General features: G+C 33.2%; 8 protein-coding genes and 2 long non-coding RNA genes across 18 annotated transcripts in view; 6 read left to right on the forward strand and 4 right to left on the reverse strand.

Annotated features, from left to right (window-relative positions):
• LOC105772939 (TPD1 protein homolog 1) overlaps nt 1-371 on the reverse strand; it is a 1,669-nt gene extending 1,298 nt beyond the window's left edge. Inside the window, exon 1 of the mRNA XM_012594455.2 lies at nt 12-371. Coding sequence (XP_012449909.1) covers nt 12-96 — 85 coding nt within the window. The 5' untranslated portion in view covers nt 97-371. The remainder of the gene's footprint in view (nt 1-11) is intronic.
• Nucleotides 372-24,052: 23,681 nt separating this feature from the next.
• Nucleotides 24,053-26,021, forward strand: LOC128041921 (uncharacterized). The gene is made up of 2 exons (XR_008197033.1): nt 24,053-24,488; nt 25,225-26,021. It is a non-coding gene; the product is annotated as an uncharacterized LOC128041921 (long non-coding RNA).
• A 26,340-nt stretch (nt 26,022-52,361) lies between these two features.
• LOC105774483 (uncharacterized) lies at nt 52,362-52,914 on the forward strand. The gene has a single exon (XM_012596987.2). It carries the CDS (start codon nt 52,388-52,390, stop codon nt 52,742-52,744), a length of 357 nt encoding a protein of 118 aa, XP_012452441.1. The 5' UTR covers nt 52,362-52,387; the 3' UTR covers nt 52,745-52,914.
• Nucleotides 52,915-53,403: 489 nt separating this feature from the next.
• LOC105772072 (uncharacterized) lies at nt 53,404-54,297 on the forward strand. Its single transcript, XM_012593413.2, has one exon. It carries the CDS (start codon nt 53,440-53,442, stop codon nt 54,160-54,162), a length of 723 nt encoding a protein of 240 aa, XP_012448867.1. The 5' UTR covers nt 53,404-53,439; the 3' UTR covers nt 54,163-54,297.
• A 31,424-nt stretch (nt 54,298-85,721) lies between these two features.
• On the reverse strand, nt 85,722-87,530 carry LOC105774779 (uncharacterized). Its single transcript, XR_001127537.2, has 3 exons — nt 87,207-87,530; nt 86,903-86,990; nt 85,722-85,900 (listed from the first exon to the last, which is right to left on the reverse strand). It is a non-coding gene; the product is annotated as an uncharacterized LOC105774779 (long non-coding RNA).
• Nucleotides 87,531-99,045: 11,515 nt separating this feature from the next.
• On the reverse strand, nt 99,046-99,939 carry LOC128041759 (secreted RxLR effector protein 161-like). The gene is made up of 2 exons (XM_052632074.1): nt 99,897-99,939; nt 99,046-99,680 (listed from the first exon to the last, which is right to left on the reverse strand). Exons 1-2 carry the CDS (start codon nt 99,937-99,939, stop codon nt 99,046-99,048), a joined length of 678 nt encoding a protein of 225 aa, XP_052488034.1.
• A 6,482-nt stretch (nt 99,940-106,421) lies between these two features.
• LOC105773826 (putative protein FAR1-RELATED SEQUENCE 10) lies at nt 106,422-112,093 on the reverse strand. 9 transcript variants are annotated; one of them, XR_008197081.1, is made up of 8 exons: nt 111,928-112,093; nt 110,620-111,725; nt 110,089-110,532; nt 109,440-109,994; nt 109,078-109,141; nt 107,314-107,578; nt 106,961-107,155; nt 106,422-106,806 (listed from the first exon to the last, which is right to left on the reverse strand). XR_008197081.1 is itself a non-coding variant. In XM_012595979.2 (5 exons), the coding sequence occupies exons 2-5, from the start codon at nt 111,637-111,639 to the stop codon at nt 109,121-109,123; spliced, it is 2,040 nt and encodes a 679-aa protein (XP_012451433.1). In that variant the 5' UTR covers nt 111,640-111,725; nt 111,928-112,093; the 3' UTR covers nt 108,757-109,120. The 9 variants fall into 9 exon arrangements, 2 of the variants coding, with proteins under 2 accessions (XP_012451433.1, XP_012451432.1); XR_008197079.1 differs by having other exon boundaries at nt 107,314-107,630; XR_008197080.1 differs by having other exon boundaries at nt 107,314-107,630; nt 109,032-109,141.
• Nucleotides 112,094-132,480: 20,387 nt separating this feature from the next.
• LOC105772073 (uncharacterized) lies at nt 132,481-134,860 on the forward strand. Its single transcript, XM_052632075.1, has 2 exons — nt 132,481-134,525; nt 134,695-134,860. Exons 1-2 carry the CDS (start codon nt 132,481-132,483, stop codon nt 134,858-134,860), a joined length of 2,211 nt encoding a protein of 736 aa, XP_052488035.1.
• A 1,568-nt stretch (nt 134,861-136,428) lies between these two features.
• Nucleotides 136,429-137,694, forward strand: LOC105774837 (two-pore potassium channel 1). The gene is made up of 2 exons (XM_012597407.2): nt 136,429-137,327; nt 137,449-137,694. Exons 1-2 carry the CDS (start codon nt 136,429-136,431, stop codon nt 137,588-137,590), a joined length of 1,041 nt encoding a protein of 346 aa, XP_012452861.2. The 3' UTR covers nt 137,591-137,694.
• Nucleotides 137,695-142,240: 4,546 nt separating this feature from the next.
• Nucleotides 142,241-144,179, forward strand: part of LOC105774583 (microtubule-associated protein 70-5) — a 3,216-nt gene continuing 1,277 nt past the window's right edge. Inside the window, exons 1-7 of the mRNA XM_012597122.2 lie at nt 142,241-142,651; nt 142,766-142,851; nt 142,932-142,997; nt 143,071-143,241; nt 143,309-143,479; nt 143,565-143,720; nt 143,827-143,973. Coding sequence (XP_012452576.1) covers nt 142,546-142,651; nt 142,766-142,851; nt 142,932-142,997; nt 143,071-143,241; nt 143,309-143,479; nt 143,565-143,720; nt 143,827-143,973 — 903 coding nt within the window. The 5' untranslated portion in view covers nt 142,241-142,545. The remainder of the gene's footprint in view (nt 142,652-142,765; nt 142,852-142,931; nt 142,998-143,070; nt 143,242-143,308; nt 143,480-143,564; nt 143,721-143,826; nt 143,974-144,179) is intronic.

A 144,179-nucleotide genomic window follows, 5' to 3' on the forward strand; every position in this document is an offset into this window, starting at 1 on the left:
ATGCACGTTACCGAAGAAAAGTATCAATAGCAAAGCCATAAAGGTTAGGGCATTGCCAAGTCTTTTCTGTTGCAGGCTTCCCAGAGCAGGTGCCATTGTTATCCAACCTACCTCTTAATTAATTGATAAAACAAATATTCCAACTTTCACTTTTATATAAGTATAGGTAGTTTTGGATTGGATTGATAGGCAAAAAACTTGTTGCAGTAACTAATTAAGAAAAAAAAAAAAGAGTTATAGATGAACAAGGCGGAAGGTGCTGCCAGCCTGAGGTAGAAAATGAAGCAGGCTTAATAATAGTTAGACTCTGTTATAGTGTTTTTCATTCTGCTTGGCGGACCGACCCAGAATGCAGCAAAGGAAAGCAAAGGAGGAGGAGGAGCTGAGGACTGAGGTAGCTCTGGAAAGGAATTTATAAGAGCAGCAAGCCTAGAGCCTAGGGTGTTCCCCGTTACCAGATTGCCCTCCCCTTCTTAGCCTGCTACCACGTGTGCCAACTTCATTTTCACTTTTTACTAGTATACTTCCACTGTTGAGTTAATTATTAATTTTTATTAGAATTTAATCTTTAATTCTTTTATTTTTATAAATTTAGTTGTTCTATTTTTGAAATTTAAAAATTTAGATTTATTTGTTAATATTGTTAAAATTCTTCTGTTGAATTACTAGTATAACATTTTGAAATAAAAATTTATTCACTTGAAATTCATGTAACCAAAAAAAAAAACATTGTAATAGAATTAAATTTAATAAAAATTTTAACGGTATTAACAATTTTTAAAATTCACATCAATATTTTGATCATAAGCAAGTATTTAGATTAACTAAAAATATTATAAAAATTGAGATACTAAATAATGTCAAAATTAAAATATAAAGATTATATATTAAATTTGAGTGCAATATAGAGTTTAAAATTAAATTTTGAACATTTTATATAATCTCAAAAACTAAAGAGATTACAATTGAAATTCAACAATTATCTTCTCATGTAAAAAAAAACAATCGGCATGAGTCAAGTTGTCATGCAAAGAAGGTCTTAGGGCATTATAAAAGTAGAGTGACTAAATTGACGTCAATATTTTTACTGAAATAGTTAACAATATTAATTGCTTAGATTAATTAATGACATTATAAACATAAAGAGACCAAATTATATCAAAAACTAAAAATATATATTAAATCTCAAGTTTCAACATAATACAAGGTCCAAAACTAAAATTTGACTATTATCTTATAATTAAAAAATCCTATTAAGAGTTAAATTATATTGTGGTCCTTTTACTCAAAAAGTAGGCACATTAGTTCTGCATATTAGATCAAAGAGTAAATTAGTCTTTTGCTCAAAATTTCATCTATTTCTATCATTAAAATTGGTCATTATATCGTTAGTATAAAGTATACATGACATGTCGAATGTCATTGTCTTGTTATTCTATTACTCACACCAATTTTAATAGTACAAATAGATGAAATTTTTAACAAAAAAGACCAATTTACTTCTTAATCTAACATACTAATTTATTGATTTTTTAAGTATAGGGGACAAAATACTACCCGACTCCTAGTACAAGAGTCTTTATGTTACTTTTACCCAACTTTTAATGTCTTAACAACTTTTTACTGTTAATATGTAATTGGTGTTGGAGATATTGACTGGAGACGATAGATCTGGAGACTACATGAAATTAAACAATAGACTTTGAGGCGCGGATGACACTTTCCAAAGAGAACTATTTGCCCCCACATAAAGTTGCTAGAGGGTTAAAATAAAGGTCTTCCCAAGATACATCGAAGCTTTTGAATTTCCTTTGATTAGCAAAATCGAGGGATTCCCTAACTCTTACTCTAATTTCTGAAATTGGATTGATTGTAATGTACATTATGAGCATCATAGTCTCACTATTTATATGCACTCAATGGATACTAAGAAGAAACATGTCCCATGAAAATGTATCCATTAGATGATAAATGATCACTTTTTAATTTGAATAGTGCTCATAAATAATTAATTTGTAATCTACAATTTCCAACAATTGGAGACTTACTCTCCTAGAGTACCATATCCAAGTAAGGTGAATGTATTGGAAGGCTATAGGTGGTTGAGCCCAAGTTAGGGAAAAACCTTAAGTTTGGATCTCTATAGTTTGTCAAGAATTTTCGTTTTGCATGGCTACGAGTTGTGGGTTTTGTTTCGATTCATATGATTTCACTTTGTTGTTTTTGTCTGTTTTCTTTGTGTCCTTGTTGCAAAAAAATAAAAATTTGTAATCAGTCTCTATAGTTTGTATAAATTGTAAATTTAGTCTTTTTATTTTAATTTGATCAATTTTAATTTATGTACTTTCGTATTGGTCATGTAATGACTTGAGTTTCAATGACATCAAAAATTTCTATTTGAAGACTGAATTTATTAAATCAAGTTAGCTAAAACTTTGGATTGAATATTTATGTGTCAAATAAGGGATTATAGGGTTGAATATTTAAGTGACATTAAATTAGATCAATTAGTAATTATAGTATAGAGACTAAATTGTATAGTGACCAAACGAGTGGAATTTGACTTTTAAGTTAGCAAGTGCCTTAAATAGCAATTAATCTAAGAGTATGTTAGCAATTAAGCCATTTTAAGTCATAATTATTGCTTAAGCATTATTATGCCAACATTTTCCATTAACTAGAATCATAATATAATAAACTAATAGATTCGTTAATAACTTAAGCTAATTATCATGTTAATTACCCATATATATACATGAAATTAATGGGAGAGAGAAAATGGTAAAAGTCTTACTTTCTTTTTCTTTACCGATTCACCATAGAGAAGAAAGGAAAAATTATTTTCTCATCTTCCTTTGTTGTCGTACATTGTTAAAGGGAGTTGTAAGTTTTCTTCATAAATTTTGGTTGGATTTTTAGATAAAAATGGTAGATGGTGAAGACCCTTATGTTAGATTTATGAATTAATAAAGTTTTAGTTTAATTTTTCATTCTTAGAAAACATAGAGAAATTTGATGTTAAGAGATTAAGTTCATGCATGAATGAGGTTAGTTAAATTAGGTGTGAAAATGATAGAAATGTGGTAGGTGATAGTGAATAGAGTTTGAATCAAGTTTAGATTATTGATAAATTATGATTTATTAAGGACCTATTTGTAAAAGGTAAAATTTTAGGGTTTATTAATAAATAATAAAAGTAGGAAGTTCTTGTACTATATGTGTTTAGTTGAGTTTAGATTCAGTTGGGTAAATCTTTAGTTACAGGTGTTTTCTACATTAGGAATTCGAGGGACCAAATTGTAATAAATGCATTGATGTTTATATTATTGTAATCTATGTTCGAATTTTATAATTAACAATGTCTCCATAATGTATTATCGAATGTAGAGAAATACAACATCAGGACATCGAATAACTATTGCGATTTCTGCTTCTATAATTCTCTTTCAATAACTCGTTCGTAGTCTACTAAGTCATTATGTTTGAATATGAAATAAATGCTGAGGTAATCGTACCTTTCCCCAAAAAATATGAGATAATGAATTTGATGTCATGATTGTTGAAATTAAACTATGAATGATTGAATTGTGATATAAATATACATGTATGCGTGTGTGTGTACGAGCACACTGTGTACATATAAGCTTGATATAATTGTGTATATATAGTATTGAGATCTTGATATCATGTTGAATTGTGTTATAATGGTGATAATGATGATCATACCTCGTTAAATGGTGTTAGACGTAGTCCAGGTATAGTTTGCATACCATAGGGTCACCAATATAAGTGATTTATTAGGTCCAATTCCTAGAGGGCCGTGAGCAACCTCAATTCTTAGAAGGTCATAGACATATAATGGCATTCATATTAAGTAGTCCAAATTCCTAGAGGGCCGTGGACTTACTTATTATATAGATCTACGTATTTGTCCTAATGTCCATTGTCAGTTAATAGGGGACATAATGAATAAGCATTGAAAATGATATTGAATGACATGTTGAATTATTGAGTACACCATGATATGAAAATTAAGAAATATTGAAATAATTATTGAATGAGAAAGTTTGTAACACCCTTTACCTAACCTAATCGCCAGGTCCGATTTACGAGATGCTACAACCATTGCTGGAGCAACTATAATTAGACATTCACCATACAATCATTCACACATAGTAATTAATGTAATTCACATTTATTCTATGCTAAACAAATGATTTTGGGTTCTACATGAGCTTACGAAAGCTCATTTGCCAACCCGAGCATGAATTAAGACCAAATTGTAAAGTTTTCAAAATATCGGGCCGACATCACAACTTTGTTGATTCCTCGTTGAGGCGTGGTCATCTTTGTATGTCACATCTTGATGACATGTGTTTTCTTATCAGGACGTCACTCTCTGATATGATGACGTTGCGACATCAAGATCCCATAGTTGCGACGTCACCCCTATTTTTGGCAAAATGCACATTTGGTACCTATTTCAAGCCTTCAACAAACACCTTAATGCTTACATGACATCTCCTCAATTTAAATCAATCACAATCCATTTCAAATATGCCCAACCAAGTACATGAACATTTGAAATCAACCTTTAACATGGTACATTTCACAAGAACATCAACTAAACTTATCCAAGTTATATGCTCAATTTGTCATACCAAAGCACTTCTTTTAAATTCCAACTCATTTCTAATTAAGACCTTTTTAAAATAGGAACATATATGTCCACAATTTGAGCTAAACCATACATAACCTAACTTATACATCATGCTTAACATTCAATTATACAAACCCAAGTCATTCATCAACTTGACTTATTCAACTACTTCATTTATGTAGGCTTTAGCATCTCAATATCTTGCAAGAGCATAATCACTTATATACTAACATTAAAAAAGTCCAAACCATGCATCAATAGATCACATGCCAAGTTCAATACTTAAGTTCAAACATACTTAAATATACTACATAATTGTCCTCTCAAAAAAGACTATATGCACAATAAGTGCCCTTATATACATGTTGCAACATTAGGCTCAAAATGGACTTAATTCTACAATCTTTTGATAGTGTGAGCTTCGTGCTGGTCTAGGTCCACAAGTTTCGTAAGGCGATGATCTACAAGGGAAGGAAACAACACGAGTAAGCATTTAGAATACTTAGTAAGTTTAAATGGAAAATACTATGCTTACCTTGTTTTTACATTAAGCATTAAATCTACCTTAATTCGACATAACTTTGGTTAGAACATGACACTTAAAAAATATCAACAATGTGAGCAAATCTTTATAACATGATCACCAAGTATTACATGTACCTTAACATACCAAATTCATGTTATTTTCATATAACTTAATAGAATGACATATTCAATCAACAAACATGATATAATTCAATCACCTCTGCCATCAACAATCACAAGAATATACTATTGCAATTCAATCCCTTTAATGACTTTTTAAATTAGATATCAAGTCCATTTCATCATATTTTCAAATTCTCAATTTCATTTATAACGTTTCGCTCGATAAATCCTAGTAAATAGACTCGGATACAAGGGTAAATTACACCACACTAGTTGCTTGTCCGAGCTAAACTTGTGTCACATAATACCTGAATTTGAAACGAAGGTTAGACTTCATTAACATCTGTAATAAATCTCGTACAAGTGCATATTGTAATACCCCTCACCCGACCCGATCGTAAGGTCCGAGTTACAGAATGCTACAGTCAAAATCAGAGCAACTATCGTTGAAAAGTATTGAAAATAATCTTTTAAACATGAAATAATTTCATAATCACATTCATAATACAACAATTAAAACTTCCCAAGACTCAATTGAGTTTACAAGACTTAAATGTTAATTCGTTAATGAAATGGGGCTAAATTGCGAAATTTTCAAAACTTAGAAACATGTATTAGAAACATGTATCAATACCCCTGAAAGGTATCGATGCTTAAATCAACTTCGATGTTTGGAAAATTCAAAATTAAATCACAAGTGCTGATACTTTTGATAAGCATCGATATCAAATTGTGAATCTGTTTCTTTTGTAAAATCAATCACCAATCATATGTATCGATACCTTTGTAAAGTATCGATACCTTGGTGTAGGGTATCGATACCAAATTGGCATTCTATTTGTTAGAAAACTATTTAAAAATGCTAAGTATCGATACTTTGGTAAAGGTATCGATACCTTAGTGTCAAAAACTACCATTTGGTCTCTTTTCATGCCAAAACCAAATTTGGTTTAAATAGTGCCCTAAGCACAACAGAAAACCTTCACAAAACACTCCAATTGCATACAAAACATACTATAATACCAATTTCCAATCCATTATATCACAAGTTGACACCAATTCACTTCAATTTAACCTATATCAATTTAATTCAAACATACCATTAACCATAGGATGTTATCATTTAATCTACTAAATCATACTTTAAACATACAATTTTCATGACCATTCATACCATCGTCTAAGGGTGTTCAAATTTGGGTTAAATCGAATTAACCGGCTGAACCAATCTAGTTTGGTTAATCAATCTAATTTGGTTGGAGGTCGGTTAATAATTTTTTGGAAATTCGATTATCGGTTAATTTGGTTTGAAATCGGGTAATTCGATATGTAAGTTTAATTTGGTTAATTTGATTAATTCAGATAATTCGGTCAAATGAACATTATCAATTTATTTATTTTTGATATTTTTATACCTTTTTTAACAAAAAATATAAATTTTGGTTAATTCGGTTAACCGACCGAATTTAACCAAAATATTTTGGTTTGGTTAATTTTTTTGAAAAAAAATTGGTTCGATTAACGGTTAAAGGATTAAAAAGTTCGGTTAATTCGATTAATACTAGTCTAGTCCGGTTACCCGTTTGAACACCCCTAACATTTTTCCTACAAACAAATCATCCCAATACTATTCATATGATCCCAAAAGTGATCAAAACATGTCGTACTTATATATATACATTATAACAACCCATTTTTAGTGGTGTCAGAAATAATAGTTTTGGGACCACAAATTTGACGAGTAAATTATTATTTTAATGTTTATTTAAGGTCTACAAGATTATATTAAGGTCGAATTAAAATTTCGTTAAGAAATTTTGATGTTTAAATGGTTAATTAGGTAAAAAGGACTAAGGGCTAGTTTGGATGGGCGGTGTGTTTACCTCCGGTGAGGTTAAAAACAGCGGTGGCAGTGAGATCAGTTACTGTAGCGGTGAGATTGGATACTGTAGCGGTGAGATTAGAAACAATGGTGGAGTGTGTGTTTGGATTCAAACGTAGCTGTAGCGGTGAGGTGAGAATAAAAAACGACTGTGAAAGACATCAGATTAGAATTGATATATAATAGAAGTTTTTTAAATTATTTTACTTTTTTAAAATTATTAAAATATGTGAATTTATAAATTCATTTAATAAAATATTAAAATGTATCTTCCAATATTTTAATGAATTATATAATTAATTTAAATTATTTATTAGATAAAATGATAATTATTTTAATAATAAATGAAAATACTTTAACTTTCAAGGATAAACTTGTAAAATAATAAATGAAAATATGGGCATTTTGTGCGCAATAAAACTTGATCGCCCTTGTGTTTAAGTGGAGCTTTTACCTCCAGTTGGAAATGAAATTTGGCAGTGAGGTTCAAACCTTCAATCGCACCTCACCATTGTTTCTCCAAACACCAACACAGTGCAGGGAAAAAGAATATTCCTTCAAAATTCCATCTCACCATGGCTGATTCTGCATCCAAAGTAATCCTAAATCATAAAAGGTGTAAAAGTTGAGTTCTATTATTTAAAAGGGCTAAATGGCTATGGAAATGAAATTTAGTGGACTTGAATGGTAAATATACCATTGAAGGTGTTAGTGGATGTGCATGGGCATGATTTTAATGAAATTTTGATAGTTTTTAAAGGTTAAAATAGTAATTTGGTAAATAAAGCTAAAATAACCAAAGAAATTAAGCTCTTCTTCTTCTTCCCCATTTCATATTTCCATTGAAAATCACCATTGAAATAGGGTTTGAGCATTTGGCTAGGCTGCCATCTTACATGTAAGTGATTTCAAGCCCCGTTTTCAATGATTTTTATGTTTTTGAGTTCGTTTTAGCTTAATCTAGTTATTCCGGGGGTTAATTTGCAAAATTGTTAAAGGTTGAGGGACTTGCCATGGATATTTTTGAATGATTTTTGATGTTAGTAGATAGATTATGAATCTTTACTATAAAATAAACATGTTTTGTTAAGTGATTTTTGGTGAAATTATATTTATGGATTAAATTGTTAAATGTATAAATTCATGGGTTTTATTGTGAAATGTTGGTAATAATGAGTTGTTTCAAGGTCCCTTGTAACTTTGGATTAAATTGAATCCTAGAAGTAATTAATTGAATGAAATTGTTTATTTAGATTAAGATAAACCACAATCGAACTTAAATAGAGAAAAAGCTAAAGCTTCGGATTAGTTCGACTATACTACTATGCCTCTAATTATCGAGGTAACTTCATATGAATTATGATTGTTTTAATGTTAGCTAAATTGACATTTACTATGTTGTTTTAGTATAAATGAATTTATAAATAAATGTATCCATGCTATGATGAATTGATGGATAACTAGTCTCGGTTGAACCTTAAGAATTCTTAGGATACAAATGACATGTCATTAGGGATTTCATGTTTCGGTGCTAGTCTTGAATGCCCTACCGATGGCTGAGGTCCTGCATTTGTTGAGGATTCTCCACAGCTCGTATGAGCAGTATCGTGTAGCTTACATTCTAACCCACAGCTCGTGTGAGCAGACCCATTTCACAGCTCGTGTGAGCAATAATGTAAAGAAAATGTTACGATTATTTGTAAAGGAACACTATGTGTGAGCTTTCTCGAGTATCCAATGTAATTCTAGATGGTTCAACTTGTGAGTTGATGATGCTTGTATAGGCTTATGTCAAGCTTATGGTTTTGGTTGATATTGAACCTATGCTATAAATTGTGTAAATGAAATGGTAAGTTATGTTTAAGTTTATATGAGCTTACTAAGCACTTGTTTCTTATGTAGTTACTTTTCTTTATTTTATAGATTATCGAAAGCTCGATCAGTTGGAAGCTCGTTGGAGACCTATACACTATCTCGCAACCGTTTCGGTAGTTTTTGAGTTTTTTGGCCAATGTTAATAATGAATTGTATAGTATCCTTGTAATGTATGTTTTGGTATGTTTAAGCTTTTGGAAGTTATTTTGGTTTGATGCTTATGAATGCCTTGCCAAGTTATGTCATTTTGGGTCACTTGTAAGGGCTTGAAAATAAGGTTCTTTTGGCATGTTTTGTTGGCCTTCAAATGGTCATGTATGGTAGTTAAGTGAACTAGGTTAGATGTTTGAGATATGGACAAATTGTTTTGGTATGATTCTTAATGTTTGATACAATTGTGATGCCTTTGAATAGCATATTAGTTAGGTGATTTAGGATGTTTGATATGACATAATTATGAATGTTTGAATGATGTTTGAACCTCTTGAATGTGTGCCTGGGACACGGGCTGTCACACGGTCATGTGACAGACATGGCCTGGCGACACGACCGTGTGACACACACAGTCTGGTGATACAATTGTGTGTCATTTGAAATTTCTTAGTGTTTCAAGGTAGTGAGTTACACAGCCTAGCACACGGGTGTGTGTGGCAACTGAGAGGGTTACACGACCTAGCATACGACTTGGCACATGGGCATGTGGGGCAACTCAGTGAGTTGCACGGGTGAAGACACTGGCTGGTACATGACTGTGTGTCCCTTGTTTGAATGTTACACGGCCTGGCCACACGGTCTTTTAGGGTCCTGAATTACTTTTAAGTTATTTTTAGGGTCTCGAAGGCTCAATTTAGGGACAAAATGCATGTGATTGAATAACTTGTAATGTGTTTAATTTATTTAATGTTATTATGATAAATGATTTTTGATTGTTCGTTAATGCTCCATAACCTTAATCCGGCGGCGGATACGAGTTAAGGGTGTTACATTTAGTGGTATCAGAGCTACGATTTAGCCGGTTCTCGGGCTGAACATAACATGTATGGAGTATAGAAATACATGCCAGTATATAACCTATGATAGTGTGATAACTCCTAACTCCTAACTTAAAATGAATTATGTTTTCATATAGATAAAGATGCCATCCAACCAAGCCGATTCTGATGAGGTTGAGAGTAATGCGCAAGCCTCTGTACATGGAGCACCTAGTAGTAAGCTTGTAGTTGAGGGCCGGGGAAGTGAGGCAAAAGAAGCCTTCTTCCAAATGATGTCAGAATGGTTCACTGAGTTCGTTAGAACGAACCCGATGGCTCAACGATATGAAACAAGTACTTAGGAACAAGCCTCTGGTTGATAAAATACGTAAATATGAGGCTGAAGAGTTTCGCAGTATAGCTGAAGATGATCCTGAAAAAGTTGAGTTTTGGTTAGAAAACACTATGAGGGTTTTTGATAAATTATCTTGTACACCTGTTGCATGTTTAAAGTGTACAGTATCTCTGTTGAAAGACTTAGCGTATCAATGGTGGAACACCTTGATTGCGGTGGTACCTAAAAACCGTGTGAATTATGATTTTTTTGAGACAAAATTCAAGAAGAAATATGTTAGTCAACGATTTCTTAACAAGAAATGGAAAAAATTTCTCGAATTGGAATAGGACCGTATGACAGTAGCCAAGTATGAAAAAGAATTTGTACGACTCAGCAAGTATGCCTGAGAATGTATACCATCAGAGGTTGTTATGTGTACCTAGTATGAAAACGGTTTAAAGAAAGATACCAAGTTGTTAGTTGGAATTCTAGAGTTGAAAGAATTTGTGGGTTTGGTGGATTGAGCACATAAAGCCGAAAAACTCAGTAAAGCTAAAAGAAAAGTAGGTTTCGAGGCTTGTGACATTAGTAAACGATCTATGGGAAAGTCATTTTCTTCTTATCGAAGAATTCAAAGGAATTTCACAGTTGTACATTAGCATCAGTGGGGTTTTCAGGAAGAGATAAAAGAAAGTAACATTCGAGTTCGAGACCTCAGGCTACATTTGTAGCGAGTGTGGGTAGTGTCTGAAATAATAAACCTGAATGTCAACAATGCAATAGACGACATTTTGGGGAGTGTAGATTGATAAACGGGTCGTGTTTTAAATGTGGTTCTTGCGATCATTTCCTTAAAGACTTCCTTGAAAGATCGGATAAAGAGAAAGCTCAAAACATTCATTTGAGTAATACGATTGCGAGAGGGAGACTATCTAGAAATGGTGGCAATACAGGTAACAGTGAAAGTGGAATGAAAGATTCTACTGTTAGATCTGAGGCTCGAGCACCAGCTAGGGCTTATGCGATTCGTGCTCAAGAGGAAGCTTCAACACCTGATGTGATTAGTATTACCAATGAAATTATAGAAAATACACAATGTATTCCATGTTTCAATGCTTAGGAGGTTCCACTCAGATCCATTTCATGTTATTGCGATGGATGAAATTGAGATTTAACTTTATCTTATAATGAGGAACCGGCCGAAATTTTAGCTCGTGAAATGAAAGAGCTAAGGAATAAACACGTCTCACTAGTGAAAGTCTTATGGTACAATCACAGTGTGAAAGAAGCGACTTGGGAACCAGAAGAGAAGATAAGGTCCCAATATCCTCATATCTTTTCAGGTAAAGTTCGGGGACGAAATTTCTTAAAGAGGGGAGAATTATAACAACCCAAAAGTTAGTGGTGTCAAAAAACGTGGTTTTGAGACCCCATCTCCATAAACCAGACTTTTGAATATTTTATTAAAGATTTTCGAAAGTTATATTGTAGGTGAATTGAATTTTCGATAACTAATTTTATCAATTTAGTGATTAATTTAAGTTCAAGGACTAAATTGTAAAATTGATAAAAGTTCAATTACGATAGGGTTTATCATATAATCTTAGGCTAAGGACTAAAGTAGAAACTATACCACTATACAAATGGAAATGAACGGTGATGGCTAGTGGGTAATGTTTTAAATTATAAAATTTTATTTATTAAAATATATATATGTTAGTTTTAGTGGAAAGAAAGAAAAAAATACATTCTTTTCATCTTTATGCCCCAAATCTCCATTTTTGGGGAGAATATATTTTACCTTAGGTCTTCAAACTTGGAGCTTCAATTGGTTAGAGCAATTTAGTCATTTTTCTTGTAATTTTTATGTTTTTGGAATCTCAAGAGCTTAATCTAGTTGACCTGTGCTTTATTTGTGAAACTGTTAAAGTTTTAAAAGAATGCCATTGATGAATCTTTTAAGTTTAGGGTACTATATATATAGAATTTAAGCTTAGAAGTGAAAAAAGACTAAATTGTAAAGTTAATTTATAGTTTTGCACAATAGGGACTAATATGCAAGTTTTAAAATTTTGTGTTAGAAATTAGAAATAAGAAGTCCTGTAAGGAATATAGTGAAAATGTTTTGAAAATATGAGTTCTAGATTGAAAGTTATATTAGTCTCGGTTTTAAGGAATAAATTGAACAAAATGTAAAAGTTGTATAAATTTACGATTGAGTGCGAATTCGTTTGTATATTGCTGAATTGTTGTGTTTATGTTAATCTGTAGCTAACATTGACCCAAATTTCTCGAAAAAGAAAGGAAAAGACAAAGCCGTCGACGAATAGCTTGAAGTTTACAGTTTGTATTTCTATAATCTGAAGTACTTTGAGTTTCACTGCATTATGAATTGTTTGCATGGTAAGTTTATAAGGTGAGTTGGTATTAACGAAAATGAATTCAATTGATTTGGTTTGATTTGATTGATATCGATGAGGGCTAAATTAAATATATGTGAAAATATTATATTTTTATATAAATGTGAAATTGAGCCTATATGGTAAGGAATGGTGCTGCTCCATGTATGACTTAATATTTTGGTATTGAATTATAAATTTAATTGAGAAATGGTTACCTTATTAACTGTTCGGGCAGGGTTGGGTATAATTGGCATGTTACAAGATAGGAAGATTTCAGGGTTATAGAAGACTACGTGTTGGGGAGTGCTGGGCACACCCATTTTTTGGTTATAATGACCAATTCTAGGCACATATATTTGTTGATTATATAGACCAGCGTTGGGCAGAACTTAGTATAAAAATGGAATAAATGTATTATGAAAGGATTTGGTATGAAAATGTATTGTTTATTTGATATATAAAGTTCGAAATTGAAAGAGAAATGAGACATTATATTATTGAAATAGTAACTACGAGATAAATGTATCAAATGTTGAATAATGTTTGACAAATTATGTAATAGTATGCGATAATATTAAATGACATATGTATCTTATGATCTTTAATTCTTGCTCTAGTATAATTTATATTATGATTTGTTATTCAGATTGTGGAAATACCACTGAGTTCATACTCAATGTGTGGTTTTGTTTCTGTACGCAGATTAGGTTTTGATCTTGTACACTTGTTGAAATCAACATCCAATTGCGATCACAGACTCAACATGTTGGTGATGTCTTTTTTTTTTTTTTGTTAATGGCATGTACCTTAGGGTGTCCTTTGATTATACAAAGTTATGTTACGAGATGATGGTCTGGTATTTTGATACTTTGATATGGTACATACACTTATCTTAGTTGGTTGATAATGATATGAAACTTGTAAATATTAAATATGAGGTGCTAATGTTTGGTAGTGAATTGATTAAATGGTATATGTGACTTGAATAACTAAGATTGTATGTTAATATTACTATGAATAGGTAAGGGAAATGTTTATTATGTATTAGACATGAAACGATCATATGTGAATAAATTGAATATGCATATTGAAAGAATAAATTCTTGTTGATTAGAATAAACTTGTTTGGTTATTAGTTTAAGTGATGGAATAGTTGATACATTGTGTTAAACCCGAATAAACATGTAATTGTATTCTATGTATTTGAATGATGAATAAATAAATAAAGTTAATTTTATATTTCACTATTATATCTTTTGTGTTTCTATCTGACATGTTTTGCATGTATAGAAAAATTGTGACAAGAAAATGTTAGCATATTGATTGTCTAAGTTCAAACTGATGATAAGTGGCATTGTAAGAATGTTTACACTGTGAGAAAGACAACTTACTTCAGTAGATAACCTAAACAAGTTTGTAATCCCGTAAAAAGAATTAAAGTGGGCATTTGATTCAAATATTTAGAAGGATTATTATGTCGTCTGCAATTCCAATTAGGGAGATGTTTAGTCTTGGCCACCGGAGCAGTTGACTCTACGAGTAGAGATATAAATGTACTCATTGGAAGAATGATACATTGGACTGGACCCAAGAAGAATTAATTTTGAATCTATTTATGAATTAATTCTCTTGTGATGTTTATGGTGTGACTTACCTAAATCCTAAGTTAGTCACTGACCATGCGTATATAACTTATGTGCTTTGATATTAGTATAAGTGGAGGCTTATGCTCTAAAGATGATCGAGTTGATAATCGGTATGTTGGGTACATGACTTGTGTATGACATGACTTTACTAGCAACAATGGACTTCATAGCTTAATTAAAAAAAGTAAAGATATCCTCTCATTGGCATTGATTGGATTGATAAATATGGGACGTGGCCACAAGTTACTGGTTCTCGAACGACTAATTTATCACAATTATTAGTTGATAGTGGTCATATTAATCATTAAGAAGACATAATGGTGACAATGAGATAAAATAAGATTGTACTGAGTGAAGTATTTAATTCAAATGAAAATGATATCATATAAGGGTAACACACATATGACAAGGTCATTGGAAAAAACAGTTGGACGAATTGCTTTCGTATATGATAAGGTCATTGGAAAAAGCAGTTGGACAAATTGCTTTCATAAAGAGTATACAATAAGGAATTTTCAATCATGATACTTATTGTATACTGACTTTATGATTAAGTAAATTGTGAATTATCGGAATGATACTTCTGGATATAATTGTAATTACTCGAGCCTAATTGTATATGTCAAATTGGTCCCTCCACTAGCTCAATAAAAGATCGATCAATCTGCATTTGAATCAGAAGAAAATTCTACGACTTTGGAAATAATTTAATTGAGTTGAATTACTTGATGTGGAATTAAATTAAGTGGTCGTGGGAATTGTTCAACTAGAGAATTTGATTAAAGAATTTCCTTGAAAAATTAATTTAGAAAATCTTAGTGAATTTTGGGAAAATGAATTTTGATAAATTAAAATTAAATATGATATTTTTGAAAATTAATTTTCAAGATCGAAAATTAGTCACATGGATAATTGAACTTGGAAATTGGACTCAATATCGAAAATTGAACTAAGAACCAAAACTTGAGACTGAAACCCAAAAACTGGTTGAACAAGGCTATGTGTATGTAACTGGTCCCACGGTCCAACCGGTGGATAGATCGGACTGTTCGGGATGTCACTAGCCCAGATCGAATCGAAAATAGTCGAATAGGCTAGGCCCATTCGAGCAAAATGGTGATGGTTCAGGGTTTCGGGGAGGTGTTGTAACACCCTTAACCCGTATCCGATGCCAGAACAGGATTACGAAGCATTACCGGACTTCTAGATCAATCAATCAAACATTTCATATACATTTCTCATTCAAATAAAAAACTCATTTATAATCAATCATATTGTCCCTAATACGAGCCCTCGAGGCCCCAAATAGATATTAACAATGGTTCGGGACTAAACCGAGTACTCAAGAAATTTTTAGGAAAACATTGAAATTTTTTCAAAGTGCAGGGGACACACGTCCGTGTATCTCACTGACGCCCGTGTGGGCATTCAGAATGGACCTTACGCCCGTGTCCTAGCCCGTATAGCTCACTGATTTGGGTCACACGGCCAGACCACACGCCCGTGTGCCAGGCCGTGTACGCTTCAAAATGGCCTCACACACCCGTGTGCCAGGCTGTGTGCTAGGCCGTGTGAAAACTGGAGGGTATACTAACTTGTGCCACACGGCCAATCCACACGCCCGTCTGTTAAGCCGTGTGAAGCTATTGACTTGATTTCTATAGAAGTATCAAAGGACACACGTCCGTGCCACCAGGCCGTGTGTCATACACGGTTGAGACATACGCCCATGTCTCTGCCTGTGTGGACAAAAATAGGCCATTTTCCAAGCCATATTTCTCACCCAAAGTGGTGTCAATCTAAGCTCAACAATGTACAAACAACCATGGCATAAATAGGCATTCAAAACCAACTAATATGAAGTTTGTAACATGTTAAAATATCACACACTATCATGATATCCATAAGCACTTCAATTGACCACATGTATTCATGCAATCTATGTATCTCAAACATACCTAAATGGTCAAAATGCCTACATGCATCATTGTGCCTGAAATATAACATATATGTCACTTATCCATTTCAACTATTTGGTACCCAAAATACCAATTCACAAACAAGGCATTCACATGGCAACTATACGCCATATACAAAGGCTATTTACATATTTGCATAACCAAAATATGTTCACAAAACAAGGCAACTCAAATAACAAAAACACAACAAGACATATAGGCTACCATTAGCCAAAATGACCTATACATGCCATTTAACCCAAAATATAAAGTCAAAAGTACCAGAATAAAGTTTGATATTGTGATGCGGTCTCTGACAACTTCCAACCCGAATGAGCTTCCGAATCACTATAAAAAACGGGAAAATAAACAAAGTAAGCAATTAAGCTTAGTAAGTTCGTATAATACATAATTAAACTTACCATTTAACCACAAATTTAGGTAAGCAACTCAAAGCATAACATAATTAAATTTGGCCAAAGCCTATCACATAACCGTTAACCAAGTTAGCCATGTATTCATATAAAATCGAGAATCATGTATGAATTCAACAATTATTAAATTCCATGTACATGTACCATCTATACCGTGTATCTGTATATCATATATAAACCATTTCCATGTAAATACCTGTACTAGTTCGTATTGAACTTGTGTAATCTCGTAATAATATTATGCCCGTTGAACCACTTAAAATATCGTTAGATACGCGGGTAGTACATGCGAGATGCACTAAACTATAAACCCGTCAATTCTTGTACATGTATGCTCATACAAGCAAAAAATGGTAAGCTCCTCCGAGTTGGATATCGGTAAGCTCATACGAGTTGTGAATCGGTAAGTTCTGACGAGCTGAAATCGAAAAGCTTATACGAGCTGTGGTGTGTTTGCAACACATGCAGAACGACAACCAAATCGGTAACCTTAATGACATGTCATTTGTATCCTACGAATTCCTAAGGTTCAAACGGGGCTCGGTATTCTTCGTATGTCATCGGTTATGCGCTAGATAATTATACATAATAATTAAACCATTCACATACATATATTTCAATTAAATCATATAAATATGCAATTTAATTACACGAACTTACCTCAAACTCATACGAAGATAAAACCATCGGTTAGTCCACTACTTTATCTTTTCCCCTATTTAATTCCGAATGTTGCTTTTCTTGATCTATGGATCAAATTTAACCGATTTAAACCTCACTCTATTTAATTCAATCCAAAATTCATGTTTTGGAAATATTACTATTTTTCCCTTATACTTTTGACCTTTTTACAATTTACTCCCTAGGCTCGTAAAATGAAATTCATGCAATTTCATCCATACCCAAGCCTAGCCAATTTCTATACATGCATATAGCAGCCCAAATATTTCACAATTTCACACATTCCCCGCACAATTTACACATTTCTCAATTTAACCCCTAATTGACAATTTCATTAAAAATCACTTAACAAAAGTTGTTTCATTAACGACAGGGATTCATTTTCTTCCATTAAACTTCAAAACCTTATCACATTCATCAATGGAAAATTTCAAAGTATTCAATATTTTTGCAAATTAGCCTTCTAGTTGGCTGGGTTAAGCTACAACAATCTCGAAAATATAAAAATCAACAAAAACGGTACTAAATAACACTTACATGCAAGGGACTTTCTTTGCAAAATTTTCAAGATTTTCTAAACATCTTCTTTGCTGGAAAAATCAGCTCATGCATGAATGAAAAAGATGACCCTTTTTTGTTTTATTTAATTTTAACCTTTAATTACCTATTTACCAAATTACCCTTACCTAACATTAAAATTTTCATAATTGTCAAGCCGTGCACATCCACTATCACATTTAATGGTCCAATTACCATATAAGGGTCTCTACTTTAATGTTCTATAGCTATTTAACACCTTTAGCTAATAGAACACCACTTTTGCACTTTACACGATTTAGTCTTTTTTCATAAATTGAGCATACGAACGGTAAAATTTCTTAACAAAATTTTTATAATATCATATTATCATGCTTAGATATTAAAATAATATTAAAATAAATTTTTTGACTTCGAATTTGTGGTCCCAAAACAACTGGTTCGATTTCACTAAAAACGGGTTGTTACAGATGTGGCGTCGACAATGGCACCATCAGTCATGACGGTGGTGATTTGACGATTGACAGATAGTCAGTAGTGACAATTCTTTGGTGGTAGAGTAGTGGAAAAATTAGACTCCCGGTGGGACTGTAACAACTCGTTTTTCAATGGCATATGAAATGGTGGTTTTGGAATTCTATTTTTGATGGTTAAGTCTGTAAATATTATTATTTAATATTTACTAGTTTAGTATAAAGTTTAATTAGAGTTTGGTTCTTTAATTTTGTTAAATGGATAGTTAACTAAGGTACAAGTGTAGTGACCCTAAAGTTTGTGGTGTAAAAAAATGAGGTATCAGGACCTCATTTCCGTAAATCGAGCCCATAGATATTATAAAATATTTACGAAATCATTTTATGGGTGATTTAAATTTTGGATAGGTAATTTTGTCAAATTTGTGACTAATTATGGTACTATGACTAAATTTTAAAAGTGGTGAAAGTTAATCGCTTAATATTTTTAATTGCTAAATGACTTATGTAGTAATTAAATTAAAGTAAGAAAATGGAAAATAAACCATTTTTTAACTTAGTGGACGGTTTGGGTGGCTTAATTGTTAAAATAATGTTAAAGTTTCAATTATATTAATATGTGTTTATAATTTATAAATTATTAAAAATGAAAACATGGAAAGAAAGATAAAACAATTCTCATTACTTCTCCATGCACCAAAACTACATTCTTGAAGGAGAGAGTATCGTCCATTGAGCTCCAAACTTTAACCCCCTCAATTGGTGAGTTGAATTTATTATGTTTCTTGTAATTTTTCTGCTTTTGAGATCCCGGAAACTTGATTTAGTTAACTCGTGGATCAAATTGTGAAACTTTTAAAGTTTCTAAATGTTTCCATTGATGAATTCTTGATGAAATTAGTGTTATTTGGTTATATTTGATGCTTAGATATGAAAAAGAACTAGTTTGTAAAGTAAAAGTTATTAGTTTTGAACTTAGGGACTAAAGTGTAAATATTTCAAAATTGACATAAAATTTCTATTATAAATAATTGAGGGTTATGGAAGGTTGAAATTGAAATCATATTAAAAATGAAGCTTAAATGTGAAAGCTTTAATTGTTTCGATTTTAAGGACTAAATTGAATAAAATGAAAACTTGAGGAATATATGATAGATGAAATTGAACTGTTACATAACTATAGTAGGTGGTTAATTGATGTTTGGAATTGATAATTTAATTGAATTATGATATACATCGAGATTTAAACTAGTCAGAAGATAATCACGAAAAAAAAAAGAAAATTGTGGATTAGTGCTTGACACCTTATCTGTTGTTGTTTTTCCAAGTAAGTTCATAAGTTGTGTTGAGTTTAAATTATATTGTCTTTAATGCTGTGAATATATTTATGTTTAAATGGAATTTGAATTATTTACGTTTTGGAACAAAAGGTGAGATTTGGACTAAAATGTGAAGAAATGAATATTGGCTTATATGATGGATTACTCTGATGGGCTTAGTTAAGGTCTCGTACCCATGGATAATGATTATTACCGGTGATTACCGAGATCCAGCATTTGTTGTTGACTCGAAAATACATGTGACACAAGTTTAGCCCAAATGAGTAACCTGATGCCATGTTAAAGGTTTATCCTGGACAGGTAACCTTATTTGTATGTTTACAACTTTATCCAAGATATTTGATATGTCGACAAAGGTTTAGCCCAAACGGGTAACCCGAAACTAATATATGTTTAGCTTGGATGAGCAACCTAAGGTCGTTTAAAGGTTTAGCTTGGGTAGGTAACTTGACTTGTACATGTAACCTGACATGATTATAGGTTTAGCTTAGAAGAGAAATTGATATATCGAAGATACTTAGGACACAGATTTAGCTCGGACGAGTAATCTGATGTTGTTTAAAAGGTTTAGCTCGGACGGGTAACTTGATGTATGTTTGTATATTCATTCAGCTCAGATAACTGGGGTAATAGGATAATTATGCATGATATGAATTTTATATTTTAAAGCTGTTATATGTTGAATTGATTAGCCATATGGTATCGAAAAGTTGATATTGAATTGAATTGAATTGAACAGTTTAAAGTACATTGTTTGGAATGTGTTTGAAAACGTTTTATGTATGTTTGGAAGTGTACAAATACACTAAAGGTGCAAACGGTTGGAAAGAGTGATTATGAACTTAGTTGATATGTTTATAAAATGTATGTGAGGGAAATACATGAAAATAATTAGTATGGTGGTACATGTTTGTAATTTGAATACTTTGATTTTATTATGCCAATGTACTAACTTGTGGTTGTTTTGTGAATTGGTACAAGATTGCTTAAGGATGTCAAAGAAATGTCATGTTATGTATATTTGTATTTCTATTGATTAAATTAATATAAAATTTAGGTACGTTAAGTGAAATTTCGTATGAACTTACTAAGCATTTTGTAATGCTTACCCCGTTACTTTTCTTTTCTTGTAGATTTTGACTTGTACAACGTGTTGACCGAACCCTCGAGGAGCTCACACTATCCATCTCATGATTCAGTAGTTCTTTGATCGTTTGAGCTCGGTTATATGTGGCTTGTACTTAGGGTTTGTCATATTACCTTAGAATGCTAAGTTTGATTTAGAACTATTTTTTATATATAACTTATATTGTAAATGCCAAATGGTATATATGCATAAGCTGAGTAATGTGCTATAATGACTGTTTGATATCTAAAGTTGCATGATTGATCATGAATTGAATTGAAGAAATGAATGGTTAAGTCCATGAAATGGTATAAATAAGTATGATGTGTATTGGTTCAAAATGTGGCATACTGGTTAGATGTTTAGAAGGATGGTTATATGTTATGTTTTGGTTTGTTTTGAATCTTAGAAGTTTGGTTGTATTTAGATGAGATATTAGTTTAGTTGAGGTTGGAATTGTATAAAGGAATGATTGTGTATGTTTTTGGAATGGTTTATGTGCAGGTTTTGAATGTGCTTAAGGCACTATTTAAGTAAAGGTTTGGTTTAGGCATGGAAAGGGACCAAAGTGTGAGGGTTTTTGGCATTTTGGCAATAAGGTATCAATACACTAGGTAGAGGTATCGGTACTTTGCATTTTTCAATTGATTTTTCAAACATCGAATGTCAATTTGGTATCAATACCGAACTAAATTATTGATACTTAATACTAGAGTATCGATACTTTACAAGGGTATCGATACTATTCAACTTATGTTTTAAAGTTTTGCAAAACAGAATGCCAAAACGGTATGGATACTAATTTAAGGTATCAGTATCTAATGATAAGTATCGATACTTCAAGACTATTATCAATACCTTTTAATTTAACTTGATTTTATTGAAACACCGAACCTAGAAATGGTATTGGTACCTAGACTTGGTATCGATACCTATACTTGGATTAACTCAGGAGCTTTCGTAAGCTCGATTGAGGCTCGATTTTGATTGTATATCATATTATGCATGGAATTATGTCATGAATCGGTGATGGAGTGAATTAATTGCTATACATTGTATATGGTTTTCTTTGATATTGGTGGTAGCATTTCCTAGTTCGGGGCCATTGATTGGACCGAGCGAGAGGTCTTAGAGGGACTCTGCCGGGTAACTTGATTTCAAATTAACTTTTCCAAACATAATATTATTTTAATGAATTTAATATTAAATTTTATTTAATATTTATCTAGATATTAATATGAGATATTAAATTTAATTTAATATTTGTCTAAATAGTATTTTATTAATTTAATATTAATATGAGATATTAAATTTAATTTAATATTTATCTAGATAATATTTTATTATTTTAATATTAATGTGATTAATTTTAATCCTAGTTAAACTCTCTCTATATAAAGAGAGCATGTATCATTATTCTCACATACTTGATTTCAAGAAAAGTTTTAGAGAGAAAATTCTCTGAAGAAATTAATTCAGAAAATTTCTAGAGATATTTTTGTTATTTACAATTTCACCCAAAAGTTTAGAGAAATATGAAATTGCCCTGTTGGTAATTTTGTTAAAATTTTTCTAATCCGAAGTGAGCCCACACTCGATAGATGTGAGTTTGAGGATAGAAGAATAGATTACTTGATTGAAGTGTTCATCCTAGATGAATCACAAAGGTATAATTTTGATTAAGTGTTTATTACTTTAGATAGCACAACCAAGTTCTTGTCCTTGAAAATTTTTTAAAACTTTAGTTTTCCCTTAAACTTATTTTTCGCTACGTTTTCCAAACCCGATTTTCCAATAATGAACACATACGTCGGGGCACAGTCAAGTTATTGGCGTCATTACCAAGGACTTTGTGTGTGATTTATATGATTGTTGCATGTTATCTTTGGAATATAATTGGCCAAAGCTATGTATATAGATACAATGTTTTATTTTTATTTTTATTTTCATTGGTTTCTTAATTTCTTCTTGTTGAGAATTGATTGATAGTCATGTTTAATAATGAATTTAGGTGGCCAGAATGTCCATTCATGTTTTATGCGAATGGTATTTTAATGCCTAGCTGCGGGTGTGATGGAAACAATGGGAGGCAAGGATATGAATCTCCTTATGATTCTTATGGTTACGCGTATGGAGTAGATAGTTGCAATCAAGGGTTGGTAGGTAGTAACTCGGTGTATGATCCGTATTCCTCATATTCTTATCAAGATAGGGGTATGTAGTGTGAAGAACCTGATGAAGATCACTACTTAACCACTCAGGTTGGTACACTTGAGGATGCCATGTCCGCATGCCACAAAACTATGAAGACCAGAAAGAATTAATTGGACTTATTGTTAGAAGTCGTCCAACGTCAAGCTAAGGAGCACATTCCGGAGGAAGAGTGTGTAGAGCCAAATAATTCAAAACTTGAAAAGGAGGTCCCCTATATAAGTGTTGAACATGACTTGAAGGCCGATTTTCAACAAGAGATAGAGATTGGAGAATTGGGTGAAGTGTTAGGTATTATTGAGGAGATCTCCAATCCTATTAACATATGTTTGGAGGAGCCACCACATCTTTCGGACATTATGGATGAAATCCCTCAACGTGAAATGACCAAAGAGGTGCTCCAACAGAGGTATATTCAAATAGAAATGGAGAACTCGGAAGAAATTGAGTTTGTGGTTTCAAAATTGATGATCCCTCGAAAGGTGCAATGGAGTGGATTGGGTTTTGGTGAGAAACGACTCATAATGTACATGTCGAAATGGTCCAAGATGAGGGGGATTGATATGCTCATTCGCTGAAGTAGGTCCTTATCAATTTGATCATGAACAAACTTCAGGTCAAAGGCTCTCAAACCTTGTGGAAATTTTGTTTTAGGGGTGTAACGAATTGTTCGAGAACCACTCTTTAAACTTGCATTTGGGAAATTGATCATTATTGTAAATAATTAAATTATTTGAGCTGAGACTTATAATGATTTTATTTAGTTTAGGTTTTAAATTCATTGCATGTTTAGATTTAGGACTTTGTAGGTTTAATTTTTGTGTATTTAGGAGTTTAGGCTAAAAAACTAGGAATTTTGGGTATCATACAGTGGTATCACGAAAACCAAGGGTCAGTGTCATAATACCCAAAACAATTTCAAGGGAAGGCAAAAACACCTTTCAGTATTGCGGAACCAACCCTTTGATATTGTGATCCCTAAAATAATTTCAAATGAGGTTGTAAAACATACAGGGACATCACGATACCCTAACTCTAATATCGCGATACCTCTTTTGGATTCTGTAGAAAACCCATTTTGGGTATCCTAACCCCTTTGTTTTACCCCTATTGTCTCTTAGTTTTCAGCCTTAATCTCCCTCATACTCTTCCCCATTTCACTTTCCTCTCAATTTCTTCTCTTTATTTGCAATTGTTTTTATCACTTTTGGTGTTTTCTTCCAATTTATCAGGTATCCTTGGTTGATTTGGGAACTACGGCACCACACGAACAAATCGAGAGCCTTCAACACCAATAGCCATTTGAGGTTAAAAGCTCCAACTCGTTCTTTAAAGGAATTTAGTTGCTATTGATTTTAAAATTACTGTTGTTGAGACTAGTTGGGTAGACTTATTTTTGTTATATTGTTTGATTGGATAAGAGGAAATTATATACAATGCCATCAAGGAAAACCAAAAGGACTTAATCTCAACCTAAACCATCTTCGTCGTTAGGGTTTGTTCTGAGTAAATTTAAATCACAAGAGGTTTAAATTTTTTCCCTTATGCTTCAAGGATGAATATTCATCCTTGAACATGGTTTTGACCCAACCTCGTCTTTATGCGATGAGCGGGTGGCATAACTTCTGCCTTGTGCCAAAAGCACCTGTTGTTATACCTGTTGTTTTGGATTAATACTCCAATTTAAAATTCACTGTAGATAACTGGGTTTATGTTCGACTCCAAAAGGATGATATCTCCCCTAAAATGATTTGTGACTATTATGGTGTTCTGTTTTTCGAAAAGGACAACATTTCTGCTATGGATTTACAATTTTATATAAATGTCAACATGGACGCCATTTTAAGTTATTTAACTGATAATAGGGGAGAGCGTAAGTGAGAACCATACAGAGATTTCCCTCTTTCATTTAATTAAGTCATGCAAAGATGTGGATGCATTTTATTTGTACCCGTGTTAGCCCTATTCTTAACATTAATACGGTTAATATCTACCGAGTTGTTTTGCTGTATTGTATTTTGTATCATAAGAACGTCTGTTTAGGGAGATGAATCAATAAGGAGATGAGGAATGTATGGCTGGAGGCAAAGTTGGTAACTATTTCCTACACCTAATTACGAATTTATACTATAAAGAAAGGGTGGTTGTGGAACCAACTGATCACCCCACCCGTAGCATCATAGGCGACTCCATGCTCCATCAATTCAAAAAACTACAGAGAAACAAATTCAAGAGTGGAACTAGTGCCAGAAACACAAGATAGAGATGCCTCCTGCCTTTCTGAAGAAGGCCATTTCAAAGAAGGCTTTCAGAGGCAAAAAAACGTAGCTCGATGAGCTATTAAAGATGGTGCGGTACAACACTCTGATGATGAAAGTGAAAAAGCTGTGTGCTGATCATTACACGAAGAGACACAGGTTGGAAGACTTACATTGGCCGGTGAAGCCATGAGTTGCATCCTTTTGAGGAGAAGGAAGAGGAGAAGAAGAAGAAAAAGGCGGAGGGAACAATAGAGAAGATGAAGAGCAAGAGGATTAGATAGAGGACGATCACCTTGAGCCCTATGTTGATGAAATGGAGGAAGTGTTTGCTCTAGAGCGTCCCTCAACCAAGGGGGTAGTCTTTTGCAGCCATAGGGAGGACGAGTCACGTAACCAACCACCCCAACGATTTTACAAGCGGGCTACAATTAAGGGAAATGGGAAAGAGATAGTGGAATCGAAGTCTGACTCCAATGGTGAAAATTAGTTACATTTTTTTGCATACCAATAGCGGAATGTAACTATTAAATACTGAATTATTTTGAATTGAACTTGGTTTTGGATGGTTTTTGTTTTTTATTTTGTTATTCGCATATGTTTTTTGTGTTTTTCTATGTAGGCAACTCATTCGAGAATTACATTAAAAATACGTGCTTAAATATGAAAGTTGTAACAGCCCGATTTTGACCCTAATCAGACAAAGTGGTTTCAAGACCACAAATTCGAGTCAAAAAATAATTTAAAATTATTTTTGGTATTTGCAGTATGTGAATTACTATGTGCGAAAATTTCGTATGAAAATTAGATCGTTTGAGTGCTCAATTTGATTAAAAGGGCTTAATCGCGCAAAATGAAAATTTAGGGGGTTAAATCTAAAAGCATCTATTTGTTGTTGTCTTTTTAATCAAAAGGTTTAAAGATGCAATTTAACCACTATTTAGATAGTGGATGGTTAAGGTCAAAACTAACCTTAATATATAAAGGTTATAATTATTTTTAATAAGGTTAAATTAGTAAATTAAAATTTATTATAATACATAATAGTTAAAACATAAAATATAGTTTGTATTATCTTCTTTAGCCGAAATTGAGATGAAAGAAAGCCATTAAAATGCTTGAAGAAGGTTATAATTAAAGGTTTGTTTTTGTTCGGTTTTTGAAAATTTTTACGTTTTTGAGATCGTTGCTGTGTACTACAAGACCCATGCTTTAATTTTAGAATTTGGTGATGATTTTGTGATATGCCATTGATGAATGCTTGAGCTTTGTGATAGTTGATGATGAAATGTGAAAGATTAACATGTTTTGTCTTTGAATTTTTGGTGAAATTAAATTTTGGGGGGACTAAAATGTGAAATAAATTAAATATGTGGACTTGTATGAGCACTAGGAACATTCGGCCCTTGTATAGTGTGGGCAAATTTTGTGTATTTTTGTGTTTTATGCAATAGGGACTAAATTGTAAAAAGTGTAAATGTCAGGGGTAAAATGGTAATTTTCTCATTTATGTGTTTTTGGACTAAATTGAATGTAATAATATTTAATTTAGCTCATTTTGAATATATTTAGATCAAGAACCAAAGAAATCGGAGTTGGATCAGGGAAAAGCTAAAGTCGTCGACTAATCGTCCGGTTTTGATTTTTCACTATCCGAGGTAAGTCTATTAGCTATTTAATATTATTAAATTGGTATATATGTATGTAAATGTATTGTATTTTTGTTGAACTTTAATTTAAAAGTATATTGATTGAAATAAAATAAAGTATGAATGATATACATGTATTATTAATGTTCGAATATATATATAGGTTTATACTTATATAAACCTTTAAATTTAGTTAAAGTATAAATGGTATATAAGTATATACATGTATAAATTATTGGATTAATCAAAGATATCTATAAGATATATGTATATATATAAGGTTCGAATGATTATATAAGTATATGTATATGTATAAACTCTTGGATTTGATTTGTGATATGTATGTTATAATTGTATATATATATTGAATAAGCATGCAAATATACATGTATGTGTTGTGTATTGAATTTAGATATGTCATTATATAATTATATGAGGATCGATTATGCATTTATATATGTATAAGTTCTTGTTTTGAAATTGAGTATGAATTTATACATTTATATGGTAGATTGAATATGTATAAATGTACATGTATAATTTCTTGAATTGAAATTAGGTATGGAATTATATATGTATACATGAGGTCGAATGTGAATGTATATGCATATGTATAAGTTTTGTATTGAATTAATGGTATGAAATTATTAGCTTAGATTATTTTAATATGTTCGAATGTTAAATGTATATTATTTAAGTATATTATAAGTTAATAGTATGATAGTAGTAGTAGGATCCAAAATATAAGGTTATGTATAGATATGTTCGGTGGAATCATTAAGTTATGAAGCTGGAATTGATAATACAAATTACATAAATATATATATATATATATATATCCATGTGTTGAAAGAGAAAGATTATAAGTTTTGAGCTGAATTTTACGTATGGATTTATATCCACAAATAGTTCAAATATGAGATACAACTTATGTGAATTGAGATTTCAAGCTCAGTGCCTAGAAGGCTTATTGCCAATGAGATAATTCAAACTCTATGTCTAACAGGCTGGATGCCGGTGAAACAATTCAGACTCTATGTCTAGCAGGCTTGATACCAGTAAAACAATTCAGACTTTATGTCTAGCAGGCTTGATGCCTGTGAAACATTTCAGACTTTAAGTCTAGCAAGCCAAAAGCTGGTGTACTGAATCAGGTTTTAAACCTAGCAGGCAAAGTGCCGGTGAATCTGTTTATATTACGTGTTTAAATATAATGGATATGCGAATGAATTATGTCATATGAGTTTGAAGAACATGTACATATATTCGGTCATTGGATGTTGATGAGCATATAATCATTCATTTATATGTAATTGAAGAGCATATAAATATATATATTTTTTCTTATGCATTTGCTAAGTTTATATATATTCGGATGTATGCATGTGATAATCTATATATATATGCATTTGGTATATGCATTTAATAAGCATCTACATATACGGTGAAATGCATTTTTGGTAAGTAGGAATATATTCGGTTAAATTTGTTTGAGGTCTATGTATATATATAAATTGATGATAATCTTTGTTAAGCATATATATATGCATTCGACTATTCTTGTTTAAAGTGTAGATGCATTTGGTCTTAAATGTTGATAATTATGCAAGCATTTGACTATCGTAGGTGATATGTAAATGTATTGGTTGTAAAGTTTGATGAGTATTTATAAATACATTTGATTATATGCATGTCATATATATATATGTGTACTCTTTGATATGAATGCTATGAGTTCATATATTTGGTTATAAATAAGATATTTATGAATAGCAATATTCAAATGGTAATATATGTAGTATCCATGATTTCATTAAGTGTACGCAGGAAATTATATAATTTATTTTATATTTAGTTATGTTGTAAACTTACTAAGCTATAAAAGCTTACTTTGTTTGTTTATGTCTTTCTATTTTATAGATTTAAAGATCAAGCTTCAAGCTTGAGGATCGTCAACAAGATCATCACTCTATCTACTATCTCGGTATTAAAATGTTTAAATTTTAACTATGACATGTATAGACTAGATAAATGTTTTGAAGGTCATACTTTGTTATATTGTATTTTAATTTTATAGCCATACGAAAATGATTTATTTCCTTATCGATTAGTTGGATTGTAAAGTCTTTATTTTGTTTTAAATGATCTAAGTGAAGTTCATAATATGTCATATTTAATATTTGATCAAGTTTATTAAATTTTAAATATTTATATACAATGTATATGTTTTGATTTTGTAATGGTTGTGTTTTGTTCAGTAATGCCTCGTAACCCTAATTTGGCGACGGATACGGGTTAGGGGTGTTACAAAAGTGGACAACCCTAGCTTGCCTTGATGAGCGGTCACAATATTTAGGGATGTCCGATAACCTTTCTATCTTTGTTTGGGGAATGCACATTGGGGACAATGTGTAATTTAAGTGTGGGGGCATTCATATAAAAATTTTGCATGCTTAGTTACTTTTATGGTTGTGTGTTTGTTTTATCTTTTTGTTTCAATTGTGTATGGTACTTGAACATTGTGTGATTGACAATTGGTTGAATGAGGCATGATATGATACTTTGAATGATGCTAAATAAATTCTATTCTTAGTGAGCTATATTAGTTAGTTCAATTAGTTACATTGTATAGTAAAATAGAGGTAGCCAAATTTCATGAAATTTTTAAAAATTTTAACCAAATGATGAATGAGTATGTGGATAAATGTGTGAATGCATGCATTGGAATTTAACATTATTCATGGAAAAAAGTAGAAGCATGTTTCGGGTTTGGGTATATTGAGATGCTAAGGCATGACCTAAGACATTGTTTGTTATCCAAGAGCCTAAATGACTAACCTATTAGCTATATACAATCCTATTACCCTAATTTTGAACCTTGTGATCCATTCTTAATGAACCAACATTTTTGAACCTTGAGCCTAAAGTGAGTTAAAAATTCAACCCTTCTTATTCCTTAATCTTAAATTTCACTATAGAATGGACATCATGCCACGGGCATTAAGGGGTAGGTAGGAACAATTTGGAGGTTTAAAAAATGTAGCTGAGCGGATAGTGAAGAGATGGTTCGATATAGCGTGTATAGGCTCTTACAAAAGGTGTGAAGAACGAAAAATGTGAGCAAACAAGGAAAAAATTGTGAGAGTCAAAACCAAAGCGAGTGAATAAAAAAACATGATTAGAGATAAAAGAATTGTGAGTGAAAAGAGGAAAAATTGTAAAATATGCTCAAAAGGAGAGATCAAACATTTCATTGTCATAGTGCAAAAATACTCACTAAGTTGTTTGCACTAACTAATATTGAGCCATATCTTCAACATTATTAGAGAGAAAAAGAATGTAAGAGAAGAAGAAATAAGGTGGTGAGTGTAAAGATTACATATTGGGGGAATTGGGAATAATGTCATGTGCTATACTAGAGCCTAGGTATTGTTATACCGTTGCTTAACGGGAAGAAAATTTATTGTAGGGTTAGTTTTTGTCCAACATCAACACCAATCAAAATAAAACATCCAGGGGCATTTTGGTCAAAAATTTTAGGTTGTAATAAGATGTTAAAAGCCACTTTTGGCTGAGAATTAAAAAAAAGAGCGATTGACTTTACTTTTTCTATCATATTTTTATCTTTCTAATTATCTTCTTCATTTTTCTAGGGTTTAGTTTCAAGCTTTTCTAGTTTTTAGTTGTGTTAGTAGGTAGTTAGTTAGTTTTTATTGTAGCTTTGTCTTAATTATTATTTAGTACTCAAAATCTATTTGTATTTTAATTTTAATCCAAAACATTTAATATATCTCAACTATATTTCCTTTTTCTTAGTTAAAAATCTTAACTTTCATGATATTTTGTACCTCCATTGTTGTCACCTTCATTCTCCTCAACCATCAAGAAATCAATAAGCTTTCTTCAACCCTATTCCTTGTGCTTATTTTAATATATGTTGTGAACGTATGTGGGGTTGTTGCTTGTATGTAAACGATGATGAGTAACTAAATTCATGGTAGTGGGTTGATAGAAATGTTGCTTGGTTTGTTTTTGGTATAAGTACTAAACTAGATAAACTTTGAAACTTAGAATTGACGCCTCTAGGGTAAAACATAGATAACTGAGACCGAGAGGAGACCATATCGAGCACCAATTTAGTTGTCTTGAGTTAGTTTGGAGAGGTCGAGAGATAAATCAGACTAAATCGCCTAATTTGGTAAAGTGGTGACCGAGAGGTAAAATTGAGCCAATTAAAAGTTTAGGTTTTTTAGATCCCTAATCCAAAGACTAATTAGCAACATGGAAATCAATCAACCATTTTTGTTTATTGAATTGTTAATTTCTTAGTTTTGGAAAACAATCCTGAGTCTTATTTTCACATGCATTCAAACATTAATCACATTCATTTTAGGTTAAACAAATAATCTCGAGTCTTAATCAAGCTTACAAAATTATTTTGACAATTCAAGCATGAAATATGACCAACTTGCAAAGATTTAGAAATTCAGGGGTGACATCGGGGCATCATCTCTTCCATGTAATGACGTTGCCAAACAGTTTGTCACGTCACAAAATCAAGCCACTCGATGTCGCGATGTGACTCATTGTCGGTCGACATTGCAACGAGGTAGGTTGCTCATCAAGATGTGGACTCTGTTTTTGGTAAATTTTGAGTCATTTGGTACCTATTTCAAAGTTTCCATTTCAACTATTCAAAAATGTATCAAAATATTATTCCCAATTGTCTCAAAACCTACCTAAACATACCTAATATTTCAAACAAATATGTTTAAGTTTCCATCCATCAAAACATTCATTACATGTACATCATTCACCAAGTCATTCAATACCAACTTTACCTATGCCAATCCACTTTAAAACATGCAATTTCATATGCCATACATACCTCGAGCATATAAACCAAAATACTCCAATTCAACTAGGTATCACAAATGCCAAATCATGCATTTCTAAACCACATACCAAAACCAACGTCTAAATCACATAAACCAAGTTCAATGCCATATTCAACTCGTAAAGACTTATATAAAATAAAGTTTGCTCCACACACTTATATACATGCCACAATTCTTGACTCAAAATAATAAAAAAGCTACTGATTCAGTGATAGTGTGAGCTCTGAGATGATTTGGCTTGACGAGTTTCGTAAGGTGACAATATACAAGGAAGAGAAAAGGGAAAAATAAATAGGGTAAGCATATAAGATGCTTAGTAAGCTCATAAGGAAACTAAAGCTTACGTTGAGCATTAAAGTATAAACAACCATTCTATTAGGCTACTAATTTAACTTCCCTTAACATATTAACACATATCTATACATGCAACATCACCAGAAATCAAATATGTTAATTACGTTTCTCAAATCGTAAATATTGCTAACAATTAAAACATAATCATATAGCAATCTATATGTCAAGTATCATCAATATCATTTCAATTTCAATTCATGAATTAAATTCCATTTTCAATCAATTGAACATCGCCCAATAGAACTATAATAAAATGGATTCGAATATACGAGAATGTAATGCTCACACAAGCTGACATTATATCGAGCTAAACCTATGATACATATATTTCGAGGATTTGCAACAAATGCTAGATCTCATAATAACCTATAAAATCCCTGATTAATCACTTATATAACCCTAATAGCATGTCATACGTATCCTAACATTTTAGTAAGTTCATTCGGGCATCATTTCCATACAAATGACATTATCAATTCCTATACTCAATTTCATTTCTCATATGAAACATATATTTAGTCAACAAGCTCGTTTACATCCTGTTCTATTTCTATATAACCAACATTCTCAAGAATTTTACAATTCAGTCAATTTTGAGCTATAAGTGCCAAATTCACTAATTCATTTAAATATTACATATAAATGAAATAGAAAACAAATAAACATGACATAAAATAAATTAGTAAGTTCTATATGAACTTACCTAGTCAAAACAACAAACAACTGAATCTTTAAGAACTAATCGACAATTTTGGCTTTTCCTCGATTATCACTAGTTTGATTCAATTCTTGATCTATACAACTATTCCATTCAATTAATCAATACCAAAGATTTATACACTATTTCATTATATGAATGAACCTGTGAAACTTTATTTTTTATACCCTAAATTTTTACATTTTATACAATTTAGTCCCTAAAACTAATATAATTATATCTTTCAATTTTGAGCATCGATTTTAAAACCAATTTCAATTACATCCCTTAAGGACTCCATATTATCTATTTTTACTGCAATTTCACATTAATTTCACAATTTATTTCACTTTAGTCCTTACGATCAAAATTAACAATTAAACATTACAAACTAGTCCTTTTCACATCTAAGCTTAAAATCTATCAATTTAACACTGATTTCTTCAAGAAATAAACAATGGAAACTTTCAAAAACTTCAATTTTTTTCAAATTGGTACATGGGCTAGGAAATTAAGCTCCCATGACCTCTCAAAAACCTAAAATTTACAAGAAAATGACTTAATTGAACATACCAATTGAGGACCAAAACTTTGAAAGCTTCCAAGGGCTTTCTTTGTTTTAACTCACAGCATGAAGAAGAAGATAAACGTGATGCTTAAAGTTTTCCATTAACTTATGTATTTTATACTTTAATTAAAATTTAATTAATATTAATTAATTAATCTTAATCACAAATAACTAAAATTAATGGATGTTAAATCATTCTCCACTAATTGATGAAACAAAATGATTTATGTACCATTTAAAACCTTTATCTATTTAAAAATCTATAGCGATAAAATTTTTACATTTTAGTCCCTGTACCTTAATTAAGTAATTAATAGACAAAATTGAAGGACCAAATTTTAATATTCTTTTATACCAACTCCTTAAATATTCATATTTGATATTTACGAATCTAGTTTACGAAAATAGGGTTTTCAAACCACCTTTTTCAGCATCATTAAAAATCGGGTTGTTACATAAATTAGGTGTTTATGCCTTGATGCATTGAATGCTTTGGTTTGATGATATATAATTGTGTTTTGCATGTACCATTTGGGTTTTTTTATTTGGTTTAAAGTTAGGTATGTTTAAATAGGTTTTGGTCATGATTGAATGTATTTAAAATGTTCAATTTAAGTAATTTTACCATTTAGTCTCTAGACAATAATAAAATGTCTCGAGACCCTAAGCATAAAATGTATCATTTAAGATGTTATTTTGTTCATGGTCTTGGGACCAACCTTTTGGGTCTCTAGAAATTGGGCGTATGTCTCAAGAGTCTCTATCTCAAGATAAAGGCACATCGAAGCTAAATTTATTTTGCATTGTTCTAGGTCTTGAGACAAGAACCCTTTGTCTCGAAATATCCAAACATTGAAGCTAAAAAAAACATAAGAGATCTATCTCGAGACTAATAAGGTACCATGTCTCAAGACATGAATTCCAATGTCTTGAGACATGCTATCAGCGAAGCAAATTCCCAAAAATAAAATGTGGCATCCCTCGAGACATGGAGATCCTAGTCTCGAGACATAAGGTTAAAATTTAACAATTGAGTTTGGATTCGATTCCTAACTCTCAAATTTGGTATAACTCAATAACTTGATAAAATTATACTGTTAGACATTATGTATGTATGTATGTATGTATGTATGTGTGTGATTATGATGGTTGTTTAATTTGACATAAATGATAATTATGAAACTAAATTTATGAACATGTATCAAGTTAGCTAGAGTTGCTTCGGCAACATAATGTTATATCACATATTCAGATCCGATGATCAAGTCAAGTATGGGGTGTTACAGGTCAATTGTAGTCCATGTACTTTTTGAATTTTGAAATTTCAATCTTGATCCAAATGTAACAATTAAATTATGTTATTAGACTTGTGCTATGTATAAAGTTATAAATTGAGTCTATGTTCTCAAGTTGAATCGTTTTTAGTTCTTACACTTTTGAATTTTGAAATTATAGTTTTGACACAAATGATAATTGATAAATCAATTAATTGGATTTTGTGAGTAATGTGTAAAATAGTAAGCTAACATGTCATTATACATGTGTTAATATGTTTTCTACATCAAGTTTTAGAAATAATAAAACTTAACTTAATGAACTTATATGCTATCCTTTAGTCAAAATTAAAATTTGAAAAATTGAAAATACAATACATAAAAGATGACCAAATTAAAATAGATGGATGAATTCTCAACTTCATTGCAAAATTTAATTGACCTTACATCTATGAATGAACTTTGCTTTTGTAATTGAAAAAATAAACTCAATTATGTTAATATTAATGTACGTGGTAAAACCATTTTTGAGAAACACGCTTCACACGGAAAAGCTCCTTTTGGATGGGCGATGAGCTTGGTTTTAGTGAGATTGAAAACAACAGTAGTGGTGTAATGACCCGGTTTCTAATCGTATTGAAAATTATAGTTTCGAAACCTTGTTTCTTTAAACCGGGCCCGTAAATATTAAATAAAGATATTTACAGAGATTTTATTTGGTGAACTAAATTTTGGATGGCCAAATTGACCGAAATTGTGGTTAATTAAGGGCTAGAGACTAAAGTGTAAATTCATATTATTATAGATTTTTAATTTGGAAATGGTTTGGGGACTTAAATTGCAATTAACCAAAGGTTAAGAAAACAATTAGACTACTTTAAAATGTATGTTAGTGGACGATGTGATTGTGTAGTCATTACTTGCATAAATTAAGCTTTGTTTAATTAAAATAAAGTTAATTAACTTAATTAACAAATTAATCTCACTATATAAATCAAATTTCGATGGAAAAAGAGAAGGATTCATCTTCTCCAACTGAATTGAAGAAAAGAAGAAAGGCTTAATGCCTTTTTTAAGGGTTTTCAAGCTTTTAGCTTCAATTTCAAGTAAGTTCCTAATCATTTTTCTTTTACTTTTATAGAATTTTTTTTTATCTTGGATGTAATAACCCATACCCGGCCTAGACGTTATGGCCAAATATGGAGATGTTACTACAATTTCTTTCGAAAGCCCAGAATTCATTTATTTTGAAAATATGTCGTAAGCTTTTATTACACAAAAATCAGATTTATTTGAAAGCATATATTACTTAATTGATTTATTGAAAATGTTGTTAGTTTACACTTTCCAAAATATATAGGTTTGCAGCGGAAATTTTTAAAACGTATAATTTTTTTAAAACAAAGTTGTTGTTTGAAAATATTTTGTTTTGTAGGAAAACAATGTCGTTAAAAAAAATGTTTAACCAATTTCATGTGGAAAAACGGAAATAAAATCCAAAACCAAAATAACCACAAATGTCCAAACAGTCCAAAAATTTACAAAACATGTAGACCCAAATTAAAATAAGTCAAATGAACTAGAGTATTATAACTGAGCTTTCATCGCACCGACCCGCCTAAGTATGAGGATTACCTAAATGTGACAGTCAAACAAAGAGTGAGTTTTCAAAACTCAGTGTGTAACATATCATACTAAAAAATCAATTAGACATATATATAAATATCAGAAATAGAGCTTATCAAAACATAACAAATGCAGATATATAATCCTACCCTCATTCGATACACACCATCTCCGACCAACCCAACACATCATATAGGGTACTATATACCCATCCAACCCTACACACCGCTTAGTGTCAGTATGACACTTCTCAAAATAGTTGCAACTGAGCTGCCAGTTTATTAGGCGATATATCGCCGTTTACAGTAATTTGTGTGGCTAAGCCACCAAATACGACAGGTTATTAAGCTGCCTACACTTCCTCCATATAACAAATCTCATCCCAAATGCAAATGCAGAACTAACAGATATCAGATATGTTAACGATGTACATGCTTATAATAACAGATACATAACATATATAACATTTTCCAGATTATACATAGCATATTTCAGATTTTATTGATCTTATATAATTTCAATCATGCGTAATTATCTCAAATTTATGCTAACAGATGGTCAGAACTCGTGTTTTATAACTTAATTAATAACATATCGATCCTACGGAAGGCCTACGATCAATCCAAACGATGTTTACGACCTAATTAGGCCCACACGGCCTAATAGGCCCAGACAGTGTGTCTCACAAGGCTCAGCATGACTTGTCACATGGCCATGTGGCGTCAATAGTGTAGTTTTTCGGCTTTCGTCGTCCGCTATTTTTCGAGTTTCTCGTTAAACACCTTGACTGATTTCGATGCGAATCCAAAGACGAATTCTCCAGTACCTAAAATGACCATTCACACGAATTAATTAACTTAGTTTAACAAAACCCAAGCGCCAAGTCATATTCCAACAACAACACTTAAACTTTAACATAGAGAATTCGACCACAACCACCGACGAATACAAACACTTATCCTTAAGAACATCACCCCACGACAATTAGCTCGCTGAGGAACACCATAATTTCACCAGCCCTGAAAACTTACCAAATAAAAATAGAAAAAATGGAATTGGAAGCAAACGAGATTACGAGCAAAGCATAATTTCCAAATAGCAACAAAAAGAACCAAAGTTGAACTTGAATTTTGTTTAAAAGATAGCAAAATGACGGCAGGGAAACAAAAACAACAGAAAAATCAAAATGAGAGAAAAAAAAACAAAACAAATAAAAAAGGGAAAAGGGAAAAAGAGAAGTGAAAGTATGGTGAGAGATATTAGAGAGATTTTTTTTGTTAGGGAATAAAATTAAAATTAAAACCAACTCTCCCCACTAACAACTTATCACATTTAGAATTCAACTACAACCCCAACACCTCCATATAGACGCACAAACAAAGGAATCAAAAAATATTGCCATTTGCTTACATAGGGGTCAAACATATGACCATAAGATAAGTTAACACCTTACCACTAAACTAACAAGCTCATTCTATTATAGATTGAACAAAAATAACCCTTAAGTTGAACAAACAAAGATAGGCTTAGGAGCCAAAAATAATTGAATTTTCCTGAAGTTCAAATTTTTTCAATTTAGTCCTTTATAAATTTACACTATGGCCCTCCCAAAAATATAAGTAACCCCCCACAAGGTCTAAGATTTTTACAATTTTTCCCTTTGTATATATATTATAGCCCTCCTAAAATATAAGTAGGACTCTCCAATAATTTTATAGGATTAAAATAATATTAAAAATTTATTCTTGATAAAAAAGAGAAAATATTCTTGAAGAGGCTAAATTATCAATGATGACTTTTGAATGATATTTTTGTTAAATAATAATAATTTAATGTTTATTTAATAGTTTACTTAACATAATAATAAAAGAAAAGATGAAGACTTTTATTATCTTTCTTCTTCATATTGGTGCTTAACCGAGAAAAGAAAAAAAATTCTTTATCGTTTTTCCTCCAAATTTGAAGTATAAGGTATGTTTTTCTTCAAAGTTTTCATAGATTTTGAATATTTGAAACTTGTTTTACATATACGTACCAATAGTTTTTTTTCTTTTTGTTTTATCAAGTATATTAAAAGTTGTCATTAAAGGATATTGATGGAACTTGGCAGCTTATAAAATTAAGTGAAATGTGTTTGTTTTTGGATGGAAAATGATTAGGAGATGGTTTCTAACTTGTTAGAAGTGTAAAAATGAAACAAAAATAGTTAGATAATATTATAGTAAGTTTCGACCAAAGTGAAGGGGAGGAAGAAAACCTTGGTCACTTTGTTTAAAATTATGTCAAATGATAGCTTATGAAGCAGTGAGTATTCCTATGAAAATGGAATAAAAAATGGTTAACCGAGTCAAATGATAGTCATTTTGTCTTAATTGTTGGAATACTGCTTCTTTTGAATATATTTTTTTATATGTTTAAATCGATTGTCATGTTGAAATACTACTTCTTTTGAATCGATTGTTTATATATTTAAATTAACTGTTATAGCACTTCTAATTTTAAGTTGGTCTTCTAAGATTAATATCCTGACTCCGCCACTTGCTGATGATGAATTAAATGTTTATGGAAGTGGCTGTTATTGCTGGTTTTAAAACAGCCCTCATGTCTGCAAACTGCATGTCAAATTTGTGCAGGTGAAGTACTCGCAGCGCATGCGTGCATGGAAACATTCCCAGCAGCTCAAAGCGGTGACTTGACACTGCCACAAAATGCATGCATGCATGTACTAAATTAAAATTTTCAGTCTCTAATTCTACGACAATAAATGCAGTTTATGAAGCCAATGCTTCCATGGCCATCCATCGCACCAAGAAAAACCAATTCCATTAACATTAATGCATGCAGCAAAGTCTTGGAATTTCAAACAACGGTGCTGTTCCTGCACCCTCATTTATAATTTGGAAACTCTCAAACTAATGCTACGCCTATCATTAATGACGCGTCTTCTCTCCACGCATTTAAACTCAAATGCTTCTTCTAATGAATCAACCTTAACATAAATCCCTTGAAAAACTATTTTCAAGGCATTTTGTTTTTCTTATATATTAAACTCAGTTTTCTGAATGAGCTTCAAAGCACTAGTACTAAATTCTGACTACTGCACTGCATGCATACTGATGACAAAGCTCAGTTTGCGATATATAAGCTAGCTAGGACCGCAACGTATATACAAGTACTACTGCCACATATTGGGGACCGTATCGGCTTCTTCATTTATGTATATATATAGTTGGTTGAATTTTGGCAGCGATAATGATGGATCAATCCATTACCATTTGACTTTTGAAGTTGCTTCCTCGCCCTTCAAATCTCATTTTAACTACAGGACCCTCACATACTCTTAAATATTAATACAGTATGTAGGGATTAATTTTCGTTTTGCATGGCTTGCAGAGCCCAACCAAAACCCTCTTACAATTTTCTTATATATATAACTAGCATACGTTACTCAATTTTTAAATGTTATATTTTAATTATTAAATATATTAAAATATATTAATTTATCAATTCAAATATTATAATAGAAAATTTTAAATAATAATTAAAACATTTTAACATATTCAACATACATTATAATTTTATTTTATTTAATTAATATAAAGTAACATTATTCAAAACAATAGTGGACTAAAATAATTAACTCTAATATATTAATTAACTTATAATTCAGATGTTTAGAATTTTACTCAAATAATAACTTTATTTTACATCAATAAAATTAACTTAACTTTTTAAAAATAAAATTAGCAAGAATTTTTTTACATCAAAATCTTTTAACTAATAATTTCATTTTAAATTATATTTATCACTAACTTTTTTCATATATTTTAAAATTAAATCAACATTTTTAACTAATAGTTGTAAATTAAATTATAAAACTACTATTATATTATACTGTAAAATGTTAAAAAGATGGATAAACTGCATATTTATACTTTTAATTCTTAGATTTTACTTTTTTTAATCACTACAAAATCAATGTAAATAAATTAATGGTAGTATTAATAAATTTAATAATGATGTTATTCTCACTTATAAGATAAACGTGACATATGTGTCTGTATTATAGTATATATTGTATCTTTTGTATATACCTCTTTTGCATTTTATCATCTCATAATAGAATTACTCACAGTTTAAATAAAATAGAGAGAGAATTAAGATTGAATTTGGATGTAAGATAAAATTAATTTTGATTTTAATGTATTAAAATTATTGAACTAGTTCTAAATTTTAAATTTAGAAAACATAGAAAAATAAATGGAAAAGTATAGAAAAATTATGATAAAAGAAATGAAGAAGGGAGGAAAACAAAGGGAGAAGCATAAGAGAATGGGAAAAAAAAAAGGAAAGTTAAAAGAATATAAAAGAAAAAAAATTAAATTTGTAATGGTCCAATATTGCCCGGCCCAACAGATAATAAAATAAACCAAACCAAAAAGTCCACAGTCCAAATACATGGGCCCAACGTGGCCCAAATCATTTTAACCTAAACTAGACTAGCCCAAATAACCCTAACCCAAAACCAACTCAGCCCAAATGGCCCAACACCAAAAAACCCAAAATTACAATGGCCCGAATGGCCCAATAAGAATTAAAACCCTAAAGCTCAAATTAGCCTAGCCCAAACCTGATTACAACAGAAGTGGAAACCCTAGCATCAGCCCCAACTAGCGCCGCAACCACCAGGCCTTTTCCTCACACGTGTTGTGCCTGCGCGCGTGTAGCCGCTCCACGCCAGCCTCTGCCTTCGTACGTTCCCTCCACGTCACCATATGGCCTCCGTACCCATACCTGCAATGCAACAAACACTTGCAACACACAAAGCGACAGAGGACGAACGAACGAAAAAAGAGAAATAGTAGCAAAAAAGAAAAAAGAAAATAGGAGAAAAACGAAATACATTTTTTGCAATTTTCATTTTACTTTCGACTATATAAAGCCATTTTTCAACATTTGTAAAAGGGGAAAAAACGCACACTGGAAATACAAAAAAATCAAGAAATCAGTTTGAGGAAGGTGATTTTGAGTTTTTTTTTTCTTCTCTCGTTTTTTGGTTTTCCAGATTCTTTGATTTCTTTTTTATTTTATTTACTATTGAAGAAAAAGAAACAAAGGAGGGGCGAGGGGTTTACCTGATCTTCGTTCGCTCCGTCGCAATCGGAGTCGGACGAGGGTTGAAGGTCCCCTCAACAGTCAATTTACAGATGCGGCGTAGAGGGTCTGTTCATTTTAGGTTTTTTTTCTTTCTTAAAAAATGGCGAATAGTCTGCTTAGATTAGGGTTTGTTTCAGTTTTTATATAGCTAGAAACGACATCGTTTGAGGCCGAGTTTGGTGGTCTCAAAACGGCGTTGTATGAAGCTGGTATTCGCGCGGTGACCCGACCCGAGGGAAGGATCCGCGCATTTTGTTCAATGGGTTTTTTGTGCAATGAGTCCCTCCGCATTGGCTTTCATTTCGATTCAGTTTCCTTTCAATTCTTTTTAAATTGTTATCGCACTTTTATTTTAATTTCATTTAGATCCTAGGTTAGACGGCGTCGTTTCGCTAATAAGATTTGAATTCCTGAATTGGCGTGTTAAATTTCTATAATGGTCCCTTTAATTTTAAGCCTATTTCAATTCGGATGTTTATCTATTTATTTCAAATCTAACCTTAGAATTTTGTTTAAATTCACAATAGCTCCATTTTATTAAATTAATTGGTTTATTATTATTAATTTCATTTGATGTTATTATAATTATTAGTTTTTTATATCAACCAAACTAATTTTACTATAAATTTTCTTATTATATAATATTATTTTGTGTATTCATTTATTTAATTTTATAAATATTTATATATATATATATATGTTTTTTATACACTATCCTAGCATAATTTATACATATTTTTTTTGTTCATCTATGTATATATGTCTAATTAATTTCAATTTTTTTCATAATGATATCTCATTTTTTTATATATGTTTATATAATATTGTTTTCTTAGTATGCGTATGTATGTATATAATAATATATTAGCAATTTTAAATGATAAATTTTTTTATGCATGGAGGCTTTATTCCTTTTAAAGTTACTCTTTTATTTTACTTATTTTTTTTATATACTATTGTAGCGACCTAAAAATTTTGAGTACGGGCGCTAATTGAAGTGATTATTGAAAATTTGAAAATTGAATCTCGACTTTATTTGAAAAGGAGTCGCCACCGACCTTTTTTCTAGGTGTGATCGGACACCTACAAAATTCTCTTTTCAGAAGAAAAATTTATTTTTAAACTTTTCTAAAAAAGAAAATTTTATTTTTAAACTTTTCTAAAAAAGAGGCAATTTTAGGTCTACGTAAAAATCCAGAGAAAATTAGGGTTCGGGAGTCGGTTACGCGCGAGGAAGGTATTAGCACCCTCGCGACGCCCAAAATTGGTATCTCGTAAAACGCGCGTTGTCTTAATTTTCAAAAATACAAGTTCAATTTAATATTTAATTGTGATTCGATTGAAACTTGAGAAAACCCTTTTTTTTGTTTTTAAACACGAGAACTTTGAAACAAAATAATAATTTTTGAAAACACGAAGATTTTTGAAACATGAAAATTTTTTGAACACACGAGAATTTTTTGAAAAGCCGAAAACATGAAAATTTTGAAAACACGAAAATTTTTGAAACACGAGAATTTTTATGACACGAAAACACGAAATTTTTTTTAACACGGGAATTTTTGAAAACCCGAAAATTTTTGAAACACAAAAATTTTAAAACACTAACATTTGTGAAACACGAAAACTCTTGAAAATGTTAAAAGTCGAAAATTTTAAAATACGAGTAATATTTGAAAATACGAAAATTTGAAACACGAATTTTTATTTTTATTTTTTTAAAAACATACCGTATTTAACACGAAACTATGATATTCACCCCTACATGGCGATGAAATCATCGAATTAGTGTTAAATCGATTCAATTTGATATTTAATCGAGATTCTAATAAAACACGAAAATTTTTATTAAAATACGAGGAATTTTGAATATTTTTTATTTTTAGAAGGGCGTCCCGTATTTAACACGAGCCATCAATATTCACCCAACATAGCAATGAATTCGATGACTTAAAATTAAATCGGTTCGTTGCCTTATGCATTAAATATTTTTTATATATTTAAAAAATACGAGTAAAATAAATGTAACAATATTTCTAAAAAAACTATTTTAAAAATACTAATTTAATTGAAATAATACAATATTTAAATAAATGAACTAAATTTAAAAATTTATGAAATTACCAAAAGCCCCCTTTTCCTCTTTTCTCTTTTTCTTCTTCTCGGCCTAATAGATGTTGGGCTGCCAAATTTGGGCTGTCAAAGGACTGGGCTGAAGCTGCTGGGCTGCTGAGCACTGGGCCTGACGCTGGACTGGGCTGGCCTGCTTCTTGTTGGGCTGCTCTGGGCTTGGTTTGGGCCTGCTTTGTTCTTTTTTGCTATTCTGTTTCTTTTTGCTGTTTTGTTTTTTTTTTGGGGGCGTTTTGTTTTTTTTGGGGGCTGCTGGGTGTTGGATCGGGTCGGATCGGTGCGGGTCGGGTCGGGTCAACCCGACTGGGTTTAAAAATATATATTTTTTCTTTTTTTTTTCTTCCTTTCTTCTCTCTTTTCTCCTTTTTTCTTCCTTTTTTCCTTCCTCTTCGGGGCTGAACTCTAGCCCAACGCCGCCGCCAACGCCTCCTCCGTCCGGTGTTGCGGTGGCCGACACGACTCCCTTCTCCTCTCTTTCTCCCTTTCTTTCTTCTCTTCTTCCTTTTTGGTTGCTATTTTTGCTTGCTGTTTTTGTTTCTTCTTTTTGTTTTTGCTTTGTGCTTTGCTTTGTAGGTGCAACGGTGGTTAGAAGAATGCAAGGCACGGCGGTGGGCACGGTGGTGGTGAAGGCGGTGGTTGGGAGAGCGCGACGGTGGTGAGGGCCCTTTCGTTGCTCTTTTTTGTTTGATTTTTTTGCTGCTGTTTTCTTAGTTTTCTTTCTTTCTTTTTGCAAAAAAAAGAACCCCCCCATTCACTCTCCATTTCTTCCCTTTTAATCTCTCAAATTTGTCTTCTTTCTAATTGTTTTCAGGTGGTAGAGGAGCCATCATGGCCTAGGGAGGCTGCTGGATTAGCCCGGCTGGGGAGGGGTAGGCTCGGCAGTTGCTTGCGGCGATTTGACAAGTCCAGAAGGACTAAATTGCATGGGATGCGAAGTTTCTGGGGTAAAAGTGTAATTTTAGCAAAATATGGGCCAAAATGTAATTTCTTGAGAGTTTAGGGGTCAAGGTGCAATTTTGAGAAAGTATAAGGGTCGAAATGTAATTTTAGAAAGTTTTGGGGCCAAAATGTAAATTTTAGAAAATTTTGGGGTCAAAATGTAAATTTTGAAAAGTATAAGGGTTAAAATGCAAAAAATAAAAAAAATTCTTTTTTTTTTTCAAACACGAAATTAATCCCGGACAAAATTCAGTGATTACAACTATTATTTACAGTAGATTTTATTTTTTTATTTTTTTATAAATCAAAATGCAGGCATTAATTTTAAGTTATTCACTTTTATATTATTTTTTTATTTTTAATAAATTTTCCATTAAAATTCATTTAAACCCTTTATTTGTTTTTTCATTATCAGATTGTATCAAATCTTCATATTATTTATTGTTATTATTTTTTCATTATCTTGAAGCATTTTTCTGAAATTGGTTATTAATTTATAGGGTGCTTAATTATTGATATTTGATATTTGTATGATATGACTAAAATAATTATTGTTATTTGCATTTATCTTTTATTAGTTTGTCACTTCTTAGTGTATGTTTGGGTTGTTATTTATCATTTTCGTTATGTATTGTTATTCAATCATGTTTTGTAAGAAATTTTTTAAAAGCACAACAAATCATTCTATTTCATAATTTTCAAAAAAAGTCTGGTTCTCAAAGTTCTCGAGATAATTGTGCCCTAACTTACTGGGCTTCAATTCTTCTCGATGAATTTAAATAGCCAAATGTTTATTTTGTTAAAACCGTATAATTTCAAAATAAAACTTTGTAGATTTCAAGATGTTAGATTCTAACTTACTGGATATGACATTTAGTTATCTCGATTTTAAAATAAGGGCAATGTTTGATGTTTTGGAATTTCGAGAAATTGAACCCTAACTTACTGGATTCTAATTTCTCGTTTGACTTAAATGACCGAACAACCTCTTCAAAATTCATTTTAAAATTTGAAAATACTTAAATTTGACGATTGAATCGTTGCACTCTAACTCACTGAGTGTAGCAATTTATTTCTTCAAAATGAGCGCATCTTGTTATTCAATTTGGTTTATTCAAATTTGAACTTTAAAAGAATCGTATTTTAGAATCTTTTCAAAGTTTTGACATTAAGACATTAAACAATTAATTCGGTACCAATTTTGGGCGTCACGAGGGTGCTAACCCTTCCTCGTGCGTAACCGACTCCCGAACCTGTTTTTTTTTAAATTCGCAGACCAAAAATTATTTTAATGGTGAACCGGTCACATCTTAATAAAAGATAGGTGGCGACTCCCATTTTATTTTCAAAAGTTGATCCCCATTTTTCAATTTTTAAAAAAAATGGTTTCGACAAAATTGCTCAAAATAAAAAATATAGGGATTGATTGTAGAATTTAACCTAAAATTTTCGTTTAAAATGATGATTTAACATGCCACGTCAGTTTACCATTATACCGTTAACAACAATTAATGACTTAGTAATTAAAATGTTATAATATGATAACATAAGTGATTAAAACGTAACATTTCAAACATAAGTGACTAAAATGTAACTTTGAGACAAAAAAAGTGACTATTTTAATAATTTACCTAAAATTATTGAACTAACTCTAAATTTTAAATTTAAAGTTAAAACATAAAATTCAAAATTTTCAGAAACTATTTTAACATTTTACATTTTTTATTTTTCTAATTTAAAACCAAATAATAATATTATTTATTAAAAAGAAATTTTAAATTGTATCAAATTTATTCAAATTAAAGTTTATAAATTTTATTCAAAATCAACTTATCTTTTGGAATGAGATTATCATAATATATATTTTTATATAGTTTATTTTCATAAGTCAAACAACTATTAAAATTATTAAATAATCTAATTGTGTTATAAAAATATGAAATGAATTGCAAATAAATTAAAAACTTCAACTTCCAAAAAAATTAAAATAAAAGTACATTTAGACAAATAAAAATCCAGCTTCCTAACAAATTAAAATAGAATGTAATTTAAAATTAAATACTAATAATATTAAAAATATATATATATATATTTTATTTTATTTTTAGTATAATTTATCAGTCTTGTCATCATCTTCTATCTTGATAATCTATCATCTTCGATCAATTCTGATGTATTAATTATTGAAAATTATAAAATAATAATAAATAATAGTAATTAGAAAAATAACATAAACTAAAATTAAAATGACTAAGAATGTACAGTTATAAAATGAAATATTCATACTAGAATGATAGAAAAGTAAAAAAAAAAAAGTGAGTTTAAAATAAATTTAATATAATATGTATAGTAAATGTGTGATAAAAGAATAGAATAATTGGTATTAATATATGATTCTAGCATTATCACTGTTAGTGTAAATATGTATTAATATCTTATTCTAGCATGGTTCTAATATTTAAATCTGATTCTAACATGCAAATTAGGTTATAATATAGGATTTTGTCTAGTTTATTTTCATTTATAATTTTAAGTACTAGTATAAATATTTAGCACTTGTACAGCAATAGGCACACAAAATTCATTCCTCTTTCTTTTCTTTAATAATTAATTAACATATTCAATTCGTAGTTCAAATTAATAAAAATTCTTTTTAAAAATAAAAATATTGATGGGTGCGAATCCAAAAAGAAAAGAAAAACAAAGGAAGTCCTATACCTCAAATAAAATTTAAATTTGTAGTTAAAGGAGGAGGGTCTATTAGACAGATATTGAATTAATCAATTTTATGATTTCTTATTGAATTTTTTATTGAATTAATCAATTTTTATTGAATTTTTATTTACATTTGAATAATGGTAAGAAAGAATAATTATGTGACATTTTATAATTATAAAAAATATAATTATTTAAGTATGTTTAATTAACTAAATGTAATTATATTTTAATTTTTATTTTATGTTTGGTACTAAGAATCATAATTAAACATCTATATAATTTTAGATCTAAGAAAATGTAACATATAAAATACGATTAAATATAAAACTAACTTACCATTTGAATTATTGATTATTAATCTAGCGAAATTTCACTAATTTTTCAATTATTTATAGCTCTTTCTCAATATTTAAATAGAAGGACAAAAGCGTGTCAGTACGCTCAAACCTATGTCCTCTTGCACTAACAATAATGTCAATATCAACCAAATTAATACTCAACCTAAAACTTTATTTATATTTTCTTTTGGTGATGAAAAAGAAATTACAAATCAAAGCCTATAGAGGTAAACTCAAATCCCCAAAACGAGGATATTTCAAAAATACAAAGACCCTAATTTTCCAAGTGAGCCAACTTGGCCAACTTATCGGCTTCCTGGTTATCTTCTTTAGGAATGTGACAAAAATTCCAATGACGAAGCTGATACAAAAGCTTAAGAATTCTTTTGATCATAGCTGAATTAGACCCTCCAGTAAGACTTTCCTTGATGGTCGTAACCGCTTTCAAGCTATCTATTTGGATCAACACATTATCTAAACCTTGATCAATTAGGATGTTTAATCCGTCCAATATATCTCACAGTTCAGCCTCGCATACTGAGCAACTTCCCAGGAACCTATTAAAGCTAGTAATCCACTCCCCAATATTTATGTTTCTCACAAATCCTCCTGCTGTTGCTGAACCATCCTCAAGCCTAACGAATCCATCTGTATTCAAATATAACCTACTTCCAAACGAATTAGAATAAAGGATACTGATTATAGAAATTACCTAAACATATTACACATGAATAATTTAATTACAACTCGAATGACTAAACTCACACAAAATGAAAATAAAGTATGGCATTGTCTTTTCTTTCTTTATTGAAAATGAAGTATGTCATTATCTATTTGTCAACACATTAAAAACAATTCAATCAAGGTCCTATTAAACAAAACTTGACTCAATCATTTGGACCAAAATGCTTGAATAACGCCTGCTTATGCTTACCAGTGTTTCTTTGAAGTGTATTTATATAATTTCATAATTCCATCTCTTCCCAATCAAGTTATCAACTTGTGTCGTCTAGTGCTCGACAGAATTAATTGTATATGTAGAAAAGCTTAATCATTATGAACAATCATTGATTATATATATATAAACTAATTGGAAACAAATGAAAAAAAAAAACCCTCTTTTACGTGTCCAAATTATTCTTATATAATGAGATTTATTTTATTTTTCATTCAACCCTATTTTGATTTCATGATAACTTTTAGAATGAGCATGACACCTCTCATATCTATCAGTGGGCAATAAACCGGGGGGTTTTTGTTATATTTATCTACCCAAGTTGCTTCCAATTTTAATTTATGCGAGTTTAACTTTATATTCATTTTCTTTTTAAAAATTTTATAGATTTTAATCTTTTTTTTTTGACATAATATTTAATATTACTCATAGTCTCTCCCCAACTCATAAATAGGAGAATAATATGCTTCAATGCACTCAAATCCACGTCTCCCTGCATTAGCAATAATGCCCATGCCAATCGAGTTAAGATTCAATCGATCACTTTATATTCATTTTTATACTAGCAAAGATATTTTCTTACTATTAACTCATGAAGTTGTAAGTTAATAATTTATTTATCCAATTAAAAAAATATAATTGTGTAATTATAATGATATTTTTAATTTTTAATAAAAATTATTAGTAAAGTTTATGTTACAATATTGGTGTAATCATTATTTTTCGATGATAGTCTGGACGGAGTTATTCAAGTTGATGGGCTCAGACTTGAATATTTCCACTAGCATGCATCCGCAAACCGATGGGCAAACCAAACGAGTGAATGCATTGTTGGAGACATACCTTCTCACTGTGAGTGCGACACAAAAGGACTAGTCAAAGTTGTTGGATGTGGCCCAATTTTATTATAATTTGCAGCAAAATGGAGCCACAGATCAAAGCCCGTTTGAGATAGTGACGGGCCAACAGTCACTCACACCCAACGCTATTGCGACCCGTTATGGAGGACCAAATTCAATAACTTATAAATTTGCAAAGGAGTGGCGTGAATAGAATGATTTAACTAGAGCTTGCCTACACAAAGAGAGTAAGCACAACAAGAAATGGGCTGGTCAGAGTCGTAAGGATGTGGAATTTCAGGTTGGTGATTCTATCCTTGCAAAATTACACATGATATTGAGTCACAATGGCTTGCACAAGGGGCTTGTGCGACGGTGTGAGGGACCTTTCCCAGTGGTGAAAAGAGTAGGCAAAGTGGGCTACAAACTTGAGTTGCCAGCAAAACGTAAGGTTCATCTAGTGTTCCATGTCAGTATGCTTAAACCATTCCATAAGGATCCAAATAGAAACGAGTCCAAACGAGCACCAATGGGGGTAAAGGTCTCCTATGATCGCGAAGTTGAAAGCATCATGGCGAACTGTGTGATTAGACGAAAGTACTATGGGCCGAGGCATAAGTACTTAGTACGATGGAAGGGACTTCCTAATAGTTAAGTATGTATGGAACCTGTCAAGGCCCTAAGGCAGTTCTAAGACAAGATAGACCAGTTCAACTTAGAGGATGCAGCAAGGGCATCGCTAGAACAGATAGAGGAGAATGTCATGGGTTGCGCATGGGAGCCCGCAACCATGGCACATTTGAATGATCCATCATGTTCAAGGGAGGTCATTTGGCTCAATCAGACTCCCTCGTGGTTTCGAGAGATTGAAAGCCCATCTACAAAGCTTGGTAAATATGGAACGTAATCTTCGAAGATATGCAATCTTATATATGATATGTAATCTTAGAATATATGATTCTGTAATCTTAGAGATTTGATTTGGTAGATAGCTTTTAATCTTAGTCGTTGATGTACTTTGATCTATACCATTAAAATTGGGGAGGATCAACTATAAATAGAGGCCTCTCCCCTCATTGTAAATCACTCCAGCTTTGAGTAATAGAATTCTTGAGAGCATTCACTCAAACTTTCTCTCTTGTGTTCCTAGCTTTTCTGTGGCTTTGTTCTTATACTTCAAGTTCATTCATCTTTGATTTACTTCCGCTTGCGTTGGTGCCTTGGAGGAATTCTAGTTGAATCTTCAATTGTTGGGAGTTAGGCTAACTCAGGCGTTTTTGAAGGAAAGAATTTGCCTAAGATCGCATGGATTGTGAGACTAAAGTTCTAGCCCCGTGACATATTCATGGTGATGCTTACGCAATTCAATTCATTAATTTATGTTTTCAAAGTTTGGTCTAGTGAAACATTTATCACAAATTCTTAGTATAAGTTAGGATTTAAATTTAATCAATCTTTAAATTGTTTTAGCTTCACTTCCATATATTCATAATGAATATTCTCACAAAATAAAACTTTCCACTTAAAAGTTTATTATCAACGGTTAAAATAGTACCAAATTAAAACGAACTAAATGAAACGAAATCGATTAAAGGATTGTACTACAAATATTAATGAGATGAATTGGATCAATATCCATACTTTACTTTTTTGTTTTGTATATAATTGATAAGATAAATCTCAAATGTATATATGAACTTTGATCCGATGTGCAATTTGGCGCATGAACTATGATTTAGTGCAATTATACACATGGAACTTTGATTGTGGTTCAAATATATACATAAGACTTTAATTTTGATTCAATTGCATACATGTAAAGGAATATATCATTTTATTTTTATATTAAATATATATTTATTTATAGTACAATATGTATACTTCAAATGATACTATATCTATAGTTGTGTTAGGAATTTGTAAAATAGAATTAAATTAATATTTCATGTATAAAATCACACAAAATCAAAATTCATGTATAACATTATATATTAATCCAAAATTCATGTTTAATTTTGAGATTCTTCCTTATATATGGTATTTGCACTAAAATGTTTATCCCAATCAACCAAATTTGTGAACTCTTTCAACTCTATCTCCAAGGTCCATAGAGCTTTCATTATATAAAATTTAATAACATATATCAATAATGTTTTGAAGTATCAGTCTTGATCTTTTTTTATACAATGACTAGAATTATTTATAATTTCTTCCCAACTCTTAAATAGAAAGATAAACGCATTTCAATACGTTTAAACCCATATACTCTTGAATTAGAAACAATATCGATGCCAAACACAAAAATAATGAAATTAATTTCAATAGTAACCGAAGAGGGAATTGGTGAAGTAACAATAAAATAAATTAAAAAATATTAGCTAGTACTTACGCTGTATTTTGGACAAATAAGTTACATTGAACAGCCCTTGCTTTAAGGTTAAGAGAGTGAAACCTTAGGCAACAAGGCAGTTGAAATAATTTAATATGAGCAAACTCGCGACCAATCAATTATATATGCTTGTTCATGTACACACGGAAAGACACGAGTAAATACCCTAATCAGGTACTCCATCCAAATATAATTATAAAATTATAATTAGACAAAAAAACCTAACGCTAAATACAATATATGAAGCAATCAGTGCCAATTTTTTAATTTGAAATATATATCGTATGGGATACTTCGTTTTTCTTGATTGATGCATGTAAAACGAAGTGTTGTCCCTCACGTGTTTTGTTCTTATATATATATATGGGTGAATTAGTCTATACTTGAGATAAAGCTGAATTCTAATATTCTCTAAACATGGCTTTGAGGTGGTTTCTGCATTCAGCATGTCATGTTCTGGGGTACCTACATGAGTCTGATGACATGCAGTACTGCAAGAACATGGCAAGTGAACAAAGTGGAGGAGTGACTCAGAGCTCAAAGGTGTCCTCCAACGGTGAGCTGACGGTGGTTAAAGCGAAAATGCATCCGGGTTCGGGGTTTCAGATGCCGCTGCACTATCCTCGTTACGCTAAAGCGGATTACGAGAAAATGGAGGAGTGGAAAGTGGACATGCTTCTCAGAGAATATGGACTAAGTTTGGAGGGCAACCTCAGCCTTGATGAGAAGAGAGCATATGCAATGGGCACATTCTTGTGGCCTCATCAGTATTGATCCATCTTCTAATCATCATCGTGCCTTAATCAAGCTGCTAGCTAATATCATATGCATACAGTTAATATATAATTAAATATAGTACATGTATATGGTGTGCGGTACTTTGTAGTAAGATGGTTGGAATCTAGTTTTGTTTAATGGAGTCCCTAATAAGGTTTCTCGAGTTCTCTATAGTTTTCAGTGTAATTAATTCGGGTGGTCTCTCACACTGTCGCACAGATGAACTAATTAAATATCATTACAAGACAATTAATGTTAATCCGACCTTGTGATATTTGTATTTTTGTCATGCATGCCAGCTGGTTTTAGAATGTTCGACCATACACACATATAAAAACATGTCTTATAAGAATGTCCAATTAAAACATCAAGATACACCATGGTAGTGGATATGCATGTACCCATAAGTGGGCATTTGGTAGAGCCTAGAAGTTACATTGAAAGAAAGCGTATCCATTTACACTTATATAATTACACCATTTTTTTCTACTACTGTTGATGCCTTTTTGCATGTCACACGCTGGTGCCATAACTTTGGTACAATAAATATGCCTATTTTTGGAATTTCATCATTGCCATACCAAATCTAGGAGTAGTATAAAAAGGAGAGACCCTTCTTATTCACTCCAAAAAATATATAAAAAAATCGACCCAAATTAAACGTAAGTGTTCAATTCTCCTAAAGTATCATTATGGATGAAAGGGAGGAGCATGCGGAAAAGAAGGTTGAAGCTGTAGGCAAATACCACTTCCTTAGAAACACATTGCAGATTGTTGTATGGGTTTCTTTTTTATCGATTTTCCTTTGCCATTCTTCAGGCATGGCCTACTCTTTGTTTCCTCATTCCTTCAATGTTTATTTCTCCACTTTCCTTTTCTCCTTCTTCACCCACACAGTTGAGAGAAAGTACATGTTCATCATTTGCAACGGAATACTAGCATTCGTCGCCAAAAGCTCCGTGTGTAGCCGCTCAGAGTCTGATAATAATGGCTCCCTGGCCTTGCAGATATCCACCCCACCAACCCAAACGAAACCTTCAGTCACCGATGATGTGGGTGCTGCTGAATATGACCAACATGTACCTCTGGACGTAGCTGAAGCAGAAGAAACAGAAGATGCTTATGAAAATGAAGCTGAAGAGCAAGCAGAACATGAAACCGAGTCTTTGGTTAAAGAAGAAGAAGAAAGTGAAGGTTCAGTGATAGTGGAAGATGCGGATGGTGAGGGATACAAAGAAAGAGAAAAAGGGTGGTGGGGGAAACAAGAAGAGCGAGTAGGAGGTGTAGGAGCAAAGGAAGAGTTGCCAATAAGCATGAGCACGGAGGAGTTGAACAGAAAAATTGAAGAGTTCATAAGGAAAATGAAAGAAGAAATCAGGATTGAAGCCCAACAACAAATGGTTGCATCTAATTAAATATTTATAAAGCAAGTCATATAATAAAAATATATATTGTAAATCCTCTTATTACGTTGCATATGTAGTTTCCCAGACTTTATGGTGTCCTTCTCCATGCAAATTGATGTTCTATTTAGAGCTTGTTTCCATTTCTCTCTCGCTCTCTATTTTCTTTCTTTTTGCTTCTGATGGCACTGCAAATTGTGAAGTTCACAAAGCTAAATAATTATTATCTATATATCTCTTTTCCCTAGTTAGATGAGAATCATTAAAGTTGAAGAAACAGAAGAAGGTCCAGAACTGTATGTTAGAAAGATAAATACTAAAGCATTGCGGAGCTTAGTGGAAAATGCTAGAATGGACTAGCCAGGAGATGTACCTTGCTTCCTATTTCGACACGTCATACTATTAAGTTTATTTAATACCATTATAATTAATACTGTTAAAAACTCTGTTACTAATCTGACATATTAACCCAACCTCATGCATTATTTTTTAACTTTTGACTAAAGGTAAGACTTTTCTGCCCAAAACTTTTTTGTTTTTTGGTCGTTTCTCTTCTCTCGCTTTTGTTTCTTTTGGTGTGGTGGGTCCGGTGGTGCAGTAGGTGGAAATAATAGTGGGTCTAATGAGCTATTTCCGATTTGGAGCCGAGCGGGTTAGCGGGAGAGTCGATGACTCCCAACCACATGAGAGCAAAGTAAAGCACGGATATGAAGAGAAGTAGGGGAGAGGACGAAAGCGACATCTTTTCCGAACAGAGGGTAGCGTTTTTCGAGACTGTAAGCAAGGGAACGGACCTGAGAAACGAATTGAGAGTAAGTCAGCGTTTGGCCGGTGGTTGCATTGACGGCGAAAGGGGTGGCGCCGCTGGTAGAAATGGAAGAGAAGATGGAGAGACAATATTCCGCGACGGAAAGAGGCTGATCAGCTAGCGGGAGAGGGACGGGCTGCCTTAAGCTACTGTAAATTTTGGTTTCGTAATAGAATCCGGCGTTTCAACGGCCGGGATTTCTCTCCTCCATGGAAATGGAGAATGAAGTGAAGCTGGTTGGTAATTCAGAAATTGTTTGAAATTAAATTAAATTACGTCTCAAATTTGGTTTTGGCTAGCCTTTGTTTAGTTAAATTAAATTTAAGTTGTTTTCGGTGGTCAAAAAGCGAAAAAAAAAAAGAAAGTGTTTTGGGTTAATTATGAAAAGTCTTTAATTTTAGTTAAAAGTAAAAACAAAATACCACATCAACTATCTATCTCGTAACTAATTTAGATAATTATTTTAATTAAATAATTAAATTGAAAAACATGATCAAAATAGAACAAAATGATGATTTACTTAAATAATTTAATAATAAATATTGAATAAACAGGTGACAGAAGTAATTAAATAATATTTTTATAATAATTAATTACTTTAATTCCATGAATTTTTGCAATATAAACAAATTTGTCATATTCTTAAACCTGTAAGTCTTTTATATATAGAGAGAGATAAAGAGCAGTTATTATTTTGCAATTGCAAGACAACATATTTGAATTACTACAAGATTATATAACACAAATCACATATAAATTAGATTAAAAATTTTAGTAAGATTTAAGTAAAATAAATTTAAAGAAATGTTATATATGATTTATACAAAATAATATTTAAAACATTTCAACATTATCGATAATAAAAGTATCATAGAGACTTTGTATTAGGAATTATATTATATTTTGTCTCTTTTATTAAAATGAATAAATTAGTCTCTGTACATTAAATCATAGAATAAATTGATCATTTTTGTTAAAAATTTCATCCATTTGTATTGTCAAAAACTGACATGGCTGACGGGATAATCAGATTATGATACTTGATGTGCCACATGTATCTCATGTTGATATATAAGAAACAATTTTTTAATAACATAAATAGATAAAAATTTTAACCAAACCAATTTACTTTTTAATGACTGATTTACTTATTTTTAAATAATCCTTTTTACCCTCACAAGTATTTTATTTTATTTTTATTTTTATCAACCTTCTAAAAAAGAAACTGATATGGGGCACATTCTGACGGCCAAAATACCAAAAAAAGCCAAATTTTTTTTTAAATTTACCGAAATGGGACCAGTATTTTATTATTTACCGGAATGGGCCCTTTTCCCCTAAATCGTGTCTACGTCAGCACGATGTCTGGGGATATGTCAGCAAATCGCGTCCACGTCAGAGCAATTTACTGACATGGGAACAAAGCGCGGCCTTGAAAGCGCGATTTGTGTCCACGTCAGCAAAGCGCGCTGACGTGGACGTGATTTTGCGGTGTTTCCCACGTTAGGTTTTTTAGGGTTTTTCAAATTTTTAGGGCTTCGGAGAGAAATTAATTAATTAATTAAAATTAAATTACGTGGACGCGAAGAATTTGTGAAATTGCGCTCTCTTGGACGCGCTTTTGCTACAGTTGGTCCTGGAAGAAATAATTTCGAGTTGACATTTCTGAGAAAATAGTATAAAATCGCTTCTACCAGGATGCTTTATGAGAAGAATTTGTTAAATCACGCCCACACGGGCGCACTTTTGCTACAGTAGGTCCTGAAAAAATTATTTCGAGTTGACGTTTCTGAGCAAATAGTATAAAAAACGCTTCAAGCAGGATGCTATTTGAGAAGAATTTCTGAAATCACGCCCTCGTGGACGCGCTTTTGCTACAGTTGGTCCTGGAAGAAATAATTTTGAGTTGACATTTCTGAGCAAATAGTTTAAAATCGCTTCTACCAGGATGCTTTATGAGAAGAATTTGTGAAATTGCGCCCACATGGACGCGCTTTTGCTACAGTAGCATGTTTGGGCTGAGGCTATAAATGAGGCAAAAAATGTTCTCAGAATGCATAAGTCACAGCTGAAACAATTTAGAGAGGCTAAGAAGGTTAAGTTTCAAATATGAGTGAACGTATTAGTGCTGTTATTTACTACGATGGTGAGGTTTGCCACACTGAGAATGGTGTTGTTTTTTTGTCGGAGAATACGGTGCGACTAGTTTTTAACCAGAACATAGATTTGACAGAACTTCGTAAAAGAATTAGGCGTAAAATTTTTGAAATGACGCCAATGAAAGTTCTTTCTATCACGTACCGATTTTGTTCTTCTGTTGATCCGGTGACATATGACTCGTTCGACATAAAAGGTGCTCGTAGCTTGGAGGCAATGGTGCAGGCTCATCTTTCTAGTGGAGCACCTTATATTGAGTTATATGTACAATTTACATCGCCAAATGATGTATTTGCGACCGGTGTTCGATATGTATACACGACCCCTGGCTGACACTCGGTTAGCAGGTTACAAAATACGGAATAGCCCATGTTTGGTAGCGGTGTCGAATGCACATCCCCTTCAAGACACTCTGTCGATGGATGGGACATGTACGTCGGTGGCTCGATGTTTGATGCTGGAAATACGTACTGGGGAACGGTATCAAGTTCTAGTGGGTGGCGATCTACATCTAATTGGAGACGTTATCAAATCCCCAGAAGAAGGGATGATGTACTCCTTACGACGTCAACCGGTAATGGGGCCTCGTACGCTGCAGATGATTGTGGGTTAGAAGATGACTCCGATGTGGATCCACCTCGAGAGCTCGGGCCGGATGGTGCAGAAATTGGCTTATTTTCTGAACCGGAGCCTATTCCAACAGAACCTGAAGATGCTGAAAGGAGTTCAGATGAAGAAGAAAGTCTACGATTTAGAGCATACTCACCTCCAGCCCACATGCATAATGTCGATCTGTCTGCAGATGATGCGTTAGAGTTTCCAGATCTACCACACCGGTTGCGTGATCGTACGAGTTTGGGGGTAGATTTCGGTGAATTTGAAGTTGGTAATCAATTTACCAACAAGGATAGTTTTATTGGTGCTTTGAAACAACATAGCATCAAAAATGGTGTTAACTACCACATCATTAAATCCAAATCTGATAAGTTTGAGGCGAAGTGTGCGGTCCAAGACGGCACATGTTCATGGAAAATCTACGCCTCGTTAAGGAAAAGGACAGGGTTGCGGGAGATTAAAAAGTACAAAGATCCACATACATGTGCTGCAGGTACAGTATTGACGGTTTCTGAATAATACTTTTATTATGCAATGTTGCATTATTTAATGTACTCGGTTTATAGGTGTTTCACAAGATTATCCCAAGATGGATTCAGCTATGTTAGCTAGCTTGATACTGCCCATGGTTAAAGTAGATCCTAAGACTTCAGTGCCGGTGTTAATTGCCAATATCCGTAGCCACAGTTAAACCAAAGGGTCGACCTTGCTCAACTAGAATACGTGATAATATGGATATCCGAGAAACAGCCAGTCAACAAAAGTTGTGCGGATGGTGTAGGAATCCAGGCCATACAAGCCGATCATGCCCTAATCGGAATAGTTGAATGTAATTGTAAATAAATTATATTTTTTCAATTATTTATTGATAATTGTATTAATTGTTAGTAACAGTCAAAACATTTTTTCAAATCTAACATTATGTGAATGTAAAAATATTAACTGACAATTGTATTAATGGTTAGTAGAATTCTCAAATAATATCAAAATATTCAAAATATTTGTACAAATTAATTAAGCTCATGTTATTACATCAAATAATATCAAAATAACTCAAAAAAATTCTATTTTATTACATAAAATAATATCAAAATATTCAAAATATTTGTACAACTAAATTTAAATACGGCAATCAATGTCTATGCCCGGAGGATTCAGTGCCACATAGCGGCCGTCGACGGTTACGCGCTGGATTCCTCCTTTGTCTAGCTTCCGGCGGCGATTGTTGTTCCTCCGGTGGGGATTCTGGTTCTTCCGGTACGACATCTGGTTGTCGGACTTGGGACGATGATCCACTTTCAAAGAATAGTGTATCTGGAGGTGTTTGCATCACGAACGGCGACGGTGTTTGAAACCCATACGTTGGTGGGGATTGGTAAAAAGGAGAGCTCCCCGACAGCCCCTCTTGTGATCCCTCGTGCGTCGCTAGCCTATACATCGGCGGTCCACTCAGCATAACAGAAAATGGAGCTGAACCGGACATTTGGCTCCAACCTGCCATAGGACTCGGAAAAGGATACATATAAGGGTTAGGATACATATAAGGACTAGGAAACACACCTGGCATCATCTAAAAAGGCGGTTGCGTGGGTATCATCGGTTGAACTGCTGCGTTGGGTGACTATGTCGGTGCTCTCGTTGGGCCTGGTGATTGCATGGCCGCTGATGATGAGCCGGGTGAATGTCTAGGCCTAGTTGAGGGGCTGTTTTCGTCGTTTTGTTGTCTTGGATTTAGAGGCCCGCGCCTTTCCCTTTGGACTCGTATTTGCCGCTGCCTCTCCTCTGGCGTCAGTAAATACGACTTGCCATGGATCTTAAACCATGGCATGTATTTCGGAACGCACGCTAACTCCGGAACGATGATTGGTTCCCGAGTAGGTATATATTCATACCGATCTTCCCACATTTCCATGTACTTGGACCAGTATCTCGGCCAATCCGTATTCAATATCTGAAAGTCGACTTTGTGTTGATTGTCAAACACCTCAGGATCCACGGGAATCGATTATTTACATCCAAACTGTCGCAGAACTCTGTCTGACTGGTGCGGCTCCACGATTGCGTAGTTGATCTACACGACTTTCACGTGCCAACCTAGTGGATTTTGTAAGAACCCATCCGGAATTACTGCCCGAATTGCCGGATCCTCATATGGTGCCCATTGAAACTATATGAACATTATAGAAATATTAGTTATATACATAATACTAATTACTAATTGCTAATTACCAATCGACTAGCAAATGATGGAAATATCAATTTTATTTAATACTTACATGTGTTTTCGACTGTTGGTCTAATAGAAGCTGTATATCTTCAAGTTCCGTAGGTAATCGAGCATGACTTGCCGGATGGTTCCACCTAATTAAATAAACTTTTAGCATACTTTTATTTTTAAATATCTACATAATAATTGTAAACTTTAATATAAAATTTACCTCGTTATGAGTGGGAATGTATATGGGTGGTCCACTCGAAGACGTAGAAATGGAAAGCAAAACCGTGCCCATGACTGTAGTAGTGACAGGCAGCCTCCTATTTTTTCTCTCCTCGGTCTCGTCGCCCTACACATCTCCCGATATAATGTGGCCAAGATGGCAGAGCCCCAACTCAATTCACCGGCTACTCTAAAATCAACGAGTTTCAGCAGCCATCTTAGATGTACGCGGCTCCCTGACAAGTCCGGCATCAGATAACCTCTAATTAACTGAAGAATGTATGCCCGAGCATATCGGATTCTTTCTATTTCAGTTGAATCTTCATCCGGATCCAGGAATGTGTCTCGCAACCAGCCCATCTCGATCTTACCTTCGTCCATTTTCTCCGGAATAGCGCCCAGAAGCTTGTAGCACACCGTTGGCCAATTGCTAAATTGGGCAAACCCCATGACTGGGTACCCGTCCACAGACAAACCCTATTACAGGCTGACGTCTTCCAAAGTGATAGTGCACTCTCCACATGGAAGATGGAATGTGTGCGTCTCGGGTCTCCACCTCTCGATCAACGCACTGATTAGTTTCGGGTCCACCTTGCATCCCTGGCCTACCGTCGCCACGTGCCAAAAATCTGCTTCCCGCAGGTAGTTCTCTACCAACAGTGATAGAGGAGCATGCATATTCCGGATATTGCATTCCAATACCCGATCAACAGACTTTTATAACAAATAATAAATTAATAATTATCTAAAAATGCATAAATAAAAAATTCTTAAATAATATTTAAAAATTATATTTAACGCTTACCATTTTCAATTGTTCCACCGATATGTGATGATTATCAAGACAAGTCAATTCTCCGGCCATTGCTGAAATCGTACAAAATTTTACGGTATAAAAAAATTTAAAAAAAATAATTTTTTTAAAATTATTTAAAAATAGGGATTTAAGAGAAATTTAAGAAGAACTTGAGAGCAAATTGAAATTAAATATGGATTTGAGTGAAATTTTGAAGGAATTTGAGAGCAAATTGAGAGGAAATTGAGAGAAAATTGAGAGGAAATTTGAGAGAAGATTAGTTTGTGAAAAAAAACAAAGGGGTAGAGGATATTTATAGTTTTTTTTTTACCATTGGGAGGGGGCAACTGTAAAAAATTTGATCGTTACCTTTGTTCACGACGGTCGATTGCGTCACGTCGGTAGCGCTTTGTCGGCGTGGACACAAATCGCGCTCTAGAGGACGTGATTTGTTGCCATGTCAGCAAAGCGCGCTGACGTGGCCGCGATTTCCTGGAACGTCCCCTGACATTGCGCTGACGTGGACGCGATTTCGGGGAAAATGGCCCATTTCGGTAAATAATAAAATATTGGGCCCATTTCGGTAAATTTAAAAAATAGGCTTTTTTTGGTAAATTGCCCCATTCTGACCAATGATTGATGCCATAATTGTAACACTCCTTACCCGCGTTCCTTGCCGAAACAGAGTATAAGGTATTACTAGAACTCAAACACTTATAATTTTTTTTTATAAAAATTTCGGCAGCATTTCGGCTTGTTTTTACGTAAAACCCCCTGCAACTTTCCAAAAACAATTTCAAATAACTTCAATATTTCCAACCAATTACAGATATATGTTCAGACATAATTTTTCCATTATTAATCACCAACATATTAAACCGAACAACACTATATATATATTTATACTACATCACATAAAGTCATCTATACATGCCATATTTCAAAATATTAATTACAAAATACCCAAAAATTTGATGATAGTGTGGATGATTTCCTGACTTCGTCCAAATTCCGAGCTGGCTGATGTCACTATAATCAAGGGAAAATAAAAACAAGTAAACATATAGCTTAGTAAGTAAACATATGACAAATAAATAAATTTCCCACATGATTTCATAGCAACATAATTTTAGTCACACATAAATTTCAAGGTTCGTTTAATTTCCAGCAAACTGTCTTTCTGCATCACAGACGCTAATTTATTTTTATTTGGAGCTCTAGGACTCCAAATTAAGTTCCGTAAATTTTTCCCAAAACTAGACTCATATAAATTTACACCATAAAATTTTAAGAATTTTTTATTTAGCAAATTAGTACAGTTTATTCTTTAAATATTCCCCTATTTCACTACCCGATGGTTCTGACCTCCCTTTACTAAAATTTACTTAAATCTCTATAAAAAATTCAAAAAATGGTCTCGTTTGTTTCTATTAAAAATAGACTCAATAAGGAATCCAGGAATATAAATTTCAGGCCATAATTATTTTTGTACAATTTTTTGTGATTTTCCAAAGTTGGAATAGGGAATTTCGAAATCAATCCAGCCCTGTCTCAAATAAATTCAAATACCCCAAATATACAACTCTTTTGCTTGCTCTGTTTCTTTCATATGAAAATAGACTCACTCAGTTTTAATTTCATATATTATTCAACCTCCAATTCATTTTCCACCGTTTATGGTGATTTTTCAAAGTTGTCCAATTGCCTTGTTCAAAACAGTTTTATATTTAATTTGCTCTTTTGTAGTTTTGATACTTCCTCCTATCTTATACATGGGTTGATTAAGTATCAAACCCACTATTCCTCCCATAAACTTTTCCACCATATATAAATATTCACCTTTCCAATTTCCTCGTTGAACACTCGGAATATCAACCGTTATCGGTGGATTCAGCACTTAGCAACCACCAGTGATTCGGGGAATCAGCACTTAGCAACCCCTTTCACATTCAAAGATATGGTGGAATCAGCACTTAGCAACCACCAATGATTCGGGGAATCAACACTTAGCAACCCCTTGGGGGAATCAGCGCTTAGCAACCCCCTTCACATTTAAAGATACGGTGGAATCATCACTTAGCAACCACCAATGAATCAGGGAATCAACACTTAGCAACCCCTTCGGGGAATCAGCACTTAGCAACCCCCTTTATATTTAAAGATATGGTGGAATCAACACTTAGCAACCACCAATGAGTCGGGGAATCAGCACTTAGCAACCCCTTCATATTCAATGTACTCCGGCTTATTCCGAGTGTTCAACCGAAACTCATATTTTCAACACTTTACCACCTTTCCCAACTTAACCACATTTTTAGGATCTTGCAAAATATTTATTCTATGTTCTATTAAATACTAACATATATTTAATAATATCAAAATAATGCATTAAATCACATGTTTACTTACCTCGGTGCAAAATATCGAAATTTTGCAATTTACTCCACTACCTTCTCTTTTCCCCGTTTGAGGTAGTCTTCTCGTCTTTCTTGATCTATAATGACAAATTTAACTCATTTAATGTCCACATTTATTAAAATAATCCACCACCCAACTTTTTGAAAATTTACAATATTGCCCCCAAACTTTTGCATAATTACACTTTTGTCCCCAAGCTCGGAAATTAAAATTAATCACTTATTCTTATGTTTTATGACATGCTGAACATTTTTCCCTTCTATGGCAACATCAAATTATCACTCTAACACATACTTTTGAACATTAACTATTTTTACCGATTATGTCAATTTACCCGTTTTCGTTTAAAATCGCTTAGCAAAAGTTGTTTAACATTATTTATAGCTTCATATTCCACCATAAAACAGCAAAATAAACACTTTTCACGTATGAGTATTTTTCCAAATATAAATCCTAACATGAATTAACAGTAAAATAAGCTAAACCGAGCTACGAGGATTTCAAAAATGCAAAGAACATTAAAAACGGGGCTAGGATGCACTTACTATGAGCTTGAGAAAGCAAAGAAACCCTAGCTATGGTGTCTTCCAAAATTTGGCAGCAACTTAATGAAGATGACACCACTTTTCCATCTTTTTCCCATTTTATTTCTTTTTATTACTAAATGCCTAAAATGCCCTTACTTAAAAAAATCTATTTTACTAATTCTATGCCCATTTTTGTCCATCAATTTACTAATGGTCTAATTACAACATAAGAACCTCCAATTAGAATTTCATAACAATTTGACACTTCTAACATGTAGAACTCAACTTTTGCACTTTTTACAATTTAGTCCTTTTGACTAAATTGAGTGCCCAAACGTCAAAATTTTTGAACGAAATTTTTACGAAATTTTTCCGTAAAATTGTAGACCATAAAAATATAATAATAGTCATATTTTCCCTTGTCGAATTTGTGGTCCCGGAACCACTGTTTCGACTAGGCCCAGAATCGGGCTGTTACAATAATATCATTTAATAGAACTGACTGTGGTTCGCCACTTAAGGAGCTAGTTTAATTAGAGGTTAATCTATATTGGATAAATTAGATATAATGGAAAAGCTTGAGGGTTTTTTACGTATATATTATAAAAAAATACTTAAATGATATGTTAAATAGATTATGTACTAAAATGGTACATCCAAGCAAGTGGAGGGTGGTGCATAGGCGACATTACTCTAAAATACTTACACATTTGCCTGAAAAATAATATTTTAATAGTGATGCCTAATTGATAGGTGGCACCACTTTGTCCAGAATGGTATAGAGAATCAGTATTTTATACGAAAGGGGTATGGTGTCTCTCTGATAGGCGGCACTGATGACCCCTATTTGATAGGCGGCACCAGTACCATTTCCCCCCTCCCCCCATCCGACTCAATATTACTATCTGTAAAAAAAAAAAAGCAGAATATAAGGAAGAAGAGGGGGGAGAAAGAAAGAAAGAAAAGAGAAGAAAGAAAAAGTATTTTTATTTTTATTAATTAGTTGTTTAAGGTTTACTGTGATTTGTTAGGTTATGAATGTTATGTTTAAAATTTTTTTAATATATTTGAAAGTTTTTATGTTAGTAACTATTATAAAGTAATTGTTAGTTAGTGATAACAAAAAATATATATAAATACTAAAAATATTTCTGTCATAGATATTGTTAGAAATGGCAATAAATTTGATATTGTCTGATGAGATAATAACTTCAGCACAAAGGGAGAAAGTTGATAAGATGATTAGAGAATTGCAATATCACAGAATGAAACCAAAAGAAGACATCGTTCAACACCTTATTACCGTAAATCAAAAGATGCAAGAAGTGTTATGGAAGGGTCATGAACTGATTAGAAAGAATAAAGTGCAATACTTAACCCTTAGAGGGACATTAATAGAACGGGAGCATCAAATCATTTTAGACCAACTTTGGAAGACATTGGTACCATGAACCTATTAGAATCTAGTTATATACTTCGTGAAGTTTATAATCTCTTATAAAGCAAGGAAAATAGCGAGACAAAGTGTAGGTTCACGAAAGTTGACTGGGAAGCAAAATGTGTTTGACATACCATGGATGGATAAATTAGTTGTTAGGAAATTACCAAGAGAATTTCTAAATTCAATACCCGTTATAAATATTGAAGAGGAAGAAGATCCTGAGGAATTTCCAAATTGGATTGTAGAAGATGAATTTGAAGAGAATTCAAAATTTAATATAGAGAATTTCCTAAAGGAAGATACAGGATCGGAGATGGAAGAAAACATAGAACTGAATTTAAGTGATTAAATGTAAAGATAAATGTTGTTCATGTACAAAATCAGAACTGAAAAAGTCTGAGCTTATAAATGAAAAAAATTACATATTGATATGATTTTGGTCTCTTTTTATTCATTAAATTTTTTATGTAAGTATTTTTATGATGTTCGAAATTGTTTTGAGAATTTTTGTTTATTTTTTAACAAATTGAGTATTGAAGATGGATAATCAGTTTTTTGTATGCGTTTATTTCGATGGAATAATATTGACAACAACCGTTGGATGTATATTTGAATGTCGCCAACAAATAGCAATGAGATTTAATAGAAATGTCTCGTTCGATGATATGAAAGAAATGATTAGCGCAAAAATTGTTAGACGTTGTGGGAGAAGGATTTCGAAACTTTTCTACAAGTTTCCAGTTTCGACAGATCTCATCAAATTCACCGAAATGGAACTTGTAGACGATGAAGACATGGAGACAATGATCGCTATTTATTGTGGGAATCAGAGTGACCAAAATGCACTGATTCAGTTATTTGCTGAGTTAGCTAGTGTGGAGCCAACTAAAGATCTCACTGCATTAGGTAAAGAACATGGAACTCAAGAACCGTGTATGGTGGCTCCAATATCATTAGTTGATAGTGAATCAACTATACGCAGGATCGATATCGATCTTAATGTTGCACCCGATATTGATGTGATTGGTGATGATGGATACGATAGTAGTGATCCTTATGATCATGAGGTCGATAGTGATAGTGATCCCGATGTGGACGAGGTCCCCGATGATACTAACGACGAAGACGTGAATGACGATGGAAACATTAACGCGTCTTCAGTCGGGAACCAGATTTGACGTATTGTGATACACAATAATCCTGGGCCACACATGTCGCTCATAGACTCGACCACGGCTGCGTGGCGAGTTCCTAGAGTACACTGAAATACTACCCGCTACTAATGGTAGTAAATTCGATCTGAAGAGTTGTTCGTAAGCCAGAGATTTGAAAGTAAAGAAGAGTGCGTATTTGCTATTAAGCGATTTAATATAAATATATCAGTGGACTACAAAGTCTTAGTGTCTAAATCGACATTATATATTGGGGAGTGTTGGAAGTCGACGAAAGGCTGCAATTAGCAGGTACGAACTGTATTTATTCAAAAGTCGCAGATGTGAGAGATACGAAAATTTGTTGGGCCTCACACATGCACATTAACACGTATGACAGAAAATCATCAAAAACTTGATTTCAAAACCATTTGTACATGTATCATGCCAATCGTGAAGGACATGCCGACCGTTAAAGTTTCGGTACTGATTGCCAAAATATAGGCACGATTCCAGTATTGAGTATCATACCGAAAGGTGTGGATAGCTAAATAGATGATAATTAAGCAATTGTACGGGGATTTCGATGTGTCGTACAATGAGTTATAGGGATAGATAGTCGCTATGCGAGAGTACGTACCGAGGACTGTCATTGAGTTACACGACCTTATTACGGCCCGGATGACCAACTATAACCGGGAAAAAAATTTCCATCGGATGTTTTAGACGTTTGATCTATGTGTGCACGCATTTCCCCACTGCAAGCTATTTTTGCAAGTAGATGAGACCTAGCTATATGGAAAATAGACACAGATTCTACTTCTTACGGTTGCTCAAAATGGAAACAAGAACGTGCTCCTAATAGAATTTTCCATTGTAGATAAATAGAACATGGAATCGTGGGAATTCTTCCTTACCAACCTGCGGAGGTATGTTATTAGCAACGATAATATTTGCATCATCTCCAATAGAGGGAAATGATTAATTGCGGCGTTCCGGTGTGCCATAGAGATCCGTTTACTGCATCCAGCACATCGAGACTAACTTCCATCGAGATTATAAGAAAGCAGACTGGCAGAGAAAAGTTGTGAGAATAAGTAAAGAATAACCTTATCTTTTAAATATAAGTTTTTATGTTTTAGGGCAATAGTGTAACTTATCTTTTCTTAATACATATACAGCGCACGAGCTAGAGCCACACATTTTCCGCCAAAGAATGACTCGACTTGAAGTGACATGAAGGGTCAAACGAACACATCTTTCCGACAGTGGTTGGTTACCATGGAGCCGTGGTAATTGGCTCAAAGTTTTGACGAGGGCTTTCGCTATGATCATATGACCACAAAATTGGTGAAAGCGATCAATTCTGTGCTGTTGAAAATTTGAAATCTTCCGATTTCATCTGTCTTCTCGGCTACATTCTACAGGTTGGCTACCTTGATGCCAAGAATGGGTCAGCAACAAATAAATTAGATGGAGGCGGGACATGTGTTTGTCGAAGATGTCAGGGATGCAATGGTTACAAACCGTCGGATGGCGAGGTCGATAAATGTAGAAGTACATTCATGACGTCTTGAAACGTTTCGAGTTACAGAGACCATCGGTCGTCGACCCGGTATACCACCTAGGTCCTATGGAGTTGATCTCCGAAACAGACAGTGCGATTGTAGGAGGTTCCAAACACTTCATTGTCCATGTAGGCATGTCGTGACAGCGTGTGCTAAAGTTTCGCTCAATTTTAAACAATTTGTTGATGATGTGTATACCCTCAAGCGCACGTTGCGTGTCTGGGAGAATGAGTTCCCTGTCCTGCCTGACTTGTCTACATGAGAGGTGCCTCCGACGACTTTTGAGCTTGTCCCAGTAATAGGGTTGTGCAGAAATCTGAAAGGTTGTATGCAATTATCCAAAATCCATAATAAAATGGATATTAGGGAGAAATTCGACTGTAAGCGTTATGGATTATGCAGATTAGCTGGTCATAATCGGAGTAAATGCCCGCAGCGAAACTACCATATTGGACAATCATCATGATCGGGTAGGAATTGAGCTTATGTAATTCAATGTACCTAATTTATATTACAAAGTTTGTTCCAAGTTTTAATGTTGTAATGTGTTTAATTTATATTACAAAACTAATATTACAAAGTTTGTTTCAAGTTTTAATGTTGTAATGTATTTAATTTATATTACAAAATTTATATTACAAAGTTTGTTCCAAGTTTTAATGTTGTAATGTATTAATTTATATTACAAAATTTATATTACAAAGTTTGTTCCAAGTTTTAATGTTGTAATGTTGTAATGTTGTAATATTGCAATTAATCTAATTTATGACCATAAAGTTTGTTCCAAGTTTTAATGTTGCAATTAATCTAATTAAATAAATACAAAGATTGTCTTTTTCTTGATTTATATTTTTTTAAAATAAAAAGTACAAACTTTGTAATATTTAAATTGCAAGAAACCCCTAAAATTGATGGTTTGATGATGTGGTCCTAGATGTATATTTCTTCGGGGGTTGACATTCACGATGTGAGCGATCGCACCGATCATCATCCTCTTCAGTTGCAGGTAGGGGTGTATGAAATACGAAAAAAAACAATATACCCCGAATGCCATTGATGAATGTCGAAACCATCTTTTGAAATTTTGAAAAATAGGGATCGACTTTTAAAAATGAAAAATAGGAGTCGCCACCGATCTTTTATTAAGGTGTGATCGGTTCACCATTAAAAATAAATTTTAAGTCTGTGAAATTTGAGAAAATAGGTCCGGGAGTCGGTTACGAACGAGGAAAGGTTAGCACCCTCATAACGCCCAAAATTGGTACCGAATTGATTGTTTAATGTCTTAATGTCGAAAATTTGAAAAGATTTTAAAATACGATCCTTTGAAAAGAAAATTTGAGTAAAATGAATTGGACGATGAGATTCACTTATTTCAAAGAAATAGACCGTCACACTTAGTAAGTTAGAGTGCAACATTTTAAATCCTCAAAATTAAATTTATCTCTCGACTTTTAAAACCTATGCATTTTGAGAAGGATATCCGATTATTTGGGTCAAATGAGAAGATCGAAACCCAGTAAGTTAGGGTTCGATTTCACAAAATTCCTAAATATCGAACATTGCCTTTATTTTTAAAATTCTTATCTCAAGAAAATAATGTCATATCCAATGCGTTAGGACACAACGTGTCGAATTCCCGAGAATGGGTTTTTATTGTGTTTTGGTTAAAGAATAATCTCGATTATTTGGATTCGACGAGGAAAATTGGAACCCAATAAGTTAGGGCTCAATTCTTTCGAAGCTTTCAAATGTCGAACTTTGCTTTATCTTGAAAACTTTCGAATAAAACGATTTTAATATTTTGAGGAATCATAATTTTTAAAACAGATGTAGTGTGATTGAATGGTGACGTATAATGCAATAAGATAATTTGAGAGTTACAATACATACAAGTGAACAATGAATCAATCAAATAATATGAACAAGCAATGTAAGAACAATAATCTTGTATCATATTGGCAATCGAAAGGTAATGAATTAAAAGCTAATTTCCAAAAAGGACCCTACATGAAATAATAATATCTGGATAACATTTAAAATAAACACTATATAGGAAGACAATCAAAATAAGTGATGTGTAAAAAATGTATGTATTAAGAAAAATGAGATTAATAATAATATATAATAATATATGTAAAAGAGTTGATGTAAACAAAATATATTAAAATAGGTAAAATATAATAACATAATTTTTAGAAGAAAATTATATGAAAATAAGACAAAATGAAATCTCTAATTTATAACAAGAATAATTTAATATCAAACGTGTACATATATACAAAGTATGGTATCGTAAGAGAGTATTATTATATAAATCTTTTAAAATGTAGAAATATATTTAAATGAATTAAAAATATAATGTAAAGTTAAAATCATAAAAGGTATACTATATTTAGGGCTAATGTATAAAAGCAACATGAAAAATATATTATATAAAAAAACATATAATAGTAATATATAAAATGATTAAAATAATAATACCCAGTAGGGTAAAGCTATGCGCATGAAAATAAAATAAAAAAATGGTACAAATAATAATAGAATTAGTAAGTAAGTAATAAATAATAATAATAATAATAATAATAAAAGGCTAATAATAAAAATATTAATAAATTAATATTAAACAAATCAATAGAAAACAAATAAAAAGGATTAAATTAAAATCAAAACAGAACCGGAAGGGGAAGGGGAAAACGAAAATAAATCAAAATGGAGGGGGGAAATCGTGACGCGCGAATAATATGAGGACCGAATGGGAAATATTCCCTTCCCCCAAAACGCAGTGTCTTAATATGGATTAAAATGAAACAAAAATAAAATGAGAGATTAAATTTAAAAAAAAAGATAAAAGGATTGGGTTGAAGTGCGCTTGACAAATGGAAGGACTGTGCGAGCAAATAGACCATCAAATGAAAGGCGCGGATCCTTCCCCGGGTCAGGTCACCGCGCAGGTTGCTGGGGTTAGTCGGCCAATACGACACCGTTTAAGGGCCATTGGAACATGTCCTAAACAGTGTCGTTTTACACGCTATAAAAGGGCACCCTGAAAACCCTAAAATCAGTCTGTTGAAATCAGACACCAGCCTCTACCCCTCTACGCCGCTTTGTGGATCGACTGCTCAGGGGACCTCTACCTCGTCTGATCCCGATTGCGACGGAGCGAACGGAGACTAGGAGCCCTCGAACCTCACTTCAACTCCGATTACTGCGGAGAGAGCAAGGATTCGGCTACCAGGTAATCTCTATACTCTCTAATATCTTTCTATCCTTTTTTATCTTTTATCGAACGAGAAGACCAATCGAACACAGAAAAGAAAGATTAAAAGACGAAAACAAAAGAAGCAAAGTAAAAGTTTTTAATCACCTTAGGTATTCTGAATCTTTTTTATTTTCAATTTCAAAATCTCCGTCTGTGTCCCCTTTACAAAATTTTGTAATGGCTTTATATAGCCAAAAAGAAAATACAAAAAATCCTTATTTTTGTTTTTCTTTTTTTCTTTCTGCTATTACAATTTTTTTCATTTTTTTCCTAATTTTTGCTAGTATTTGCTGTCGGTTTCTGCTCTTCTTTGTTGCGTTTTGTCTGCCTCTGTTTGTTGCAGGTACGGTGCGGGTGTTGCGGTGTGCGTGGCAGATGCAGAAGGTACGGAGGCACACGTGAGGGGAGCGGCTCGAAGGCGCGGTTCGTGCGAGAGCAGAGCCTGGTTGCAGCGTTGGGGTTTCTGAGTGCTGCTTGGTGTTGGGCCGTCGGGTTAGGGTTAGCCAATGGGCTTGATTTTACAATGGACTGTGGATTTTTGTTTACTTTGGTTTATTTTATTGGTTTATGGGCTGGGCAAAAATGGGCTCTTACAATGAACTTGACTCGGGAGGAGTGTTGTACTGTGGTGGATATGACCTAGGAGGAGTGGAGTAATGTGGTGGATATAGGCCAGGAAGAGTGATGTATTGCGATGGTATTGGATTGAAGATATCAAACCTAAAATGATATCCGTGTCTTGACAAGCCCGAGAAATATTCATTGACCTGCAACTCTAGATGATAAGAACTATTCCCGGAATATGTATACAACCGGTCGGGATCGGGCTTGGGCTCTAGGTCTGGCTCGGCCTCTAGCTCGGGCTTGGGCTCTGGCTCGTATGCCCCAAGCCGATGCATATGCGGAGGGACTATAGTCGACTGCCCACCAAGTAAATATGGTTTTCCCGTACTAGAGTACCATTGTATGTGCTCTAACGATGGTTGCAAATCAAAAGAAATATCCATCTGAGGTCTCCGCGCCATCCAATTATCCCACATTGCAATATATTTCTGATGCACAACCCCCCAATTATTTCCATGTTTTTCTCTCTTGTTAATCTCGTGAATCTTCCCCAATTGCATTGGCGGAGCCGGGATATACTGGATGCAACCAAACTGTCACAATACTCAATCCCCGTTATACCACTCGACTGTCTGGAAAGTGATAATTGGTGCGTTAATGTACCAAATGTGAGAATGAATGTGGGCAAACGAGGGTATAACAGCCGTAATTTTTGGTCTTCGATACGACATTCAGATAAATTGCACGATTAATAACATGGTTAAAATTTAACACGGTTCGAGTAAGGTATACAAAGTAATTACATGTCACGAATATTAGAATTGCTTACCCCTTCCCTGGCATGTTGTTCAATCATCAAACGATATATCGAGACAATATATGACCTCCCGATACCCGAATTAGTACTCCATCTACGAAAACAAATTACATGTTAGAATAGTATCATTAGAATAATATCATTTGAAAAAAAAATGTCAATTAATTGCTATAACAAGTTAAATTTTATCACATGTTCACCAGTGGAAATACGTATGCTTGGTGCCTAATCGATGCCAAGAATGACATCCAATAAAGAGCTCATGACTGCAGCAATATGAGGTATCCGCCTATGTCTACGGCATCAGGCTTTGTCGTCCAACAAAGCTCACGATACAACATAGCTAGAACTGCGGAACCCCAACTGTACGAGCGAACATTCTGCAAATCAGTTAATAGTGGTAAATACATCAAATGAACCCTGTTTTTGTTTGCATCCGGCATCAGTACACCCCCTAAAATATGCATAATGTATGCTCGAGTTGCGCACATCACCTCCTGCTCAGTGGCATTAATTGATAAATGTTCAAAATTGACTTTCAGCCATGAAAATCTCAAACCGGAAAATTTGGACTCAGCATTTTTGGGCGACAATCTTAATAGGCTATAACAAAGGGCAGTCGGCTCAGTTGTCGTACTTACGCCCGTTACGGCACTCCCGTCGATTGGGAGCCCAAGTTGCAATGCAACATTCTCCAGAATGCACTCCCCACAAGGCAAATGAAAAGTGTGGGTCTCCGGGCGCTAATGCTAGACCAATGTGGATATTAAATCATACTACAAATCAAACATCCGGAACAATGTTGCTGACCTGAATCCAGCTAACTCCAAGTATGGCATCAGTCATTCATCCGGGGGATATCCTAAATCATTCACCCAACCCTTCAATGCGCGGTACATGCTCTGACACTATTAAATTACAGAAAATAGTTATTATAATATAATTTATTTTTGTAAATGATGTAGAACTTTCTTTAAGGGAACCCGTGATTAAAAAATAACAATATATTGCCATATTATTAACTGTGTTTGATATATGGTCATTGTTCTTAATCAATGAACCCATTGCGATACCTACAATTTCAAAACAAATTTCGATAATTAATTTCTAAGTTTGATGCATTTTAAATATTTATCAAAGTACCTAAATTTTATATATTGCTTTTAATTACAAATAATACCAAGCAGCTTTTGTCCACATCATATTTTTTGCTATACTACATTAACAAAATAAATATATCTTATAAATTCAACTCAAACTCCAACTCAATGGTCCCATTCACAAATTCCATCTCAATGGTTTATTCTTTTACTTACATAAAAACAAAAAATTATATTAAAATAATAAAAATAACATGCCAATAAAAAATATAACAAAAATATAATATAAACTATCTCAATATAATAAATACGAATATTTTATTATTATTTTAAAATGATAATAAGTAAAATGTATTGGTTTAAAATATAATATATATATATATATATATAATAATATGCCAACTTAATTATTGTCATTTTTTGCATAGAAGGATTCAAAAGAAATTTCATTTATAATATTTATAAAAAATATAAAATAAAATTTTAAAACATAAACTCTTATTCCCAATTATAAAATCTTAAAAATTAGAGCATGTAAACTATTATTCTTAATTTATCTCATAAATTCCAACTCAATGGTCTCATTCACAAATTCCATATCAATGGTCTCATCTTTTACCTACATAAAAATAAAAAATTATATTAAAATAATCAAATTAATATGCCAAATAAATTACATAAAAATAAATCTAATCACTTAAAACACACATAACAAATAAATTACATAAAAATAAAACATTCTTCATACATAACATAAATAGGCTTTTTACTTCAATAAACATTAAAAATAACTTATGAATGAATGAAAATATAAAATAAATACAAACATACCTTAATAATTCTTTTTAACCAAATAATACCTTACAAAAATAAAATTAAAAATTAAATCTGAATTAAATCAACAATAATAACAAAAACGAATTAACATTTATTTATAACAAAAAAATTACCTTTTATGATTTTTTTTAAACACCAAATCTTCCCTAAACAACAATCTCTCATTTCCTTTTCTATTTATTTTTTCCCTTCTCTTTTTTTCTTTCTTTTTCCCCTTCCCGCTCTCTCCTTCTTCTTCTTCTTCTTCTTTTCTTCAAATTTCTTCTCTCTTCCGGCAAAAAATGAGACATTGGGGACCTAATAATGGTCCCTAAAAACACAACTCACGGGCATGCCATCCGACCCGTCCCATCGCTGACAAACCATAGGTGTGTCGCCTCTCCAGTAGGTATGACTAGTCGGTGCCACCTATTAAATGACCTTGACCAGTGCTGCTCAGTTGTCCTGTCCCATCTATGACAGCGGGTCGACAGTGGGTTTGGGAAGGTAGGGTTTTGTTCATATACGGGTCGTATTTGACCCGTATTTCTTTAGGTGCCGCCTATTTAGTTGCCATTACCATTTTTTTTATTATTTTTTCAGTCAAATGTGTCAGTATTTTAGGGTGGTGCCGCCTATGCACCACCCTCCACTTGTTTGGATGCACCATTTTGGTACATAATTTATTTAACATACCATTTAAGTAATTTTTTTATAATATATAGGTAAAAAACCCAAAGCTTGATATTTAAAAAGAAGGAAAAATTCTTCTATTAGTCCCTATATTTTATATAAGTTATAGATCTAATCATTGTACTTTAATTTGATATTTTTAATCTTTGTATTTTTAGAATTTTCAAATTTCAGTCCTCAAAAACAATAATTGTTAAATTAATTAAGTTAAGCTCTACTATAATTTCCAAGTTGCACCAAACATATTATCATATATGTAATGCATTGTAAGTTTATCATTTCCACATATTACACACTAAAAATATAGTTAATGGATTAACGATTATCATTTGTGTCAAAATTGAAATTTTAAAATTTGAAATATATAGGGACTTCAAATGTTTCAATTGAAAATATGGACCAAATATATAATTGTACTTAGTAATCAAATTTAACTAAACAGATTTAAATGCTACCGTTTGAATCAAGAGTAAAATTTCAAAATTGAAATGTACAAGGACTAAAGTTGATCAAATCGAAATATAGAGACTAAATCTACAGCTTCTGTAAAGTAAAGGGACTAATAACAGAATTTAACCTTTTAATTTTTTTTTGTTTCCGATGCTCAACTTTTATCGATTCCCATTTTTTTTATTTAACTTACATAATTGATCTTTCTGTAAAATTAATAATTTAATTTCAACATTTTTTTCCTTGATGGAATGAAAACTAAGGATGCGCTCTCTGTTTTCTTTTTTTCTTTTCTATTTTTAAAAATAGAAAATATGATTGGTAAATGAAAATAGAAATTTGTTAAATAATGAAATAATGAAAACACGTTTGATATGTATTTTTCAAAATAAAAATAAAAATAAATTAATTAATTAAAATATAATTTATTTAAAATGTATTACAATAAAGTAAAATATAATTAAATAAAATAGTTTAAAAATTTCAAAAATAAACAGTTATTTCTAAAAGATTCGAACTCAGGTAATTCTAATACATAAAATGAAACTTAAAAAATCTCTTATTTTCAACTTTTTTCAAAATATTTTATTGAAAACATGAAAACATGTTTTTTTTATCTAATTTTAATTTTCTAAAATTATTTTCAAAATTTATAACCATGTTTCTTCACTATTTTTCATTTCCAAAAAATTGAAAACTACTCCCTAATTTGTTTACTCTTTTCAAAAATTAAGAATTCAATTTAAACTCTTTTTAACCCTTTATTAAATAAAAATATTACATTTTTGACTTCTCACATAAATTAATACCCTTTTTCAATTTGGCCGAGAATTGTTGAGCCTATCTGCTCGCCGGCCCGACAAAGTCTTATTTGACTGTGTCGTATAAGCACCAACGTTCGACGACGATAGAACTTCATGCAAGGCAGAGAGCTATATAGTAAAGAAAGAAAGAAATGAGATTAGATTAGACACTAATTAAATGTCACATGATTTTGTAAGACCCACCAAAGATTTCACTACAAATTCCAATGAAATTGACAAAAAAAAAAAAAAGAAAACCTTTTATTAAGTTCAAGTTTTCAACAACATAAAGGAAGGGGAAAAAAAAAAATCTCTGATCAGACATTTTTGCTAATTTCCTTAAATGGGTTACCCCACCATGACTTCATCAATACACAAGAAAAAAAAAAAAGACTAGCAAGTCAAGCTGACACAACTTTCCACGTGCCCAAATGCCCATTCTTGTCGCACCCTAGCATCCCCCATGGCAACTATCTGCCACAAGTTGCTTCTAATAATGGGTTTCATCTTTCAAACAAAAGAAACCAAATTTACATTAACTGTAGCTAACTGTAGCCTCTAATAATATTGCCCCAGCTGAGGCCTATATTATATATTTTTGGTTGTTTGACACATTTTTTAAGTGGAACCGAGTCAAACCCTAAGCCAAAAAAAGGAGAAGCTCTCTCTCAATGGCTTGTGGGTCCATACCAACAGAGGATTTCATGATAATAATATAAGAGAAGTAATAATTAACTAAGTGCATTGATAGATAGATATAAAAGGACTAGCTAACTACCCTATCCATGCCATGAACACCCAAAATATCAATGGCAGCAGCAAGTTTTTCTTGAGGACAAAACAGAAGTAAATCATATACCATATATACTAGTTTGATTGTTGATAGCATAGCAGATCAGTTCTATCTATTTGTCATCTACTAGGGTTTCCCACAATCATGTGGCTACAAATCAATGCACCTTTCATTTCCATTTATTTGTTTATTATTTATGTTATTTAGCAAAATATAGTGGACAATCTCTGCAGTCAGCCGGGGGACCCTTATGCCATGACACTCACATTGAATCATTTCAATTTCATACCTACAAAGGCAGACCAGTTATGGAGAAAGGGAGATTGTCTAGAAGGATCACACGGTGGCAGGCATCAATGAGAAGCATTGCCAACTAGAGCATGCTTGTTGCAGCATCTGTCCTGCTAGTGGAGACAAAAGAAAAAAAGGAAGCATCCAAATAATTATCAATAATTCCAGTATGGAACAGTTCTAACAATCAAACCAATAAACTATTCTTCTCGCAAAAGAATATGCATGACTTGCTACACTACCAAAATCGATACAATTTTGCCTTACCTATCTTGGCCATTTCCATGAAAGGCATGTAATGCGGGTCTAGATAGTGAAAACGTGTCGGCTCTTCGATTGTGCAGGGCCAAGAAAACTATTTAGGTCAGGCTGAACCAAACCACTAACAGATATAAAAACATACAGGTGGCAGAGACAATCCACTTTTCAATCATCATTCAGAAAGATTATTCTTGCAATCAGCTGCAATACCATAATTTCATGTAATAATAATAATAATAATAATAATAATAATAATAATAATAATAATAATAATAATAATTGCTAAGATTAACTGCATACTTCAAACAAAACAACAAATTCACCGAGTGAAGAAAATATAAAAGTTAAAGACGTGGAACACTTACATTATTGTGTATGTTTGTCAAATTTCACCTGAAGCTGCCTGGGATGAAACCGGTGGCACCATATAGAACATGATAACCCAACTTTTAATGGTTTATCACTTAAAAATGGATGCTGAAGATTAGTATCCCCATCTTTTGACATGCAACATTTTCAACCAAAAAAATTAAATCCCACCAGGATAAAGCCTTGTAATAGACCGTTTTCAGTGAAATCGAAACAGTGATTTCGGGACCACAAATCCGAAGTCAGAAGAAAATTTATTTTAATATTATTTTATGGTCTACAGTATGATAGAAATATCGTATAAAAATTTCTTTAAGAAATTTTGTCATTTACATGCCTATTTTGATAAAAAGGACTAAATTGCATAAAGTGTGAAAACCTGAATTCTAGTAGTTAAAAGTATCAAATAGCTATGGAATTTAAAATTGGAGGTCCTTATATAGCAAATAGACCATTTAGAGGAGTTAGTGGATAAGTATAATTATTCATCATTGGAAATTGAAGAGAATATTAAGGTTAATTTTGGAAAGTAAATGATAAAATGATGATAAATAAATTAAATAATTATTATTATCTATTCTCATCTTTCATAAAAAATATGGAAACCCTAGCCATGTAAGCTTGAGTTTTTAGCAAGCTTATTTTTCTCATTTGGGTAAGTATTCTTGTCTCATTTTTAATGATTTTTATGTTTCTGAGATCGTAATAGCTTAATTTAGCTATCTCGGGGATTAATTTGCAAAATCGTTAAAGTAATAAGGTTTTTCCATGGATGAGTATAGTTGAATTTTGAAGTTTTATGATAGAAAATGAAAGGTTGTTGTTAGATAAACAACTTTTGTAAAGAGAATTTTGATGAAATTGTCAATTAGAGACTAAATAGAAAAGATGAAAAATTTATGGAAAATTCTGAATTTTGTGAAATACATGGGCTGCTATTGATATGTATGAAAATCGGCTAGACTTGAATAAGGATTAAATTGTATGAATTTCATTTTTTGAGCATAGGGGCTAAATTGTAATTAATTAAAGTATATGGGCAAAATAGTAATTTTGCTAAAGATGTGTGTTGGATTAAATTGAATATGAATTATATTAAATTGAGTTAAAATTCATTCGTATAGATCTAGATAGACCTAATAAGGAGTTAGATCGAGGCAAAGAAAAAATATCGAATTAGTAGCCTTCGTATCTACATATTCTTATCAAGGTAAGTTCGTGTAACTAAATTTTATATTTAAATGTTTTAAATTGAATATTGTTGTGTGTGATTTGTACAAATTGCCATGTGTAATTATGATCACATATCTGATAATTATCGAGTCCCGTTTGAACCTTAGAAATTCGAAGGATACAAATGACATGTCATTAGGGTTCCCGATATGGTTGTAATCCTGCATGTGTTGCGGATACACTACAGCTCTCTTGAGCTTCTCGATATTTGGCTCATAAGAGCTTCCCGATATACAGCTCGTATGAGCTTCCCGTTACTTAGCTCACATGAGCTTCCTATTATATGGCTCGGAAGAGCTTCCCGTTTACATGCTTGTATAAGCATACAAGTACATGAATTGACGGATTATAGATTTGTACACTTCGTGTGTACTACCCGTGTATCCAATGATATTTTAAATGGTTCAACGGATAAAGTTCTGATATGAAATAATATGAGTTCGAAATGAACAATTACGGGTATATACTTGAATTACATGGAAATGATATTACATGATATATTGAAATATGATATGGATGATACATGTACGTGAATCTTACCTGGTGATTATGTACATCCACGTTTATTAGTTATGGAAAGTGTTACATAGCTAACATGTTGAGGATATATGTTTAGGCTTTTGGCCAAATTGGTTTGGTTATATTAGCATGCTTACCTTAAATGTGATAAAATGGTAAGTTAATTTCTTTGTTATACAAACTTACTAAGCTTAAATGCTTACTCTGTGTTATTTCCCATATTTTATAGTAATTCGAAAGCTCATTTTGGTTAGAAGCTGGTCGAAGTAACTCCACACTATCCATCGACCTTTTCGATATAATTAGTAAATTAATTTTGATTATAATGGCATGTATAGATTAACTTGGCCATTGATGGCATATAAATGTTTTGATGGAACTAGCCATTTGAATGACTTGTGATGGATAAATTTTGATGTGTATATAAGTGGCCTTATCATGTTTGATGTGTGTTTGAAATGGTTGAATGATGAAAATCTTATAGGTATATTGGTTGGGTTGAATTGGTATATTTGGGAAATTATGCATATATGTATTAGGTCATATAGGTGAAATTGGTTATTTGTTTGATATGAGTTATGTTGTCATTTAAAGAGCCTAAGGGCATATTGTTGGTATGTGATAGTATTACATGTTTAAGTATTGATTTTGACTTGATTTGAATGCCTTATTATGGCTTGTTGATGTCCAAAAATGTTGATTTAGGTTTATGACAAATTGAGTGGGAAATATGGCTAGGAAAATGACCTATTTTTGTCCATACGGGCAGAGACACGGGCGTGTGTCTCAGCCGTGTGTCCCCTGTAACTTAAATTTGCATAAAATAGAATGCTTACACGGCCTAGCACATGGGTGTGTTGCTTGGTCGTGTAACCAAATTCAGAGAGCTCACAAGTTTAGACACGGGTTGAGACATGGTCATGTGTCTCAATTTCAAATGCCCACAAGGCCTGAGACACACGGCCTTGTCTCTTGACCGTTTGAGACACACGGTCTGGCCACACGGGCGTGTGTCCTCTACACCTTCGAAAAATTTTAATGTTTTTTGAAAAAAATTTTAAGTAATCGATTTAGTCTCGACTTATTTCCAATGTGTATTTTGAGCTTCGAGGGCTCGCATAAGGGACAAAAGAATTGATTTTGGTTGATTTTTGATATGTATTCTAGATGATATGAAATGTCTGTTAACTAATCTTTAAATTCTAGTAATGCTCTGTAACCCTGTTCCAGCGATGGATACGGGTTAGGAATGTTACAAACCTAGAAAGGAATAAATGTGCTATCCCATCTATGTTACTCGGAGTCATCATTCTTTATGACTTGTGTCCAACACTCATGTCCGACACATGTATACACATGATATGTTTTTGAAAAAAAAACTATATTTTAAAGGTGGAGAGTGTGTGAGAGGCGACACCAGTATCTTCTGCCCATACACAGGTAATACCAGGTAAAAATACGATTTTAACGATTTTAATGGGTGGAGGGTACCTGACAAGAGGCACTCAGTACTAAACCCCTATTTAAGCAGGGTTTTTCTTAACGTTTTTGAAAGATAATAAGAGAAGAGTAAAAATTTTGATTATAGAAAAAGAGAAAATAGAGAAGAATTCTTAGGACGAGAAGAGGACAAATTTTGGTTGTAGAAGTAGAGAAAACAAAGAAGATTTTGTACGGTTAGTATATGAATGTTATTGTTTTTCAGTATTTTTTAAAATAAAATATTTAGAAATTTAATTATTTTTTATAGATTTTTTATTGAATGTGGATAATCAATTTTTTGTATGCGTTTATTTCGATGGAGTAATTTTGACAACAATAGTTGGATGTATATTTGAATGTCGCCAACAAATAGCTATGAGATTTAATAAAAAAATATATCAGTTGATGATATGAAAGAAAGGATTAGTGTAAAAATTGTTAGACGTTGTAGGAGGAGGATCTCGAGACTATTCTACAAATTTCCAGTTTCGACAGATCTAATCAAATTCACTAAGATGGAACTTGTAAATGATAAAGACGTGGAGACAATGGTTGCGTTTTATTTCCAGAATCAGAGTCGCCAAACTGATTCGATTAAGTTGTTTGCTGAATTAGTTGATATGGAGCCAACTGAAGATTTCACTCCATTAGGTAAATAACATGGAGTTCAACTGCATCATTCCTGTTTTCAGTATTGATTGTCAAAATGCAAAAACGATTCCAGTATCGAGTGTCATACCAGAAAGCATGAATAGCTAAATAGATGGACATGTAGTAGTTATACGGAGATTGGGATGCGTCGTACAATAAGCTACAAGGGTGTATAGCCGTTACGCAGGAGTAGATGCCAGAGACTGTCATTAAGTTCTAGTCACAATCTTATTACGGCCCGGACAGCCAACTACAATCGAGAAGAAAAAATTTCACCAGATGTTCTGGGCGTTCGATCATTGTGTGCAAGCATTTACCCACTACAAACCACTTATGCAGGTTGATGGGACCTGGCTATACAAAAGATATATGCAGATCCTACTTATTGCGGATGCTTAAGACGGGAAGCGAAATTTGCTCCCGATAACGTTTTTTTATTGTGGATAAGAAGAACATGAAATAATGAGAATCTTTCCTAACTAACTTGCGAACGTATGTTGTTAGGAACGACAATATTTGCATAATATCCGATAGAGGAAATGGAATAATTTCCACGATTAGGCATTTCGGTGTTCCATAAATATTTGTTTACTGCATCCAGCATATTGTGACTAACTTTCACCGAGACTACAAGAATGAAAATTGACAGAAATAAGTTATGAAAATGGGTAAATTTTAGTTTCAACATATGTTTTAAATGTTCTTAGTACTTCAATAAATTAATTTGAAACTGTAACTTGTCTCTTTTTAATACATATTTAGCGTATCAGCTAGAGTCACACATTTTTAGGCAAAGGATGACCAGACTTGAGGGTGACATGCAAGGTGAAACGAATACGTCTTTTCAAGAGTGGTTGGGTACCATGAAGTCGTGGCAATATGCTTAAAATTTTGATGACAGGGCTTGATATGGTCATATGACCACCAACTTGACAGAGGCAGTTAATTCCGTGTTGAGGCAAACATGACATCTTCCGATTTCATCTGTTTTCTCAGCTATGTTCTACAGGCTGTCTACCTTGATGCCAAGAATGGGGCTGAAACAAGTCAACCAGATAGAGGTGGGACATATGTTTGTAGAAGATGTCAGGAAGACAAAGGATGAAAACCACCGAAGATCGAGGTCGATGAATATAGAAATATAATCTCGATAGTTAGAAACTTTTCAAGTTACAGAATCCATCAATCGTTGACCCGGTATCCCACCTAGGTTCTATAGAGTTGATCTCCGAAACAGACGGTGCGATTGTGAGAGGTTCTAGTCACTTTCGTTACTCTTGTGTGCGTGTCATTGCAACTTGTACATGCGCCTCGATCAATGTTGAACAATAGATCGATGAGGTGTACACTAGACCTCGCCCGGCCCGACAGCCCGCCCGAAATATGGGAGGGTTCGGGTAAAAATATAGGCCCGAAATATGGGCTTGGGCAAAAAAACGAGGCCCGTTTAAAAAACGGGTCGGGCCTCGGGCACCACTTTTTTGGCCCGGGCCCGGTCCGAATATAATAAATATATATTTTTATTCTTATTTTTTAATTTTAAAATACTTTTAAAATAATTTTTTATTTTTTTATTTTTAAAATAATTTTTTAATGTTTATTTTAAAAATAGGTCTGGCCGGGCCGAGCTCGGGCTTATGATATTTTTCTGAACCTACAGGCAAAATTTCAGTCCATATTTGGTGGTAGGCCTGCCTAGGAGGAGGGCCGAAAATTTTTTCCGAGCCAAGACCGAACCCAGCCCGGCCCATGGACAAGTCTAGTGTACACTCTCGAGACCACATTGCGTATCTGAAAAAATGAGTGCCCCGTCCTGCGTGATCTATTTACATGAGAAGTGCCTTCGTCAACTTTCGAGCTTGTCCCGGACAAGGCATTACGTAGAAAGCCGAAAGGTCACCCGCAAGTCACCTGGATCTATAATAGAATGGACATGAGGGAGAAAATCAATGGCAAACTTTGTGAACTAAGTGTACACCCCTCAAACTCCGTGGAAGGTCCAGAATATGTTGGACACACCCGAACTGTCGCAATACTCGATCCCTATTAAGGTCGAGAAATTCAACAGGGGATGTGTTAATGCACCAAAAATGTGAGTGAATGTAAGTAGACCAGAGAAAAATAACTGCAATGCCCGAGAAGGAATATGACAACTAGATGAATTGCACAATTAATAATATCGTTATAGTAGCACGAGTCAAATAACATAAATAAAGTAATTACATGTAATGAATATTAGTAAAAATTACACCCTTCCCAGAGTGTCTCAATCATCTAGTGGTAAATCGGAAGCGTATATGACCTCTCGATACTCGGAGAAGAACTCCGTCTACGAAAAAAGTAAACTTGTTAGAACAAATTTTCATAAAAAGTAACATAATTCTTGTTGTAATAATTAAATTTTATAACCTATTCACGAGTAGGAAGACATGTTTGATGAGTAACTGATGTCAAGAATGACATCTTGTAAAGCACCTAGGACTGCAGCAATACCAAGCACCCGCCTATGTCCACGGCACGGCGCTTTGTCGTCTGACAAAGCTCGCGATACAATGTAGCTAGTACTGTTGATCCCAAATTGTATGAACGAGCAACGTATAAATCAGATAATAGAGGCAAGTACATTAAGTAGACTTTTTTTTATTCGCATTTGACATGAGTACACCCCTATCATATGCATTATATACGCCCAAGTGGCATGCATCACCTCTCGCCCAATGACAGTACTCGATATATACTTGAAATTCACCTTTAACCGTAAAAATCTCAAAGTCGTTAATTTATCGCCACCATCATCAGGCAAACGTCCTAGTAACTCATAACAAATGGTTGCCGGATCGGAAAATGTACTAACACTCGTGACCGCAATGCCGTTGATCGAAAACCCGAGTTGCAGTGCAACATCTTCAAGAGTGATGATGCACTCCCCACACGGCAAATGAAATGCGTGGGTCTTTGGGCGTCACCACTCGACCAAAGCGAAATTAAGTTGTACTTGAAATCAAACGTGTAGATCATTGCAATCGATCCAAATCCGAATGCCTCCAAGTATGACATAAGATGGGGATCCAATAGATAGCCCACACCATTGACACGACCCCTCAGTACACGACACAGACCCTTAACATATTAAATTACCGCAATAGTTAATATATTGAAATTAGGCTCCATTTGTTTCATTGAAAATGGCTTCCGAAAAATAATTTCTGGAAAATAACTTACTTTTCTGAAAAAGCTAATATTTTCTGGTGTTTGAATGAATTTGTATAAAATGCTTTATGTTATTTGAAAGATTTCCTGAAAATATTTTATGTTATCTTTTGTTTTTTTATTGAGTTTATTTTACTGCTATAAAATTACATTTTGCAATGTTTTTGTGTATATATATTACAATGTTTTATTTTTTATATAAATGTTATGGTCGTGCAATTTCTATTTCTAGGCTAAATTCCAATTTCTAAATCTTTTATCAAAATTTGAAATGTGAAGATGACAGGCTCACGTACATCTAAAGAAGATGTATTTGATGCTTTAACCAAATACACAACATTTGGATCTTTGAACTTAGCAATAACTACTTCAATTGCACATAAGAAAATACTCTCCACATCAGAGGGTTTGTTTACAAGACAACGGTTCTATTACAATTGAAGACTATACTTTGTCTAGCATACAACATAGAGCAAAATGTATGCTTCTGGAGACAGCATTTCTTCAACACTAGTAACCTACAAAAGATTGAACATGACAATTAGGTCCAAGAAAATATGTTTTATTGTCTTTATAAGACTAAAAAACATGCCAATAATATTATATATATATATATATAAAAGGCTCAAAATATTATGATGAACCAACCTAGAAATAGAAATTGCACAGGCATAACATTTGACTAAAAGATAATCTAGCCTTTAGTGGAATTTTAGGGGCAGCAGGTTGCTTGTGTATCTTATACATTACATATAGAAGCATTATAGTTTTCTTTACTCCAACTCAACCACCACAAAATTCTTATTAGTCCTACTTTTTACTAGCCAAGAACTCTCCTTTTATCCCATACAATTAGCATTCCTGCATCTTTCCTCTTATGATTGTTTCACTATTTTAATGAGCACAAAAAAGAAATAGAACAAATAATAAAGAACAAAAAACAAAGGGTAAATGGTAAATAGATGTGGCTAACAATACAACATAATAGAAAAACCAATAATCATAGCTTAGCTTACATTTCCCAACCCTTTAAAACATCCTTAACTGTCAAAATAGAACTCTAAACCAGCAAAAACTTTAATAATATACTTCAATTTTGCAATCAAATACTATGTTAATATGATGCAACAATCAATCAGTAGGCCTCAACCATGCACCATGAAAAGACATATCTTCTTCCCCTTCCTTTTCCCCTTTACTTTTTCTTTAAACACCAACTCGGATGTTGAAATTCAATCCTTCGATGAATAGATATACATATAGGGCCATTACATTTTTACTAATGATTTGTCATTGTAGTGCTGCAGTTAAATTGATTAGAATGTAATCCCAAGCTTTTGTCTCAAACATTTATATTCTTACAAAGTTAATAACTTCAAAATTGTAAATCCAAAATAAAATCAATTTAAAGGATATCTTACTTTCCTATGTTATTATTATTAAGTAAATTATAAGGGTGTGTGAGAGTAAATTGTAAATGTATCAAAAAATTAACTACAGAGAAAAAAGAAAAGAGGTACCTGTGTTTTCCAATTGGCTTCAGCATCCTTCTATTGCTGACTTAGAACTAAATCCTCTTGAAAGAGTACAAAAGGCGAAGCTGAAGCCCTAATATAATAACAAAATTGAAAGTGAAGATTATGATAAATTTACAAACTTTGCTACTGCTGTGGCTGAGAGAAAAAGTGAGTGAGATTGCAAAAGAAAGAAAAAACTGGTTGACAGCCATCACGAGAAATGCTGTGAAATTCCTCTTCAACCAAAAGAAAATAACCAGATTGGCTTTTTACAACTTTTCTAAAATTCAGTAAAATAGTGATATACCTTGATAGGACTGGAAAGCCAAATTTTGAGGGGTTTTTTCGAAATGTAGACTTGGTAAGAATGACGGTCAACCGACAGAGATGATGAGACTGAGATGAGGAGGTGAAGCCAACGGACAAAGAGGAGGAGGGGGGGCAAAGGCTGACAGACAGAACGGAAGGGAGAACGATTGTTTAATCATCGTGATGAGAGTGAAGAGAAAGAAAATGTTTTACAGGAATCTGTAAGGCGTTTTCCAAAATGAAAGCATTAGATTTACCCATGTTTTGAAGAATGTTTTCTTCTAGGAATTCGTTTTCCACCGCACAAATGAGTCATTTAATTTTTTTGAAAAATTTCTAATATTTTTACACATAATAAACATTTATTTATTTTTTTCATTTTTTATTCCAATAACAAACTTTTTCGATAATTTTGCATTCAATCAATTTAATCGAAGATGTATAAATTAATTTTCTTATAGAAAATTTAAAAGTATTTAGATAATTTCTCTATTCCAAGAGAATTAATTTATAGCATATTTAAATTTTCTTATTGCAATAATACAAAAACCGAAATGGATCACCATACAAATTGAAAGCAAAAACCAATGTCGATATTTATTTTTGTAGTAAATACATAAAAACAAAATGTTATGTTAAAAAAATCAGAAACATACCTACTCTCTTTCTTCAAAACACCTTCTCTACAAAACAAACTAAAAAAAAATTCACACCCTTTCTCTTATTTGCATTTAAAGTAAAAAAACAAAAACAACTATTGAAAAAAAAAATAGAAACATACACACTCTCCATCTTCAAAGCAAACTAGACTAAATTACCAAAAAAAAATTTTTCTTTAAATTATTGAAATAGACCCATTTTTAAAAAATTTACGGGAATGGGCGGATCTTGGTAAGCATTTTTAAGCGAAATTCAGAAAAATACTTCCAACTAGAAATGTTTTTGCCACATCAGCATTAAAAGTGGCAGCACCAATTTTTTTAAAAATTTTTGATGCCACCTTTTAATATGAAAATAAAACATGCAAAACAAGCCTTTATATACATCCAAAGTCTCATTTCCCTTATTTTCTTAAGTAATGTAAGATATAAAATATGCGTATATATAGACTCATGAATAAATTTATATCTTGTTCCTAGACAATGTGGAATTACTTCCTTAAATTGTGATATATAAACAATGTGTATATATAGACTCATGAATATGTCTAATTATGAAAATTAAATTTAAGTTAATTGTTCAATATAAATTGTGAATTTTTTGAAGACACAGATTATGAAATTTAAGTTGTCAATATGTGAATTGAATTTTCTTAAAATATATTGTGATTGTATTTATATGACTAATAATATGTCTAATTGTTCAATATAAATTGTGACTATATTTATATTATTAATAATAAACTCGATGTCATTTTTAATTGTTCAATTAAAAATGATTTTAACAATGTTAAACAATTAGACTTATATTTTAAATTCAAAATTAGAGAAACTAAATTATTTGAAATAAAAATAAAAGGCCTAAATTCCAAACTTATCAAGAATAGAGACTTCAATATATTTTAACAAATAATAATATGTATGGACGAAAACAAAAATCAAAATTCGTCTTTACACAAAGATAGTAGGGTCATACTCTTCCAAATTCTTTAGGATTTGGAACTATGATACTCAAAAATTGGTGAAAAAATATTTAAATTAAATGATTTGGGTTTTTATCTAAATAATATAATTAGTTATGCATAGTAGTGGAAGACCCCTATTCATGAGTCTATATATACACATTGTCTACATATATCACAATTTAAGGAAGTGATCTCACGTTATCTAGGAACAAGCTGCAAACCTATTCATGAGTCTATAAACACATATCTCATATCTCACATTAAAACAAGAAAAATAAGACATTGAGTCTATATAAAGACTTATTTTGGAAGTTTTATTTCCACATTAATAGGTGATACCAAAAATAAATAAAATTTTATATTGCCACTTTTAATACTGATGCGGCAAAAAAGCTTCTTTTATCAAAATCGGTCCATTCCCATAAATTTTTAAAAAATCAAGCTATTTCCGTATTTTTTTAAAAATGGTTTTTTTTGGTAATTTAGTCAAACAAACCATAAAAAAAACTCAAACCCTTTCACTTATTTGCCTCTAAAGTAAAAAACAATAACAAATATTAAAAAAAACAGAAACATACATGCTCTTTTTCTTCAAAACACCTTAGTTACAAAACAATCTATCAAAAAAACTCACACCCTTTCTCTTATTTGCATCTAAAGTAAAAACATAACAAATATTAAAAAACAAAAAAAAGCCAGAAACATACCTGTTTTTCTCTCAAACACTCTTTCTACGAAATCATAAACTCAATAAAATTAAATCAACACAACCACCATTTGTAAAGTAAATAAATCAATATATATATATATATATATGTTCATAGACGAACCTATAAAACAATACAATACCTGCTTCCTTTTATTCTCCACCAAAAGCCCCATTTTTTTTCAAACCCCAAACCCCATCCATGTACATTTTCATATATATGCACAAATGAAACAAAGAAGCAGCTGATTGCCAAACCCCAAACCCCCATGACCCCATGACCGTTTGGTCTTGTCAAACCGGTGCCGCCTGCTGCCAGTCTTCCACCCCCCGACACATGCAGTCCCCATTAATTATTTATTATTATTATTTTAAAAAAATAATTGATTATTTTTCACAACAGTATATGGCCTTTTCTTTAACGGGTTTTACCGAAACCCGGATACACCCTCCACCCTTAAAATAAAATTTTGTTTTAAAAAACATATCATTTTGTAAGGGAAAAAAAAGTGATGCCGCCTATCTCACCCTTCTACCCCTCAACACTATAACAAGCATACCATTTTGATAAATAATGGTACTGCACTATCCGGCTTCAGGGTTTCAGATGCCACTGCACTATCTTCATTACACGAAAGCGGATTACGAGAAAATGGAGTGGAAAGTGGACATGCTTCTCAGAGAATATGGACTAAGTTTGGAGCGCAACCTTAGCCTTGATGATAAGAGAGCATATGCAATGGGCACATTCTTGTGGCCTCATCAGTATTAATCCATCTTCTAATCATCATCGTGCCTTAATCAAGCTGCTAGCTAATATCATATGCATGCAGTTAATAACTTTTAGCACTATATAATTAAATACAGTACCTATATATGGTGTGTGGTACTTTGTAGTAAGATGGTTGGAATCTAGTTTTGTTTAATACTACAAACTTAGTCCATATTCTCTGAGAAGCATGTCCACTTTCTACTCCATTTTCTCGTAATCCACTTTTGTTTAATGAGGATAGTGCAGTGGCATCTGAAACCCCGAAGCCAGATGTATTTTCGCTTTCACCGCCGTCAGCTCACCGTTGGAGGACACCTTTGAGCTCTGAGTCACTCCTCCACTTTGTTCACTTGCCCTGTTCTTGCAGTACTGCATGTCATCAGGTTGGTACCCCAGAGAATGCAGAAACCATCTCAAAGCCATGTTTAGAGAAGATGAAAATTCAGCTTTATCTCAAGCATAGATTAATACACCATATATATATATATATATAAGGCAAAACACTTGGTTTTGTTGATAATGCAAAGAAAATCATGCATGTTTAATTGTTAAGGATTTAGTTGGCGGGCTGTTGATGATTTAGTGGAGCTAAGCGTTGTTGATAATGCAAAGAAAATGCATGTTTGATTGTTGAGGATTTAGGGGGGGTTGAGGATTTAGTGGAGATATTGTTGAGGAAAGTTTTATTTGGTGAGAATATTCATTATGAATATATGGAAGTGAAACTAAGACAATTTAAGGATTGATTAAATTTAAATCATAACTTGTAAATTTAAATTTACTAGACAAAACTTTGTAGACATAAATTAGAAAACTGAACTGGGTAAATATCATCATGGACATAGTTCTTATTTCTTTCATTTATTCTTTCTTTAAGTTACAACTAAACATTTTCATATTTCTTTCATTTGTCTCTGCCACCTGTATGTTTTTATATCTGTCAGTGGTTAGGTTCAGCCTGACCTGAATAGTTTCTTGGCCCTGCACAATCGAAGAGCCGACCCGTTTTCACTATCTAGACCAAATTTACATTAACTGTAGCTAAGGTGGATAGATCCCCCCATAATTCCCAGCCCCAGCTGAGGCCTATATTATATATTTTTGGTTGTTTGGCACATTTTTTAAGTCGAACCGAGTCGAACCCTAAGCCAAAAAAGAGGAGAAGCTCTCTCAATGGCTTGTGGGTCCATCCCAACAGAGGATTTCAGGATAATTATAGAAGAGAAGTAACAATTAACTAAGTGCATTGATAGATGTCGAAACCACCCTTTTTGGAAAAACAAAAAAGAAAGTTTAGTTGTCGACTTAAAAACGAAAATTGGAGTCGCCACCGATCTTTTATTGAGGTGTGATCGGATCGCCTTGAAAACAATTTTAGGTCTACGAATTTTGAAAAAATAGGTTCGGGAGTCGGTTACGCACGATGAAGGGTTAGCACCCTCGTAACGCCCAAAATTGGTACCGAATTGATTGTTTAATGTCTTAGTGTCGAGAATTTGAAAAGATTTTAAGATACAATCTTTTGAAAAGAAAATTTGAATAAAACTGAATTGGATGATAAGACGTACTCATTTCAAAGGGATAAATTGTCATACTCAATGAGTTAGGGTACAACAATTTAATCTTCGAAATTAAGTTTATCCTCACGTGTTTTAATTTGAGAAGGATACCTGGTTATTTGAGTCAAACGGTAAATTAAAATCCAGTAAGTTAGGGTTCAATTTCCCGAAATTCCTAAACACCAAGTATTGCATTTATCTAGAAAATCCTTAATTCGAGTTAGCAAAATTGTCAGATCCAGTGAGTTAGGGTCCAACATTTTAAAATCCCGAGAAAATTTATTTGAAAATTACGATTTTATTTTAAATACATTAGCCACCTAAATTCAACGAAGAAAATCGAAGCCCAGTAAGTTAGGGCATAGTTTTCTCGAGAATCTTGGATACCGAGTAGTTGAAAACTTAGGGATAAAACGATTTCAATATTTTTCTACACGGATGTAACGCGATTGAATGGTAACATATTACGCAAAAGTATAATTTGGAAATAAATAATAATAAAAACGCGTTAATGAATCATGAATAATAAATAAACACAAACTAACATAGCGATAATAATCTCAATCACACATGTCGATAACCCTTTTAATGAAGGGTTTTAAAAACATAAAGAAAGAAATAAAAATTAAAAAAATGAAGTAAAATAAAAGTGAATAACTTGAAATTAATATCTACATTCTAATTTATATAAATAAAACTTAGTATAAATAATAGTATACCTAGTAATAACATATAAAAGTTAAATAAATAGAATAAAATAACAAATTTAAAAGGAATAATGTTTTATGCGTAAGAAAATATCATTTGAAAATAATAATATATTATTATATATATATACATATGTACACTAAGGAAAAAATCCATATTATATATCATATATATAAAAATATAAAGTATCATTATTAGAAATTAACTTTCTATAAAATATAAAGTTAATTATATATAAAAACAAATATAATAAATAAAAAATATAATAATACAATAATAAGAATAAGTATAATAATAAAAATAACAATAAATTTTCTAAAAAATTTAAATAAAACGAAGCATTAAATCACAAACAAAGTCGAATTAACAACGAATAAATAAGATTAAGCTAAAGTGGGGGCTATACTGCAATGCGCGGATTATATGAGGAGCCGATTGGGAAATATCCCGCTTCCCCAAAACGCGGCGTTGCAAGCTGGGTTGAAATGAAATAAAAGCATGATACAGGATTAAATCGAAAAGAAAGAAGATCACCGATTCAAATACACCAGAAAAGGGATGGACTGGTCGCGCAAATATCCCTCCCTACGCCAGAACACGCGGATCTAGCTGCGTTTGGGTCGGGTCATCAGGTCGTGGCCTAAAACGACATCGTTTCAGAGCCGTTGAATCCAGCCCTAACGGTGACGTTTCATGATTCCCCTTTAAGCCAACACTAAACCCCATCAATTACCCTAAACCAAAAAGAAAAACCCCTAAAAAAACTAATCCCTTTCCATTCCAGAGTCGCGCCGCCTCAGACCCCTTTTCATCCAGTCTAAACTTCGATTACGGCGGAGTGAACCAGGATCCGGCGCTCCCAACTCGAATGTGAGTTTCTCCTGCCCTCCTTTATTCTCTTCTCACAATCAACAGAATGAAGACGAATATGTAAAAGAAATATGAAACATTACTGGAAAAATAAAAGGGAAATCACCTTTCGAACCTTTTTCTTTTCGGTTTCTCTGAAAGATTTTTTGTATTCAAATGTGCATGTATTTTTTGTTTCTTGTTTTTTTGTAACCGATTACAAAAGGTTTTGCCTTTGTTTTATAGGCCGAGAAAAAGAAAAGAATAAAAGAATAAAAAGAATACAATTTTTTGCTTTCTTTGCTGTGTTTTCTTCCCATTTGCAGGTACGACGTGCGAGGCTGGGGACGTGGCATGTACGGAGGCGAAGGCGCGCGTATGAAGGCTCGTCACGTGCGGAGGGAGAGCGAAGAGATGCTACTGCTGCGGCACTAGGAACCCTTGCTGCTAGGGTTTCTGACTCTGGTTTAGGCTAGTTGGGCTAGGGTATTGGGCTTAGGCTAATTGGGTTTAGGCTAGCCTAGAGTTTCGGGTTAAACCAGGTCGGGCCACGTTGGGCCCATGCATTTGGACTGAATATTGGACTTTTATTTTGTTTTTTTTCATTTGGTTTATTTTACTAACGGGTCGGCCAAATTGGGCCTATTACAGTTGCTCCTCTTTGCTCGTTGTCGTGTAACGAGAACAGAGAAAATACTCTAAAATGGCCAATTTTGCCCGGTTCTGCTGGACCTTTGTGCTCTTTTTCTTCAAGTAGCCTCATTCTATCCTACTGCATATCTAGAGGTATAGCAATTGGCGACTCTGCTGGGGATACACCAGAGAGTCCGGTTGTAAAATTGATTGTTTTTGGTCTTATTGCCGAACATTGAAAATTGATTTTAAAAAAAACTACGATCCTTTTCTTACATGTGTTTGTATGATTGTTGAGTTTTTATACCTTGGCATTATATTGCATAAAGACTATTTGGTCTTACCTTTCTAAGTGGGAGTGAGAAGTTACTCCTTCGTGAGGTTTTCACCTCCGTGCAGGATAGCAGATCACTTTCGGGATACATCCGTACCTATGTCTTTGTGAGGTTTTCATCTCCGTGCAGCCATAGGGAAATGTATTCCCCTAAACCGAACTTGGTCTATATGAGCCTATAATGGGTGAAGATTGAGGAATCTGCTGGTTCGGGTACCTTGACTCTAGAACCAAACCCCATATAGCTGACTTAAAAGCCCAACCTAGTCAGAATTATTCCAACCTCTAGTGATTGCCCGGATAGGTGCTTAATTTTTATACTTGCTTTGAATTGTTGTTGTGTTATACTGACTTGTTTGTGTTTTGTTGATATTTTGCATGTCATTGCATATTTCAATGAGTGTCAATTCAAGTTCAGTTACTAAATTAAAAAATTGTTATGGCAAACGAATTTCTTGATAAAGTGGAAGACAATGCCATTGTCCGTATATGGTCAGAGAAAGTGCAATTGGAAAAGGGAGACAGTCTAGCAAAGGATTATGTGTCAGAGCTGTGGGACTACACTCGTATTAGTGTGACGTAAAATAGCCTTCAGGAGTTAAAAGAGATATGGGATAAGTGGAATGATGAGACCAAGAGTTGTTCTACTCTAATTGTGGAGACTTGATGTACTTATTGGACATCAAGGTGGATGAGCAATTGTTTCGGGCCCTAGCTCAATATTAGAACCCTGCATATAGCTGTTTCACTTTTGGCAAAATAGATCTGGTGCCTACGGTGGAGGAATATACGGCTTTACTACATTGTCCAAGGTTTCAGGTGGATAAAGCATATTCTAGAGTCGCGTACGTCCCAGCATTTTGGAAGAAACTGATGAATATTACTGGCATGAGCGAGCAGTGGATCACGGCCAAGATCAAGCAGAAAGGGGAGTGTAAATGTATTACATTGAAGAATTTGCGAGACTTGATTCTAGCGTATTCGGATGGGAAAAAGAAGGTCGATGTGTTTGCCTTGAGTATTTATGGGTTGGTGATCTTCCCTAGAGCACTTGGGCATGTTGTCAAAGCGGCTTCAGTTCTCTTTGACTGGTTGGGTAAAGGGGTCACGCCTGTTCCTACGATTTTGGTTGAAACGTTTAGATTTTTGAATGCATGTAGGCGAGCTGGTGAAGGCAAATTTATAGGCTGTGCGCAATTGTTGCTAGCTTGGTTCTATAGTCATTTCTGGAAGGTCAACAAGTTTTCGTATCGAGTTTTCTCTGAGCATTACTCCCCGTTAAAAGAGATAGTGGCTACACCAAGAAGGGACGATATATCACAGGAAAATTGGATGGCAATTCTGTAAAATATCCGAGAGGAAGATATTGAATGGAGAGCTCCTTGGTTGATTCCTGATAGAATTTTGTACCGTTACGAGAGCTTTGATTGGGTTCCGTTGCTTAAAATTTGGGGAGCCGTCGGGTATGCACCTTTGTTGGTACTAAGGCAATACAATTCAAGACAGTTTGTGCCGGCAACGCATGGTTTAGCTCAATGTGAATTCTCGTATCGAGGAGAAAATTTGAAGAAAAAGATAAAAGAAATTTCTCAGGCTTGGAATCAGGTTCATATGATGAAAAGGCTAGCTGCGGGTTCGATGACAACTCCAGAGTACGGTGAGTGCCGAAGTAAGAGAATTAATGATAATATTCTGGAGTTAAACTTAGAGGGTGTTCGACCAATGGAAGAGTACCTACAAGTGATCCCATCAGAGTTGGAGATTATAAAACAAGATTTTGAAAAGAGAAATTTAGAGCTCGAAAAGAAGATAGAGCGGTTGGAAGAAGAAAAGATGCATTTGAGGCTAGATGCTGACGTCCAAAAGTTAGAGGCTGAAAAATTAAAGAAAGGGGAGAATAAAGTAGAGTAGGATCTAGATAGCTTAAAAACAGACTACAAAAAGCTACGAGTATCAATGAGAACTGCGAGGCTAGGAAAGACTTCAGAGCAGTGGCGACAGGAAATCCAGGAAGAAAGAAACAAAGCCGATCGTTAGGAAAGAAAGGCTTAGGAGACTCAAACACAGAAGGAGGGTTTAGAACGGCAGATGTTAGAAACTCAAAACCATCAAGCAGAATTAAAAGCTAGAATAGTGGAGCTCGAGAGATCACTCGCTCGGTATAGAGGTCGTAATTCTGTGATAGAATTAAAAGCAAGCCTGTGCAAGATTGAAGAAATGAAAAAGAAGATAGAGGAACTGGAGAATACATTACAAAGCTGTGGGCAAAGGATCGAATTCTTGGAAGGAAATGAAAAGCATTGGAAGGAACAACTTTATCATTCTCAAAATCAAATTCAGAACAGAGATTACATTATGGGCAAAGCCGTGGCTCAGATCCGGGAGGCAGCTGATCATTTGCAAACAATGGCGATTCAGGCTAACGTTTTAAGTGTAAAGTATGAACTGGAATCGGATCAAGGTCAGAAGTTAGCTTCATTGTTGAAAGAAGTTAAAGCTCTGAGCATTAGGGCAAAGCCATATTTGTAATTCATTTTATGTAAAGAATTTTGTTTATCAATAAAGTTTTCTAAAAAGAAATTGGATCAGAATCGATGCTCTTCTTGCATTCATTTCATGCATTTGCATTACATGACATCATATGCATTCAAGATTATTAAAAGGGTTTTAATTGGTTAAAATTGTGCTTCAATTAATCTGGAAGCCAGCAAAAACTTGTCAACCGAACACCGTTATGGTACCCGTGCTAAGTCAAAAATTATGGATCAAAGGTTGGAAAAGCTGGAGCGACTTCAAAAGGAAATGCAATATCAATTACAGATGCAAATAAAAGAACAAATGGAAAAGATTCAGCATGGCATGACACAAAAGATGCAGGAGTCTCAAAATGACCTGATGACTAAGTTGACGCAATTATTAACCAAAGGAGTACATAAGGGGAAAGGTCCTGTGATTATTAATGAAGAAGAAGACAATGACGAACTACTATATCCTCCAGGTTTTACGCCTCCGTATGCGCAAGTTTAGACTGAGCTGCATCCGCGGAGACCTTCTGTTTTGGTTAGGCCTCAACAGTTCTAAGGCGGTGCTTCAATGCCGATGAACTTTCAGGTCGGATCAGGCTCTACTCTCGGTGATAACCTGAATAATATTGCTATCCCAAATTTCAATGAGATAGCTGAGAATGACAAGGCGAAGGAAGAATTTCCAAAGCAGTTGAGAGAAATCAGGAAATGGGTTCTTATACGCACAATGGGAAGCGATATGACGCTCAAGTAGAATTGCCAAGAGAAAAGAATTTGATAGTGGAACGGAGAAAAGGGAAAGCAGTGGAAGTTGAGCCATTGGTTAATGAACCAATAAAAGAAGAAGAAGCAATGGAGTTTTTGAAGTTTTTAAAACACAGCGAGTACAGTGTTGTGGAGTAACTACACAAACAGCCAGCCCGCATCTCTGTATTAGCTTTACTCCTAAGCTCAGAAGTACATCAAAATGCACTGATGAAAGTATTAAACGAAACATATGTGGTCGATGGCATCTCAGTCAATAAACTGGATCGATTGGTCAACAATATAAGTGCTGACAATTTTATCATCTTCAACGATGATGAAATACCGTCTGGTGGTAGAGGTTCTACTAAAGCTTTGCACATTACTACCCGATGCAAGGGGTACACACTGTAGGGGGTCTTGGTTGATAATGGATCTGCACTAAACGTATTGCCTTTATCTACTCTTAATCGGTTACCGGTGGACAGTTCACACATGAAAGCATGCCAGAGCATAGTAAGGGCATTTGATGGAACCGAAATGAGGGTTATGGGGAGAATTGAAGTACCGTCAATGATTGGCCCAACTACTTATGAGGTGGACTTCCTGATAATGGATATGAAGCCTTCCTACAACTTCTTATTAGGGAGACCATGGATACACTCAGCCGAGGCAGTACCTTCATCGCTACATCAGAAGGTGAAGTTAGTGTTAAAGGGTCGGTTGATAATAATAAATGCGGAGGAAGATGTCATCATAGCGATGTTTCATATACTATATATACTAATTTGATTGTTGATAGCATGGCGATCGTTCTATCTACTTGTCATCTATTAGGGTTTCTGAAAGTTTTCAAGAGAGCATTTAATAAAACTGTTCTATTTTTATTAACTAAACAACCGAACTTAAATAGAGAAAATAGTTATAACCTAATTGGTAAAATAATTTCTTTATTCTAATAAACTACTAAAAGATAAAATAAAATATTCCCAAAATATCTCAAATGATTTATTCTAAGATTTATCTACCTAAATAACTTTAAAATATATCCCAAAATATATGAGTTTCACAATATTTCAACACCCTCCCTCAAGTTGGTGCATATATATCAATCATGCCCAACTTGCTTACAAGAAAATCAAAGCTTATCTTAGAGAGCCCTTTGGTGAGTATGTTAGCAATCTGTTGTTTTGAATGAACAAACGGTATACACACTTGGCCTTCTTCAATCTTCTCCTTGATAAAATGTTTATTAATCTCAACATGTTTAGTTCTGTCATGCTGGACTGGGTTGTGAGTAATACTAATGGCAGCTTTGTTATCATAGTACAACTTCATTTGTAAAATTATTGGTTTCCTCAGCTCTTCCATAATTCTTTGTAATCACATCATTTCACAAATTCCTTGAGCCATTGACCTAAACTCAGCCTCTGCAATACTTCTTGTTACAACATTTTGTTTTTTACTTCGCCAAGTCACAAGGTTTCCCCATACAAATGTATGGTACCCTGATGTAAATCTTCTATCTGTTATTGAGTCTGCCCAGTCTGCATCTGTATAAGCTTCAATTCTTTTTTGTTCGGATTTCTTAAAGAATAAGCCCTTTCCAGGTGAACTTTTCAAGTATCTCAGAATCCAAAACACTGATTCTTCATGTTCCTCCATTGAGGAGTGCATAAATTGACTCACTACGCTCACTACAAAAGCTATGTCTGGACTTGTATGTGATAAGTAAATTAACTTACCGACTAATCTTTGGTACTGCCCTTTATCAACTAATTGACCTTCTTTATTTCTAAATTTTACATTTGGATCAATTGATATGTCAGCTAGGCGGCAACCACTCATCCTAACTTCTTTTAAAAGATCAATCACATATTTTTTCTGAGAGACCACAAAACCCTTCTTTGATCGAACAACTTCCATTCCAAGAAAATATTTCAAAGGACCCAAGTCTTTGATCTCAAACTCCAATGCTAGATGCTCCTTGAGACGCCTTATTTCATCCATATCATCTCCTGTAAGAATGATATCATCGACATAAATTATAATAACTGTTATTTTACCTCTTTGTGAGTGTCGATAGAACATTGTGTGATCAGCTTGCCCTTGTGAGTAACCTTGTTTTTTAACAACTTGAGTGAACCGTTCAAACCAAGCTCGAGGAGACTACTTCAGACCATACAAAGATTTCTTAAGCTTACATACTCGAGTTCCAATTTTTTCTTCAAAACCTGGAGAAGGATCCATGTAAACTTCCTTATTCAAGTTTCCCATTTAGGAAAGCATTCTTTACATCTAGCTACTGTAAAGACCAATCAAGATTAACAGTAAATTGATAACAGAATTTAATTTGGCTACTGAAGCAAATGTTTCAATATAATTTATCTCGTATGTTTGAGTGTACCTTTTAGCCACCAGGCTTTGTATCTATCTAAAGATCCATTCGGTTTGAATTTGGTTGTGAACACCCATTTGCAACCCACAGTTTTTTTCCCTATAGGTAATTTCACTGTTTCCCATGTACCTATTTTTTCAAGAGCGCGCATCTCCTCTAAAATAGCCTCCTTCCACTCAGGAACTTGTAGAGCATCTTTCACATTTTTTGGTATTTTCACAGTAGCGAGACACAAAACAAAGGTTAAAAATGTCAAAGACAAGACTTTATTGGACACAAAGTTAGACATGGGATATTTGACAACGTTTCTAACACATTTTCTTTTAATAACTGGAATATTTAAATAAGAAAATTTATTGGTTGGATTATGAGCTTTACCTGGTGATACGAGTCACAAAGGCCCAACCCAAGTTCTTGAAGGCAATGCCCAATAAGAAGATTCCAAGCCCAATCAAGAAATCCACCCATACTTAGTTGAAAATCAGGCTAAATTGTCAAAGTGGCCCAAATTGTAAAGTTTTATTTTTATTTATTTATTTATTTATTTACTTAGTTTAAATTTTTATGTAAATATTCAGTCCAAGAGTCCCAAATAAAGACCTTTGACCGAATTTCCATATTAAAATAATTAGGAGTTTTTTTTATTTTAGTTTTCTAATTAGATTAGGACTAGTTATAAGGCCTATTTAAAGGCATGGCTGGCCACCTTGTAAACAACTTCTCAAATATATATTAAATTTGATTTGTTGAGTGCGAATTTTCTTTGAGGTTTTCTCCAAGAATTCTCTCTTGAGCTTTCTTTAGAAGTTGTTTTAACAATCTTTTGATTGTGGGAGCCATCTTCAACCTTCTTCTTGCCATTGATATTCTTTGGAGGGGAGATTAGAGCCGTTTGAAGGGAGTTGTGAGATCTTTCGGGATTTCAAGGCTTCTTAGGACTTATCTTTTAATTTCTTCTTGTCAATTCTCTCTTTATTTCGCTTGTGCGAATCTTTATCTAATTTATTTTCGTTCTTATTGTGTTTTCACCTTTTTCTATCTTAAGGAATTAGCCCAAAATCCCCAATTTCTAGGGTTCTTGCCGATTCATCCATACTCTTTTGGGAGAAATTAGATTGTCGAAATTTGGGAAAACTATCTGGGTGTTCAATTGGATGTAATCGTAATCTCCTTTAGGGTTTCAAGAACCCTTATTAACACTTATTTCTATTCTCAATTTGATTCTTTCTTTGATTTGGGGATTTTATTTGGATCTGGAAATTCAAAGTTCTAATATTTTAATTTTCTGCTTTTGTTTCAGATCGATTGTTTAGAGCTTTCGAGGAGTTTCCGTGACTTGGCAACTCGATCTTGGTCGCTGCAAGAACCCCTTATCATTTGGTATCAAATTTTGGGCGTTTTGAGTGTTCTTGGTTGATTTCTAAACTAATCTCAATTTTTAAAGCACAAAATGCAGATTTTACCGTAAAAATTGTTCAAAAAATTCATTTAAGTGGGTAAACGTTGTCCAATTGATCCGAAATTTTACATACATATTTGTGGTAATCGTGATTGAATATAAAAAATTAATCCCCAAAAAATCAGTCAAAAAGTCAAAATCAAAAAGACGAAATTCAATAAAATTTAAAAAAGATTCAATGGGTTGAATTTGGTGCCCAAACTTTCCGGATCAAAATTCAATATTTAAGGACATTCCAGATTTAATTTCATGATTTTTGAGATCGAAACACCTCGAACGGTTGTCAAGTTACTCCGTAATTTTTGGGTTTTCGCTTTTCAACAATTTTTATTGATTCTTAGCTGTAGGTTTTCATTTGTTTGCCTTTATTCTCCCTTTATAATATTTAACACCTTCTTGTTTCTTGTGTTAGTAGGATTTAAACGTGTGCACAATCCTTCCTGCAATACTGAATCAATTGGTGTCTCGCCGCTTTTTGGCATCCTAGTGCAAATTAGGATTCTTTGGTAGTTTGGTTCACACTCTCTAATTGGTTGATATAAACTCTGATAAAGAACTCACAAGATTGAATTCTACCTCATTAAGAATTTGAATTTTCTTTTTGAGTGATTAACGGTGAGGTTTGCTAACTTTTATTTTTGAGTGTTTATTTTTTGCAGGTTTTTGAAAAATGTCTAAAAATGACCATAATGATACACTTATGAAAGTCCAACAACAGTTAGACGGACATGCTGCTGCAATCACACAAATAAATGCTACACTTCAAGCATTGAATACTACTTTGAATGAGGTACGATTGAATCAAGAACCTCAATATCGAGATCCAATCAAGAAAGATAGGGATAACCAGCCTCATAGGCGCGGCCCTCGACGTGTCCCTAGAATGGATGATAATTTTCATGATCGTGGGCAACCTTCTTTGGCAAAACCAAAGAGCGAGCAGCAACGAGAACATCTCTTTCATACTCGCTGCCATGTACAAGGTAAGCTTTGTAGAGTTATTATTGATGGTGAAAGTTGCTCGAACGTAGCCAGCACGACGATGGTGGAAAAGCTTTGCTTAACCACTACCAAGCATCCACAACCTTATCAACTACAAGGGCTTAGCAACGAAGGCCAATTTAAGGTCACTCAACAAGTGCGCATCGCCTTTTCTATCGGTGACGTATCAAGACGAAGTTGTGTGCGACGTAGTGCCTATTCAAGCTCGCCATTTGTTGCTAGGAAAACCATGGCAACTGGATCGAAAGGTCACTCACGATGGTCGTACCAATAGGTATTCTTTCAAGCATCAAGGAAGGAAAATCACCTTAGTGCCGCTCACTCCGAACAAGTCCATGATGACCAAATCAAATCGAAAAATTACATTGTTAAAACAAGTGAGGAAAAGAAAAAAGAATGCAAAAGAGCAAAAGAGATTGAGAGTGAAAAGGAATGTGAAACAGACAAGAAAATTGAAAAAGAAGTTGAAGAAAGAAGAGAAAATGAGTTAGAAAAAGAAACAAAAGAAAAAGACGAGGAAAGGGTAGTGAGGAATGTTTCCACTAACCAAGATATGAATATTTCTTGTCTTGCTACTTTTCGTGTTTCCGAAAGACCGAAAGATAACTTTCAACTTCAATACCTCTCAAATGAAAGACGCTTTCATACGATCATCATAGGTAAAGATAAAATCACACTACATGAGCCCGAAGAGCTTCGACTACACTATGCCCCCGATGAGCGAAGGTTTGTATTAAATGGAAAAGGTAAATCGACCCTTATTCTTCTGCTTATAAAGTGGACTCAATTGCCATTAGTCCCGTTCGATCGAGGAAAGTCGAGTCCATTTGATTTTTCAGATTCGAGGACGAATCTTTTTGAGGAAGGGGGAATGATACGAGTCACAAAGGCCTAACCCAAGTTCTTGAAGGCAAGGCCCAATAAGAAGATTCCAAGCCCAATCAAGAAATCCACCCATACTTAGTTGAAAATCAAGCTAAATTGTCAAAGTGGTCCAAGTTGTAAAGTTTTATTTTTATTTATTTATTTATTTATTTACTTAGTTTAAATTTTTATTTAAATATTCAGTCCAAGAGTCCCAAATAAAGACCTTTGACCGAATTTCCATATTAAAATAATTAGGAGTTTTTTTTATTTTAGTTTTCTAATTAGATTAGGACTAGTTATAAGGCCTATTTAAAGGCATGGCTGGCCACCTTGTAAACAACTTCTCAAATATATATTAAATTTCAGATTTGTTGAGTGCAGAATTTTCTTTGAGGTTTTCTCCAAGAATTCTATCTTGAGCTTTCTTTAGAAGTTATTTTAACAATCTTTTGATTGTGGGAGCCATCTTCAACCTTCTTCTTACCATTGATATTCTTTGGAGGGGAGATTAGAGCCGTTTGAAGGGAGTTGTGAGATCTTTCGGGATTTCAAGGCTTCTTAGGACTTATCTTTTAATTTCTTACTGTCAATTCTCTCTTTATTTCTGCTTGTGCCGAATCTTTATCTAATTTATTTTCTGTTCTTATTGTGTTTTCAGCCTTTTTCTATCTTATGGAATTAGCCCAAAAATCCCCAATTTCTAGGGTTCTTGCCGATTCATCCATACTCTTTTTGGGAGAAATTAGATTATCGAAATTTGGGGAAAACTATCTGGGTGTTCAATTGGGCAGAATCGTAATCTCCTTTAGGGTTTCAAGAACCCTTATTAACACTTATTTCTATTCTCAATTTGATTCTTTGCTGATTTGGGGATTTTATTTCAGATCTGAAAATTCAAAGTTCTAATATTTTAATTTTTTGTTTTGTTTCAGATTTGATTGTTTAGAGCTTTCGTAAGAGTTTCCCGTGACTTGGCAACTCGATCTTGGTCCGCGCGCAAGCCCCTTATCACCTGGACTTTTGACAAAATCTTGCGAGTCAGATTCTTGGTGATGAATCTTGTGGATTCCACTTTCTTGATTTCAATTTCTTCTTGAGTAAACAATTAACTCCTTTGTTTGTTCTTTATTCTCATTATCAGACTCTACACCTCTATACTCCTTTTCATTAACAACATTAACATTATTAATTTCTGTGTTAATCATAAATTCACCTTCCCCATTATTAGAATCTCTATGTTGTATATTTCTAGTGTTTTCTTGATCAATTATAGAATCTTCCTTACTATAATTCCCTCCCTAAAGATTAGAATCAAAGTAAGATTGCGTTTCAACAAATGTGACATCCATGGTAACAATAATCTTCCTATCAATTGGATTGTAACATTTGCAACCCTTTTTATTAGAAGCATAGCTAACAAAGACGCATTTTTTTGCTCTAAGATCTAGTTTACCTTGGTTGTGAAGATGAACAACGACATTACACCCAAAAATTCGGAGGGATAAATCTATGATAAATTTAGAGTTAGGAAAGTTATCTTTAAAGAGACTGAAATGAGTTCTATAGTTTAGAGTTTTACTAGGCATTCTATTAATAAGATATTTAGCTGTTAATAAGGTTTCGCCCCAAAGATAATGTGGTACCTGACTAGTGAACATCAAGGCTCTAGTTACTTCCAAAAGATGTCAGTTTTTTCTTTTTGCAACCCCATTTTGTTGTGGTGTATTTGTACAAGAGCTTTGTTGGATTATACCATGTTTGGTTAAGAAAACACCTAATTAGTCACTAAAAAATTTCCCACCATTGTCACTCTGAAGTACTTTTATTCTCACATCAAATTGTGTTTTCACCATAGCATAAAAAAACTAAAACAAATTTTTAACTTCAGACTTATCTTTTAATAAAAACACCCAACAAATGAGAGTATGATCATCAATAAATGTGACAAACCAACGTTTTCCTAAAAAAGTTGAGACTCGAATGTCCTAAAACATCACTATGAATTAATGAAAAATGTTTGGAAGCTTTACATTTTTGAGGTGGGAAGAATGACCGATGATGTTTAATCAATTCACAAAATTCACAGTGATATGAAGGACTTTTATTTTTAAATAAATCAGGTAACAAATATCTTAAATAGTAACAATTAAGATGTCCAAGCCTATAATGCCAAATCATAACCTTATAAAAACTAGAAGCAGAATTTAAACATAAAATAGTTGTTGGTTGACTTAGATGGTCGTCGTCAAGAAAGTAAATTTTACCAGATTCTTTAGCATTGCCAATCATCCTCCCCGTGACTATATCTTAAAATTTACACATAGAGGAGCCAAATATAACATGACAATTCGAGGACTGGGATAATTTATTGACCGATATGAGATTACAAGCTAAATTTGGCACATGTAAAACACTATGTAAAACCAATGAAGGCGAAATTTTAACAGTGCCTTTCCCGGCTATTGCCGAGAACGATGCTACTTTGATTTTTTTATTTCCTGCACAAGGTGTGTAAGTTGAAAAAAGAAGATGACTACTAGTCATGTGATCACTAGCTCCAGAATCAACAATTCATGTGTTTGTTTTACAAGGCTTGGCACTGAAAAAAACAAAAAAATCAATACCTAATTGGGCAAAGGAGGAAGGATTATTGGATGAGTTAGAAAGATAAGAATTCATCCGAAATTGTGGTGATTGAAAAAACTTGTGTAGATGCTCTAATTGTTCCTTAGTGAATGGAAACCCTTCTAGAAAACTTTGGCCCTCATAATTTTCATTAATTGTTTCAACGGTAAAACTTACTTCCTCTGTTTGATTGCTGGATCTCTTATCTCCAATGAAGGTTGTTTTAACCATGATGCTACTAGAGATAATCTAGCTCAGATGCCATGAAAGTTTTCAAGAGAGCATTTAATAAAACTGTTCTATCTTTTATTAACTAAACAACTGAATTTAAATAGAGAAAAGAGTCATAGCCTAATTGGGAAAATAATTCTCTTATTCTAATAAACTACTAAAAGATAAAATAAAATATTCCTAGAATATCTCAAACGATTTATTCTAAGATTTATCTATCTAAATAAGATTTATCTACCTAAATAACTTTAAAATATATCCCAAAATATATGGGTTTCACATATTTCAACATTTCCCACAATCATGTGCCTACAAATCTATGCACCTTTCATTTCCATTTATTTGTTTATTATTTATGTTATTTAGCAAAATATAGTGGACAATCTCTGCTGTCAGCCGAGGGACCCTTATGCCATGACACTCACATTGAATCATTTCAATTTCATACCTGCAAAGGCAGACCAGTTATGGAGAAAGGGAGATTGTCTAGAAGGATCACACAGTGGCAGGCATCATGAGAAGCATTGCCAACTAGAGCATGCTTGTTGCAGCATCAGTCCTGCTAGTGGAGACAAAAGAAAAAAAGGAAGCATCCAAATAATTATCAATAATTCCAGTATGGAACAGTTCTAACAATCAAACCAATAAACTATTCTTCTCGCAAAAGAATATGCATGACTTGCTACACTACCAAAATCAATACAATTTTGCCTTACCTATATTGGCCATTTCCATAAAAGGCATGTAATGCGGGTCTAGATAGTGAAAACGTGTTGGCTCTTCGATTGTGCAGGGCCAAGAAAACTATTCAGGTCAGGCTGAGCCAAACCACTAACAGATATAAAAACATACAGGTGGCAGAGACAATCCGCTTTTCAATCATCATTCAGAAAGATTATTCTTGCAATCAGCTGCAATACCATAAAAGAAATAAAAGAAATAATAATAATAATAATAATAATAATAATAACAACAACAATTGCTAAGATTAACGGCATGCTTCAAACAGAACAACAAATTCACGAAGTGGAGAAAATATAAAACTTAACAAAAGATGTGGAACACTTACATGGTGTATGTTTGTCAAATTTCACCTGAAACTGCCTGGGATGAAACTGGTGGCACCATATAGAACATGATAACCCAACTTTCGATGGTTTATCACTGATGCTGAAGATTAGTATCCCCATCTTTTGACCTGCAACATTTTCAACCAGAAAAATTGAATCCCACCAGGATAAATGGATACATACCTGTAGCGGACACTCACACCAAGTCCAAGTAACATAGGCTCAATGAACTTCAACCCGTTATACATCCTGAGAGCAACGAATCTGTGTGTATCATGCATCTTAATCACCATCTCTGTAGTGGATAAACTGTCACCTAGGATAAAAGCCCCAGAATGCAAAGGAAAACCAATGATTTATCAAACTTATCCAGTATGGACTTATTATGATACTTGAGGGTTATGAACTATCACTATGTTCCATGCTCAAAGTGCACATAGTGAAAATTGCTACTAGTATTACATTTTAGCAAGCCAAATCAAAGTAAACGGGATTTTATACTGATCTTCAATTTCTCAACAAGGGAAATCAACACACAGTTAAGGCACAATAAAAGGGAGAGAGGAAAAGAAATCTAATTACTAATTTCAGTAACATGGTGTTATGATCATGGGTTATGGATCAAATCACCAAACGATTCACAATAAAACCTACCATCGTAGATATTTCTCATGACGGACCTTTGTTCAATAATACATGGAACAGAGCTCCTAACTTTAGACTCATCAGAAGGAGAGAATCTTAAACCTCTATAAATTGAAATAATTTCTGTCTAATTGTCCCCTTAAATGAAGGTTACATGGGATTTTAATCTGGTAGAATAAGAAACTACAATTAAGGAAAGTAAAATTAAGTTCTAATTGCATAAAATACTTGCCAAACAAATTTTCTAATTAGGAATATTATTAGAAAAACAGAATGATTTGTCTTCTTGCCATCTTTGGCTTCATGTGTTGCCCACAAAGGCATCATGACACATGGATTTCGATGGCAGATGGAAGACTGCCGCCTCTTTTCAAATTAGTCACACAATAAGCATCCAATTGACTCAAATGGTCTGCATACATTATCAACTATCATCCTTAAAACCATCACTTTTATGTCATCAATATAATATAACTGATTTACAGAACATCACTAAATGAAATTGCCGCTACATTCTAATAGGCTAAAACACACCAGGCGTAAAATTCCAGTGTCAATTAATTGTGATACTTGAGAGAAAATCCAAACTACAAATTGGTTAAGAGTAAATTAGCTAACTAAAAGATCAGGGGAAGACAAAGAACACTCAGCAATTCAAAGATTAATGAAGAGAAGAAAATAGTCGAACTGAAAATTAAGCAAATGCAAAAACTTTGACAAGATGCTTGCTGAACCTCAAATGACCTTTCCTGCTACCAAAAAAAGTAAACTAGATCTGTATGGCACCCTGCAAAATATGGGAGAAATGGTGCTACCATGTAGTTTTTCACCTCATTTATTTTACAAATGAATAGGATGTTGTCTGGTTTTAAAAGAAAACTGTCAATATGACACAATGAGCTACAAAATACAACTTAGAACTTACACATCGGAATAAAATAAACACAACTGTCGAAATGAGCTGTAAGCAAAAAAAAAAGAGAGAGAGAGAAAAAAGGGAAAGACTATAAACAAAAACTTTCACAGGAAAATACTCCAAACGAGAAGGCAACAGCAAAGTAAATTTAATTACTTTCAATATGATAGGAGAGTTGAAGAATGCTTTAATGAAATCTCACATTGCAGACTACCATATGGAAGTTCACATCCTTGTATTTTGATCTACATTCCATTGTCTATTTCCTGAAGGGAATTAAAATGACTTGTCAAAAGCCATCCAAGAATATGTTCTTCAGTATCTACTTCAGATTATCACTCATTTTCAAATAGCATTCATTCCACTTGCATGTAGAAATTGAAAGAGAGCCAACTACAATATGATCATCTTCATGGTACACTTTTAATTGGTTATCACTTTTGTTATTGTAGTATCTGGTGGTTCTATTTACTCTGAAGAGCGGCTTTAACTAATCAGCAACTAATCAGTTGGTGTAAGCGTAAAATCCATGGGTGCTCCATCATTTTCAGGCATATCTCTAACCTCATTGAGAAGTCTTGTAAGTTCCTTTGTCAGCTCCCTACGAATATAATCAGAGCGCTCTTTTGTAATTGATGATTCTGCAAATAAAGTTTCAGTTAAGGACTGGAACTCTTGAAACCATTCATCATCTTTATCATGAACAGAATGATCATCATAAAACATCAAAGAGCTTTCTCTTCGCCATCTACTTAGAAAGTACTTTTCAGGAAGTTGAAAGTAGTTCTTATCTATAAATACACGAAGAGCATGTCTGCACAATATCCCAGAAGACTCAAACTCCTTACATGAACAGTGAATCTGTTCATCTTCTGGAATCCATATAACAAGACTTTCCCCATCAATCTTTCTGAAATGACGCACAAGATATGATCCATTGGCCATTTCAGATGCAGCATACTGCATGCTTACTATTAATTCCTGTTGTAGAGCATTGAATGCAAAGGGTGTAAGAATTTTCCGTGAATGCTCTTCAATGGGTAAGCATGTTTTCATATGCAGATACTGGCACTGCATCTCTTGATGTCGCTCATTTTGTAAATTGGCTGCAATACCAACCTGAAAACCAATCATAATAATAACCAACATATCAAAAACAGAAAAGAAAAAAGCAAGTTGAGGGATTACAATACAGCATTTGTAATTAACATACCTGCTCAAAAAATCCACGTAAACATGATTGAGCACCGAAGATCCCTTTCAAGAAAGCATCTACAGACTTTGAATAGGCTGTTGTTGCCATTCGAGCAAGAAAATGAACTCTCACATATGACAGCACCCAAGATGTACGAAGAGAGTAGAGTAAAGTGATATGTTTATCTGAGCCAAGTCCAAATATGGAAACCATTTGATTCCATCGTAGCTCAAAATCCTCTGTACTCTCCAGACGATACAATGCATCAAATTCTGATTTAAAGTCTGCATATTGAGATCCAAGCTGAAGAGAGAACCAGCTAGATACCTTTGGAAGTATGTTCCATATAGATGTAACATGTTTAGTACTCGGTAATTCACTTGTTATAGCATCTCTAAGTCGTGGATCAAGATCACTTAAAATTGTCTGTGGACATCTCCCTTTCATGAAGCGGATAAGCGTCTACACCAAAAGGGCAAAGGAAAAATTGTAAACAAATAAGATACATCAAAACCTACTTAAAATACACAAAAGATTAAAGCAGTAAACCTGTATAGCCCATGCAAAGGAGCGCAGTGTTTCATCCTGCAATAAAACGCAACCAAAGAAAATTGGTTGACCATTGTTGTCAATTCCAAACCATGCCCCAAAAAGCATATCATATGTGATTGATCTGTAAGTGGTGTCAAAATAAACAACATCACCAAACAAGGCATATGAATTAACAGCGACACCATATGACCAAGCAATGTTCTCAACCTTATCATTCTGATCTACTGTAAAATCATAAACAAAATCTTGATCAGCCTCTTTTGTTGCTTTACATGCCTCAAGAAGTTCCATTGTATCATTTTCTCTTTTCTCATTGAGCAAAGCATCATTTTCTTGAACCACTTTCTTCCGGTTTTGAACAAAATTCCTAACATCTCTCTCCAAAAAAGGCAATTGCCCACCTTGAATGCCTTTTTCCAACTCCAAAACCTTCACTATACGATGTATAGGAAACCCAGCTTTTGAAAGTAGTAAAATTCTCTCTTGATCTGCCTCATTAATCTTCCTATATGCAGGCAAGAGACGGACCTGGTCATCCTCTAAAAGCTCGTGATTATGAACATTGCTAAACTGTACAACAAACCATTGAGAAACCCCATCTATTACTTCCTTGGACAAGTACATCTTAGCATCACACCCACACCGTACAGACTTCCTATCTCTATGGTGTTCTCCAGAAAGCTTTTTCCTTGCCGGTGCAAACCCGGAACGATAGCAAACAAAATCACGCTTATAAATCCCCAATTGGGGGCTCAATCTGGACCTCTCTTTCCTAATGGAAAACCCATTTTTCCTAGCAAAATTTCCATAATACTCGAAAGCATCATCGTCGGTCTTAAACACCATTCCAACATAAGGAGCAACCATGTCTTGGGACTGAAGTGATTCAGTTTTTACAATCTGGGATACTATGGATGTCTCTTCAGCATCTCCTTCATATATTACATAACATTTCCAGTCACCACATGGGCATTGCTGCCTTCTTAGCCACATGTTTTTCGATGCAACGGATGCCATTGTATATAATCAATTTGAAATATATATGCAAGTACAATCAATGTCACTGCAATCCTAGACTCCCCCAAAACCTGACAGCATAAACCCTTTAAGAAACAAGAATTAAAACGGATTCCTTTTTCAAGAAAAAGAACACAAAAACAACTAAATTAAGAAGCTACCCATTGGAGCTACGATATATAGCTTACTAGCTGGAAAAATTTAAGAGTGAAAGTAAGGGAAAAAAAACAAGAGAAACTAGAAATAATAAAATGTTAAAGACCAGTACTTCAACAAAAAGAAACTTACATAACAAAATGGCTAAAGCAGTGAAGATCAACGGACACTAAAACAATCGTAAAGTGCTTTAAGCCTTCTTGTGCTTGTGCTTGCTCTTCTGCGTCCCCAGCTCGCGGTCTACCTTTTTTCTTTTCCTTTTCCCTCGTATTATGAAAAAGTCCTCGCAGATTACCGGAAAAAAAATCCACCATTAAGCCAACATGGACATTGTTCTTGGGCCGACATGGTTCGACCGTGTTGTCAATGCTATAAAGATGTCTTCAAGCCCAGAAAAGGGTTCTAATATTTTAAGATTACAATATTTTATATCAAAATATATTTTTAAATTATCTATAAATTGTGGACCTGACCTGGCCCGAAGGCCCATCCGAAAAGTGAAAGGGTCTAGGTAAAAATGTAGGTCCAAAAATTAGATTTGGATAAAACAAAATAAGACCCATTTAGAAGATAGGTCAAACCTCAAGTAAAGTGTTTTTCTGCCTAGGCCCGACCCAAATTTGCAAAAAAGAAACTGTTTTTTTTCTTTTTTTTTCTTTTTTTGCTGCTATTTTCTTATTGTTTTCTCACTATTTTATTACAATTTCATTATTATATTGCTACTATTTTATTGTTATTATTTAGATATTTTATAATTGTTATTTTATTATTAATTTTATTATTATTTTAGAGGCGTTTGCTTGTTAAGTTTCACTTATATTAGTGTTATTTAAGTATACATATTTTTTAATTTATTTCAAGTTGTTGGGAAGTTTTAGTATTTTTGATGCATTATATTTTTTTAGAGAAATTATATAAAAAATTCATATAATTTTTTTTTAATACAGTTGAGTCGGACATGAATTTTAACATTTTTATTCAGGTCAAGTTTGGATAAAATTTTAAAATTTTTTTTTGCGAAATTTGGGCTTAAGATTTTGGTTAGATCTTATTCAAACTCGACCCAACCCATAGACACTTCTAATAAAATTATGTATTCATTTAGCTATTACAACACCTCGAAATATCAATTTTAATTTCATATTGGTTAATACTTAAAATAATATAAATTAAAGAACATCTTTATAATTCTACAACACCAATGTATAATCCATTATTGAAATCAATGGATAAAAAGGAAATAATGAAGGTTTGTGTTGCACTATGAACATTAAAATTTAGCTAAAATGGCATAATGAAATAATTATGATGTTTGCTCATAATTAAAATTGTCACCTAATCAAAAGTGATGCATTTTAATCTGCTATATAAATAATCAATTATTTTAATTTATTTTGTATCATATCCTTGTAAAAATAAATTTTAATTTACAATTAATTGATTTTAATATTTATAAACTTGTAATACTATAAAATTTAAAAATTAATCATATCAATTTTAGGTCCCAAGCCGCTTAATTTTTGGGCATGTGTTATATTTATTCTTTTGACACATGACAACATAATTCATGTGTATATCCAATTTTTAAATTAATAGAAAATGATATTTTAAAATTATAATCTATTTTTAAATTAATAGAAGATAATATTAAACTTATAAAACTATTTTTTCACGCTTGGGATGTCAACCATTAATTATAAACATACTTATCTTATAATTATTTTAAATAATTATTATATTTTAATATTTATGTAAATAAATTTAGAAATATATTCAAATGAAATACAATAAAATGAGAAATCAAAACCTAAAATAATTATATAATTTGTCAAATCCTTTAAATATTTTTAACGGATCCCTAAAATAAATGATTTAAATAAAACAAATAAACTTTCAAGTGATACAAATATATATATATATATATATATATATATATAAATACAACTTCAAAAAAATCTACACAACGCGAATAAATAGCTAGTCCAAATACACATACATATATATATATATATATATATATATATATAATAAATTAGCTGATTATAAATTTATATAAATTTTGAAAATTATCAAAAAATATTAAAAATTATGTTCAACCGGTATGAAAATTACGTTTTAAAATACTGTTTTTTAACAAATTTCTTTTATCATACTATTTTAAAAATTCCAAAATTGTGTTTTTTTAAAGGTTAAAAGTACAAACTCATCGTTATACTAAAATAAATATTGAAATTTGTCATTATGCTTTATTTTTATTGATATTTTCTGTTGTTGTTTTTAAAATATGTTGTTTTTAAAATATGAGTAAATTTGACACTTAATTTTTATGTTAAATTTTATCACTAAACTTTAAATTTATTAATTTTGCCACCAATTTTTATTTTTAATTAAATTCTATCACTCTATATTGATTTTGAAGATTTGAAAATAAATTTTAATAATAAAACTTCTTGCAAATATTTTATTTCAATAGTTAATAATAAGTTAATTTATAAAATATTAAAAATTTAATAAATTAGCTTAGAAAATTTAAATTAATGAAACAAATACTTGAAAATATATATATATAAAGTAGATTTATTTATTTTGACATTGTTGTTAAATATTAAGATAATTACAAAAGAAGAAATTTATTAAATTCTTTTCAAGTTATTTTAAATTAAAACTGAGTAGAAAATTTCAATAAAAAATCAAACTTTAAAGACAAATTTCAATATAATTATTAATTAAAGTGAAATATAATGGCAATTTCAATTTCACCTAAAATATAATGACAATTTTATACATAAAATGTACTTTAAAATTTAGTAGTAAACTTTTTTAAAATTATAATATATTTTATTAATATATACAATCAACTAATAAAATATATAATTAATAGATAATAATTAACTTATCACTGTAATTCAATTTACACCTAAATTAATTTTCAATTAAAATAATTTCAAATACAATTTATTAGTCCGACAATCAAATTTTCTATTCATATAGTAAATAACAAAGTTAGCAATTCCACTATCTTTTATCCGAAATATAACTAGTAATTTATACTCTATCATCCCCTAAATATAAAAATCTCACCTTTATACCTGAAGACTAGAACACCTACCTTATAACATCCTATACCTGACTCGATTTACTAGGTCTGAATATAGAATGCCACTAGATTTAAACACTTAACAAAAATTTAAAACCGACGAAGACTTACTGAATATACCTCTCACTTATTTATTATTTGAAGTCAAAAGATTTTGCAGTACAAGTTATTGATTACAGTTGATTTTCAAATAATAGTGTGAGACAATAACACTTAAATCTTTATTTAAGGCAGACTCATTTGTAGTGTATAATATTATTCGCCCTTTGACAACGTATTTCCAAAAGTTCCTCTGTATGCTTAATACCACACTTCAACGTCTACTCTGGCGCATTCCTGACTTGGTCTTTCACTGGAAAACTGGTTCAGCCTAAAAACCTACACCACAAATGCACACCCATAGATTTAGCAGAACTTAGTGAGTCTAAACCATTGTTTCTTTATAACACTGAGACTAAAATTCTTGACTTTAATATTTTGGACTTTCTTTTAAGCTTTAGCGAATACTTTTTTTTTATTTTTGGTTGGAGGATATTTATACGCCACTTACTCTTAACTAATTTATGCACAATACACCCGGATGGAGGATCCTAGTCTTCACACTATATTTCAGATTCCTTCTCATAGTATCTTTAAAGATAGTAGTTGGATACACATCTCATAACGTTATTCATTAGATTCTACTCTTGGCAGATTCTCTTACAGATTTTAGTAGAACACCCAAAATTTCAAATACACAAAGTTCTCGGTCATGGCGGATCACTATAACAAATTCCTTAGTTTAATATATTGTTTAAGAACTTATTCAGAAAATGCCTCGAAGGCATACCCAAATATCACCACAACGACTGATTCACAAATCGCTAGATAGGCTTTTGAGTTCGAATTTGCCACATAGGTTATCCCGAAAATTAGCCACTACAGCTTTTCAAAAAAATTTCCATTAAGGTTTTTCAGAAGATTAGCCACTAAGGCTTTTCAGAAAACTTACTGACTTACTGTCTTGGCAGACCTTATTTTGTTCTGTGTTTACTGTCCAAGCAGACTTTATCTCTATTGATGCCATGGGCTTCACCCACATGGTCTTACACATATCTACATATCGTGATCAGTCAATCCAGCTTATATCCCACCGAAGGATACACCATGAATATCCTCATTGTCATAAAACGCCATGACCATAGACTTCACATATCCCTCACCATCTTGGCGTACTATCATATGATACCATGGGTCTTTACCACATAGTCTTACATATTTTGTTCCATGATCTGCCAGTCCGGTTAGTATTATAGTTGCCTTATAGGAGGCATCACAACATCTTTTTTTCATCTTTACAGATCCGTCTATACTGGACTCATATAATAGGGAAACATTTATCAACCATACTCGCAATGAACACTAGATTACATTACGCACACCCAGACTCGACACGCTAACTTATTTATAGCAAAGACACTTACAGGGACCTTGCTTATACTCATTCTAGGCTCATGCTTTTCCAAACATGCATACCTCAAAACTTATTATACTTCATTTATGTGCATACAAATACTTCATAGAGTACATATACACATGATTACATCATTCTACATGAAGACATGCTAGTTACATGAATATCAACCATGTAGTAATTAATATAAAATGGAATGCAATAATCAGGTTAAAAGACTCACCATATCTTCGACCTATAATGCCTATTTCAGACATCCTTCTCGATCCTAGCAGTAGTAACTATTCACAGATTACAAAACCCCTGTTAAAGTCCTTGTTTACAAATAAGTTACTAGCATATCACTATACACAATCTCCATGCAGGGCCCCTCACTCAACACATGTTATTCTTACATATTTTACACATCCCTACTCTTAACTGTCGTAACATGCAGAGTTATCAAACTTACCAAGAGATTGAATCATCCACTGATTTACAAAACCTGAGCTTTTTTACTTACCGAAGAAGAATGAGAGAATATTTAGAGTGGAAAGAAGAAACCAGAATGTAAATAGAAAGAGAAAAAACTATCAAAATGTAGTCCTTCACCTCATGTTTATACTTACAATCCCTTATGGTGGATTTTGACAAGTGACAATGTTTACTGAAATTATCATTTGTTTTCCTTACAAGGATTCGGGGTAAGTAAAGGAAAATCTGGTGAAGTTAACTTTTAAAGATAGACTAGTCAATAAGAGAGTCAAATCAGTCCAGTCAACTCTCAACTAATCTCATTATGAGAACTAAATTGAAAAGTGTTCATACAAACCAGGCATATTACACATTGGCGGTGACTCGCGTATGGTGTGGTCTTATAGAAATTAAGTCTGCAGCAGTTTCTTTATACACTTGGTAGGCTCTTAGTACTCAGCCAAACTCTAGGGCGTACTCTTTATTAGGCATATTCTTTCTTCACTTGAAGATACCTTGTAATAAATCTTTAGATATTGTCAATGGTGGATACTTTCACACCAAAATACACAAACACTCAGTCTCGCCAATGAACCAGTAGAGTGGTGGATCGTACTATCACAATGCGCCAAAATAATTATCGAGCATACTTTACTCTCAAATCGGGTCTGCCAAATTTGAGATATGACACACTTTTAAATTCTCCCCCTGAAAAATTGGCAATAAATATTCAATGTTTACAAGTCAAATTACAGTTACTCACAAAACAGTTCATCAATGAACATATTCAAGTGCTCCCAATAAGCTCTCATTACATAATCTAGATAAGCCTCAAGGCATATATTAAATTCAATTTGCTAACATAGAATCTAATTGAATACAAAGTAACTCCTTGAAAATAACAATTACAACATAAACATTCAAAGTATAATCAATCGAAGATAAGATCTCCAAAAACCAACAACACAATCTCGATCAAATCTCCACATTCAAATAGTTGAATTGATTCACTTTAATCCAATCCAATCTTCAATAATCATGGATTGGTTTCCATAGATGGACCGTAGTATCTTCAAAATATCATCACATTCACTAGTCCAAAGATTTTTTTCATTAAATTGTCAACTGCCCAACTCAAATATGACAAGTAAGTTCACTATTTCAATGACAGTTTGCAGTGGGTATTACTGAGTGCCACTCATCTCATTCAACACAACTTACCTCAACATAATACACAATAAAAATACTATAACTTTCAAATAATATAAAATAAAATAATTAATAATAAAGCTCAAAATTAATAATAAAACACTCAAAATTTAAGAAGAAATTAAATTAGGATTCAGAACTTAACAAAATGATAGATGACAAAAAATAAAAAAAAATGACGAAGATAATGAAAAGATGATACATCATAGTACCACCAGAAGAAAAGTAACAAAATTTATAACAATAAAAAAAAATTAAAACTCATTAATTAAAAATAAAAATAAGCCTACGACTAATACCCATTGTTGGCATAGTAAAAAGTAGACCCCATAACAATTCTAAACTCGTCGTGAATTATCTTCCTTTGCATACCAAAGCATAAAAATTCATATTAATCATCCTAATTGTATAGGCGTCTCTCTCTATAAAAGTTTTTCTCCTATCTTGTGGGTCTCTTTCTTAGTATGAGTTAAGTTGAGTCTAATCTTAGTCTAGGTCTCCTTCATTAAGTCTAAGTTGAGTTAAGGCTAGGTATTTTTTTCTTGAATTGTCTCATTGTGAATATTTGGTTTTTTATCATTTTGCTTTTGGAGTTTTCCATTACGAGCAAAAGGATAGAAATTGATTTTACACCAATTCAATTCTTGATTAATCAGGAAATGGGTTATGGAAATATTTTTAGAAGAAGGGGATAGAGAGAGTAGGGATTTATTAAATTTTACTATTGTAGGTAGGATTCATACGAGGAGGATCCTTAATTGGAAAGGGGTGATCGAGATTCTTAAGGGTATTTTCCCGAGTGATACGATTCTATGTGTCTAGGAAGTAAGTGGGAATATTTATGATGTTTCCTTCTGATCGGTGAAATGGATGAATCAAGCAAATGGGAGATCCCATGGAATATTATGGGGTTTATAATTTAATTTCAGTGTTGGGAGAAATATCTTGTGGTTTTGGAGATACATTCCTCGAGGATTAGATTTTGGGTGCAGGTGCATGGTTTGCTGTTGGAGTGGTTCTTTGTTAATAATGCTTTGATTATCGACAAACGATTGGAAAAGTTATCAGTGTTGATGATCTGGTCACTGCAGATGGTGTTGGACAGGGTTATCTACAGATTCGAATTGAGAGGGCAATTGTAGATCCATTGGTTCCAGTTTCTGGGTTTCAATGGCTAACAAAGATAAAATATGGCTTCAATGAGGTATGAGAAACTGAATGATTTTTGTTATGTGAGTGGTATAATTTATCATATTGATAAACACTGCTCTGTGGTAATCTCGACAGATAGCACTATGAACTCTAAGAAGTAGTTTGGGCCTCATTTGAGAACTAGTTATAGGCGATTGGGGTTGGGAAGTACAAGAAGAAATAAAAGGGACCCTAAAAGGGAAGGGAATAAATATGATTGGGTAGTATGCAAGGGGCAGGAATATTAGGAGTATGGAAAGATGATGTTTGTAATACACCTTCTTCTATTAACCTAAAAAATTCTCCTATTCCAAATGGTCCTTCCACTCTTGATTTTGTACATTCACACATGTTTTCCAAATCTGAAAAAGCCACATCTATTGCACCTTTAATTAGGAATGTTATGAGAGAGTGTGTTACCCAACTAAAGAACTTACTGCCTCAAACAACTAATTGTGTTTTACCTAATAACCATCAAATTCAGATTCCTATACAACAAATTCAACCTAATATAGCCAATAATTTGGGTGAGTCTTGGGGTGTGCCTGATAAGGAGAATGTAGGAGGGGAGGTACATGGACACTTTTTATATTTTGTCAAGTTGCCTAAAGATGATGAGGCCAAGAGGGGAGATATTGGAAAAGGTAAGGATAAGGGGATGAAGGCAAATGGCTTATTTATTGTGTTGAGTAATGTAGTGCTACCTCTTGAATTTAATAATATTAATCTCAAAAGAAGTTTAGTTGAGAGTATTGGGGAAGATGATGAGGAGTAGTTTCGAGGAAAAATACAATATTTAGGTGAGTTAAGTCTGAACTTTGAAGAGGTAGGTGTTTCTACAATATAATGTAGGGTTAAGATAAGGGTTTCAGAAAGAAGTGGAGTCAAAGGGATGAAAGGTAGAGGTAAGGTATATTACGATGATCTTCTAGGGAAAGTAGATCTCTTATTGGGAAGGGATTTCAATAACAATGCTGATGGGTTTGGTGGTTGCCCTGATCTAGCCACCCAACAACCATGAGACTTATGGTATAGAATTGTCAAGGTTTAGGATTACCCTTGACAATGAGGATGCTTAAGGAAAATATCTATAAATTTGATTTGGATTTTATTTGTTTACTGGAAACAAAGAATAAATAGGAAAAATTGGAGTCTGTGAGAAGAAACTTAAATTTCGGTAAAGGTTTTTCAGTGGATCTTAAGGGTTTGAGTGGGGGAATAGCTCTTTGGTGGAAATGTGACTGGTTGGTGATTTTTTTGGAAAGTTAAAAGAATTTAGTTGATACTATGGTGTGTAATAGGGACTGGGGGGGTTGTGATAAGGATCTTTTGGATTTATGAAGCCCCTATCTTTAAGGACCAAAATGTAACATGGGAACAAGTTAAGTAAAAATGTGTGACAGGTAATATGGCTTGGCTGTGTGTTAGAGACTTTAATGACATTAGAGGGGAGCATGAAAAGGAATGGGGGAGGCCTAAAGAAAAAAAGAAAGATGGAATATTTAATGAAATGATTCGAGAGTGTCAACTAAATGAGATAAGCTTTTTAGGGCTTGAAATTTACATGGATGAGAGTGAGGGAAAATTGCTTGCTTAAAGAGAGATTGGACAGAGCATTGGTGAATTTTAGGTGGGTGAAACTCTTTCCTAATAGCCTTGGATTCAATCTGCCTGCTATAAGGTCATATCACTCTCATTTGATGGTGTTTTTTTTTTATAATGATAGGAAGGGTCCTAAGAGATTCAAATTCAAAGCTAATTGGTTGCAAGTGGAGGGTTTTGAAGCAATGTTAAGAAACTGTTGCTAGTATGTGGATCAAAGGTCTAGGGATGTAAAATTGGTACAGAAGTTAAATAAGAGCAATAATTTTTTGAATGAGTGGAGTAGGAAGAATGTTAAGAATAATAGAATTATTATTGAGGAATTAAAAGAGGAGTTAAAGAAACTTCAAGATGCGAATGGTGCTGAAGGGGATATTGTTAAGCTTAGGGAATTAAAAGAATGAGATTAAAATTGCTTGGGAAAAAGAAGAAATGTACTGGTTCAAAGGGTTAGGAGGAATTGGTTACAATTTGAGGACAAACTCTAAGTTTTTTCATCTTGCAACAGCTTAGAGAAGGAGTGTAAATAAAATACCGAGGCTTAAGGATTGAGATAGATGGTTGAAGGATAGAGACAGATGGTTGGAGGATGAGAAAGAGATCATTGATGCCTTTACTCAATACTATGAAAATCTATTTTAGACAAGTAGTAGGGTAATTGATGTTATTTTGGATGCTTTACCTACAATGTTCATAGAGGAGATGAATATGCAGTTGATTAGAGAGGTTACTAATCGTAAATTATGAATGTCTTCTTCCAAATAGGTGCTTTTAAGGCCCCAAATCCTGATGGTTTTCATAGAGTGTTTTATTATAGATGTTGGGATGTAGTTAAAGAAGATGTGATTGCCATGGTGTTGGAATTTTTCCAAAAATGGGTGATGCTAAAAGGTATTAATGAAATTGAAGTGGTTCTAATTCCTAAACAGAAAAATCCAGAGAAAGTTACACAATTTAAGCCAATCAGTCTGTGCAATTTTTCTTACAAGATCATCTCGAAGCTTATGGTGAATCGAATAAAAGAATTTTTGGGGGATGTTATTTCAGTGCAGTAGAGTGCATTTGTTGCTGGAAGATACATACATGATAACATTGTGGTGGCTACTACCTTTCAGCAAAAGCCCCTTTGCGGCCTATATACTTCTCCAAATTGATAAATGTTGATTCTTTAACTTAGCTCTTATAAAATCACTATCTGCATAATATTTAGATTGCAATACTCGTGCCACTAGAGATGTAGGGTTACAAACCAGCCTCCAACTCTGCTTAGCTAGAAGCGTAATATTAAACTTTGCTAACTGCCTAAACACCAAACCACCCCTTTCTTTCAAATTACACAACGCTTCCCATGTACACCAATGAATCCCACGGTTTGATTGAGATTTTTGCCACCAATAACGATTAAACACAATTTCGATATCCTCAAAAAAGGTCTTTGACAATAAAAAAACAAGACATAACATAAGTAGGTATGGCTTGTAAAACAAATTTAATAAAAACAACCTTACCTCATTGAGACAACCAACGATTACACCATCCACTAATTTTGCCTCGAATTCGGTCCAAAATAACACGAAATACATCTCTCTTATTACGGCCTATTACCATTGGGAGGCCCAAGCACTTTTCCGGATCCAAAGAGCTTATCATTCCCAATTTTCTTTCAACTAAAACTCGAGTCCCATCAGTAACATTTAAGCTAAAGTAGGTTGCCCAGAACATGCCTCGTACTTAATTAAAACATTTTTGACATTTGTCGCCTCCACCACCGATGCCTCCCCAAATATAGAATTGCCATCTGCAAAGATTAAGTTTGACACTGTAAGGCCCAAATGACTCGCCTTTGCCCTTTTTACCAATCCATCCTATAAAGATAACTAAAGCAAGGCAGACAAACCCTCTATACAAAACATAAATAAAAAAGGGCTTAGAGGGTTACCTTGTCATAGTCCTCAGGTAGGTGAAATGAATCATCTGGTTTGCCCATTCAACACTACTAAATAACTAACAGTCTTCACACATCTCATAATCAGCTATAACCTAGTCCTCCCCAAAGCCCATTTTTAACATCACATCTTCAATCATGTGTCATTCCACCCTATCGTAAGCCTTGCTCATGTCTAATTTGAGGGCAAAAGGCCCATATCTAGTTCCAGTCCTCTTTTTAAAAGAATGTGGCAATTCAAAAGCGACAATAACATTATCCGTTATGAGTCTTCCTGGCACGAACACACTTTGCGCTTCATCAATACAATGTGGCATAATTATTTGCAATCTATGAACAATAGCCTTAGTAATAATTTTCAGCAGTTAATTACATAGGCTTATAGGTTGAAAGTGCGTCATGTTAATAGGAATAAGTTGTTTCGAGATAAGCATGATGTTGGTGTGATTAATCTCCGCCATGGAGTTTTCATTATTCAGAATATCAAGGCAATAAGAGCTTACCTCTTAGCCAATAATGTGCCAAAATTATTGATAAAATAGAGCTGGCATGTAACACCCCTTACCCGTATTCGACACCAGAATAGGGTACGAGGCATTACCAGAACACAAACGCTTATAAACGTATTTAACCGTATTATAAAATTTCATCTAAATTAAAAATTTCAAATTTTTTAACATGCTTTTATAATTCTTCACAAAATATCTTCAAAATATTATATTCATAATAAATAGGGCCTACGAGACCCGATACATACCCATGCAATTCAATGCTTCATTTCCATTTCATTCAGTTTACAATTTCTCATGCTCACAATTCAAATCATATCACTAGCAATTTCTATTTAATTCACGTACAATTCAATATTAGTAAGTTCAATACTAATACGTATTTACCATTTAACTCAACGTTTTTCGATTATACCATTCATTAACACATTTATGAAATTCTCAATTTTGCAATAAAAATATCACTTTATCTTAAATAACAACATCAATTCAACTTATCATCCCTTTTTTCGTCATTTTTCACTTCAAATATGAACTTATTGATTTCATTACCTTTCCACACCCGTTTTCTATGCATATCACACAAGACATAAACATATCGTTCAACCATAGTCGCAAGCTAGTGCATTTAAGCATAATTCTTTTTGGAACTAACCACATGATAAACCATTTCACTAGAGATTACATAATTTAAACCTTACCACCCCTGTCATGATCACAAGCATATTTCCATTTAGGCACTTACCATTTCAATGCATAACTTATAAGTTTAACGTGGCATAATCCAACCACAACTTGGTCAAAGCCTAAGCATGTACATCAAATATGTTAACCAAATAAACATATAGCATAAGCATTATGAGCACAACATTTATTAATGTATCAAACTTACCAACATGTATTAATTCATAAACCATTCATGACATTACTTCAAGCTAAATTATATTCCAAATATACCATACACACATACTATGAAACTTTATTTTCCCACATGAGCTTAAATCATAACCAATAATGCGCAAATATAAGCATCATTTCTATTTCATCGTTTATCAATTATAATCGAGCATATTACCAATTATACACAAATCATTCATATATTTCCCAATTTTCCTCCTCCTCCTCTCCATTCCACATCCTTAATGTGTATAACACACTTAAACAACATTATCCATACTTTCACTATTTTCCTGTATGTAAATTCAAACTGTCTGTTTGAGTCAAAGTCACTAATTTATTTATATCTCGAGCTACCAACCTCTAAATTAAGATCCGTTAATTTTCCCAAAACTAGACTCACATATATTCTTACCATAAAATTTTTAAATTTTTTTTCTTAGCCAATAAGTATAGTTTATTCTTTAAAGTTCCCCTATTTCACTGCTCGATAGTTCTGACCATTCTTTACTAAAAAATATTTATTTCATAGTACAAAATTCAAATAATGTTCTCATTTGTTTTTTTTTTTGAAAAAAGACTTATTCAGGAGTCTAAACATATAAAGTTTATCCTATAATTATTTTTGTACAATTTTTAATTATTTTCCAAAGTCAGAATAGGGGATTCCGAAATCATTCTAACCCTGTCTCACTAAAATTCAAATATTTCATAATATAAAACTCGTTTGCTTGTTCTGTCTCTTTTATGTGAAAATAGACTTATTCAGATTTAATTTCATATCTTATTCACTCTCTAATTCGATTTCCATAATTTTTGGTGATTTTTCAAAGTCACATAACTGATGTTGTCCAAAACTGTTTTGTTGTTAAATTTACTCTTTCATAATTTCACTTACTCCATTGCATCTTACCGATGGTTTGATCAAATATCGAACACATTGTTCATAAATTTTCACACTTATACCTGCACTCATTAATCACATAGTCATATTCAATTACACTTAGACGTTACATGATCTCATGTATTTTCACTTAGTCAATTTCCCGATGAACACTTCGGAATAATAACAGATACACGGTGGATCAGCACATAGCACCACCCTTATAGTCAATGATACTCGGTGGAATCAACACATAGCAACCACTTTCATAATCAATAGTACCCGGTGGAATCAGCACACAGTAACCACCTTTATAATCAATGATACTCGGTGGAATTAACACACAGCAATCACCTTTATAATCAATGGTACCCGATACACGTAGTAGCCTGCACATAGTACTACACACGTGACCATTACTATCTCTTTTACATAGTGGCATGTACATAGCCCGTGCCACACACGTGATCATTATTGTCACTTCATTCTTATCTTTTCTATTCCGGAGGTTCAACCGGGAAATTTCTCACTTTTCTTTTTCACTGATCAAAGTCAATTTCTCGTCTTTATTGATTTATAATAGCATATTTAACTTACTTAACACTCACATTATTCAATTTAGTCCGAAAATCACACTTTGGAAAAATTACATTTTTCCCTAAAGTTTCACAAAATTACAATTTTGCCCCTAGGCTCGTAAAATAATTTTTATTCAATTTCCTTGCATTTTAGGCCTAGCCGAACCATTTTCATAACTATAGCAGTCCACAATTCTCACTTATTCACACACTTGTGACATATTTTATAAATTTTACAAATTAATCCTTTTAGGCATTTTCATCGAAAATCACTTAGTAAAAGACGTTCATCACACTCCAAACATTCATATTCTTCCATAAAACATCAAAATACATGCATATCATTCATGGGTAAATTTTTAAACACAAACCCTAGTTCAAAATAATGGTAAAAATAGGTAAATCTTGTTACGAGGATTTTAAAAACGTAAAAAATTATTAAAAACGGGGCTAGAACGGACTTACAATCAAGCTTGGAAGCTTGAAAAACCCTAGACATGGTTTCTCCATGCAATTTTCGGCCTAGGGGTTGAAGATGGACAAAAATTGGCTTTTAATTTTGTTTTTAATTCATTTTAACAACTAAATGACCCAAATGCCCTTAATGGAAAACTTTGGAAACATGCCTAACCATGTCCATTTTTGTCCACCAACTTAACGAATGGTATAATTACCATATAAGGACCTCCAATTTCAAATTTCATAACAATTGGACACCTCTAACATGTAGATCTCAACTTTTACACTTTTTACAATTTAGTCCTTTTGACTAAATTGAGTGCCCAAATGTCGAAATTTTCGAACGAAATTTTCACGAAATCATTTTGAGAAATATTAGACCATAAAAATATAATAAAAATAAATTTTATTCTCATTGGATTTGTTGTCCCGAAACTACTGTTCCAATTAGGCCCAAAATCTAGCTGTTACATGGCATACCATCCTCCTCTAAAGCCTTCGTGGGATACATACTCTTTACCGCCATACCAATCTCTTCTTCAGTAAAACGGGACCACAAAAAATCATGCATGCCATCAGTAACATAAACCAGGATTCCCTTCAAAAGCCTTGTACTATCCCCTACCCCTCGAAGTAAACAGATCTGTAAAATAACTACATGCAATCTCCTCATTTCCCACTCTCACTCGTCCTTCTTCACCTTTAAGCTGCCCACACATTTAATCTTCTTGTGTTGAGAAGCTATTCTATGAAAAAACCTCATGTTACGATCCCCGCTTCTCAATCAATTAGCCCTTGCTCTCTATTCCCAATAACGCTCTCATTTGTCGAACTCCAAATTAAGTTGCATTTTCGTGATAACTAGTTCCTCCAAAGTTTTATTATTCGGATATGAATTGTAACACCCCTAACCCGTATCCGTCGCTAAAATAGGGTTACGGAGCATTACCGTAAAAACATAACTTAAAAATATTCATTTTCAAGAATTTCATAAATAATAGCATAATCTATTCAAACACGTGCATATCGTCCCTTGTTCGAGCCATTGAGACCTTAGAAACACTTTAGAAATGATTCAGGACTAAATCAGAATCATATGAAACCTTAAGGAAAAAGTTAGGAAAATTCACACTGCAGGGGTCACACGGCTGAGACACACGCTCGTGTCTCAAGCCGTGTAACATTAGAAATAGGAACACACGACCGTGTCCCAGCCCGTGCATGTGCCTGTGTAACTCTCTGACTTGGGTCACATGGCCAAGACACACGCCCATGTGCCAGGCCGTGTAACTTTCGAAATGACCTCACACGCCCGTGTGCCAGACCGTGTGCTAGGTCATGTAACTGCCTGACTTGGAACCCTTTAAAACCTATAGGGGACCCACGGTTGAGACACACGCCCGTGTCTTAGGCCGTGTGGACAAGAAATTGGCCAAAATCAAGTCATTTCTTTCACCCATTTCCAACAAGTACCTACAAGCCATATGCACCTATGAACAAGGTACCAAAACATGCCAAATCATACATAATATGGCCATTTCAACATACAAACAATTCATTCAACCAATATGCCAATAAGGCACCTCAAACATAATTCATTCAGATCTACTTAAACATATGCATATTTTAGCCATTCATCAACCACTCACATCTAATCTATTTCCATACAAAACTTACCACAATTGACCACATATCAAATCACAACCTAACATACCAAATTGGTTATTCAAAACATACATTCACTTAGCCATATCAACACCAACAATCAAAGCAGCAAAGTGCCAAAAGCACACCAACCATAATACCATATATACATGCCAAACATATCAACTAGATCATCAAACACTAGTCCACCTATACATGCCATTATAACTATGACCAAAATATCAAAATCTACCGATATAATCTCCGGATAGTGTGATAGGTCACTGACGAGCTTCCGATAATCTATAAAACATAGGAAAGAAAAGCAACGTAAGCATATAATGCTTAGTAAGTTCGTAAATCATGAACATAGCTTACTATTTCCAAGCAAAATATTATAAAATAGACATGGCACAAGCCTAAGCATCATCAACAACACAAGTTAGTGCTTAAACACATAACTTAACAAATTCATCACATGGTAAGATAGATTTTATGAACATAGCACATTTGAATTCATAATTTTTATAAACATGGTTATACATAATTTGATCATGAACAATTATACCTTTCCATAAGTTCTTAACTTAGCTATTGGAGCACTTACTATTCATTCCTTTTTCATACCCGTTGAACCACTTAGAATAATATCGGATACACGAGACGCTCACATAAAGTGTGTTAAACATATGGTGGAAATCATTCATTTTTCTTTCCCTTTACATCGATGCTCACTCGAGCCAAAAATAGGTCTGCTCACACAAGCTGACAGTCAGAATGTAGCTACATGATGCCGCTCACACAAGCTGATGAGTATCCACAACAAATGTCAAAACTCATCCATCAGCAGAACATTCAGCAGCAACACCCAAAACATGGTAACCCTAATGACATGTCATTTGTATCCTATATATTCTTAAGGTTCAAACGAGGCTCGATAGTCGTCATAACATTGTTGGATTTTCATTGTAACATGACATGATAACTAACATAATAGCATGTAAATCAAATAACATTAAAACGTTATTTAAACATACAAACTTAACTCGATTTTAAAGATGTCGAAATATGATCACTAATCTAAGACTTTATCTTTTCCCCAATCTGGATCCGTACAATGCTTAAATTGATCTAAATAAGCAATTTTAATCCATTTAATATTCATTCTATTTAATTCAGGTCAAAATTTATCTTGTTAAAAATTACATTTTCCCTAATGTTTTAACTTCTTTACAATTTAGTTTTTAAGCTCGTAAATTAACATTTATGCAATTTCATCCATATATCATGCTTGCCGATTTACCTAGGGACTCATATCAACCCACACAAATCATCAATTCACAATTTTATCATGATATTTTACTACTTTTACATATAGGTCCCTATATGATAATTTCATAAAAAATCACTTCACAAAAGTTGTTTATTTAACAGCAAGGACTTATAATCTTTCATAAATTTTCAAGAATCATGCAAACATGTTCATGGAAAAATCCTAAACCTTTAAATGTTTTGCAAATTAGTCCATGAGCTAGTTAGATTAAGCTACAATGATCTCGAAAACATAAGAATCATTAAAAAAAAGAAACAAAATTATACTCACATGCAAGCAAAGACTTGGCTGAACCTTGAAACTTAATTTTCGATAATTATACTCACATTCTAAGCTTAATTTTCGATGGATGAAAGCATTTTTGAAAGATGACATTTTGTTATTCTTCATTTTACTTAACTTATTTATTAATTTACTTTATTAACCTTTAACTTTTAACTTAAAATCATTTAATTCATGCCCATAAATGTCCACTCATAATAATAATGGTCTAGTTACCATATAAATCCCTTAAAAATTTAATTTCATAGCTAATAGACACCTTTAACTAATGGAACTATACTTTTCACCTTTTACAATTTAGTCCTTTTACTTAATTAAGCATGCAAACGTTAAAATTTCTTTATGAAATTTTTATACGACACTACTAACATACCGTAGACATTAAAATAATAGAATAAATATTTTTATGTTATATTTGTAGTCCTGAAACTACTATTTTGATTTTACTGAAAACGGGCTATTATATAAATTATTTAACTCATCAAGCTTCTGCCGTAATATGTCCATGGTCATTTGTGACAACCTTTGAGTCTCTAGAGCCCAATTCATTAAGCCACATCTTACTTATTGAATTTGATCAGGTATCTACCCATTCGAATTGTTCCATAATTATCTAACTTCTCATTCACAAGACTCCTTAAGCAAACATGTAACCTTAAACTGAAACACACACACCCTCTATTCCTATCAATCAACCCACTTATAGGTATTAACCAAAAGTGGGAAATGGTCTGATATTGAATGCACACAATGCTGAAGACAATAGTTAGGAAATAAGTCCTTCCATCCCGGTGTTGTCACACCCTATCAAGCCTTTCCTAGATATTATTGTGAACCAATCTCCCTTGATCCCATGTAAACCATTGGCTTTCATATCCCAAATCCACCAATTCACAATCCTCAAGAGCCGACCTAAAAGCCATCACACTTTGCTCATCACTCAACCTTCCCCATTGCTTCTCATGAGAATACATAATCTCATTGAAATCTCCCATAGTCAGCTACAATTTCGCACATTCAATTGAGAGATCTCGTAAATGATCCCATGAATGGTGTTTCAAATTCTTTACCGGATGCTTGTAAAACCTAATAAACCTCTAATTAGCACATTTTGTTTCTCATTCAATACTAACATCAATATGGCTTAACGAAAAGCTTCGAAGAACCACCCTAGTTCCTTACTTCCATTCTAAAGAGAATCCCCCATTGTGCCATCACTACTGCCATCAATTCCTCCATCAAGCATCAACTTCTGTGAACTCTCTCCATCTTTGAACTATGCAGCTTCATTTCCATGAAAAAAGCTATATTGGGATTAATTTTCCTCAGCACCTGTCGAATACGACATCTTGCCCAAGGGCTTTCCATTTCCCGGACATTCCAGCATAAGATTTTCGTTACATCCGATTACCTTACCCTGCAGAGCCAACCGGCATCTCAGAATCATGAACAAAGACATGTCCATCAGTAGTTTCCCCGAATCCATTCTACTAGAAACTAAAGAAAATTGAGTACTACGAGGCCTCTTCTTCCCTTCTCCAGTCTCCATTGGACAATCCTCTTCTATCAACTCCTTATTCGGATCAAGATTCTCCAAATCCCCAAACTCAAAACTTAATTTTCCCCTATATTCAATCCTAAATTAGCCCTCGCTTGCCTTAAAAAATTGTGTTTCGAAACAACCATTGTACTACACCATGCTCCCCGTCCTAACCGTTACCTAGTGTTTTCTTCAATTCACCCAGGTGTGGCCCCTTCCCCTGATCCCTTAACCATGGACTCGACGCAACCATCGCCCATTTAGGGATCACTTTAATAGATAGGTCCCATTCAAACTCTAACTTTTTTTCCATGAAATTCTGTACAGCTTCGAAAAAAAAGGAGGTATACCTCGTGAAGAAGGAAGAATGGAAGTTTTTCGAAAGACATTGGAGGAATGTAATCTATCAGATATTGGGTTTTTTGGAAACTGGTTCACATGGGAACGGGGGCATTTACCTAAAACTAATATTCAAGAATGGTTAGATAGAACGGTGGCGACAGAAGAATGGTTACAAATTTTTCCTGAATTCCAGATTCAGCATCTCCCGCACACGTTTTCTGATCATTGTCCTTTACTGGTTAACACCAAAAAGGAAAGAAGAGAGAGAACACAAAAAAATTTCAAGTTTGAAGCATGGTGGGTATTAGAGGAGTCGTTTTTTGATGAGGTCAAAACCATCTGGGAACAATCTGAGGGTGATTTCTTATTCAAGCTAAACAGTATGAAAAGGGGGCTGGAGCGCTGGTCTAGACAAATTCGAAGTTCAAGAGAAGGAAGGAAAAAGTCGTTACACTCAAAATTGACCATATTACACTCAAAATTGACCATATGACAAAAATTCAGTAGATCTAATCGATACAAAAATCCAATTGAATTTAGAGATAGAAAAAGATGAACAGTATTGGGAACAAAGAGCAAGGGTTAACTGGATAAAATTAGGGGATAAAAACACAGCGTTCTTTCACAAACAAGCAACACAAAAGAGACAGAGGAACTTGATTCGTAAAATGTAGGATGAAAATGGAAGAGAAACGAACGAATTACAAGAAATGGCAATGATCGCCAGAATGTATTTCCAACAACTTTTCACCGCAGGCAGAAGGGCTAATTATGAGCATGTTTTATCAGGAGTTTCTCAATGTATATCAGAAGAAGATAATTTGATGCTTAAAGAGAGTTATACGAAGGAAGAAATTCAACAGGCTTTGACAGAATTAGGGCCCACTAAGGCACCCGAGGAAGACGGATTTCCAGCATTATTTTCCCAGAAATGTTGGGCAATTATTGGAGAAGAAATAACTAATTTTTATCTCAATCATCTGAATGGAGGAATAGAGATAGATCAAATCAACAAAACAGATATCGTTTTAATCCCCAAAATATCAAATCCAGTGGATATTTCACATTTCAGACCCATTAGTTTGTGCAATGTTATATACAAATTAATGGCTAAAGTTATTGCGAATCGACTTAGGAAAGTCCTGGACAAATGCATTAATCCTGCACAAAGTGCTTTTGTGCCGGGAAGATTGATTTCGGATAATGTGTTGCTGGCCTATGAACTTCTCCATACGCTAAAACAGAAGAGAGCAGGGAAGAAATGATTTATGGCAGTCAAACTGGATATGAGCAAGGCATATGATAGGGCAGAATGGAGTTTTGTGGAGGAGGTAATGAAGAAAATGGGTTTTGACTCAGAGTGGGTGACTATACTGTTAAGATGCGTTACTTTAGTTTCTTATTCAGTGGTTATTAACAATCACATTGGAGAATCTTTCTATCCAACTAGAGGACTCCGACAGGGGGACCCATTGAGTCCGTTTTTATTTTTATTTTGTGGAGAAGGTCTTTCTAGTCTTATGAAGCTGGGTATGATGGAGAATAGAGTAAGAGGAGTTAAGGCAAGCAAAAGTAGGCCACCGGTTTCACATTTACTTTTTGCAGATGATTGTTTGTTGTTCGGGGAAGCTACAGAGAGGAGTTCAATTTATTTAAAACAGATTCTGCATAATTATGAAGTTTGCTCAGGACAAAAAGTAAACTTTTCAAAATCCACGATTTTCTTCAGCAGTAATTCCCAAGAAGAGGAAAGACGAACAATTACTCGAGTTCTTGGAGTGCGAAGGTCTGACAATATGGAAAGATATCTAGGGTTACCTAATTTGGTGGGGAGAAGGAAAAAGGAGGCGTTCCAGATTTTGAAAGACAAGTTCAAACAACGAATTGAAAATTGGAGCATCAAGTATCTTTCACAAGGAGGTAAGGAGATTTTTATCAAAGCAATTTTACAATCCATACCAACATACGCAATGTCTTGTTTTTTACTTCCTAAATCTTTATGCAATGAGTTAGAGGGAATTATTGCAAAGTATTGGTGGCAGAAAAATAAAAGGAAAAAAGGGATACATTGGTGCGCATGGAAAGACGTTTGTTTACAAAAAGAGTCGGGTGGTTTAGGTTTTAGAAGTTTTAATAAGTTTAACGTGGCATTATTAGCCAAACAGGGTTGGCGTCTTTTCAATTATCCGAGTTATTTGTTAGCCCGAGTTTTAAAAGCCAAATATTTCCCAAAAACAAATTTCTTAAATGCTTCTTTGGGTAACCTACCTTCACTCACCTGGAGGAGTATTTGGGCATCAAAAAAGCTTTTGTTGGACGGCTTATGTTGGAGAGTTGGAATAGGGAACAGTATATCGATATGGAATGACCGCTGGATACCAGGAGTTACTGAAGACAATTTACAGAACAACAGCAGAAATGATGGAATAAGATTAGTGTCTGACTTAATCAACGAAGGAAGTAAAACATGGAACAGAGATTTGATTGTCAATACCTTTACTATGGATATTGCGAAGAAGATAATGCAGATTCCGCTTTCAAAATCAAGCCAAGCAGACTTTCAGGTATGGAGAGGGGAGGCGACCGGAATCTTCTCAGTAAGAAGCACCTATAAACTATTACAGGAGTCTACTATAGATCCTAATGCTTATTTACAGACCCATATAAAAAAAATTTTCAGGAAACTATGGAATCTAAATTTGCCTTCAAAAATCAAGATAACAGTGTGGAAAATCGCATGGAATTACATTCCAACTTTCTCCAACTTAAAGCTAAGAAGAATAATGACAGAAGATCGATGTCTGAAGTGCGGACAGGAAGCTGAAGATAGTGAACATGTCTTTCAAAGGTGCCCTATTGTGGAAGAAGTATGGAGTCAGTTGAATTTTTCATGGATACTTAATAATAGTCATTTAGATCTATGGAGCTGGCTTACCTGGGTTTTCAGTGAAGGAACAAATGAACAGTGTCGAAGTTTCTGCTGTGGGCTATGGATAATCTGGACAAGTAGAAATAAATTTCTTTATGAAGGTAAAATCAGTACCAATTGGGAATTATCCAAGCAAATCAAAAGTTATATTTTAGATCTAGATGGTATTAAAGAACGGGAACTCACCTTAGTAACTAGTACAAGGTCTAGTCAGAGGCTACAAAGAGCGAACACGGCCATCTTCTTCAATGCGGCTTTTGACTTCCAGAATAACAGATCTGCGTCAGGCCTAGTTGTTAAGGAGCCGGAAGGAAGAATCGTGGTTGCAAAGTCGATCCTCTATGAAAATGTTGCATCACCATTCACAGCAGAGGCATATGCAGGGTACCAAGAAATAATGTTAGGGATTCAATTGGGATTTCTTACTTTAGACATTCTTGGAGATTCAAAAACGGTTATATCAAAATGTCAAAGGGAGAATCGTGACAGTTCAAAAATAGGAGCAATCATCAATGATATTCAAGCTTTACAAGGTTTTTTTTCAAAATATCAGGTTCCTCTTCATACCAAGAACTGGAAATATTGAAGCACATAGATTAGCAAAAGAAACGCTTACGAAGGGAGAGGAACAATACCTGGAAGGAGAGACTTTAAGAGTATTCTATGAAGAGCAGGACCCAACTCGACTGGTTTATTCGGAGCAAAGGGAAAGGAGATAAGTTTTTGGAAAGGGTGAAAGACGTTTGAGATGAAAGAAGAAATGTCAGATACTAAAAGTAATCAGAGAAACAAAAGATTTGAAGGGGTTTGCTTTTACTTTTCAGTGGCCTTGGACAGAGGAAAAGACAGCATGATTAATGCAGGCTATTGACCGTTCGGCTGGAGTTTTGATTTTTAATTTTTAATTTTGTTTGTTTTTGGGCTAAACTGATGTAAGGCCGTTTTTCTTGTTTTTTAGGATTTAATTATTGGGTCTAGCCCAATATGGACAATTGTGTTTTATTTCCATGTCTAATCCAGTCGAATTTCAATTCAAAAAAAAAAAGACTAATATCATAGTTTAAAAAAAGTTATAAAGTAAATTAATTTTAATAATATCTGGAAGAGGGATTAAATTTTGAAACTATTAATATTTAAAAAAATGAAGTAAATAAACCAAAAGAGTAAGAACATGTGTTAACTGTCAAATGTAAAAAAACTACAATATAAATACAGTGTTTATTTCCTTTTTAGATCAAATCTTGTAATATATATATATATATATATATATGATTTACTTTTATATATTTCACTTTTAACATTTTTAATAATTTGCATTATAATTTTTTAGCCTTTATTACTTAAAATTAATTTAAATTATTCATTCCTTCAACAATTAAACATGGTGTTAATTAATTATATTTAAGATGGAATAAATTTTTGAATAATCTCATATGTTTTTTTACATAATGCCTAGAATTATCCATAGTCATTTTCAATCTATAAATATGAGGATAATGCGCTTTAGCACACTTAAACTCACATCCTTTCGTATTCATATCAATCAAATAAAATTCAATTAAGATGCAAGCATTAAATCTCTCTTTCAATTCTAATAGTTATCACGCATAACTTACTCTTAATTCAAAATATTATTACTTTTATTTTTCTAATTTAATCAAGTAATTATTCAAAAGTTATATACATTTCAATAATTATTTAACTTAGACAATCTATCCATAAAACTTTTCTAATTAATATTTATAGATTTTGTGCATAATGAATTATTTATATATGTAAAAAATATATTTTATAATTAGGATTCATTTTGATTTGATTATCTTTATTTTTTAAAATATATTTTGCATCCTATTTTATTTACTTTCTTTATCGGTGACTAAGAAAACTTTCGCTAGAAATTCTTAAATTATTCAATTTAAAAGATTCAATCCAATTACAGAAACAAATCCCTTTGAATTGAACCATCTACCTATTTTATCTCCTGTTATTGTTCTAAGCGTAGACTGTGCTCCTATCTTTGAGGATCTCTGTTATAATATTTTCCCATTTTGTAACTCTTCACATCATCCTTTTTTTTCCTCTTAAAATCAAACTATACACTCCTAAACTTAATTTTGTTTGCTTTTATAATTTTTTTTGAATGGGCAAAGGTTAAGCTTATGTTCATCTTTCTTGTTTAATTTTAATCCCCCCATTATCATCAACCTTGTAATTGGATGATAGATTACTTAATGTATCACCTGCAGGACTTGTCGAAATACATGCAACTTTGCATAACATTCTAACTATGGCTGATGAAGATGTTAGGAAGTCTTTACTTTCGTCTACCAATGATTCATTAAATCTCAAAGAGACAAAGGCCATTCAAAGAAGAAAGTCTCATCACCGGTCAAAGGGTCCTTCAGAGAAAGAATCTCAAGAGCAAGAAAAGGTGTTGCAGCCTCTTATAAACGTTGAACCAACATTTGTAGGATTAGAGTTTAGGATCAAGTATGTGTTATTGTTGTTGGCCTTGTATCTAGGTATAGGCACCCTTTGGTTTTTCCTTATCAAGAACCAGATTTATGGTAAGAAAACCAATGGGGTCATAGATGCTATTTACTTCTGTGTTGTGACAATGACCTCAGTGGGATACGGGGACCTTGTACCCCACAGCACATTGGCTAAGATACTTTCCTGCATTTATGCCTTCACTGGTGTGGCTCTTGTTGGTTTAATTCTAAGTAATGCAGCTGATTACATTGCGGAAAAGCAGGGAATTCTCTTGGTTAAATCCATGCTTAAGAACGAAAAGTTCAATACAGCTGAGGTACTTATGGATGTTGAAACCAACAGAGACAAATATAAATTCTTGATGACGTCACTGCTACTTGTGGTGCTTATAATTTCTGGGATCAGCTTCTTAATTCTAGTTGAAGGAATGGAATTCATTGATGCTTTTTACTGTGTATGTTCCACAATGACCACCCTTGGGTATGGGGATAAAAGTTTTTCAACACAAGAGGGACGTATGTTTGCTATTTTGTGGATACTGAGCAGCACGATTTGCTTAGGTCAGTTCTTTCTCTATCTAGCAGCGCTATACACTGAGAAAAGGCAAAGATCACTGGTTAAATGGGTTCTTAATAGAAAGCTAACTCCTTCAGACCTTGAGGCAGCAGATATGGATCACGATGAGGTAGTAAGGTAAAAACTTCGCATCACATACGCACAAACCAGCTAGGGCTTGCATGCTGCATGCTGCATGCTGTATATTGCATATATTATATATATGATGATTATTTGTTGTGAATTATCTCTATCACAGTTCTGCAGAGTTCATATTATATAAGCTGAAGGAAATGGGAAAGATTTGCCAGGATGACGTTTTGCTATTGATGGAAAGGTTCAAAGATCTTGATGTTGATCACTCGGGAACTTTGACTACAGATGATTTGATTTTGTCCTAACACCTACACCACAAATTCTGATAAAACTGACTCTTAACTAGTTTACCACTGTAATTATCAAAGTTATTGATCAAGAATTCCATGGATATTCTTTAACATTTAAAGACTTGTTTCAATTTCCTAGGCACTTTTACAGCATTTTAAGGAACAATATATGGTTGTGGCTTAGATTATTTCAATTTGGCTCATCTAGAAATGAGAAATATATGATCTCAAAACATGTTACAAATAATGTCATGTAACTGCAACTTGTTATATAAAGTGTTGTTATTTGAACAATTACATCTGTATAGCACGGTGTCAAAGAACACATATAGAGAGAAGCCAACTCCATGTACGTACAGCATTATTCCGAAACATACAGTAATTTCCAGGTAAATTGTACATTGCTTTCACATTTTGAAAAGGGGAAGTTAAAAGAAGATTACAGCTTTTATATATGCAGTGAACTAGTTCACTCAAATTTCTGAGGCTCCTGATCTATATGCTCCAGCCGGGCTGCGGCAACGTAGTCCAACAGTCCTTCACCCGCTTTTTCACCATGAGCTTCAGTCGCCAACTGTGAAACGCCACCGAAAGCCATTATTGCCACCAATAATACGGTGGTTGAAGCGAAAAGAGGCCAAAAGTAGGCGAGAATGGTGAGCATGCTAGGGGCTACATATGATAGGAAGGCGATGATGGATGAGACAAAGATTGCTAAGATGAAATGAAATCTGTATTGGTTCAGCTTTTGTTGGATACCCATTGGCTTCATTGCTAAGCAATAAAAAAAAAATCAAAGGAAGGAGAATAATGGTGGAAACAATTGGTCACTAGGCTACCTCTTTTTCGTATATATGATGTTATGTGGAATTAATATATTAAGATTGTAGAAGATGGTGGGTCTTAAGACTTGGAGACTTGTTTATTTATTTATTTATTTATTGCTTTCTGCTTACTTTATGTCTTGTTTTCCTTGGGAGAGATTCTTCTTTTTTCCTAAATAATTCTACTTATATTTTGGCTCTATTTCTCTAATTACATCCATGGCCCTCTCCTGGTTTTGTTCACTCACAAAGTCTTTCCAACTTTAAAGCCTAGGTCTAATTCTATCACCAGTGTCTGTACTCTTTGAACTTTAGAAATTTAGTCCCTTTGTTTCTAATTTCATGGATTTATTTATTTGCTAAACCAATTCTTTCATTACAAAGCTAAAAGGTTCCAAACCAGCTTATTGTTGAACACTAAAATGCAACCGAGTGGCCACAGCTCTGATGAAACACCTTAAGAGGACAGAAAACAAAGTTATCAATTAGACTTTTAAGTTTTGGATCAGACAATAAAAGAGGGTCTAAATTCTTAAAAGTCTAAAGAGTAGAGGGGCTCTCTAGTTATAATTAAACGTAAAGTTCAAATCAAACCCAATATGATTAGGAAGGGCAGAATAGAGAATAAGGAATGCAATGTATTGGAATATATGCTTTGTCCACTACTAGGGTTGGGCGGTTGCTTTGTCCCTAAATCGAGTGGACACCGCTTTCTGCTTGAAAGTAAGATTAAGATTAGATTAATAAATATGAAAGGAAAGGCATATATATTGCTTTTTCTTATCATTTCTGCAACATACTTATGAGTTATTTAGAACATAGATTAGATGTTGAGACAAGAAGAAACTAGAGGCCCCTGCTTTTGGTATATTCTTTACTATTCTATGTCGGCTAATGGCCCAATCCAAATAAAAGGTAACTTTTGTGGGACGTGGAGGAGGATGATTACATTTATTATTTTTTTTTTTTTTGGAAGTTAGAAAAAAATTTTGGTATCGAAATTAAATATATATTTTTACGATAATAAAATTTTATCATATTTAGGAAGTCAAAGTGCAATTTTACTAGTACTAATTTTAAATTTTATAAATTATAAAAAAAACCTAAATTAAAAATTTTTCATTTTAAGGACCGGAGCCCCTAACCCTAGCTTCGCCACTGCCTTTGAAGGCTTTTTAACCTATTCTCATATATAAAATATATAACATATTCACTTTTTATTTTATACATTAAAAAATTACATAATAAGACATAAATTAATAATTTTAAAAGATGGGTAAAATTAGATGGTGGTCCGACTTGAAGGCCCTTCCGAAAAATAGGAGGGTTTAAACAAAAATATAAGCTTGAAAAATGGGCTTGAAAAAAAAAGATCCGTTTAGAAAATGGGTCAAGTTTCAAGTAAGGTTTTTTGGCCCAGGCCTAACCTGAATTTGCAAAAAAAAACTATTGTTTTGCTGCTGTTTTTCCACTGTTTTACTGCTATTTTCCCACTGTTTTGTTGCTACTATTTTGTTGTTATTGTTTGGATATTGTATATAACTCTTGTTTTTATTGATACTTTTACTATTATTTTAGAGACATTTGCTTGTTAAGTTACACCTATCTTAGTGCTATTTAAGTATAAATATTTTTTAAATTTATTTTCAATTTGTTGGGAAATATTTATTTTAATGTTTTTAGTAATTTTTTATGTATTCTATTTTTTATTTTTATATTAAAAATAAAATAAAATAATAATACGAGATGGACCAAACTTGAATAAAAATTTAGACAAACCTAAAATTTTATTAGGACTCAACCTGAATCTGACCTGACCCATAAACAAGCAAAACAAAATAAGCATTTCACAACTATTCCACTCCACAACATGGACTCTCATCCAAGCATGTCATACTTAGTGAGGAACAACTTGTATCACAATTCATGCCAATTTACAATGTATTGTTTGCGTATAAATTAAAGGGTAAATTGTAAAAAAATTGTTTGTTTCAAGTTACGTTTTAGTTATTTATGTTTAAAATGTTATGTTTTAGTCACTTATGTTATCGTTTTGTTACGAAGTACTCACTCTACCGTTAAGCTCCGTTACGTCTCTAAAGACAGTCCAAATGAGTTTTAAATGCCAACTTGGATGTCCTACGTGATAGTCCAAATTAAATTTATTTAATTAAAAACCTATTTTCATCCCAGCAACTGAACATCCCAGTTGGTATTTAAAACTCATTTGGACTGCCACGTAGGACTGCCGTTAGGGAGGTAATGGAGTTCAATGGTAAAGTGACCACTTTGTAACAAACCGATAACGTAAGTGACTAAAACGTAACATTTCAAACATAAGTAACTAAAATGTAATATGAGGCAAGTAAAAGTGACTATTTTTATAGTTTACCTTAAATTAAAAGTCGAGATGAACTCAAAATACTCCATCAACATTTTTTTTCTCTAAAACCATAAAAATGGATTGTTAATGATGGGAATTGGCATGGGCCACTAAACTTGAAACGGGCTAAACGTTGAAGCTATAAATTGTAATCAATAGTAATGGGCCTCTCTCAACCCAAACTACAAGAGCTACCATACAATAATTTACCAACTCTCAACTTAAACCTAACAGAAACAGAAAAAGACGTGATCGCAATTAACATCGCTTTCAAATTAAGATTAGTGGAGATTTCAATTAAGCTATGATTAACATAAAAAACCCCTTAACCTTAAGCAAGGTTTAATTGGTTGTTGGTGGGGGATTGGCTTGGTAGAGTTTGAAGTCTTCCCTTTGTCGCCTACCTATGTCCAAATTGGCTTATCCGCGTTAACCCCTATACCAGCTGGACCTCCTCTACTTTTCTTCACATATCGAATACCCTATCTCCAATCACACTTTTAAGCAAAGATGAGTTTTATATCTTTTAGTTTTTCAATGCATCCACAAAAACAGCAAGCTCAGTAATTAATTTTTCACATTTAGTAAACCCATTAATCACGAGTTTTAAAACTATCTCATAGTTAATATAAGAATCGAATCCTTAACTATTGATATAATAAATATTAAACCAATAGATGTTTTTTTTTATGAGTTTCAGATAAGGGTCATTATCTGCATAAAAAAGAAAGAAAGAAGGGTCATCAACACCTCATTAACTTGGTCTCAATTCAAACAGTGTGTTTGAGTGCCTTCCACTGATACAAACAAAAGAACAACACCTTGGTTTCAGCAATATTTAGCGCTTAAGGAATCCATTTTTTTCCAAAGGAGGACATTTCCATCAACCTAGGGAGGATCATGTCATATATCTCAACAACTCCTCTCTTCTCTATATCTCTACTTCTTTTTTTGTTTGCTCCAACATAAATCAATAGCAAATATTAAAAGAAACCCCGTTTTGAAAGGGTTCAGAAAATAATACCTCTGCTTACTTTCAGCTGACATTCCATTTTAATTCCTAGACAACTTTTATCCAACATAGCTAAACATAGAGCGTGGAAAAGAATGACAACGGAGCAAAGCATTGCAAATCATAAACAAGATTAGAATAAAGATAAATTAAATTTTCGATTATTGACTCAGTTCTTTTTAGATATATCTGTCATACACTAAGTTTGCAGCAAATGGCACCAGCTAATACAGTATTTGTTATATAAATAAAATTTGATTTTTGGAAAGTATACGATTAGGTTAAGTGGTAATTAGTATTATTATATTTATAATAGAATAAAAAAAGAAAAGAAAAGAAAAGTAAAGCGGTCATATTTATGATAATGAATCATAAATCAAATGGATGGTCTATGATTAAGAGAAAGGAAGTTAAAAGCTGGAATCATTGTCATGATAATGACAATAAGAATGAAATTGAATGTTACTGTTTAAAACAATGAGCTTGGCCGGCTTTAACAATTTTCAGTGGCTTGCGACATTTGCTTAAGATTAAGGGAAGCTTTCCTCTCTTTGCGGTCAATTCCTTCAAGGGATGGACTCTCTCCCTTTCTCTAACTAAATCCTCTTGTGTGTGTATCTATATATAATCATTTCTATATATTATTCCCTAACAAGACAACCCCAAGTCCTAAGTCCTCTGTTGTTGTTGGTGTGCTGGTATTTTAGTTGGGTGCATTATCAAGTGCCTGAAACATAAACTCAAAACTGAAATGGTGTGTCCTGAGGAATCATTTGGAGGCAATGAGAGCTCTTTTGCTTACCTTCATCCTAACCCTGTTGTGTTAGAGCTCACCCGATTGCAGAACCAACTCAAAGGTACTTGATACTGAAACATGTTAATGGATTGTTAGATCTGTAAGAAAAGGAAGAACAACACTAACAATTTATGTAATACTACTTGTCATGTTATGTTACTTAATATTATTCCAGAAAGGGACAGGGAGTTAGGAGCTGCCCAGGCTGAAATCAAAGCTTTGAGAGGAACTGAAGCACTGAAGGATAAGGCCATACATGAGGTACTGAAATTAAGAATATATGCTGTAGTTTGAGTACTGTAATTATTCTGAAACTATTCATTTCTTTTTCTTATTTTCAGCTCCAGGGTGAAGTTCAAAAGTTGGATGAGAAACATCGGGTCGCTGAGAATATCCTTCAACATAAGGTTAGGTCCTGGCCCCTAGTTCTGTACTTATAATGTTTAAGTAATGGTGCTGAATTAATCCTATGCCACGTAGAACCTCGAAATCAAGAAACTGACGAATGAGAAGAAAGATGCAATGGCTGCACAATTTGCTGCAGAAGCAACTCTTAGAAGGGTGCATGCAAACCAAAAGGATGATGATGATGTTTCTATCGAATCCGTCGTTGCTCCTCTTGAGGCAGAGATAAAAATGTATAAGAATGAGGTAGGCACAGGGTTGTGGCCTTGTTTTCTGCTTTGTTGCTCCTACTTGACTAACACTCTACTTACAGATTGCAATGCTACATGAGGATAAGAGGGCGTTGGAACGTCTTACTAAGTCGAAAGAGTTGGCTCTGCTCGAAGCAGAGAAGATTTTGCGAAGTGCTTTAGAAAGGGCTTTAATAGTTGAGGAGGTTCAAAACCAGAACTTTGAGTTAAGGAGACAGATTGAGATTTGTCAGGCAAGTTTGAGGCTCTTACTGCAGTCGGTTACTATTAAGGGATTCAAGACCCTTTTTAACCAATGAAAATTGTGTCTTAATGCAGGAGGAGCACAAAATCCTTGAGAAAACCAATCGCCAAAAGGTCTTAGAGATTGAAAAGCTAAGCCAAACTATTCAAGAACTCGAGGAGGCGATTTTGGCTGGAGGGGCTGCTGCTAACTCTGTCCGGGACTATCAGAGACAAATTTCGCAACTTAATGTGATGTTCCATTCCATGCTTACATGCTGATCATCATCTTTTCTACATGAACTATGGTCATATGTTGTTCATATAGGTATTAACTGTAATGAGTCAATTAATTCAGGAAGAAAAGAGGACGCTCGAGAGGGAGCTTGCACGAGTTAAAGTCTCGGCCAACCGTGTAGCGACCGTGGTGGCCAATGAGTGGAAGGATGAGAATGACAAGGTAATGCCTGTCAAGCAATGGCTGGAAGACAGAAGGCTGCTGCAGGTAATTCTTGGAAATTCTCAGCGTATTTAGGGCTACTTTAGCATTGCTATTGTGGTTTAAAAGTGCTTTTGAACTGTGAAAAGCAGTACTAAACAGTAAACATACCCTTAATAAGCTAACAAATGCAAGTGAATGGAGAAAATTTTCCTCTTCACTGTAACTGCAACTTAAAACAATGCATGATCATAAATATAAGGATTATGAAC

This window comes from Gossypium raimondii, chromosome 6 (assembly GCF_025698545.1).
Source record: "Gossypium raimondii isolate GPD5lz chromosome 6, ASM2569854v1, whole genome shotgun sequence".
NCBI lineage: Eukaryota > Viridiplantae > Streptophyta > Magnoliopsida > Malvales > Malvaceae > Gossypium > Gossypium raimondii.

Excerpts from the sequence above, each read along its gene's own strand:
- LOC105774483 (XM_012596987.2), top strand. The coding sequence starts at position 52,388 with ATGGCTTTGAGGTGGTTTCTGCATTCAGCATGTCATGTTCTGGGGTAC.
- LOC105772072 (XM_012593413.2), top strand. The coding sequence starts at position 53,440 with ATGGATGAAAGGGAGGAGCATGCGGAAAAGAAGGTTGAAGCTGTAGGC.
- LOC128041759 (XM_052632074.1), bottom strand. The coding sequence starts at position 99,939 with ATGGGAAACTTGAATAAGGAAGTTTACATGGATCCTTCTCCAG. Across the intron at positions 99,681-99,896 it reads TTACATGGATCCTTCTCCAG|GAGATGATATGGATGAAATA; the intron begins GTTTTGAAGAAA and ends TCATTCTTACAG.
- LOC105773826 (XM_012595978.2), bottom strand. The coding sequence starts at position 111,639 with ATGGCATCCGTTGCATCGAAAAACATGTGGCTAAGAAGGCAGCAATGC. Across the intron at positions 110,533-110,619 it reads CCTTTGCATGGGCTATACAG|ACGCTTATCCGCTTCATGAA; the intron begins GTTTACTGCTTT and ends CTTTTGGTGTAG. Across the intron at positions 109,995-110,088 it reads TACGTGGATTTTTTGAGCAG|GTTGGTATTGCAGCCAATTT; the intron begins GTATGTTAATTA and ends ATTGGTTTTCAG.
- LOC105772073 (XM_052632075.1), top strand. The coding sequence starts at position 132,481 with ATGGCAGTCAAACTGGATATGAGCAAGGCATATGATAGGGCAGAATGG. Across the intron at positions 134,526-134,694 it reads ACAGCAGAGGCATATGCAGG|GTTCCTCTTCATACCAAGAA; the intron begins GTACCAAGAAAT and ends TCAAAATATCAG.
- LOC105774837 (XM_012597407.2), top strand. The coding sequence starts at position 136,429 with ATGGCTGATGAAGATGTTAGGAAGTCTTTACTTTCGTCTACCAATGAT. Across the intron at positions 137,328-137,448 it reads GATCACGATGAGGTAGTAAG|TTCTGCAGAGTTCATATTAT; the intron begins GTAAAAACTTCG and ends TCTCTATCACAG.